We start from the raw sequence: 128,760 nt of genomic DNA, 5'->3' as shown, positions 1-128,760 counted from the left end.
CCATACTCAAACACATATAACACACACACTCATAAAAATGGAGGACTACTAGTCTTACACTTGACAAATACACACCCTGATCGGATGTCAATCCAGGAAGACTGAAGGAATCTCACTCCTGCTTCGAAGAAACCCCACTTATCGTTTTTAATTTGAACTATGACCGTCATTCTAATTGGGTGTACTTGACATATACTGTAATGTTAATAGTGTAAAATGTCGTTTTCAACACCCCATTCTGGGTCTGACTTTTGTTTTTCCTTGAAATGCCCCTTAATCCTGCCCGCGCTAAGAACAATGCATTCTCCAACAGCTGGGATGTGTGATAAGCCACAAATCCAAAAACCAAAACAAAACACACATCAATTTAAACAGCAGCAAGCATGCGCGCACACATACCGCCTAATATACAACAAATACATTAATATGATTCTGTACAGATGCAGAGTCACATCCACCAATATTGTAATCGCTCAACCCCAAACAATTTCATATCGCACCAGAAAACACACATTTGCTCAGAAGAGGTTTGTCTATGAAATGTCAACTATATTTTCACCAGGATCATAATAACGTGGATATTTTTGTTGGATCGTTACTATTTCACAGGTCGGAGAACTTCACCAACTAAAAAAGACAGATATCCTGACTTCGCCAAGGTTTTCAGTAACTTTATAAAACCTGCAAAAAGTAATAAGAGCAGAATAACTTAGTAATCATCAGCTCAAAAAAAGGATTTGGCATGGATCTTGGTGGATAACACCTCAGCTAATTACCGACACTCCAACAAGTGTAGAAAGTTGGGCAACAAAGGTGGAATCTATGTCTTTAAATGCCATCGCTGAGCAACGGAGGAAGCCATAACACTTGAGCACGGTCTAACCTAAATAAGAAGTGAACTGAGAGAGAATCCCTGAGCTGACAGCGCTTGAGGGGCAAAGACAAAGGGGGTAGGCAGTGCAGAGGAGATGGGAGCCAAACATAGACAGCAACTAGAGGAAAACAGAACGACATGAACAAGAAGGAGGGAAGGAGTCGCTTAAAGATCGTCTCAGAGGGACACGGCATCCTCAAAATAATCAAACATCGCTAATTTCTATTCATGTATCCATTTAATTGTACACAAAAGAGGGATTTGTGAGACATGCAAATATATGGCACAAGAATAACAAAATGTACAAGGAGTGAGATGTGAAGGAAGACACTGTGACCCAGAATGTGGCATGGTTTATATGGAAGGACTCCAGAACTACACCACGTTCTAATACACACTCCGAGCTGTCCTACATTTTCTCATTCAGACCAGAAGTTTAAGTATCTGTTCTCAAGACCGACTCACAGTGAAATAAAATAAGGTACTGCCACGTTGAAGTGGTGGCTGCAAGATTATGAGTTGCATTCACCACATGACATGCACTGTGCCCACAACAACGTGTGCCCACAAAAATAACATTTGAAAAATTTATTTGATAACACACAGAACCAGACATGCAGAAGCTACTTGCCACTAGCTTGTGGCTTTGCAAAAGTCTTGCACTTCCTACTTGTCACTTCAAGTAACTGGGCCAAAACACAGCAGAGGGAATAATCAGGCATACTAGCCCTGCAATTGAAAACTATATAGTTATGAATTGGTGAAATATTGCCACATGCGTATTGTGTAACCGGCGCTCTGTAAGCATTACGACTTAGTAACATTTACATAAGAACGCTGTGAGCTCGCCAACTTTCCCAGCAGAGAGCCAAGACTGACTCAGAGGAGGGGTCCAGGCCAAATCCTGCCCACTTGATTTATAGTTGTGTCTCTGGTTTAATTAAGGGAAACAATAGGAAGGGAGTGAATAATTAGTTGAGGCTAGAATTAGGTGCTCCGAAATAATTGTAGCTGCTAGAAAGTCAGGCAAAACTGATATGTGATAACAACTGGCTGATATTTCTTCTGGTATTAGATTTTATTGATCTCAGATTCCTTGCACATCATCGACATCTGACCATCTACACTGTTTGAAACTCTGCACATAACTATTCAGATTGTTCCTTTAGATCATTCAACTCCTTCAGCAGGATTAGTCAAAATGTTATTTCTTGTCCTTGTTTTACCTGTCCAACTTGTTCACAGTTTTTTTTTTTTTTACCTATTTTCCAACAGGGTGTGTAGTCATCACTCCTCACTTGTACCTTTATATTGTGTGCATTTCACTCATAATCTCTAAAAGCCAATGCTCAAACACAAAAGATCTCAAATTCAGTGTGTGCAATGGAAAACAAACAAGCCTTGACCGTTTTTTTTTGTTTGTTTTTTTTTACATCAAAAACCCATCAAAAGTCAGGCATCTTATTAGCAGCCACCCCCACTTCCATCTCTATTAATGCATGCCCACTTGGCTTAATGTTTTCTTCAGAAAGGCTGAAGCAGGGTACACAGGTCTCCGCTGTGATGGCAGACAGTTGTCAAAAGCCAATTATGAAGTCAGTGTCTGTCTGTCTATTTTCAGTTAACTGATTATCAGGCAAAGTCCTTCATCTGCTCCCAGATCTGAGATTCTAATCCAAGATATTTACAAGCGCCCCTAGGTACGCTCGGATTGTTTGTCATGGTAAGCCAGGGCAAACAGACAAACAGACCATAAACTTAATCATTTTCCCTGCGTGAAGGCAGAGAAATCAGAAGCATGAGACACAGTAACACAAAGTGAGCACTCACTGTTCTTAGCAGATTAGACTTCACAGGAATGGTACTGGGTCTAAGGACGCTTACCCTCAAGTGCACTCAAATGCCTTACCGACCAATTAGCGCTCATCACATGCCCTCCTACCCTAGGGGCCCTTTGCCTGCGCCTTTGGGTTTAGCTCTGGGTTGTCAAAATAAAACTGATGAGCAACTGATCTACGGGATCCAACAACATAGGGGAACAAATGGCTGCTTGTCATACTGATGTTAACAAAAAAATGCTTGATTAGCTTAAGCTGCAAACTGCACTGTAGAAAAAAACAGCTGTCCAGTAGTGTCTTCTACATTTAACTGTGTGTGTGTGTTTGCCCTGTGCAGCTTCACTTCTAGTAAAGTAAAAGACATCTTTATTGTCACTGGTAAAATGGCTTGCTTTGGAAATATGCTTCTGAAGGTGTATGTTAATTATAGATAATGCGCCGCTGTACGCTACTTTCATAACAGCTTTTATTAGAAACGTCTACCTTTTTGCTCTGACAAAGCCCAATTATTAGAAATGATGTTGCTTAACTTAAGGTCTACTGATGTTAAGACATCCACTTGATAAAGAGCACAACATTCTTCATAATAATTACCAATGTATTAACTGTGAAATGGCAATTTGTCTTCATAAGTGTGGTTCTGGGTGGCCGGATTTTTAAATTAGGTGGTGATTACCAGGTTTCTCATTAAATGTTACCGACCTAAAGCACAAGTGCAAAAGAGCCTGGTAAGAGTTATGTACTGCAGGGAGTGGAGAGGGTGTCTTAATCCCTGTTTTATACAGGAGACATAGGAAAAATATGAGGAATATACTAAACAGATTTTAGTTTCAATTATCTCCATTCACTTGCTCTCTCATGCCCTTTTCCCTTCTTCTCTCTCCTGGGAGTCAGTTAAATAAGATTTAACATCAGTATCATTAAATTAAGTTTCCATCCCTAATATAAATGCCTTTTTGCCAAAGTCTGGAAGTGTCTGACCTGCGTCGAACCCGGGGTGGGAAAAAAGCTGTGAACCCAGTCAGATCAGCCACAAGTCCGCCTCTCTGATGTTGATGGGGGTAGAGAAGGTTTATTTTTTGTGCTGCACTTTTGCACATCCACCGCTCGACAATTTAGATATGGTGAGCACAGCAAAGTTGGCATATATATAAGTCGCAGACAAACAAATGCACAGCACATATTTGAATGTCTGCATCAAAATAGGATGTAGGTGAAAAACCACTGAACCAACGCTTATCGTATCCCTGGTTTACACAAATGTTAGTGGACCAGCCATTTTAAAAATAGCCAGCTGTGTTGTGTATGTGGGCTGTGTGTGGAAATTATCGGCATGATTAGAAGAGGACACTGATCAATTACTTAAAAAAAACTGCTTCAATGTCAGAACCAGTGGATAATGTAATCAGTGCTGCAGCAACAAAACCATCATCACCTGGTATTAAAGGAATTCTCTGTCACTTTAGAAGAAAAATACACACTTGTTTGTTCCCATGCCGGGAGTCCGATGGGAAGATCGATGTCAATTTCATCTCTTTGAATTCAGTATAGAGATCAAACCAAGACGTGTTTATCTAAGCACAAAAGAGCGGAAGCAGGGAGGAAATGCTAGGAGCAGATAGACACAAACACTGACGGGAAGGAGCACCGAGAAATGAATGTTGCAGCAGTGATTAAAGAGGTTTCTATACTGGTTTCCTGTATGGTACCTGGACACTCCTGGAAACCAGTATTGAAACCTCTTGGCCACTATTATTGTTAAAAGTCCAAGCAAAAACAGTTTTACGGTCACCTTTGTTATCCAGGGGGTGGTGTCTGTATATACCCACATAGATTTGAGGTAGGATATCACTTTAAGACCGAGATCCCATGTCATGGAAACCATCCACGCTCTGAAACCTGAGGTCTTTCAAAAAGGTTAAGGCAAAGCTTGCTTTCTTGGAGTGGCTTGGCAAAGACAGCTAGGCCTGACTGTCACAAGTTTCCTTTTAGTGTAATCCAACACAGTGTCACTTTCTCCCCTCACCTGACCACTCCATTAGGAAACCAGAGACAACAAACAGTACACAGCCTCATAAATACAATGATGAGTTGGGTTTTGTCTAAAGCAAATCAATAGTTACTATCTGATTTGTCTGTACTAAATGAAATGCCATTACATGAAAACATCAGAGGGCAGATGCCAAAAATTAGAGCCAATCTGACAGAGTCAGCACAGAGCATCATGATGACCCTCCAAAGAGGGCTTTAACAGGCTGACGTTAAAACCATGACGTAATCAAGCCTCTCAGCATCACATCTTTCATAATAAAACACTCAATGTAACAAAACGATGTAAACCTACAACAACCCAGCTTTAAACTCAACACAGACACCACAGCTTATCCCTTGAAACTGCAGATTATCAGCATTTGACATGGGACGGTCACAGTGCCAATCATTTTTCAGGGACTGGACCAAGTCCTTGCGCGGGGCCTGCCTCTCAGATACAGCTTTACAAACAAATGTAGATTGTGGCAAGGACATATGCGCCACTGCCTCGTACTTGTACTGCAAGTTATATGCAGCATATGCAAGCATGAATACACACACACAAGCCTTAAATCAATTTTTTCTTAACATTGTGTTGTTTTGTGCCGTTTGCATCGGTGTGATTTTCTGTGATAAGTTTTGCAACAGTACCTACAATTTCCGCTCAAAGTACAAACACTGTGTTCGGAGTAGAGTTGGCAGCATATGCAAGCAGCAGCTCCATACATTAAGCTGGAGATGAGAGAGAGGTGGATATCGATTGCAGAGGCGCTAGCTACTGTGAGAATGCTACGGCCGCTCCTACCTCTGTGAAAAGAAGTGCAGTGGATCTATGGTGTTAAACCTGCTCTATAAATACACGCACACACCAGCTACCCAGCAGCCTAGGAACAAACGTCAAGGGGTCAGGAGGTTGGTCGCAAACTCTAAATTTGTGCCCGTGCAAATAATGAGGAACTGTGAGGTGCTATTTTGTTTCTGTCTAAAGGATAGACACGCAAAAAAGGTTGTGAGAGGAAATTCAGTGAAACGAAGATCTTGAGATTTGCATGCATCATGGAAATAGAAAAAAATCTAACAAATTATCTTCAGAATATGTCTTGTACTACTGCGATAAGAAGTAGAAGCACAAGTTGTCACAGGTGACTCCACAGTGTTGAAGAGTGTACAACAAAACAACACTAAGAATATACTGTCGAGCTAGTACGCTGTTGAAAAGGTTGCAGTTTTGGGTAATCAGTAAAGAAATTGCAATAAGAAAACTTTAGAGACATGGATAATTATAAGTACTCTGAGAAGCAATATGCAAATAACATTACCAGCACTCTGCAATCTGCATGAAAATCTCATCATGGAAAAATCTAGTTTCCACTCATATGTTAATATGTTGCATCTGAGTCATAAATATGGTTTCAGACGTCTTAAAAAAGTAACTGTTTGTCTTTGTCTCAGTTTTGTAATGAGAAAAGGAAAAGCTGCTTCCCCAGATTAATGTGGTACTTACACCGTCTACAGACATTACAGGGTGTTATAATGCTAAAACGCTCTAAAAAGACCAGCTAACATTATAGCAGGGATTTGTGTCTTGCAGACAGGTTTTGTGCAAAATTCACAATGATGTAATGCAGCTTTAATAGTGTGACATTTGTACAGATAATGTGTCTATTTGGTTAAAAGTTTTAAACGTCTTTCAATGCATATATGGGACCATACAGTACTGTATGTGTCACCTTGTGTGCGCTCTCTTTTCCCCAATTTAATGATGCAGCTATATCACAACCTTGAAAATGTCAGCACCGCTGTATTGTGTTCACACAGATGAGTTTTCTCTGGGAAAAAAGTGACATTCTCTGAGAAAAAGGGACCCGTTTTAGCCATAAAGGCCAGCGCACATCTGTAAAATAACTTTGGACAAAAAAAAACTCTACAAGACCATGGGAGGGGAGGGGAATCTTGGCACAATAGAGGCTGATAAAAGTGCGTTTGCTCTCCGGGGGCAGGGAGACAGATTCAATATGGAGCAGTATTAGCCTAGATTCCCCCACTAGATGTCGGGGAAAGCAGTTACATCTCAGGGGAAAGGGAAGAGTGCTGAGCCACTTATCAAACCCTAGTGAAGGAAACGTCCATTGTTAAGAGCAGTCAGATTCAAACTAATCAAATACACAGAAACTATCACGCTTCCCGTTTAGTATCAAAGTTGTAATAACTTTGATACTAAACAGGAAGCGTGATAGTTTCTGTTGCAACAAAACAAAAGTTTTGTTTTACAGGAGCGAGGTGAAGGTTTATTCGTGGAATCACTGACTGCACACCAGCTTCCTCAAGGGACAGAACCGCTGCCCACAGCTACACCTGAAGATCCAATGGGTTCAGCGTTCTGGTGGTTGAATGATTTAAGAGGTTTACCGAGAAACGTTCGGTGTGACGTTCCAGCATAATTCTAGTCGGCTAAGTCCCCTTTTCACTCGTCATCATCCCATCTGTCTCTACTGTCATACTGTCATACTTTCAAATAAAGGCAAACAGAGGAAGGATCCAACTGATCATTCAAAACAATGAGCAATCCTGGCTGTGTTTAATACCACAAAAAAAGGTTATTCTGACACCCTGACACATGGTGCCTGTATTCTTATAGCGGCTATTAGAGATTAAACTGGAAATGAGGGGAGAGAGATTAGAAAATGTGCGTAACAAAAGGTCCCCAGCTGGACTTAAACCAGTGGTACTGTAATTATACAGTCAGCCTCTTAAACCCGTAGGACACTCTTGGGTAGCTTCTCATATAGAGTGAGATCTACAGTATGTGGTCAGACATGAGTATCCCTCGCAGCACAGCAGGGAAGTTGGGACATCTGTTGCTGTGTCTTCCTGCTAGAAAAAAAAGCACTAACCACCCACAGAAACAACTCCTCATATTCTCACCACCCTTTTCTCTGTCCTTCATCCACGACTACTCTCTCCCCATTTGTCGTTCACAGCAGAGCAAAGCCACAGTTTGAGTTGATAGGCTTAAGGACCAACACCATTAAATATCCCCACCTGATTAGTGCAAGGTAGACTGTCCGTCACATGGTGTGACTAGACTTCGAGTGTTAACAGATCAGCACACAAAACCTCTCAACATAATAAAAGCTAAACTGGAAAAACTCAAATTGGAATAGACGTTGATCTGTTTGGTTACAGAGGATTAAAACTCACTCTAATGAAGGGCATTAGACACAGAGTACTTAAAGCAACACACTTAATATTAAAACAAATATAAAAATAGAAGTAGTGTCTGTTGTTATTGATCTCATGACCCATTTCCAATGGACAGGCACTATTAATGACCTTCAAATACCTACATGTTACCATCCCTGCTACTGACACCACTTGCAGTCTGACATTTTGCGGTCATTCAATATGAGATCAATTTTTGTTCAGTGTCAGTCTGACACAGACTCCAAACAACTGCCTATCAGGCCTTCATTATTCTGTATAACCCACTCTGTAAGATGGAGTGGACTGAATGTGCAGACGGCTCACAGAAACACCGAGACAACAAAGCAAATAAGGACTTTGCAGAGCTTCAACAAAAAAAGAAAGTGAAGAACGAGAGGCAGACAGTTAAACTGTCTTCTCACTCAGCTGCAATTTCCCAAATATCACCTGACATTTTCACTTCTAGCACTCTGGTAATCATTTCCTCTTGTGCTTAGACTCTCACTCTCGTGAGATTATTTTTTTTTCCAGTATTGTGAGCAACACATTCCACTAACCCTTTTAACTATTAACTAAAGTGCACTTCTGCGCTTCTCATCTCTAGTAAAGCCCAACTCCACATAATACCACACGATTAAAGATGATGAGCTCTTCTATCTTTGTCTACACTAGGAATAGACAGAGATGGATGAGGCGAAGTGGCACTGTACAATCTCCACATTTGGTCATTATCTCGTCAAGATCTAATATCACTATAGCTCAAACCATACTTGATTTAGAATAGAATAAATTGTCTTTATTCTCATTTGCACATAGCCGTGCAATGAAATCTGCTGTGCAGTGCCTAATGATGATTTAAGTATGTCAGTTTTTCTCTGAACCTGACCGAGTCCAAGAGAAAACGAACCGAGCCCAACCTAAACTCAAAAGACGCTCTTTTTGTTTTACATCCGCACCCAACTTGAGCTCGACACAGTAAATGTAAGCAAAAGCACCGAGTTTGTGACACCCTGTTATTAGCTATATTAAGCTATTTAACGAAGACACTGTTTTAAAAATGACCAAAAACCTGTTTTGCCATTTCTGTTCTGCAATTTGTTGTTGTGTGTTCAATGGGAAGATGACATCACCTCATATCGATCTCAGGCCCCTGTATCAAATCAAATCAAAATCGCATCGTGGCAGACTTTGTGATATCGGCAAATATCATATCGTTGTCCAAAGCATCGATAAAATATCACATCGTGATGAACCGTGCGATTTACACCCCTAATTGCTGCTTATATATCTGGACTGAACCAATATTAGCAATTTATCTGTCCAGAAAGTCACATTTCTATTATAAAGGCTGTGCCACAAAAAGAAAAATGATGTATAATCTATTACAGAGCTTTAAATGTGCATTGAGAGGGGGTATCTGCATGGAAATGACTGCTGACAATCTTAATGTGCTGGCAAAGTAAAGACACGTCAAAAGGTTTACAGCTTTGACATTACAGCAGAAACACTGGAGCCATGCTGAAGATGTGTTAGCACTGCACTGTGTATACGTCTGACATTTAAATGTCCACCTAGCTTCTCCTTTAAATCATCTGTAGTGCCACCCTGCATTATATATGACCGCTACATGCTGCCACAGCCATGTACACGCTTTCCTTTTGAGCAATGGAGGCTGTTTAAGTACCTATTCCTCCTACATGACTGGGCTACCTTATCCCAATTTTTTAAATCGGTGCTACCAACTTCCAACATGAAGCAGGTGGTGCCAGACACAGGTAAAACGATTAAATGGAGAAAAAAAGGTAAATCACACGGATGTACTTGCCCTTCGCTTGTCACCGACACCCCCCCACCACCACCAGACCATCGGCTAGGTTCACGGTTACCATGCAAACAAGTGACAGCCCCACAGCCGCAGCCGCATGGGTCTGCTAACGTGGTGATGAGGGTTTACTTTACGGAGCTAGCTTGTCACGTTAGCCACTACCCAGCCAGACGACACACACACACAGAGAGAGAGAGAGAGAGAGAGAGAGAGAGAACGCTAATACCACCACTGACCACATTCCTCCAATATATTGCGACGTTATGATGCTCAAATAAACCGTGTACATCCCGGGAAAAAAAGCAAAATCCTCCTCCTCCTCCTAGAAACCAGTGAATGCTACGTGAGCTCCGCTAGCTAGCGTAAGTTACCAGTCAGCGCGTGAAACAGCCGTTAGTTGAAGAAACCCAGAAAGAGAACGTTCGATAAAAATAGCGAGTTGTGTTCACGGCGCCGCGGAGTAAAAGACACGTAAACTTACCGTGTGTCGACCAGCGTGGCGCTCGCACGGTTGTTTCTCTGCTTCCTTCCCAGGTCCGGCGTCATAGCACGGGGCTGGGGTGAGACAGCTGGGTCGTGGCGGCGGCGGTGGTGGGGGAACAGCGGGCGGGCTGTGGCGGACGGTGGGAGTCGGCTGGAGGAGAAGTTGCTCCCCTTTCAATATGGAGAGTGTGGAGCGGGCTGGATCCTCCTGCTGCGGTTCATCTGGCCGCTGGCTGCTGCCACAACGCAGGAGGAGCGCACCGGCGACACCTGTGGCCGCAGAGGCGAACCACACCTGCTGCTGCTGCTCGGTGCTGGACTGCAGGTTGTTTTGGGTTCAGGTGTGAGAAGTACAGAAGTAAAACAAAATAAATGTTTAAAGTGGTAAGTAGGCAGCAACATGGCCCCCGACTGGGTTGGGTATCGTTTTATTGAGCGATGAGGCATTCAGATGTAAGTAGGATTTTAGAAAACATGACATCTCAGAAAACACAAGGACGTTAAACGAAACAGAGCTAAACACAACGACATTAAACAAAACAGCATTACACAAAACACAACAACATTTCGCAAAATACACAATTTCTGAATACACAACGACATTTCACACAACACAACAACATTACACAAAACGGAACAAAACACAATGACATTAAAGACAACCTTTCACAAAACACAACATTTAACAAAACACAACAACGTTAAACAAAACAGGACAAAACACAGCGTCATTAAAGACAATATTTCACAAAACACAACAACGTTTCACAAAACACAACAAAACACAATGACATTAAAGGCAACCTTTCACAAAACACAATTGTGAAATATTGCCTTTAATGTCATTGTGTTCACAAAACACAACAATATTTTACATAACAAACAACATTTCACGAAACACAACATTTAACAAAACACAACAACATTAAACAAAAAACAACAACATTTTACACAACACAACATTTAACAAAACACAACGACATTTCACAAAACACAACAACATTAAACAAAACAGAACAAAACACAACGACATTAAACACAACAACATTTAACAAAACACAACATTTCACAAACCCCACAAAATCTAACAAAACACAATTTCTGAATACGCAACGACATTTCACAAAACACAACATTTCACAAAACATAACATTTCACAATACACAACATTTCAGATTACAAAACATTTCACAAAACACAACATTTAACAAAACACACAATTTCTGAATACACAACGACATTTCACAAAACACAACATTTCACAATCAGAACATTTCAGATTACACAACATTTCAGATTACACAACATTTAACACAAAACAAATCGATTTACAAAACACGACATTTGAGAAAACACAACTTTTACAAAACACACAGACATTTCAGGAAACACGGCCCTCAAGATTGACCCTCAGGGCCACCGTAGTTTAACCTATAACAATGCATCTCATGAATAAGATGATCACACAGCGTGTTGTGTTACGGTGGATTGAGAGGACAGTATTTTTTCTGAAGTGTAGAGAAACTGAAGTATAAGGTGGAAAAAAATGATATATTTCAATAAGCGAGTGCCTCAAAATAATGTTGTAATAACTGTATTCAGCTATTTCCCTCCGCTGCCTACAGGAGCAGCTATGATCGTACATTTGTCATCATCAAAATACATATTCTGAAGTATTTCTCAGAAAGTATTAACAGAACAAGAACCTCATAACTCTACTAAAGAACAGTACATGAGTGAATCTACTTTCCTTTGACCTCTGGTATTTCCTTGTTTTTGCTCGACTTCAGCACACTCCCTCCGTTGTTTGCAATTCATGAGTGTTCATCCTTATCTTTCTGTTACAATTTACTGGGTGACTGTGCAGGTATTGTGTCAATGTCCATCATAGCTTCACTGACATAAAAAACAAAGGTGAAAGGTCACGAGCATGTTAATATTACACCGCTGGCCAGACGTCAACAGCTACATGTGCAGTCGAGTGTAAACTTTGTGGGTTTTGACTTCACAAAGGTCAAGGCAAGACCCTTACATAGCTGTGTGTTTGTTTTTCCACTTCCTGTGATAGGGCACCAATCCACATTTGAGACTGTTTTTAATGCTTTTAAAGACAGAAAATAAAAAACCCTATTATCGCCACAATCAGGAGCTGATAAACCCCGGTGTAATCCATTATGGTGGATTTACTGGCACATAAGCATCTGAGCTCATCATTAAATTTGGATCACCCAGTTATCTTTTGTCCTAGTTTACTTTTATGTTTGCAGGTTGGATTGCTGTCATTATGGCTCCAGCTCCGTGCACGCTCTTTATTTTCAAACTAACAGACACAGAAAAACTAGAAAGAGGCATTCAAATGCCAGATCTATATTTAGATCCAACGTTTGGAACTGAGAGACGTGGACCATGTGGAGGAGTGGAGGGGAGAGACGGGGAAAATGGGGGAGAAAAAGAGGGGCCTCACTGTCTAAGATATCAGGCTTATTGAAGTCGACGTGCTGACAAAGTCTTGTTATTACCACCATGCTGGGAGCGCCCTGCACTGTGTTGGTGTGACACCTCCATATTGTACAGAAGCTCCAGAGTGGAGGCCTGATGTAAGCTGTAAAATTAGACATTTTGAAGTTTCAGCGTAAAAAAAAAGAAGCTTTTTTCTCGTTGAGTACGAGACAGAACTGGTATTATTTATTCATTCTTCGAGGGTGCACTTAGATACCTGCGACCTGAAAGTTGCTCTGAATAATGCAGAAGTGTGGCAGCCCGGTCCTCCTCTGCAGCATGATTGTTTGTTTCTTTTCATCTTTCCACTCGAAACAATTTTATTAGCTTGTGAAATGTTACACAACACAAAAACTAGCTCTAAAATCCTGATTGTGCACAAAGGAGAGGATGGGCACTGCACTCACGCACACACTGATTCAAACACACCACATAGCCATATACAAATGTGAGGTAAAATCTCATAACATCTTTAATCATATTTTGTTGTACAGATCGAAGGATACACAAATATTAAACGCTCCTCGCTCCTTTTTTTACATAATGGCGTTGTACCAGCAAGCATCTCATAAAGCATTTTCAAAAACATCCTAAAAACTGTGTGACTATATGCTACTGTGGTCGTCACTAAAACACAAGTGCTTTCAATCAATAAGTACATTATGATACAATAATAATAATAATAAAACATAGCCCTAAAAATATCTACAGCCGACTATGCACATGAATTGTCTTTAATAAACGTACCTGCCCTAATGGAAGACTGTGCCCTTTAAAAAGCTGAAAATAAAGGTGATTTTAACATCACAGGAAATATCCATATGTGCAGCAGGAAGGGACATAACATCCTTGTTTCTTTGAGGAATGTCAAGGTAGAGAAGAAAGACATTAACAATAAAATAAAACAATAGATGTCACCTACACACTGGTGCCGTATGGGTTTTCTGACACCACACCGCCTGTTAAAATGTTCATTTTCATTATCTGAGTTCCTGAGCTTTTGTTTAACCTGGCCCATCTCTTTAACCCTTAGAAAAATAATCAAAGTAAAACTGTAACAATCAAATGTGGGGTGAGTAGCAAAAATGTCTTCAACAGTTTCACAAAGCACTGGCCAAAATATAGTCAATGATACAGATAAAATAGTTTTATAAAATAAGGAGGACAGTGTAGAAAGACAAATGCATCCAGTGCATTATTCACTACAGTGCAATCAAATATAAAAGTCTCTACAACAAACCACAAAAATCCTTCATTAAAAGACATTGCACAGTTCAAACGGGCTTAAGAGGTGCAAAAATAAAAGGACTGGCCGGAATATGTGCCGATAAAAGATGACGGACTGAGAAATTTCATCTCAAGGTTCCTATAACAAGGTAATGTAAGGAGTGAGGAGTGCCACCTATTGGTATTAAAGCATATAGGTTTTGAAAAAAGGCACACAGTATTTATACCAGCATGTTGTTTTGTACAATAGCAATTTCAAGGGTTCAATTAATTACAGATTTATCTTCGTGTCTGTAATAATACCTATACAGCATCATCAACATATTACCTGAGAAAAACATGTATCATCAGTAAGTCACATACAGTAGTAAACAAGCAGAAATATAAGCTGAGCAATACAAAAAAATCTGCATTAATAAGAAAGAATCCAAATATTTTTGGTCAGTGATTACTAGTCTCCTGTTGTATTTCCATATACAGTCTCCTCCTTTAACAAACATTCATTTTTTAACAAATAAATACCACAAAATAGAAAAAGCTACAAGATTCTTAAGAAAAAGCGTGACAGGAATAAAAAAATAAATACAGCACAATCTGATAAAGGCGTTCCCTTTACGAGTGTCTGCGCAGTTTTCATGTTAAGAGTGAAGATGAAGAGCCCGGCCTATGCGTTGTTGTACCCGTTTTTGCCATAACCCTTCGGTTCTACGTTGTCGTAAATAGAGAGCGCAGCTGTGTTCTGGTAGATTAGATCCACGTTGGTTCCAGTTCTTGATCTGATGATGTCCATGGCGCACTGGTTCAGGAAGACGTACTGATCCTGCAGGGACGTCAAATAGAAAAACTCCACTGAGCTGCATTTCAAATAACATGTGCGGTAAAAAAAATAACAGCGTGTGTGACTGTGTCCTACCTCTGTCTGCACCATGAGGGGCCGGTGCATGCGCAGATCGTGCACGATGCCGTACACGTCCACTATGTTTTCCCTTTCGATCTGGAAGAGCAAACGGTCGATGGCGATGAAGGTACCTGTACGTCCAACACCGGCACTGAGCGTAGACAACGTAGACACACAGACAGAGGAGGGAGCAGACAGAGGGACAGAATATCAGATGAAACAGTTCAGAACTGAAGGTAAAAGTGTGTGTTCCCGTTGTGTTTTTGTGTTTTTGTCGGACCTGCAGTGGACCACAGTGGGAGAGTGTCTGGAGTACTGGTTCATGTGTTCTCTGACCAGATGCCTGAAGCTGATGAGGAGCTCGGTGGTTTCTGGTACCCCGTGATCCGGCCAGGCTGTGAAGTGGAAGTGACGCACCGAACGGGTCTCTGCTGTTTTCACCTGAAGGACGAAACACGAACGCACGCACAAGCTCAAAATAGTTGCGACTGATGAGATCTTGTTTCGAGGACATTCAACGGTTTCAAGGATTCATATTTGAATGTCATTTCATCAGACTCTGACTCACAGCGCCGTGTGATTACTGCACATTCATTAGACCGATGACAAATGTTGAGCAGGGTGTTGTTTGTTCACTCTTTAAGATGATTTGGATGTAGGTCAAGTATTACACACTAAGGGTGTTAAATAAGCACTTGATTCTGACCCTCCTGCAGTGTCCGGCCACTTACATTTTTGATGTCAAAGTCCCTGATGGTCCAGTCTTCAAGTGGTATTTCAGAGGTCGTTGTCACAGTGATGTCTCCATAGATCTTAGTGCCAGAATCCCAGTATTGCTCACATTTTACCTGGGAAAAGAAAAACAAATCATTCTGCAAGTATTCAGAATTCAAATTCAGGATACAGAAAAGATCCCTTTTCAACAACACGTAACATATAGAAACTCCAGCATCTCTACTCTTCTATTATTTATTTATTTTTGGGTACATTTTATGAGCTATTTTCAAACCAGCGATGCTACACCTCCTCCTCCAGGTGAACAACACATAACTGTAGAGTGCAGCAGGAAGCTGAGTAATAGATGAACCATACACTGTACATACATTCAGTTGGTTTGAACACACACTCTGCAGAGTTGGCTGCCTACAGACCACAGAGATGTTGATATCTTAAATATAAATCATGTACTGGGAAGTGGTTTATATGGAATATAAAGCAGCGTGGGTCCGCAGCTGTACTGTTTGTTTGGGTTTTTATTTAAAAGGTACAATATATAAAAAGAAATGTGTTTAAAACATTCAAAAGTGAAATTAAATTATCAACAGCATTTAAAAAGACAAATTTTAGTATTTTTCTGTGTATGTTAGCAGGTAAATTCTCCTTCTTAGGTATTGACTTGACTATTTTTTTGCCTCAACCCATATAAAATGTTTACTGTGTGAAATGTGATCATTTATAGCACTTGTCTCTCTTCTTATCTGGTTTAGATTTTCAGTGGTCACACATGATTCTTACATGTTGTTTATTCCACAACGACACCACAACATCTGTTGTTTTACGGTGGAGGATCATTCATGGAAGATATTTCTTCTACTTTTAGGATGAGATATTCAATGTTCAGGCTGGGGATGTTGCATTACACCATGATATTGACAAATCAAATATTGATATCATGTTAATAAAACACATGCCCCTGATCATTTCCTTTTTTTCCCCCCGTCCTCGCTTTGTCAAAGTAAGCGGCAGTTGTGCAACCTAACGCCACCATAAAATGTGTGTAATTGCTCTTTTTTGTACAGTTATGGTTACAGACTCTCTCTCTCCACCTCCCTATACTTATATTTTGAGACAAAACATACAATAAACCAAGTTAAAAGTAGTTTTTCTATTGATATTGCTAGTTCTGGTACAACAGTATTGTGGATAAGGACATAGTGTTCCCATGTATGTACACACGTTGCTGCTAGGCATTGTGTGTGTGTGTGTGTGTGTGTGTGTGTGTGTTGTTACTCACCCGTCCCTGCTCATTACAGCGTGTCAGCATGACCAAAGTCTGTACATTCTTCTCCCAGACCATCCTCCAGAACTCGTCGACCGTGGTGGGCAAAGGACCCTGAGCTGCAATAAACTCCTTCCTGGAGTTGTAACCCTGCCGAATGAAGCGTCAGCACACAGCCAGAGAAACACAAACATCCATCCTGTTCAGTTTTTCCAGGAGATTCTCAAGTGTATTTAAAACATGGTTGTGAATGACGTGGATGGTTGAAAATGAACATTAAGGGAAAGAATTAGCAGTTAATGTTTACTGATACTGAAGCAATGACTGAGGCAGAGAGCCGCTTTTCAAGAGTGTCAGTACGCACCGGCATGTAGTTAGCATTGATGTAGTCATCATAAGGACTTCCATGGACAATAGAGAGTTTCACCCTAGAAGAGTCATCTAGGAGGCGAGAAAAGTATGATAATTTTGATTTAATGACCGATTAAAATGGGATATAGTAGAAGATACAGTATGAGAGGCGATGATACAGTTTAAGGAGTGAGGAGGGTTACTGTTGAAAGCAGGAGAGGCGGATTTGTTAAGGTGACTCACAGGGAAGCACGTTGTTGTAGCGGTTCTTGGGCTTGTTCTCCAAAGTCAGAGCGTTTGTTTTCGCCTGACCTGTACCAACGAGCTTCAGGTCCTTCAGAAGAAAGGGAAAAAAAGTGTGATTGATGATTGGATGGCTCACTCTGTGCCCCAAATCTGGTGCAGTTCCTCTCTCTCTCTCAGCGTGTTATACAGGTTCGTGTGCATGTAAAAGGTCTTGAAAGTTAAAAATCCTAAGGTCTGCACCAACGGGAGCTCCTCTCTCCCACAGAAAACGCTGCTCCTGAAGTGCCTGAAACGCCTTTAATTATGTGACTTCTTGTCTTTGCATCATTTTTGCCTATATTCACGCTAGAAGTGACGCTAACTGCAAGCTGTAAACAGGAAGAAGAAAAACGACCAGAGACACTGTGAGCAGTGCTGGGTCAGGCATGTGTGAGCTGACCAATCAGAGCAGACAAGAGGAGAGGCCTTGAAGAGACAGGAGCTAAAACAGAGAATAAAATCTTTCTAGAATAAACCTGATAACAAATCGTACATTGTTTAGATGCTGGTCCTCCTGTAAAGATGATTCAATATTTCTTTCGCTTTAATTGCCTGCTATGAATAAGTCATTTATCCACCAGCCCTTAAATATTAAGCTTATGTCTCACCTCAAACTCCTCAGCAAAGCCACAGTTGGAGTCAGCCTTCTGCCTCCTGTAGTAGGCCTCATAGTCCTCCACCCTCACAGCCACACTTCTGCTCAAATGGACACCAGAGGTCAGACAAGAGTCACGAGTTTTGTCGGTACAGTTCAGTCGGTTCATGTTGTGCAACATGTGGTAGATCTGATTGAAGAATTATTATACTTACACTTTAGCTCTGGAAAAAGAAAGGGAAAAAAACAAAAACAATGTTCAGCCACAGTTGCAAAAACAATCATTCTCCATGTATTTTAAAATTAAAATAATTAAATTATTATTATTATTATTATTATTATTATTAATAATGAAAACCTCACCTTATGGCATGAATCTGGATGTCTGACGATTCTTTGTTGTTTAACCTGCAGTACATGAACAGCTTAGAGTTTAGTCCCGTACAAACTGACGTAAAGGTGCAAATGTGTCTGCCTGTCAAACTTATACTGCCTTAGCTAGTTAGCTCAGTTAGCTGTGCAGTTAGCGGTTCAGATTGGGAGCTGTTGCCCGGGACAGCCTAGGGCTACCTGGTTAGCATGCTAACTTCAGTAGATATATAATATAACACAGACGTCATTATGTCACAACTGCTATTTATTCACATTCTGTTGATAATTTAAGTAAATTTCTGAATGTTTCTGACTGAAATTCTTAAATCTCGCCCCTTTTAATCACAATCGTCAGCAATGGTGACGACGACAAACCTTCTCCAGTAGATAATGAAGCCGATGAGGATGATGAAGAGAACGCAGAAAATTCCCAACGTCACTCCAATAGCAATGGCAGTGACAGCTAAAATGTGACAAAGATTAAGACAGGATCAGGACAACGAGAACGAGCGTTTCCTCCCATCAGAGGAGCGTTTTATTGCACCAAAACATACATTAAAGAAACAGCTTTGGTTGTGACTGTGGTACCTGGGTTGCTGGGGAGGACGACGGTAAAGAAGTGTGTTGTTGAGACCAGCGACCGTGTGCCATTTACGAGCATAGAGTTGTCTTGCAGATTGGTAAACAACACAATAGCATATCTGCAGGATTAAACAAATCAGATATTTAAAAAATCTTACTTCACATGTACAAGTTATTCTATCATTGAGAGGTTACTTATGCATATAATCGGCTGCAGCACACCTATCGCTACACAAACTGGTTTCTGTTCTTACTGGTATTTCCCGTTGGCAGACAGGGCACCATTCGTGTAGTCCAGGAATTTGGATCCATCTCCTATTTCTATGTTCAGGTGCGTCGCTACACTGCGTGAGAGGGCGATTTTTGTGACTGTTGCCAAGTACACCTGAGTACTCCCCTCCTTCCACTGATTGTAAGTTTTCTCCAAATAGTTCCTCCAATTAGAAGTGTTGCCTGAAAAGACAGGGATTACAGAAAAACAATTACTGACAGTCCTGACGGCAACAATGAAATTTACGACAGCGCGACATCATTTCAACACTGTCTAAAAGAAAAACACCTACCAGGGAGGTTATTTGTCATCAGCACCCCAACATGTGTGATCGGCCCGCTGGTGTTTGTCAGCAGTTTGGTTTCAACCTGAATGGTGAACTTGTTGTATGACTTTTCTGTCTCCATCACTAGTTTGTCAGCGTCAGATTCAGGTATAACGGGTGGATCTTGGAAAAAAATATTAACGAGAAAAGATCTTCGTAAGTTTTGTAACTCAAAAACAATAATTAAAAATAAATAAATAAATAAATGTTGCAGGGAGTTTTAAGCGTGCTACCTGAACCATTCTGCAAATGTATCAGTTTCTATGTGCACAGATTTATTGGAGATATTTTGGTATCTGTGCACAGGTTGTTAAATTCCCAGTGAAGTTTACTGTTTAAGTGCACTGATGTCATTTCAGACATTAAAATATATTGTTAAATTGTAAAAAAAAAAATGGTTTTGGCCAAATTGTTGTTATTTGACGCACCTCAAACACTTGAATTATAATGTTCATAAAGCACAATGTCCTACCTGTGATGCCTGTCGTGCAGGAAAGATTCGTAGCAGTGCTCGGCTGTCCACAGCTCAGACTCTTCACGGTCAGGTGGTATTCAGTAAAGTGACTAAGATTGGACACAGTTTGAGCACAACAGCTGCTTGTCGCGTTGATGATCTGGTTGTTAACAGCGACCTGGAAGCCAGAATATTTGCCATCTGGGTTGTTCCAGGACAGGTTGACTTCTGCATTTGGTGTATTTGGACCGTTGCAAGTTAAGTCTTTAACTGGGCTGGCATCTGCAGCATCAAACAGAAATGAATGTCAGGAAACACAACATCAGTAAAATTGTATAAAAATGTGTTATTTACAGGTAATCTAAAACTTGGTTATACAGACTGAAATATCTTCACTTTATCATTTATCCCGACTTACTTCCGCTCTCTTCACCTCTTAAAAACTCAGAATGCAACATTCTTTTTTTTACCTGAAATCGCTCCTAAAATAAGCTTTCACAATGTTCATACGTCAATATGAAAATAATCGATCTGTTATGACCGTACTTGTGCATTCGGAAATCGGTGTTGGAGCCCCCTCTGTTCCATCAGAGGTCTCAGTGGTGACTGTGATGTCGTAGGAGCTGCCAGGAACCAGGTCAGGGACTTTATACTGAGTTTCCGCAACTACGACACTCCTGGGCCCGTTTGACCTTTGCCAGGTCACATTGAAGCGATAGCTGTCCTTGTATTGGTCAGGTGTGTCCCACATGACCGTGATGCTCCTCTCTTCTGTTGAAGTACTGAGATTCCTCACAGTGAACGGCCCTGATTGTTTTAAAAGACAGAGAGTTGTAAATGTCTTTCTAAAACATGAAATAACACGATGACAGTGCGTGCCCTTTTTTTCAGACACAGAAATAAAACCCTTACTTGTGGTGACCTTGTGGATCTGAACCTCCTCACTCTCAAAACCCATGGGGCCCACTGTGGACACAGAGATGTTGTAGGGAGTCCCAGACAGCAGGGAGGTGAAATTATGCCTGGTGCTGGTGCTGGGGACGTTTTCTCCTCCCTGGGTTGGAATGATGCACCGGTACTGAAATGACGCACCGGTCATCAGAGGAGCTTCCTGCCACCGAATGTCAATGGAGCCGGTTGTCTTGCTCAGGACCTCAATCGCCCCGGGAGGATTGGGGACTTGGCGGGTGGAAGTGCAGAAAGTGAGTAACATCACTCTAAAAAATCTCACTAATATAGGAATGCTTAAAGGGATTACTCAAGTGTTTTGTATTACATATATAAAACACAAAGATTTTAGGTTACTGCAGGCCATTTTTTAAAAGCATACCATGAGTCAAACTTTAAAATCTAACAAATGTATCATACTTACATGTTGCATTAGTGACAAATCCAGATGGTGCATTGAAGGGTCCACTAAATGTTGTTATCATGACACTGTAAAGCCGTCCAGCGGACAGGCCCTCAAACAGCCGGGAGGTATCCAAAGAGCTCAGGTTTTGCTCCTGTGAGGAACTGCCGTTCAGACGGACCATATACCGCTCCACTCTGCCAGGAGGTTTGGTCCATGACACCAGGATCGAGCTATTGGAGCCCTGGCTGGAGGCGCTGGGTTGCACTGTCTCAGGCTCTGTTCGTGTGCGGAGGAGGACGGATTAAAGACGATTAACTTCCTTGACAATGTGAAATAAAGACAAAGAAATGACTGGTGAGGAGTCTTACTGGTGTACTGAGAGGTGCAGTTTGCTTCCCCTTCGATGCCGTCGGCTGCCCGGACAAAAACACAGAAGGTGCACTCTGTCCCCGGGGTGAGCGCTGAGATCTCTGCGACTTCTCCTGGCAGGTTTGTATTCTTGGAGCCGCAGCCTGTGGTATTAACCTGATACGTGTAGCCCGGCTTGTACTCCGGTGGTCGATTCCAAGACAGACGTACGGCAGTTGTGCTTAAGGTTTCAGCCTTCAACCCTGTAACACTGAAGGGCCCTAAAAACAGAGCAGAAAGTGTTTCCTATATTAATAAATACACAGCACATTCACTCAGTACAAAGGCTGCACAGAGTAATAATGACACACTAAACTCCTTTCATTGTTATTTACGTTTTTTTTTTTGCTTGGATAGCATGTATACATACGTGTAAAGTAGGAAACTGTCACGGGTTCTGACTGAGTGCCATCTGCTGTCAGTGTGGTGACAGTGAAGCTGTAGTTGCTCCCAGAGAGAAGTCCAGGGATTGTGACTGTGGTGTTGGAGCGAAACAATGGGGCAAAATTTGAGCCGTTGGAGGTCTGCACCATGAACGAGTAGTGAGGTTTGCTCTGCGGCTGCTCCCACACCAAGGTCACTGCATCTGTGCTGATTTCTGACTGTCTCAGCATGGTTACAGGATACGGTCCTATTAAAATGCAGTGGATACACAGTACAGGTGTCAGATTTGGACAAAATAGTATGAAAAGCAGGGACTGACAGTTTTTATAAATAAGTATTAGTAAATAATAGTCACAGTTATCACCCCGGTGTGATCAGGTGTGTTAACTCCACTCACTGGTATAATTTTCTGTCGTCACTGCTGTGCTCTCATAGTCCCTCACACCCACAGTAACGACAGAGATACTGTAGGGACTTCCAGACTGGAGATTGTCCAGCAGGAATGAGTTGTTTTCAATCAGAGAGGAGCCGTTAATGTGGGACACGCTGAAGTTGTACTGACGATGGTCCATGCCGTCGGGGAGGGGCCAGGTAAAGGTGATGGAGTTCACAGTCTGAGACTGCACCGTGATGGGGCCAGGAGGGTTGGGAACTGAACAGGAGGAGGAATACATTAGCTAATAGTCAACATACATGCAGCACACACACACCACATTGTACAAATGCACAGGTATGTAAATCATGATGTGACTCACAGGTTGCATTGCACTCTGTTCTGTTATTCTCAAAGTTTCCACTGTGGGTGACCACCTGCACACAGTAATTCACGCCTGGTTTCTGGTTCAGAAACTCTGTGCTTTGAGTATTATTGCTCAGATTGCTGTGGTTTTTCATCAGCTGGTTATCTCTGTACAGATTGACAGTGTAGGAGTCCACACGCCCACCTGCCCGCGTCCAGCTCACTGACAGGGTAGTTGTGCTTCCCAAGACTGTGATGTCAGAAACCACGTCAGGTGCTGTAGTAAAAAAAAATAAGAAAAAGGAAGATTTACATTCAGCCCGAGCTGATGAACACACGTTACATTAACTTGAAGAAATATGCAGGGTTGGGTTGTAACGGAGCATTTGTAATACAGTTATGTATTCTAATAGCGATCAAGATTTGAAGGCACAGTATGTAATTTTTGCCACGACGGGGGCCTCTCAGTCAAAAGAGAACAAAAGTTGTAAGAGGTGTGGGATCATGGGAGTCCCTGTCTTCAAATATATCTACGTGTATCAGGCAGAAATGTTTTAAAGTCTTAGTCACGTTACTTTTAGTCTTATTTACTGACTTCCTTCTTCAGACTCTGACTCTCAAGGAGGTTTTAGCGACAAGCAACCAAAGTAAATGAACCGTTAACTTAAACAAAATTAGGAATTATCTGGGTTTGAACATTTAAGGAAAAATTGGGGATAATCTAAGTACACAACTCAACCCAATATATAACAAAGGTCTTGTTGTTTGACTTTATATCTTTAAGTGTATTCTACTTCTGGGATGTTACAGTGCAGAAAAATCCTGAAATACTTTTTTTTAAACCTGTAATTTTTACACTTTTATTATCTCATATTTGGGAAGTTGTTTTCAGGGGCACTCCTCCAACTTGGACAAAATGCAGACATTTAACAACCTCATTCAGGTCCTTTAATAATCTTATTAGAAGGATAACTGGCCCATCCATTAGTTATGACTGTTACCAAGCAAAAAATTATAAATCCAGGCTGTTTAAACAGCAAACTGACAATCTACTCCTGAGATAAAAAGGTGCATTTTTATTTTTACCCGCATTTTTGTATATATGATGATAGTTTGTCATTTGTGGAAACTAATTCAGCATAATTTGGCACTTTATCTTTTTTCAAATCTTGCCTATTCAACTACTTTCAGCCTCTGACATTATACACTACTCAAAATCAGTCTGGGATATTGGGATATGAGTGTATACATGTATGCATGTGCAATAACAGTCATATGAAGTGAAGTGAAACTCTAAAATATCCCAAAAGCCCAAACTAATTTCGAGAAGTGTAAATAGTTCTGTGCATTGTCCCGTCACTAAATGATAAATCAACCCTAAAATCAATCAATCAATCAGTATATTTATGAGTTCTGGCAGCTCTTCTGACACTGCTACTGACTGTATTTTTGATTAGGTAAGCTAATCTTTTAGGCTAGCATCAATGTATAACATAAAATGGCACTACAGAAGCTTTGAAGACATACTTGTGAAACTCTGTGTGGTTGCCACACTGGAATGGACCCCTCCTACGACTGTAAACACTTTGAAAGTGTAACATTCTCCAGGGGTCAGATTGGAGAAGGTGTAAGTCTCAGTCCCGGTTGAAGCATTCTGGACCACCATGTCGTGGTGGAGCACTACCACCCGGTAGGAGTAGGAGGACTTATGATCAGTTTGTCTGGACCACGTCAGCTGGATGGCCGTTGTGTTCACAGCTGCCACTTTGAGGTTGGTCACTGCTTTGGGCACTGCAGCAAACACAGCAGAGGATTATGTGAGACTAAAGACCACTGTAGAAAAAAAGGTATGACGTTTCTGCGGTGTCTTTAATCGTTCAAATGTCTCAATTCAAGACCTTACTTGTGTAGCTGAATGTATGTTCCACTGTGGATTCACTTCCTGGTGCCGCTATCGTCGTGACATTGACACTGTATCGAGTTCCTGGCTCCAGGCGTCCCACATTAGTACTGTTAGAGCTAGCTGATACTTCAGACGGTGTTCCCATATCTTTGTAGGTTACAACCATGTATGTGTAATACTGCTGGGCTCCCTGTGGGTTTGACCACTGCACTTTTATTGAGGTGGTGGACTCGGGGCTGGCTTCGAGGTTCAACACGGGGTTGGGCACTGGAAAAATCACAAAAGAGAAAAAAGTTGGCAGAAGTAGATAAAGGAGAAGAGATTTATGTAAAAGATATCTTATGAATATAAAGTGCAGTGTTTTAAATGATTGCCAGATTAACAATACTGTATAATAGATACACATATTGCAAGAAGTCCTAACTAAATGTAATTACTCAAAGCAAAGGAGACACTTCTATGTGCTTTGTACTCACAAGTGAAAGAAGAGTTATGGACAACTGAGCTCATTTGATTTTGTGGTCCGACGGTCTGCACAGTTATATTGTACGATGTTCCAGAGGAAAGCATGGACAGCTCTGTGTTATTGGTTGTGGGGTTTCGATTTTGTACATTGCCGTCCGTCGGCTGGTAGGTGACACGGTAGCTGGTGTCTGGAGCACCATCCATCAAATCAGGGGTCGCCCACTGCAGGCGGAGCGAAGAGTTTGTCGGGTGACTGATGGTGAAGGAACGAGGAGGTGTGGGAACTAAGAGGAATGAATAACAAGTGTACACACATTTATTACTTTATAATGTCTCATAACTGCAATATAAAAACAACAACAACAAAAATATACACTCAGACTATGATTTAAGACATTTTCAAGCACACATTGCGACTTATTGTGAGGACATGCTAACACGTTAGTAAAAAAACAAGTGGGGAGGTCAAACACACCCAAAGCTTTTGTTAGCTTTGCGTTTCCCCAAAATATCCCATGAAGATTAAATCAAATTGCTACTAGTTATCATTTGAGGAGTACTCGTACTGATGAACAGCAAAGTTGCTTATATACTTATATTGAGCTGCACAAGATCTGAAAACAAAATCATGAAAACAATGACAGTATCGTGTGATGAACTTACTGGTGGCAGCTGAGAGATAAGACGTGTTACTGAAGTCTCCAGCCACAGCGGTCACTGCGATATCAAACAATCTCCCAGGACGTAATCCAGCAAAGTTGGTTGTGTTGTCTGTGGTTGTTGTGCTACCGGAGAAAGCTAAGTCCTGGTTTGAGATGTTCACCACATAGAGTTCAAACCCCCCTTGACGCAAAGTCCAACTGATGTTCAGGTAATTAGTTCCTCGTGCTGTAATGGTAATGTCTTCAGGCATGTCAGGCCCTAGACACAAGGGAAGTAGAGGGTGATAAAAAAACCAAAACATTATATTCATGTCATCATGTTCGTGTCACATCTAAAAAATGACATAATAGGATTAAAGTACAAACTGTATATTTGCAGTGAATTCCTATTAAAACATAACATAATACTGCAACATGGTGAATATATAAGTCAACATATTCCTATATTTCTAAACAATAAGGTCTAAAGTTGAAATTAGTGCCAACACACAGGCAGAGAAACAAAATGTGTGAAAAATGTCTCATTACAGTATCTGCATAACCCGAGGTCAATAGCAAAATGACTCATACAATAAACTGACCATCAAAAAAAAGTAATTAAAACATTTACCAATTGTTGCAGCGCTACATGCATCGTAATTATTAAAGGGTAACTCCGACAATTTAATTATTAACATCAAGGTGTGCTTACAGGTCTTGTAAGGTCGACTACTGCATATTTCAAAAAAACATTTAGTGTGAAGCCTTTTGTGGCTCCAGATGAAGCTGTATGTAATCTGATAAACTGCCCTCCAGTGATGTCACTCAGTGGCTAAACTGCATTGTGGGTAATGTAGGAGGCAGGTTTTGAAAGGGAAGAAGAATGTGTGGGATAAAAAGGTGATTACACTACTTTTCTCACATTTACAGTTGTACTACCAAAGACCTGTAAACACAATGTAATGTATAAAATTGTTGGAGTTACCCTTTAATACTTCTATTTATAGCTGCCTTTTTATGAACACCATTTCCCACAAACCCAAAGCAATTATGGGTTTAGTATCACAGCAATGCTATACTATAAGTCCTCCTATTTAGCATTTATAGATAGTGTATAAACAAGTAATAAGTGATATTTCGTTGTAAATGAATAAGGGCTTATTAATGTAGTTATATGTCAACAGATACTGAATGTCAATACAGAAAAAAAAAGTTGTATTAATATAAAATACGTCTTCACAATATGTGCTTCATCCAATGTTTATACACTGCTTATAAACATGTTGAATGGACTGGAGGGATTTAAAGCAAAAAGTAATGCTACCAGCTTGATTACGGACTTTCTCAAAGTGTGGACTTACTTGTGAAGGTGGTTCTTAGGGTTCTTTCTCCTTCATTTGAGGGATTGACAGCAACAGCAGACACTGTTATGTTGTACCGGGATCCAGGAATCAAACCATTGATAGTAAAGGAGGTGTCTGTAGTGGTGTCATTGAAGGTGTCTTCTCCTAAGGTCCACTGAACTATGTACCCGGTTGCATTGCCCTCTGGTTTATCCCAGTGCAGAGACACAGACGATGTTGTGACGTCAGTGATGGTGGGATTCCTGACCACAGCAGGTACTGCGCAACGCAAGACAGGATGAGTGGATTAAAATAAGCATGTTGGATACATTTTTCAAACAATTTCTAGCACCAGGAGATGTTACATGCAGAAAATATGGCTTACCTGTCACTGAAGTGAATGTGTTAGGTTCTCCTGGTTCATTGTCTCCAGCAATGGCAGTGATCGCAATTGTGTATTCGTTACCAGGTATCAGGGGTGATAGCACTGCAGAGGTATTATCTGTGTATGTGAACATCTGTGATCCTCCATTATTCCACTCCACCTTGTACTTGAACACCTCACCAGGAGGTTTTGTCCAGTTCAGAGAGATGGAGGTGGTGGTTGTGGATACAGTGGGTACCTCAATTTTATTAGGTCCTAAAGAGGAGAGGAGAGGAGAGGAGAGGAGAGGAGAGGAGAGGAGAGGAGAGGAGAGACAAACAGTCAAATGTTGGAGAAAATAGACAGATTTAATCATCCACATGTAAAAGCAAAGCAGTATACGAACAATCATCAGCACAAATGTTATACTGCCAGTGGATGGAACCGGAGCGAAGGTCCAGCACATACAGTACACATCCCAGTGGTTACTTACTTGTGTATTGAGTAATAAAGGTACTCTGTCCTTCAGTGAGGCCATCACCTGCCACTGCAGTAACACTTATGTTATACTGGACACCAGCAATCAGGTTGATAATGTTTATATGTGTTTGATTCACATTTTCAGAGTCACTGATATTTCCATCAGTCCAGTTTACTCTATAGAAGGAGCTACGTCCCCGTGGTTCAGTCCAGGTCAGATACAAAGAGGATGCCGTTATATTAGAGACGGCGAGATTGCTGACAGCTTCAGGCTCTGTGAGTGAGAGGGATGATATGGACAAGGATTTGTAATGTCTACTTGCAGTGCAATTTTCTCCGCCTCAGTATATAACAAAGTTAGAGTAAAGATGAAGCACAAAGTAGACTATAAATACTTCCATGAGCAGAAATGTGACTCATCATCTTACTTGTATAGTGAGAAATCTGAGCCACTGCACTTTCTGTTGTGTTATCTCCAGCCACTGCTATGACAGTAAAATTGTACTGCACTCCAGCAGTCAGCCCAGTGACATTCATTTCAGTGTCAGTGACACTGTCAGCCCAGTTAGTTGTCCCATTAGTCCACTGTACTCTATAGAAGGATCTATTTCCCTCTGGTTCAGTCCACATCAGAGATATAGAGGATGTTGTGATTTCAGTGACGTTGAGGTTTCTGACAGCTTCAGGTCCTGTGAAGGGAAAGGTGTTATATCGCAATCAAATTCACCAAAACAGTAACTTTGCAACCAGACCCATACTGTCCCAGCAAACATTGCAGTATCAAGCTGCTTCCATGCAGCTGGAAGTTCATCCAACATCGTTGTGTCACTGGATCCACTATCAGCTGGTCGGGTTGCCACACTTGTTAAGCAAGACACCCTGCACTGCGAGTTGCACAAAAGGCACTCTGAAATCTGATATGACTGACCAGAGCGTCCTGACTGAGAAACAGCTGGAGGAATCTGATTTGAATCGCATTTCAAACCACCTCCAGATGAGGTTTGGATCTGACTGGCAAAAATCACATTTCATTTGTATTTGTGCTAAAGAGACTTCCTAAAGCTCGATACATTCTGAGCATACCAAAAAAACACGTGAGCTGGTAGTCTGGAGGTAGCCAAAGACTTCGATGGACCACTGAGCCTCACACCCTACAATGAATGTCGTGACAAGCCACACTGTGGAGAAACCTCATTGCAACTACTGTATCCATGACCCTGTTCATGGCAAAACAGAGCTTTGGGCCAAAGACGATTAGCCAAGAACAAACAAGCAAAAACATAAAATTAACCCAGGCCTTTGTTTCACAGGTGAGCTTTCTTGTCATCACAGCAGTCCAGTACAACAACAGCATCACTGCAGCTGATGCCCAAACCAGCAGTCAACACCTTCTCCTCAGAGAGGACTTGTTATCTGGACTTTTCTTACAGTGACTTCAGAGTTTCATCCTGCTTGGGATCACTGCAGACAGTCTTTAGCTGACAAAGTGCTCGGCTGCTTTGCCAACAGGTGTCTTCTGCACACTCTTGCTACCTGACAGTGTGAACCGCATCTAAATACTTACTTGTGTATTGGAAAACAGCTTTACTCTGTCCTTCAGTACGCTCATCATCTGCCACTGCAGTAACACTTATGTTATACTGGACACCAGCAGTCAGGTTAGTAATGTTTATATGTGTTTGATTCACATTTTCAGAGTCACTGAAATATCCATCAGTCCAGTTTACTCTATAGAAGGAGATATTTCCCAATGGTTCAGTCCAGATTAGAAACACAGAGGATGTTGTGATATTAGTGACAGTGGGATTCCTGACAGCTTCAGGCTCTGTGAGTGCAGGATGAACGTAGGATGAGGAGAAAAAATTAGAGCTGGTGAAAATATAATACTGACCGTTGCAAGTGCAAAATCTACAAGTGATCAGAGCAAAGTTGCCAATCCAAGAAGTTACAAATGACAAAAAGCTGCAATCTAAAATAAATTAAAGTTTTGTTACTTGTGACTGAGGTTAATGTTTGACCGTCTCCTTCTGTCTGATTGTCTCCAGCAACAGCAATGACTGTGATTGTGTAGGTAGTACCCGGGATCAGGGGTAATAGCTCAGCAGAGGTATTATCTGTGTATTTGACCATCTGTGATCCTCCATTATTCCACTCCACCCTGTACTTGAACACCTCACCAGGAGGTTTTGTCCAGTTCAGAGAGATGGAGGTGGTGGTTGTGGATACAGTGGGTACCCCAATTTTACCGGGTCCTAAAGAGTAGAGGAGAGAAGAGGACCGAACCAAGTGGTACAACCTATGTGAGTGAAATCTGTACTACTTTGTGTAATTGTGTCCGTTGCTTTAAACAATCACACATCAGTAACACTATGATATTAAAAGGCTGTTTTTTTTTAATCTTCATCCATGATTCATTCCTTTGATACAATTGTTTCCACTTCCTTACATGATGGAGTTAGAGAAAGGATGAGAAAATAGACTATAAATACTTTCATGAGCAAAAATGTAACTCATCATCTTACTTGTATAGTGAGAAATCTGAGCCATTTCACTTTCTGTTGTGTTATCTCCAGCCACTGCTATGACAGTGAAATTGTACTGCACTCCAGCAGTCAGCCCAGTGACATTCATTTCAGTGTCAGTGACACTGTCAACCCAGTTAGTTGTTCCATTAGTCCACTGTACTCTATAGAAGGATCTGTTTCCCTCTGGTTCAGTCCACATCAGAGATATAGAGGATGTTGTGATTTCAGTGACGTTGAGGTTTCTGACAGCTTCAGGTCCTGTGAAGGGAAATGTGTTATATCGCAATCAAATTCACCAAAACAGTAACTTTGCAACCAGACCCATACTGTCCCAGCAAACATTGCAGTATCAAGCTGCTTCCATACAGCTGGAAGTTCATCCAACATCGTTGTGTCATTGGATCCACTATCAGCTGGTCGGGTTGCCACATTTGTTAAGCAAGACACCCTGCACTGCGAGTCGCACAAAAGGCACTCTGAAATCTGATATGACTGACCAGAGCGTCCTGACTGAGAAACAGCTGTAGGAATCTGATTTGAATCGCATTTCAAACCACCTCCAGATGAGGTTTGGATCTGACTTGCAAAAATCACATTTCATGTGTACTTGTGCTGAAGAGACTTCCTAAAGCCGATCTTGATTCATTCTGAGTATGCCAAAAAAACACGTGAGCTGGTAGTCTGGACATAGCCAAAGACTTCGAAGGACCACTGAGCCTCACACCCTACAATGAATGTCGTGACAAGCCACACTGTGGAGAAACCTCGTTGCAACTACTGTATCCATGACCCTGCTCATGGCGAAACAGAGCTTTGGGCCAAAGACGATTAGCCAAGGACAAACAAGCAAAAACATAAAAATAAACCCAGGCCTTTGCTTCAGAGGTGAGCTTTCTTGTCATCAAAGTAGTCCAGTACAACAACAGCATCACTGCAGCTGATGCCCAAACCAGCAGTCAACACCTTCTTCGTAGAGAGGACTTGTTATCTGGACTTTTCTTACAGTGACTTCAGAGTTTCATCCTGCTTGGGATCACTGCAGACAGTCTTTAGCTGTCAAAGTACTCGGCTGCTTTGCCAACAGGTGTCTCCTGCACACTCTTGCTACCTGACAGTGTGAAACGCATCTAAATACTTACTTGTGTATTGGAAAACAGATTTACTCTGTCCTTCAGTACGCTCATCATCTGCCACTGCAGTAACACTTATGTTATACTGGACACCAGCAGTCAGGTTAGTAATGTTTATATGTGTTTGATTCACATTTTCAGAGTCACTGAAATATCCATCAGTCCAGGTCACTCTATAGAAGGAGATATTTCCCAATGGTTCAGTCCAGGTTAGAAACACAGAGGATGTTGTGATATTAGTGACAGTGGGATTCCTGACAGCTTCAGGCTCTGTGAGTGCAGGATGAATGTAGGATGAGGAGAAAAAATTAGAGCTGGTGAAAATATAATACTGACCATTGTAAGTGCAAAATCTACAAGTGATCAGAGCAAAGTTGCCAATCCAAGAAGTTACAAATGACAAAAAGCTGCAATCTAAAATAAATTAAAGTTTTGTTACTTGTGACTGAGGTCAATGTTTGACCGTCTCCTTCTGTCTGATTGTCTCCAGCAACAGCAATGACTGTGATTGTGTAGGTAGTACCCGGGATCAGGGGTAATAGCTCAGCAGAGATATTATCTGTGTATTTGACCATCTGTGATCCTCCATTATTCCACTCCACCCTGTACTTGAACACCTCACCAGGAGGTTTTGTCCAGTTCAGAGAGATGGAGGTGGTGGTTGTGGATACAGTGGGTACCCCAATTTTACCGGGTCCTAAAGAGTAGAGGAGAGAAGAGGACCGAACCAAGTGGTACAACCTATGTGAGTGAAATCTGTACTACTTTGTGTAATTGTGTCCGTTGCTTTAAACAATCACACATCAGTAACACTATGATATTAAAAGGCTGTTTTTTTTTAATCTTCATCCATGATTCATTCCTTTGATACAATTGTTTCCACTTACTTACATGGTGGAGTTAGAGAAAGGATGAGAAAATAGACTATAAATACTTTCATGAGCAAAAATGTAACTCATCATCTTACTTGTATAGTGAGAAATCTGAGCCATTTCACTTTCTGTTGTGTTATCTCCAGCCACTGCTATGACAGTGAAATTGTACTGCACTCCAGCAGTCAGCCCAGTGACATTCATTTCAGTGTCAGTGACACTGTCAACCCAGTTAGTTGTCCCATTAGTCCACTGTACTCTATAGAAGGATCTATCTCCCTCTGGTTCAGTCCACATCAGAGATATAGAGGATGTTGTGATTTCAGTGACTTTGAGGTTTCTGACAGCTTCAGGTCCTGTGAAGGGAAAGGTGTTATATTGCAAAACAAATTTAAAAATCACTCCATCGCGCATATCTGTTTTTAAATCAAAATGAATCAAATTCACCAAAACAGTAAATTTGCAACCAGACCAATACTGCCTCAGCAACATTGCAGTATCAAGCTGCTTCCATGCAGCTGGATGTTCATCCAACATCATTGTGAGTTGCACAAAATGTACTCTGAAATCTGATATGACTGACCAGAGCGTCCTGACTGAGAAACAGCTGTAGAAATCTGATTTGAATCGCATTTCAAACCACCTCCAGATGAGGTTTGGATCTGACTGGCAAAAATCACATTTCATGTGTACTTGTGCTGAAGAGACTTCCTAAAGCCGATCTCGATTCATTCTGAGTATGCCAAAAAAACACGTGAGCTGGTAGTCTGTACGTAGCCAAAGACTTCGATGGACCACTGAGCCTCACACCCTACAATGAATGTCGTGACAAGCCACACTGTGGAGAAACCTCATTGCAACTACTGTATCCATGACCCTGCTTGTGGCAAAACAGAACTTTGGGCCAAAGACGATTAGCCAAGGACAAACAAGCAAAAACATAAAAATAAACCCAGGCCTTTGCTTCACAGGTGAGCTTTCTTGTCATCACAGCAGTCCAGTACAACAACAGCATCACTGCAGCTGATGCCCAAACCAGCAGTCAACACCTTCTTCGTAGAGAGGACTTGTTATCTGGACTTTTCTTACAGTGACTTCAGAGTTTCATCCTGCTTGTGATCACTGCAGACAGTCTTTAACTGTCAAAGTACTCGGCTGCTTTGCCAACAGGTGTCTTCTGCACACTCTTGCTACCTGACAGTGTGAGCCGCATCTAAATACTTACTTGTGTATTGGAAAACAGATTTACTCTGTCCTTCAGTACGCTCATCATCTGCCACTGCAGTAACACTTATGTTATACTGGACACCAGCAGTCAGGTTAGTAATGTTTATATGTATTTGAGTCACATTTTCAGAGTCACTGAAATATCCATCAGTCCAGTTTACTCTATAGAAGGAGATATTTCCCAATGGTTCAGTCCAGGTTAGAAACACAGAGGATGTTGTGATATTAGTGACAGTGGTATTCCTGACAGCTTCAGGCTCTGTGAGCGCAGGATGAATGTAGGATGAGGAGAAAAAATTAGAGCTGGTGAAAATATAATACTGACCGTTGCAAGTGCAAAATCTACCAGTGATCAGAGCAAAGTTGCCAATCCAAAAAGTTACAAATGACAAAAAGCTGCAATCTAAAAATAAATTAAAGTTTTGTTACTTGTGACTGAGGTTAATGTTTGACCGTCTCCTTCTGTCTGATTGTCTCCAGCAACAGCAATGACTGTGATTGTGTAGGTAGTACCCGGGATCAGGGGTGATAGCTCAGCAGAGGTATCAGATGTTAACATGCTCATCAAAGCTCCACCATTATTCCACTCCACCCTGTACTTGAACACCTCACCAGGAGGTTTTGTCCAGTTCAGAGAGATGGAGGTGGTGGTTGTGGATACAGTGGGTACCGCAATTTTACCAGGTCCTAAAGAGTAGAGGAGACAAGAGGACCGAACCAAGTGGTACAACCTATGTGAGTGAAATCTGTACTATTTGTGTAGTTGTGTCCGTTGCCTAAACAATCACACATCAGTAACACTATGATATTAAATGGCTGTTTTTTTTTAATCTTCATCCATGATTCATTCCTTTGATACAATTGTTTCCACTTCCTTACATGGTGGAGTTAGAGAAAGGATGAGAAAATAGACTAAATACTTTCATGAGCAAAAATGTAACTCATCATCTTACTTGTATAGTGAGAAATCTGAGCCATTTCACTTTCTGTTGTGTTATCTCCAGCCACTGCTATGACAGTGAAATTGTACTGCACTCCAGCAGTCAGCCCAGTGACATTCATCTTATTGTCAGTGACAATGTTTTTCCAGTTAGTTGTTCCATTAGTCCACTGTACTCTATAGAAGGATCTGTTTCCCTCTGGTTCAGTCCACATCAGAGATATAGAGGATGTTGTGATGTTGGCAACAGTGAGGTTCCTGACTACTTCAGGTCCTGAGAGGGAAAAGATGTTATGTGTAGAAATTTTCTGAATCATTTCTATGTGCATCTCTTCTTGTGGCTGTGGAATTCTGTGCTTTCAGCTAAATGCTAATGTCATCGGTGTAGAATATTTTCACAATGTCAATGCTAAGATTCCCTTGATGGGAATGTCTCATGCTGCAGGTATCTTCATAAACCGATCTATCGGACAAATTTGGATTTTGACCTGATGGTGGCACTAGAGAAAAGTCCGAGGATCACCAAAGTTTATGGTAAAGGGGGTATTAATATTTGTACCAAATTTCATGACAACCCATCCAAATGTTTTTGACAAATTTCACTCAAAATCAAATGACAACAACATAGTAACACTAGAGGAGAACTCTGGTGATCACCAACATCAGTTGGCTTCATCCTCTGGAGACCATGAATGTCTATACAAAAATTGATGGTAACCCAATAAGTAGTTCTGGAGACCTTTCAGTCTGGATCAAAGTGGAGGACAGACTGACAAATTGCCATTGCCACACCGACAGCCGTACAGATACAATAAGATATATCCAACCCTGTCTGTCAACCACAACAAATGCTCCTGAAATCTGCACAACACTGAAGAGATGTGCCATCAACAACATCCCAAAAAATGTCCAGAGCTACAACCGACATCCAGCACATTCAGTGCAGCTCTGAGGTAAAAGCTGAAATCAGTGCAGAGTCCTCTCCACCAGGTGTCCTCAGCAGGCATCCTGACAGTATGAACCACATTTAAATACTTACTTGTATATCGAGTAACAGATTGACTCTGTCCTTCAGTAAGGCCATCATCTGCCACTGCAGTAACACTTATGTTATACTGGACACCAGCAGTCAGGTTAGTAATGTTTATATGTGTTTGATTCACATTTTCAGAGTCACGGACATTTCCATCAGTCCAGTTTACTCTATAGAAGGAGATATTTCCCAATGGTTCAGTCCAGGTTAGAAACACAGAGGATGTTGTGATATTAGTGACAGTGGGATTCCTGACAGCTTCAGGCTCTGTGAGCGCAGGACGAATGTAGGATGAGGAGGAAAAATTAGAGCTGGTGAAAAAATAATGCTGACCGTAGCAAGTGCAAAATCTACAAGTGATCAGAGCAAAGTTGCCGATCCAAAAAGTTACAAATGACAAAAAGCTGCAATCTAAAATAAATTAAAGTTTTGTTACTTGTGACTGAGGTTAATGTTTGACCGTCTCCTTCTGTCTGATTGTCTCCAGCAACAGCAATGACTGTGATTGTGTAGGTAGTACCCGGGATCAGGGGTGATAGCACTGCAGAGATATTTTCTGTGTATTTGACCATCTGTGATCCTCCATTATTCCACTCCACCCTGTACTTGAACACCTCACCAGGAGGTTTTGTCCAGTTCAGAGAGATGGAGGTGGTGGTTGTGGATACAGTGGGTACCCCAATTTTACCAGGTCCTAAAGAGTAGAGGAGAGGAGAGGACCGAACCAAGTGGTACAACCTATGTGAGTGAAATCTGTACTATTTGTGTAATTGTGTCCGTTGCTTAAACAATCACACATCAGTAACACTATGATATTAAATGTAGTTGTTTTTTTAAATTTTATTTTCATCTATCATTTATTCTTGTGATACAATTGTTTCCACTTCCTTACATGATGGAGTTAGAGAAAGGATGAGAAAATAGACTATAAATACTTTCGTGAGCAAAAATGTAACTCATCATCTTACTTGTATAGTGAGAAATCTGAGCCATTTCACTTTCTGTTGTGTTATCTCCAGCCACTGCTATGACAGTGAAATTGTACTGCACTCCAGCAGTCAGCCCAGTGACATTCATCTTATTGTCAGTGACAATGTTTTTCCAGTTAGTTGTTCCATTAGTCCACTGTACTCTATAGAAGGATCTGTTTCCCTCTGGTTCAGTCCACATCAGAGATATAGAGGATGTTGTGATGTTGGCAACAGTGAGGTTCCTGACTACTTCAGGTCCTGAGAGGGAAAAGATGTTATGTGTAGAAATTTTCTGAATCATTTCTATGTGCATCTCTTCTTGTGGCTGTGGAATTCTGTGCTTTCAGCTAAATGCTAATGTCATCGGCATAGAATATTTTCACAATGTCAATGCTAAGATTCCCTTGCTGGGAATGTCTCATGCTGCAGGTATCATCATAAACCAATCTATCGGACAAATTTGAATTTTGACCTGATGGTGGCACTAGAGAAAAGTCCGAGGATCACCAAAGTTTATGCTAAAGGGGTATTAATATTTGTACCAAATTTCATGACAACCCATCCAAATGTTTTTGACAAATTTCCCTCAAAATCAAATGACAACAACATAGTAACACTAGAGGAGAACTCCGGTGATCACCAACATCAGTTGGCTTCATCCTCTGGAGAACACGAGTGTCTATACAAAAATTGATGGTAACCCATTAAGTAGTTCTGGAGACCTTTCAGTCTGGATCAAAGCGGAGGACAGACTGACAAATTGCCATTGCCACACCGACAGCTGTACAGCTACAATAAGATATATCCAACCCTGTCTGTCAACCACAACAAATGCTCCTGAAATCTGCACAACACTAAAGAGATGTGTCATCAACAACATCCCAAAAAATGTCCAGAGCTAAAACCTACATCCAGCACATTCAGTGCAGCTCTGAGGTAAAAGCTGAAATCAGTGCAGAGTCCTCTCCACCAGGTGTCCTCAGCAGACATCCTGACAGTATGAACCACATTTAAATACTTACTTGTGTATCGAGTAACAGATTTGCTCTGTCCTTCAGTACGCTCATCATCTGCCACTGCAGTAACACTTATGTTATACTGGACACCAGCAGTCAGGTTAGTAATGTTTATATGTGTTTGATTCACATTTTCAGAGTCACTGAAATATCCATTAGTCCAGTTTACTCTATAGAAGGAGATATTTCCCAATGGTTCAGTCCAGATTAGAAACACAGAGGATGTTGTGATATTAGTGACAGTGGGATTCCTGACAGCTTCAGGCTCTGTGAGTGCAGGATGAACGTAGGATGAGGAGAAAAAATTAGAGCTGGTGAAAAAGTAATACTGACCGTAGCAAGTGCAAAATCTACAAGTGATCAGAGCAAATTTGCCAATCCAAGAAGTTACAAATGACAAAAAGCTGCAATCTACAATAAATTAAAGTTTTGTTACTTGTGACTGAGGTTAATGTTTGACCGTCTCCTTCTGTCTGATCGTCTCCAGCAACAGCAATGACTGTGATTGTGTAGGTAGTGCCCGGGATCAGGGGTGATAGCTCAGCAGAGGTATCAGATGTTAACATGCTCATCAAAGCTCCACCATTATTCCACTCCACCCTGTACTTGAACACCTCACCAGGAGGTTTTGTCCAGTTCAGAGAGATGGAGATGGTGGTTGTGGATACAGTGGGTACCCCAATTTTACCAGGTCCTAAAGAGTAGAGGAGAGGAGAGGACCGAACCAAGTGGTACAATCTATGTGAGTGAAATCTGTACTATTTTGTGTAACTGTGTCCGTTGCTTTAAACAATCACACATCAGTAACACTATGATATTAAATGGCTGTTTTTTTTTTTAATTTTCATCCATGATTCGTTCCTTTGATACAATTGTTTCCACTTCCTTACATGGTGGAGTTAGAGAAAGGATGAGAAAATAGACTATAAATACTTTCGTGAGCAAAAATGTAACTCATCATCTTACTTGTATAGTGAGAAATCTGAGCCATTTCACTTTCTGTTGTGTTATCTCCAGCCACTGCTATGACAGTGAAATTGTACTGCACCCCAGCAGTCAGCCCAGTGACATTCATTTTATTGTCAGTGACACTGTTATTCCAATTAGTTGTTCCATTAGTCCACTGTACTCTATAGAAGGATCTGTTTCCCTCTGGTTCAGTCCACATCAGAGATATAGAGGATGTTGTGATGTTGGCAACAGTGAGGTTCCTGACTACTTCAGGTCCTGAGAGGGAAAAGATGTTATGTGTAGAAATTTTCTGAATCATTTCTATGTGCATCTCTTCTTGTGGCTGTGGAATTCTGTGCTTTCAGCTAAATGCTAATGTCATCGGCATAGAATATTTTCACAATGTCAATGCTAAGATTCCCTTGCTGGGAATGTCTCATGCTGCAGGTATCTTCATAAACCGATCTATCGGACAAATTTGAATTTTGACCTGATGGTGGCACTAGAGAAAAGTCCGAGGATCACCAAAGTTTAGGCTAAAGGAGGTATTAATATTTGTACCAAATTTCATGACAACCCATCCAAATGTTTTTGACAAATTTCAAACAAAATCAAATGACAACAACATAGTAACACTAGAGGAGAACTCCGGTGATCACCAACATCAGTTGGCTTCATCCTCTGGAGACCATGAGTGTCTATACAAAAATTGATGGTAACCCATTAAGTAGTTCTGGAGACCTTTCAGTCTGGATCAAAGCGGAGGACAGACTGACAAATCGCCATTGCCACACCGACAGCTGTACAGCTAGCATATAAGGCATATCTGACCCTGTCTGTCAACCACAACAAATGCTCCTGAAATCTGCACAACACTGAAGAGATGTGCCATCAACAACATCCCAAAAAATGTCCAGAGCTACAACCTACATCCAGCACATTCAGTGCAGCTCTGAGGTAAAAGCTGAAATCAGTGCAGAGTCCTCTCCACCAGGTGTCCTCAGCAGGCATCCTGACAGTATGAACCACATTTAAATACTTACTTGTGTATCGAGTAACAGATTGACTCTGTCCTTCAGTAAGGCCATCATCTGCCACTGCAGTAACAGTTATGTTATACTGGACACCAGCAGTCAGGTTAGTAATGTTTATATGTGTTTGATTCACATTTTCAGAGTCACGGACATTTCCATCAGTCCAGTTTACTCTATAGAAGGAGATATTTCCCAATGGTTCAGTCCAGGTTAGAAACACAGAGGATGTTGTGATATTAGTGACAGTGGGATTCCTGACAGCTTCAGGCTCTGTGAGCGCAGGATGAATGTAGGATGAGGAGAAAAAATTAGAGCTGATGAAAAAATAATGCTGACCGTAGCAAGTGCAAAATCTACAAGTGATCAGAGCAAAGTTGCCGATCCAAAAAGTGACAAATGACAAAAAGCTGCAATCTAAAATAAATTAAAGTTTTGTTACTTGTGACTGAGGTTAATGTTTGACCGTCTCCTTCTGTCTGATTGTCTCCAGCAACAGCAATGACTGTGATTGTGTAGGTAGTACCCGGGATCAGGGGTGATAGCACTGCAGCGATATTATCTGTGTATTTGACCATCTGTGATCCTCCATTATTCCACTCCACCCTGTACATGAACACCTCACCAGGAGGTTTTGTCCAGTTCAGAGAGATGGAGGTGGTGGTTGTGGATACAGTGGGTACCCCAATTTTACCAGGTCCTAAAGAGTAGAGGAGAGAAGAGGACCGAACCAAGTGGTACAACCTATGTGAGTGAAATCTGTACTATTTGTGTAGTTGTGTCCGTTGCCTAAACAATCACACATCAGTAACACTATGATATTAAATGGCTGTTTTTTTTTAATCTTCATCCATGATTCATTCCTTTGATACAATTGTTTCCACTTCCTTACATGGTGGAGTTAGAGAAAGGATGAGAAAATAGACTAAATACTTTCATGAGCAAAAATGTAACTCATCATCTTACTTGTATATTGAGAAATCTGAGCCATTTCACTTTCTGTTGTGTTATCTCCAGCCACTGCTATGACAGTGATATTGTACTGCACCCCAGCAGTCAGCCCAGTGACATTCATCTTATTGTCAGTGACAATGTTTTTCCAGTTAGTTGTTCCATTAGTCCACTGTACTCTATAGAAGGATCTGTTTCCCTCTGGTTCAGTCCACATCAGAGATATAGAGGATGTTGTGATGTTGGCAACAGTGAGGTTCCTGACTACTTCAGGTCCTGAGAGGGAAAAGATGTTATGTGTAGAAATTTTCTGAATCATTTCTATGTGCATCTCTTCTTGTGGCTGTGGAATTCTGTGCTTTCAGCTAAATGCTAATGTCATCGGCATAGAATATTTTCACAATGTCAATGCTAAGATTCCCTTGATGGGAATGTCTCATGCTGCAGGTATCTTCATAAACCGATCTATCGGACAAATTTGGATTTTGACCTGATGGTGGCACTAGAGAAAAGTCCGAGGATCACCAAAGTTTATGGTAAAGGAGGTATTAATATTTGTACCAAATTTCATGACAACCCATCCAAATGTTTTTGACAAATTTCACACAAAATCAAATGACAACAACATAGTAACACTAGAGGAGAACTCCGGTGATCACCAACATCAGTTGGCTTCATCCTCTGGAGAACACGAGTGTCTATACAAAAATTGATGGTAACCCAATAAGTAGTTCTGGAGACCTTTCAGTCTGGATCAAAGTGGAGGACAGACTGACAAATTGCCATTGCCACACCGACAGCCGTACAGATACAATAAGATATATCCAACCCTGTCTGTCAACCACAACAAATGCTCCTGAAATCTGCACAACACTGAAGAGATGTGTCATCAACAACATCCCAAAAAATGTCCAGAGCTACAACCTACATCCAGCACATTCAGTGCAGCTCTGAGGTAAAAGCTGAAATCAGTGCAGAGTCCTCTCCACCAGGTGTCCTCAGCAGACATCCTGACAGTATGAACCACATTTAAATACTTACTTGTGTATCGAGTAACAGATTGACTCTGTCCTTCAGTACGCTCATCATCTGCCACTGCAGTAACACTTATGTTATACTGGACACCAGCAGTCAGGTTAGTAATGTTTATATGTGTTTGATTCACATTTTCAGAGTCACTGAAATATCCATCAGTCCAGTTTACTCTATAGAAGGAGATATTTCCCAATGGTTCAGTCCAGGTTAGAAACACAGAGGATGTTGTGATATTAGTGACAGTGGGATTCCTGACAGCTTCAGGCTCTGTGAGTGCAGGATGAATGTAGGATGAGGAGAAAAAATTGGAGCTGGTGAAAAAGTAATACTGACCGTAGCAAGTGCAAAATCTACAAGTGATCAGAGCAAAGTTGCCGATCCAAAAAGTGACAAATGACAAAAAGCTGCAATCTAAAATAAATTAAAGTTTTGTTACTTGTGACTGAGGTTAATGTTTGACCGTCTCCTTCTGTCTGATCGTCTCCAGCAACAGCAATGACTGTGATTGTGTAGGTAGTACCCGGGATCAGGGGTGATAGCTCAGCAGAGGTAACAGTTGTTAACATGCTCATCAAAGCTCCACCATTATTCCACTCCACCCTGTACTTGAACACCTCACCAGGAGGTTTTGTCCAGTTCAGAGAGATGGAGATGGTGGTTGTGGATACAGTGGGTACCCCAATTTTACCAGGTCCTAAAGAGTAGAGGAGAGAAGAGGACCGAACCAAGTGGTACAACCTATGTGAGTGAAATCTGTACTATTTGTGTAATTGTGTCCGTTGCTTTAAACAATCACACATCAGCAACACTATGATATTAAATGGCTGTTTTTTTTTTTTAATTTTCATCCATGATTCGTTCCTTTGATACAATTGTTTCCACTTCCTTACATGGTGGAGTTAGAGAAAGGATGAGAAAATAGACTATAAATACTTTCATGAGCAAAAATGTAACTCATCATCTTACTTGTATAGTGAGAAATCTGAGCCATTTCACTTTCTGTTGTGTTATCTCCAGCCACTGCTATGACAGTAAAAGTGTACTGCACTCCAGCAGTCAGCCCAGTGACATTCATCTTATTGTCAGTGACACTGTTATTCCAGTTAGTTGTTCCATTAGTCCACTGCACTCTATAGAAGGATCTGTTTCCCTCTGGTTCAGTCCACATCAGAGATATAGAGGATGCTGTGATGTTGGCAACAGTGAGGTTCCTGACTACTTCAGGTCCTGAGAGGGAAAAGATGTTATGTGTAGAAATTTTCTGAATCATTTCTATGTGCATCTCTTCTTGTGGCTGTGGAATTCTGTGCTTTCAGCTAAATGCTAATGTCATCGGCATAGAATATTTTCACAATGTCAATGCTAAGATTCCCTTGATGGGAATGTCTCATGCTGCAGGTATCTTCATAAACCGATCCATCGGACAAATTTGAATTTTGACCTGATGGTGGCACTAGAGAAAAGTCCGAGGATCACCAAAGTTTATGCTAAAGGGGGTATTAATATTTGTACCAAATTTCATGACAACCCATCCAAATGTTTTTGACAAATTTCACTCAAAATCAAATGACAACAACATAGTAACACTAGAGGAGAACTCTGGTGATCACCAACATCAGTTGGCTTCATCCTCTGGAGACCATGAGACCATATACAAAAATTGATGGTAACCCATTAAGTAGTTCTGGAGACCTTTCAGTCTGGATCAAAGCGGAGGACAGACTGACAAATTGCCATTGCCACACCGACAGCCGTACAGCTACAATAAGATATATCCAACCCTGTCTGTCAACCACAACAAATGCTCCTGAAATCTGCACAACACTGAAGAGATGTGCCATCAACAACATCCCAAAAAATGTCCAGAGCTACAACCTACATCCAGCACATTCAGTGCAGCTCTGAGGTAAAAGCTGAAATCAGTGCAGAGTCCTCTCCACCAGGTGTCCTCAGCAGACATCCTGACAGTATGAACCACATTTAAATACTTACTTGTGTATCGAGTAACAGATTTACTCTGTCCTCCAGTATGCTCATCATCTGCCACTGCAGTAACACTTATGTTATACTGGACACCAGCAGTCAGGTTAGTAATGTTTATATGTGTTTGATTCACATTTTCAGAGTCACTGAAATATCCATCAGTCCAGTTTACTCTATAGAAGGAGATATTTCCCAATGGTTCAGTCCAGATTAGAAACACAGAGGATGTTGTGATATTAGTGACAGTGGGATTCCTGACAGCTTCAGGCTCTGTGAGTGCAGGATGAATGTAGGATGAGGAGAAAAAATTAGAGCTGGTGAAAAAGTAATACTGACCGTAGCAAGTGCAAAATCTACAAGTGATCAGAGCAAAGTTGCCGATCCAAAAAGTGACAAATGACAAAAAGCTGCAATCTAATATAAATTAAAGTTTTGTTACTTGTGACTGAGGTTAATGTTTGACCGTCTCCTTCTGTCTGATCGTCTCCAGCAACAGCAATGACTGTGATTGTGTAGGTAGTACCCGGGATCAGGGGTGATAGCTCAGCAGAGGTAACAGTTGTTAACATGCTCATCAAAGCTCCACCATTATTCCACTCCACCCTGTACTTGAACACCTCACCAGGAGGTTTTGTCCAGGTCAGAGTGATGGAGGTGGTGGTTGTGGATACAGTGGGTACCCCAATTTTACCAGGTCCTAAAGAGGAGAGGAGAGGACCGAACCAAGTGGTACAACCTATGTGAGTGAAATCTGTACTATTTTGTGTAACTGTGTTTGTTGATTTAAACACATCAGTAACACTATTTATATTAAATATAGGTTGTTTTCATTTTAATTTCATCCATCATTTGTTCTTGTGATACAATTGTTTCCACTTCCTTACATGATGGAGTTAGAGAAAGGATGAGAAAATAGACTATAAATACTTTCATGAGCAGAAATGTGACTCATCATCTTACTTGTATAGTGAGAAATCTGAGCCATTTCACTTTCTGTTGTGTTATCTCCAGCCACTGCTATGACAGTGAAATTGTACTGCACTCCAGCAGTCAGCCCAGTGACATTCATTTTATTGTCAGTGACACTGTTTTTCCAGTTAGTTGTCCCATTAGTCCACTGTACTCTATAGAAGGATCTGTTTCCCTCTGGTTCAGTCCAGTTCAGAGATACAGAGGATGTTGTGATTTCAGAGAAATCGAGATCCCTGACAGCTTCAGGCTCTGTGAATGAGAGGGATGATGTAGCCAAGAATTTTTCAAGCGACACCAGACAGACTTTCTCTAAAAATTATGTCATTCAACTGCATATTATAGCACGTCCTGTACTGGCAGCACCTCCCACAGAATACTCAGAAGAACTGACTTACTTTTTGAAATGTACTAAAACGTATTGAAATCACAGATATCTCATCATTGGAATGAAAACCTTTGAGGTTGGGAAACAAATTGAAGTCTTCCTTGTAGCCAATTGTTTTTGGTTTCCAAGGAGGCTGAAGAGTGTAATTCCTTGACAGGAAGAACAAACCTTCTGGGTCATTTGATTTAAGACTAAAAGAGTCCAAAGCCATTCTTGGGGCTCTGTGAGTCTGTGCCTTTTAGCAAAATGCTAATGCAAGCATGCAAATATTGTCACAATGTCAGTGCTAACATGCTGATGTTGAACAGTTGACCACGCTCCCCATTTTAGTTTCGACCTTGCAAATCTACATTGTCACCCTGACAGCTGTACAGCTAGCATATAAGGTAAATCCAACCCCGTCTGTCAACCACAACAAATGCTCCTGAAATGTGCACAACACTGAAGAGATGTGCCATCAACAACATCCCAACGATGTCCAGAGCTACAGCCTACATCCAGCACATTCAGTGCAGCTCTGAGGTAAAAGCTGAAATCAGTGCAGAGTCCTCTCCACCAGGTGTCCTCAGCAGGCATCCTGACAGTATGAACCACATTTAAATGTTTACTTACTTGTGTATCGAGTCACAGGGATACTCTGTCCTTCAGTAAGGCCATCATCTGCCACTGCAGTAACACTTATGTTATACTGGACACCAGCAGTCAGGTTAATAATGTTTATATGTGTTTGATTCACATTTTCAGAGTCACTGACATTTCCATCAGTCCAGTTTACTCTACAGAAGGAGATATTTCCCTCTGGTTCGGTCCAGGTTAGAAACACAGAGGATGTTGTGATAATAGTGACAGTGGGATTCCTGACAGCTTCAGGCTCTGTGAGTGCAGGATGAATGTAGATAAAAGTAGAAAAATTAGAGATGACAAAAATAATACTGACCGTGGCAAATGCAAAATCTACAAGTGATCAGAGCAAAGTTGCCGATCCAAAAAGTGACAAATGACAAAAAGCTACAATCTAAAATAAATGAAAGTTTTGTTACTCGTGACTGATGTTAATGTTTGACCATCTCCTTCTGTCTGATCGTCTCCAGCAACAGCAATGACTGTGATTGTGTAGGTAGTACCCGGGATCAGGGGTGATAGCACTGCAGAGGTATTATCTGTGTATTCGACCATCTGTGATCCTCCATTATTCCACTCCACCCTGTACTTGAACACCTCACCAGGAGGTTTTGTCCAGGTCAGAGTGATGGAGATGGTGGTTGTGGATACAGTGGGTACCTCAATTTTATTAGGTCCTAAAGAGGAGAGGAGAGGAGAGGAGAGGAGAGGAGAGGAGAGGAGAGGAGAGGAGAGGAGAGGAGAGGAGAGGAGAGGACCGAACCAAGTGGTACAACCTATGTGAGTGAAATCTGTACTATTTGTGTAATTGTGTTTGTTAATTTAAACAATCACACATGAGTTGAACTTAATTAGTTTTAGGTTTTCAATCATCAGTCATTCTTGTGATACAATTGTTTAAACCTCTGTATATAGAAGAGTTACAGAAAGGATGACAAAATTAACTATAAGCACTGTCATCAGCAAAAAGGTCCAGCACATACAGTACACATCCCAGTGGTTACTTACTTGTGTATCGCGTAATAAAGGTACTCTGTCCTTCAGTAAGGCCATCACCTGCCACTGCAGTAACACTTATGTTATACTGGACACCAGCAATCAGGTTAGTAATGTTTATATGTGTTTGATACACATTTTCAGAGTCACTGACATTTCCATCAGTCCAGTTTACTCTAAAGAAGGAGATATTTCCCGATGGTTCAGTCCAGATTAGAAACACAGAGGATGTTGTGATATTAGTGACAGTGGGATTCCTGACAGCTTCAGGCTCTGTGAGTGCAGGATGAATGTAGATACAAGTAGAAAAATTAGAGATGACAAAAATAATACTGACCGTGGCAAATGCAAAATCTACAAGTGATCAGAGCAAAGTTGCCGATCCAAAAAGTGACAAATGACAAAAAGCTACAATCTAAAATAAATTAAAGTTTTGTTACTTGTGACTGATGTTAATGTTTGACCGTCTCCCTTTGTCTGATCGTCTCCAGCAACAGCAATGACTGTGATTGTGTAGGTAGTACCCGGGATCAGGTCTGATAGCACTGCAGAGGTATTATCTGTGTATTTGACCATCTGTGATCCTCCATTATTCCACTCCACCTTGTACTTGAACACCTCACCAGGAGGTTTTGTCCAGTTCAGAGAGATGGAAGTGGTGGTTGTGGATACAGTGGGTACCCCAATTTTACCAGGTCCTAAAGAGGAGAGGAGAGGAGAGGACCGAACCAAGTGGTACAACCTATGTGAGTGAAATCTGTACTATTTGTGTAATTGTGTTTGTTAATTTAAACAATCACACATGAGTTGAACTTAATTGATTTTAGGTTTTTCAATCATCAGTCATTCTTGTGATACAATTGTTTAAACCTCTGTATATAGAAGAGTTACAGAAAGGGTGAGAAAATTAACTATAAGCACTGTCATCAGCAAAAAGGTCCAGCACATACAGTACACATCCCAGTGGTTACTTACTTGTGTATTGAGTAATAAAAGTACTCTGTCCTTCAGTGAGGCCATCACCTGCCACTGCAGTAACACTTATGTTATACTGGACACCAGCAGTCAGGTTAGTAATGTTTATATGTGTTTGATTCACATTTTCAGAGTCACTGATATTTCCATCAGTCCAGTTTACTCTATAGAAGGAGCTACGTCCCTGTGGTTCAGTCCAGGTCAGATACAAAGAGGATGTCATTATATTAGTGACAGCGAGATTGCTGACAGCTTCAGGCTCTGTGAGTGAGAGGGATGATATGGACAAGGATTTGTAATGTCTACTTGCAGTGCAATGTTCTCCGCCTCAGTATATAACAAAGTTAGAGTAAAGATGAAGCACAAAGTAGACTATAAATACTTCCATGAGCAAAAATGTTACTCATCATCTTACTTGTATAGTGAGAAATCTGAGCCACTGCACTTTCTGTTGTGGTATCTCCAGCCACTGCTATGACAGTAAAAGTGTACTGCACTCCAGCAGTCAGCCCAGTGACATTCATTTCAGTGTCAGTGACACTGTCAGCCCAGTTAGTTGTCCCATTAGTCCACTCTACTCTATAGAAGGATCTGTTTCCCTCTGGTTCAGTCCACATCAGATACACAGAGGATGTTGTGAATTCAGAAACTCTGAGATTCCCGACTGCTTCAGGCTCTGTGAGCGACAGACAGGTGGACGCAAAGAAGAAAAATATGGCAGCACAATGTACTTAATACATGATACAGTCGGGGTACAACACTACAGAGGAAAAACACAATGTCTTCACACTTTCAACTCCATTGTCATAAGCAGTTCGACATCTTACATCTTACAATGAAAGCCAAAAATTCTTCCTACTTACTTGTGTAGTTTGAAACGGTGTCTGTCTCTCCCTCAGTAAGCTCATCATCTGCCACTGCAGTGACATTTATGTTATACTGGACACCAGCAGTCAGGCCAGTGATGTTTGTAGATGTGCCAGTTACAGTCCTGTTGTTTCCATTGTTCCATCGTACTCTATAGGCGGAGCTATTTCCATTTGGTTCAGTCCAGGTTACAAACACAGAGGATGTTGTGACACTAGTGACGGCAAGATTCCCGACAGCTTCAGGCTCTGTGAGTGAAACAGAGGTTGTGGAGGAAAAGAAGAGAAGAGCAGAGCATTATCATTTCACAGTCTGTGAAAGACTGTAATAGAAGTGATTAAAAAAAGTAGACGGACTTACTCGTTGTGACGTCTGTGCAGCAGTTAAAACAACCAAAGACGATTGGGTAGACTGCTCCCGGAGTCAGATTACTTATCACACCATTTGAAGTGATATTGCCAGTGGATAAGGAGCAGGTTAAATCTGATACAAAGGTGACTGTCGTTGTTGTAACTGTTAAGTTTTTTGTATCAATGCTGGTACATCCAATGACTGAAATATAGAAAAAGAAGCAGAAAAACAAGACAAACAATCACATATGAGCACAAACAGCAACACAAATTGAAGAACTCCTGCAATGACAATATGTTGCTCATAAAACACAATGAAGAAACAGCTGTTCTTACCGTTACTACATTGTGCTTGGCAGATCTGTGAAGACAGAGAACAGCATAATGAATGATTTTACACCAGCAGAGGTCAGCACTGAGTTTAAAACAGCTTCACAGCAGCAACTAGAAACCCAGACACCTGCTCAGTGTCACAGCAGGGCATCAGCAACTGATAGTACAAGCCTGTTGAGTTAAAATGATTAAGAAGAGCTGCTGAAACAATTTTGTCGAGTCACTTGTATGTATATTAAGTCTAAAAAATAGTGGATCCAGCCTGTAGAATAACCACCAAGACTAAGAGATTTTAAACTTCCAGTAGATAAACTTGTGATTCATGTAGATCTAAAGAAAGAAAACAAAAAAAAAATACACATTGAATGTTGGTTCATTCATCAACATACTTCCTTGTCATTGGTGCAAACAAACACACAAAAGCTCAGTATTGTGGGATAAAGTCCCTTTGTACTTAACTGATGATAAGATCAGGTTTGAGTGCCAGTCTGAACAAGGAAGTAAACCCTGGCAGCGTCAGGTATTAACAGGGTACAATCATTATGTGGCCTCAGGTAACGTTATTTGAGGAACTACTGTTCTGTAAAGGACATTCTTCCCATTTGTAGAATTACATCCCAAACAACAACAAATGAAACGCTGCTCACAGCAAACACTCGTATCACACAGTCACGCACGTCAACATCAGACTTCACGTCCAGCTCTCTATTTCCACTGTGGTTATCATCTGCATCCTGGTATCAGGCCTCTGATTCCACATTACTTATTAGCCAAAAACTTAACCAGCCCTGACTCACTGCTGACATGTTGCCTTTCAGTCTGTTTACCCAACAGCTAAACATTAAACACTCGGCATCATTGCTCAAACCTGCATCATTCTCTCACCCACAGGGTCAATCATTAATGCCCAACAATGACAGAATAGACATCACAGCAGTCCTTGCATCGCACAAGATCAAATCAGGTTATACTTTTTATGTTGCGCCCTACGTGACGCGGTGAATCCTATATATTGCATAAGCATTAATCACTCAGTGTGCAGCATCTTGAGCTCGTCTTGGTTCTGTAAAGGAGAAATTTGAATTCAGATGGTTGTTTTTTTCTGTGTGGGGAAGAAAAAGGTGTAAAAGTATTTCCTTTCTTGACATTTTGTGGGTTTATTTTGTTCATTTATTACACTAAAAAGTAAAAAGAGCAAACATCCCCCGGCTGGAACCATGGGGGGCGCTGTACTATCTGAATATTGTCTCTTGAGGTATTACATGACAGGACTGGCCAGCAGGGCTAGCAGGTAAGCAGACATCTCTGCATCAAAATACACGGACGATGTCTTACAAATTGCCCCTTTAATTATTGTATTCCCATTTTCTCTCAAAGCTCAATGTGACCCCCTTCAAGTGTCTTTATTTTGTTGTTTTGTTGGACCAGCAGTCCAAACCTTCCACAGAGATTCATTATACGATGTTATGTAAGAGAGAAAAGCAGCTAATCATCAAAATGGAGAAGCAAATTCAAATATTTGAATAACTACTTAACGATCGGCTATTATTACGTCAGTATGTCTTACGGCTGTTAGGCCGGACTACATTAGTTTTAGCTGCATGTACCTCATAAACAAAACAAGCAGCTGACTCTATATTTGCAATTGTTACAATCTATTGTATTTTTCTGATAGTCACAGTTATATTTACCTGAATAAAATAGAAAAGAAAAGGTTAACAACTCGAAAAATATTGTCAGACCAGGAAAAAGAGAAAGAAAAAGGTTCATTCTGGATTAAACATTTCACCCACCCATCCCCGGGGACCTGCTGTCCTCTCCTTCACTTTTTCTTTTCTATTCACCACAGTGACCCTTCCCTTCCTTCCACTCCTCCGGGACATCTTTCTGAAGAACAACAGTACCACACAGTGGTGCCGGAGGAGTTCAAGGGTTCAGTTCTCTTTGAGGTTCTGGTGAAAGGTCTTTACATTGTGTGTAAGAGAAGGTCCCTACTATCGAATATACTGCGTGTTAAAACACATAATCATCAGTGTGACGTACATTTAAATTAAATCTAATTCATATTTGTGTTTTATCTTTTTAAAAAGTCAGTATTTAAGTCTTGAAAGTCCAGTCAAGACTTAAATCTAGTCTAGTAGTGTGACAAAAAACTCACTTTGGGTGTATTTTATGCATTAACAGGAAGAACAGCCTGTATGAGGAAGTGCGTATCTACATGAGTGTACTTCTTCTGTTGGTGCAGAGTGTTAGCGTGGCTGAGCTTCACACTTACGCCCATCATGGAGAGTGTGAATGGGTGTTAGACTTTCTTACTTATTTCTTCTCTTTTTCTTTTAAGAATTAGTTCTCAAAATTCTATTTATATCTGCTGTACGTGCTGAATAGATTCGATCCAACACGATTTGGATTCAAAGACTGCGAGTGCTTTACCGAGAGGTGACAAAATATGCTATCAAGAGTTCAGTGTTTGCTCATTTACACAGATGTGGGGGTTTTTTGCAGCATTTTCAACATTTGTCTTCTACTTTTTCTGCAAATCCAACATTAAAGAAGTACTGCTAACACACGCATCATCATAACACTGAAGGGACTGAAGATACTTTGTGAATTGAAGACGAATACACACTTTACATGAAGAGTAAAGAGTGCTTGTGACTCTTATTTTTCTGATGGTCACATGGCACAAAAAGTAAGGAAATTTGTGTTTGGCAGATTATTTCTTTGTTGTAACAATGCTTCTTGGCAATAAATCTTATACCGTTGGAAAGCTTGTTTATTTCCCTTTTAAATGGTGCCACATTTGTAAGGAACATGCATTAGTGGGATGAGCAGCAGATCTGAGTATGTGGGTTGTGCCCATGAAAAATTTGCCAAATCTTCTCTGCCAAACAGCTTATTCTGCTATTGACTCTTGTTTGGTGTTGTTTGGTGGATTAGATGATTGAAGTCTGAAGAAACAAGACATATTGGCAATTTAACAATGTATTAATTTAACAAACAGGAGCCTAAGTAGTGTGTGGAAGAACCATACACAGCCACAACAGCCTGGCACCTCCTCCTCATGCCGTGGGATGGCATCCCATTCTTCAACCAGCATTTGTCACAAGTCAGCCAACGTGGTTGTGTTGGTCACTCTGGCATGAACAGCAAGCCCAAGCTGATCCCACAAGTGTTCAATGGGGTTGAGGTCAGGACTGCTGGCAGGCCATGCCATCCTCTGGAGGTAGTCTCTGAGAAACCCCGCTCTGTGTGACGAGGCTGCTGACCAGCATGAGGAGGAGGTGCCAGGCTGTTGTGGCTGTGTATGGTTCTTCCACACACTACTGAGGCTCCTGTTTGTTAAATTAATACATTGTTAAATTGCCAATATGTCTTGTTTCTTCAGACTTCAATCATCCAATCCACCAAACAACACCAAACAAGAGTCAATAGCAGAACAAGCTGTTTGGCAGAGAAGATTTGGCACATTTTTCATGGGCACAACCCACATACTCAGATCTGCTGCTCATCCCACAAATGCATGTTCCTTACAAATGTGGCACCATTTAAAAGGGAAATAAACAGGCTTTCCAACGGTATAAGATTTTTTGCCAAGAAGTATTGTTACAACAAAGAAATAATCTACCAAACACAAATTTCCTTACTTTTTGTGCTATGTTTAATTGAAAAGACCAAAACCAACAATGAACTGATCCCACTAACACGTAAGCAATTAAGTCAGCTTATCCCTCTGTGTTAGATCCACTGTCGTCGAAAAACTATTGAAAACATAAACTGCTAAATTGTCATGGGATTCACTGACGATATTAGAAATATAGAAATTAGAATTAGAAGTATATTCAAGCCATTGACTGAAGTTGCGGCAGCATTAAATTCTTTGACAGCTAACTTTCTGTAGCCGTGCTAATTCCCTCCATCAGGGCCGGAGCCACACATGCTTAAAAAAAAAAAGAGAAAAAACAGGTTCATAATGTCAAGTCTTTAAACTACCTTGTGTCTACTGACTAAACTGGATTTTAGGAACAGCTTTCGCCAGTGAAGCTCTGGAAGAACAGGCTAAAAAGTAGTTTTATCTGCTAACATAACAAGACTTTAAAAAAAAGACACATTCAAAGATGGTTGATTTAAAAAGGCTTAAATGGTTGTCCGTACAATGAACCCACTGACAATTTTCACCACGCCCTGTAGCTCTCGTTTTTAGCTATCAAACTCTCAAACTCATTAGCTTAGTTTGGGTTTTATGGCTGCTAATTCTCCGTATGGTTCAGTCTCAATCCCTTCAACCCCATTTCCAAACAGACTGCTAAAGGCGCAGATATCTTTCAGAGGAGCCGGTGTGGACCAGAACAGACCAAAGAGGTGAGTAAATATTGGACTTACATTCATCAGGTGTAAACATAACTCCAAATAAAAGCTCTCTGTGTTGGCTGTGTGAATTCAGCACTACAATCACAGGTGTAACCAATTATATCAACAATGGCTACGTTCCATTTCAGTGTGGCCGAACACGGAAGTTCTCAACGTAAATTATATTCTTTGTGTTGTTTGTTTTGTTTATTTGCTATGAACAATGCAGTTTAATAAGTTCAGACCTGTAGCTATTGTTGTTGGTTGACTGAGGTTATTGTCATTATGACAATGTCTTTTCATTGGTAACCAGTCAAGTACAGAAAAACAGACACATTTACTTTTAATCCTTGGCTTTCAAGCCAACATGGATAAGAAGTCCTTAAAGTAATGATGACTGGGCAAACTCCATCTGATGGAACCACCTTTTTAAAGACACATGAACACTTTACAATTCAGATGTGGGGTATTAACTCATTTTACAACAACCTACTTATCAAGACTTACTTCTGACTTTCAGGACTCATCCTGCAGCACTCTAAAGGACCTTGTGGTGAGATTGTTTTCTCAACCGCTGTTTCCGAGGTCAACGACAACCTCAAAACCCTCGACCACAGAAAACGTTTAGTATTTGGTAGGGGGTACATATTTAGTAACCTCTATTTAAAAACTACTTCGTGTGGCGTAAGACATTTTAATTTAGTGGTACATGAACTTGGTAAACACATTACAAAAGACAGAGTTTGAACTTAAGAACAGCTGTTGCTGTCTCCAGTTATAAAAAGCTGCTCAGAGCAGAATCTAACAAACTAAACCTCAAGAATAATGGTAAAAGGTCACATACCAGAATGTGGGAGCTAAATCTTGATACTATGACAATCTCATGTTCTCATACGAATACATTCATGTTAAAATGACCTGTGGGGCTGTGACTTCTCAAATGTTTTATTTCCCTTGGCGCTCTTCCTAAGTATCACTTATTTTCTCCTGACTAAATAAACAAAACAACGTCTCAGGCCATTATGCCTTGGCGCTGACTCAGAGTGCAGAAATAACCAAAGCTCAAATCCCATTTGGGAAATACTGCCCTAGAAGTGCTGTAGTTCAAATAATGGACGTCATTTTTTTTCAAGCATCCACTGGGACTCAGCTCCACCCATCTGTGCATCCTCCCACTATGCTTTAACCCTTAGCTATAGTCTCAGTCCAGTGCTTCTCTTGCTTTTCTTATAGGATCGCTTGGATTATTGGTAAAGTCATTTGTTTAAAATCATTTTTTTCTTCTGTGGATAATAATTTAGCTGGTTGTTAGTTTATAAAGCTCTGAAGATATACAGTTCTTAGAGGCCTATCAAGGGTTACTTCTTGAACCCGACTGTCACTCAACGAGCAATATTTAATGTTCATTGTGAAACATACTTGGCTAAGACTCAGCCAGTGACCCTTTTGCCCTGCGTACTGTATCCATGCCCTTTGACTGGCCCGTCTGCAGGACGAGGAGGAGGAAATGGCTGTACTGACCACTATATAAACATTACATCAACCCTAAAGGCAGCCTGCCTGCCATTCTCTGATCCCCCCCTTTCATTCCTAACAGTCTGCCTTCGCTGCTCGCCTCCTGATAACGCCCCGGTTCCTTCCTCCATAACAACACTCAGACCCAAAAACAATCAAGAAATCACCTTAAAAGCTGTTTGCTCAGGGATCGGCCCGTTTCACCTTAGTTCCTCACAATCTGATAAGTCGGAACAAAAACACGGAGTGGAAAGAAACGCACAGTACTTAATTTCTGCTTCTTGAATTACGCAAAGCTGCAGACGGGTCGAGGAGTCGCTGGTGGTGCCCTTGTTGACTTGCTGAGTGGAGAAAGTGGATTCCTCTACAGCTGTGATTTCTGCAAAATCATGTTATCTGACTCAAACTGAAACATTTGTGTGTGTGTGTGTGTGTGTGTGTGTGTGTGTGTGTGTGTACAGTAGTACAGCAGCAAGAGACAAATCATTTCTTTGATCCCATGTGAATTGTGCCATAAATTACACATATGATGTTCATTACTTTAAAAGGTAATTCTCCAAGTCAAGAAAGTCGCAGTTTGTCGTAAAAATAGTCAAGTCCCGTTTATTTTTGTGTGCTTCGTTTCTCTTCTTGCACAATATAAGTCCCCAACGCCGACATGGCTATCGCCTTGGTACATTGTTCTTCAAGAATGAGAGAAAAGAAATGAAATCAATACAAGCCTGGCCACAGTGAGAACTGGATCCATGTGAAAGGAGAGCGAGCGTACAGGACCAGCTTACCAGGTTTGACTGTCACCTGACTTTAGGGTGCGCAGTCTTTCTAAAAACGCACTTTCACAGTCTCATGATTCAATAGTCGGACTTTAGTGACTTACCAAAGATAGCTTTCAAACTCTCTCACCTTTAACTAATGTGCACATTTTTTCTAAAATCAGGTCCCCTGGTGGTCCACCTGAAAGTAAAGGACGTCACCTTTTTCTGTACAACCCCTGTAAACATTTGAATCCTGTTTAATTGTATCTGTATAAACATCTGTTCAACCAACTAAATTATCTGTATCTGTATCCGCGCTGAGAATCGACAGTGTTTAAACCGGAGGTAGGAGGTTCTGAACCCGGAAGAGAACAAGACCTTATAATTTAATCCTAAAATTGCTATGCGTTGATCAGAAGTTTCTATATTTATTATTCATGAGAAAATTAGTCTCAGACTTGAGCTTCAAATCAATGTTTTTGGTCACAAGAGAAGGAGAACTATTTTCATTTTACTCGGAGTAACTTGTACTCGTACTAGTAGCTGTTTCATAATATAAGGAAAAATTAGGCAATGATTCATTCCCAAATATGATGTTGTTTAGAAGCTGCTCTATATATTAGTATATGAGTTTTGTCGTGCATTCAGCTTTAAAGACTGCATGTGTGTGTCTGTGTCTTTGTGTTTGTGATCCTTTACTAACTTTGCACTTCAAAATGCAGAAGTCCCTCCTCTCGATCCAAACATCACACATGATGGTGGTGAGATCTGCGAAAGTTGCTGTTCTCGCTTTCTCCCGTCAGCCTCTAATGAATTGGCCGCTCGTTCTCTATTTAAAGTTCATTGCCTCAGTAGTTCATGAGCGACACACTCATTGTTTCTGTTCTAACATAACTTCCTGGCACTTCCTGAGCCCACCCAGAGACCCCTGATAACACATGTGAACAACATAAAGGGCTTTCATGTGAAGCATTACTCTGTACTTGGTACCTCCGGCTCATTAAGGTCAAATAAAGGAAGACAAGAGCCACACGACATTGGCTAATAAATCAACGCTTGTCCCTCTTAAACTGATCGAGGTTCACATGGAGCCGTCTGAGAGGAATGCTGCTGCCAGAACATCACTTGACAATCTGTACTGCTCCTTCCTGTGTCGTATCATCATAATGTCATTCTGGGTTCATCTTCCACTATCAAGCAACGTGTTTTTATAACTTGCTCTTTTACCACTTGCCATTTCCCTGAATAATGTGCATGACATCACACTTTTTGTATTGTTATTCACAAATTTCCTCGTTTGCGGGACTAATAAAGGAATTCTGATTCTGATAAATTCATATGACGGACTGATTGTGCCATTAAAACACTGACATCTTTATCTGTGTATTCACAAGAACAGGGCCTGAGACCTTTGACCTCTCCTAAAGGTCATATCGAGAACATTTTCATGTAGACAGATCTTTTTTTTTTAATAATACGTCTACAAACTTGTAGAAAGGTGGAGATAATTGCCAGCTTCTAACAAGGTTGGTGAGCCAACAGTTTAACGCCGTCTGTATCACGTGGCGTCCGTGTTTTGTCAGCAATCAAGAGTCTTGGTAGTTGCCCGTTTATGGGGAGGAAATAAAATGTATTTTCGTGTATTAATTGTTAAGAGTGTGTTAACTATCTGGTATCAGTTGCCAGGACGGATAGTGCGGAGAGTGCGGCAAAATAGCGATTTATAGGTACAGTGAGTTAGTGAGAAAACCAATTTATCATGTACAGAAACACTTAAATTCAATTTTTTTCGTTGGTATATGTGAACATGTGTCGTTGTTATGCTTGTTCTGGTTCACACTTACAAACAACCTACTCAGTTGTTTAGGTGAGAGGTTGTGTATTCTGTATAGTTTATAGAGTTTGTGATAGCATATCAGTTCTGCATGAGAAATTCAATATGATTGCCACCTGTAGGATATCATAGGAACACGAATCATAAGTGCAGATAGCCACGTCTAAAAATATCCACAGGCTCCAAACATTCCCAGCACATGATGGCTTTAGTTATGAGTGAGTGTTTGTCTCCAGGTACGGTATCAGCCACCCACACCTCAGTCCTGCCGCTCCTATCACGGGCCACATCAGCGACTATGGAAATGAGTGACGTAGTATTTACTGTGCCCGGCCCTGTGCTGCACTGTACAGGGTGCTGAGCCACCGGCTGCAGATACCCATCTGAATACAATGTACTTGTACATGAGAGCTTCCTGTTAATGACTCTCGCCGTGCACAGGAGGAAAAAAATGTGCGTGAATGCATATGTACCCACACCCACAGAGTCTGGATGCAGAGGGCTGGGCCATTACACTGATCATAGAGGTGTGATCAGGGTGATGGTTGAAGGTGTTAAAGTGGAGCATGGGGTGTGATGTGTGCTCTTCTGCGGGGAAGGAAGAGCAGAAAAAAAGCACACTGTGGGTTTTATATCATGACCGACCTACTTGTGCTGTATTCAAGGGTGTAATTACTTAAGTTATCAAAGAAACTATGACTCTAAAAATCTAGACTCCAAAGGACAATGTATGCTGTGTCAAAGTTGCTAATCCAAGCTGTGGCATTCATTTCATTACAAAACCAGCATATAAAGAGGCTGTACGTCAGTGGTGCATTTTGGTGGCCACCTCAGGATTTTCACTGGCCCCCCTGTAAAAAATGTCTGGGGGCACCCCTGCTGTAAATAAGGTTAAGTAAAGAGTTGGTTAATTTAATTTAGTTTGTTTAGGTATAAAAAAATGAAGTCAATGAAGATCTTTCTCCTCTGATTAAAAGTTCTTCCCCAAAAACTACATAGTGCACCTTTAAATTCATAGATTTACTCGTCAGACAGCAACTAATCATCCGGCCGTAATCTGGTCCGTCTAAAACAGTAACTGAACAGGCTGCACAGTTTACAACACCCTCCATCCCTGGACCTTTGATTCAAATAACTGAAACTCCCCCAGAAACAAACCTTTAACACACATTTTTTTTTTTGGATGCAGTCGTTATATTATGACTACAGAATAGACCAACATAATAAAATGACACTTGGGAACAGACTCCAGTCACCTGACTTCCTCTCCACCAGGAAGAGCTTGGAGAGGACAGACTACACAAACTAACAAGAGGCGAAGCTCAAGCACAAAATTCACACAGACTGAGAGAGAGAGACGAGAGGAGGCTGAATCTCCAGCCAGGGGGAGAGTGAGAGAGATCCCAGATGGCTCAGCGAGCGGTTTATATAGTTCAACGTGCTACTGTTTATGACCGAGTTATCACATTATGACCGTCTCTGTGGCTTTTGCGGCCTTTTGATATGCTTTCAACGAGGAAGTACCTCTTTGAATCACAGCTGAGCAGACAACAGTGGTCTTCAGTGAGAGGTGGTTAGAAATCTAGTAAAGATTCATTCAGACTGATGAACTGAAGACCTCCACACTGTCATCCTCAGAGCTACGCTTACGGTACATTTAGTCAAGTTGAGTCGAGCACCAGGTTGTCATCGATATAGAGAGCAACAACCCTCTTAAACAGATCGCCTGTCAAATGGTCATCTTGTGCTAATGCGGCATTAAAAGTCTGGAAAGCCAGTCTGGAAAAGATGAGCAGTATGACCAAGTGATAGAGAGACAAGTGAATTAATCATTTTTCATCTCAGCTGCAGCCTGGCCATGTCTGGCTCAGAGGCCGCTGGTAAAATGATAGCTATCTGCTGACAATAAGGCCTTTGAGGACGAGAGAGGAGCCTGTGTCTCATTTACATGGACTGGGGAACTGTGACTCTTTGTAATTCATCGTGTACATGCTGCGCTTCCAGTCGCAAACCGTGTTTGTGGACGTTAATTTGAAGCTGGACCGTCTTTATGCAGACCGGTCGGGAGTGGGCGGAGGGTGAAGGAGGACTTGACTTGTGACTTTTGCACTTTAGCTCAGTAATGACATGCAAGACTCAACAAGCTTTTCTGATTTGTATACAGTGAGAAGAGTACATTTCGGAGAAGCATACTGTTTCGAATGCACATCACACGTCATCACACGTCAACACATTTTAAAGCAGCTTAGAGCATTAAAATTGCAGCTATGCAGGAGGACAGTGTTCATCAGTCCACAGCCACAGACGGGACATTTCTTCTAAGTGTTAGCAAACGTCACATTTCCCTGTTCCAAGATGTTTCCCACTGATAGCAACGTCACCATTCTCTCATTTCTGCGTGCCGTGAGGAGGCCGCAGGCAGAGAATGAGACTGAAACACTGGATGGGAACAGAGGAAGGCGCCGTACCACAACTCATGCAAAGTGTTGAACTTTTTCCAGGATCATCAGTGTGTCAGTGTCAGCGTGTTACTTAACACTCATTCTCTCAAGACCGAGCGTAACAGACCGAGCTTTACTTTTCGGCGCCTTTTTAAGTCCAATTTCAGACAGAAAAAAGTCTCTAAAAGCTGCTCAGTATGAGAAAAAGATGTATATTATATTAACTACTGATTGGACTACAGACAGACAGGAATCACTGAAGGAGATAGAACAAAAAAAAAGATTATACATGAAGATGTTAAGATGTTATTCATTTCTATTTAGTGTTGAATATATAATAATTAATAATAAAGACTTATATCAAACTTTATTGGACCCCATGGGGACATTAATATATTGAATATTACTCAAACACAGAATTTTAATAATTATATTATTAATGAGGTAATAATACAAACTATTATATGAGGTAATATACGAAATATTATAACTGAATAAACGAGCTGTTCTCAGAGGAAGACGAGGTCCCCAGAACACCGTTTGAAGCTAGAAAGGTGGCAGGGTCCGCCACATATAAACAAGGTAAAGCAGTATAAATTGTGTTCTCCTTCAAGGTCAGTTTGTTTATTCGGTTTATTCAGTCGTGAAACAAAAGAGAGTTTGATTATTTATTGTTTAAGAAAAAAAATTCTCTTAAATTCTCTTGAAGGAGTCTTCCTTTAAATGTGTGATTAAACAGAAACAGAAAAAATAATTAAACTAGAAAATCAATCACAGATAATATAAGTCATTTTAAGCAGTTTCTTTTAATAGTCGACTGCCTTAACAATCGATTATTGATTAAAAATATTATATGAAATATAAAAAAAACAGTTTTAACCACTGACTTGATCTCTGTTCTTTGCAAAATCCAAGTAAGCTACATTAGGAGTTAAAAGAACAGATAAAGTAAACAACAATTTACTTAAATAATAAACACAAAATAATGACGTCATATTAACTGAGGAGCTCCCGTCTGCAGCTATTCACAACTGGGCCGACTGAGTCCATCCCATAATGAGGCTATTAAATGACTAATATGTTACATCAGTTTGTACAGAATGTTTTTTTGTGTTTATATATATATATATATATATATATATGTATATATATATATATATATATATATATATATATATATATATATATATATTTGATGAGCAAGTATTTGTCGTTTGTAATGAGATACTTTTTGATGTATTTATGCCCATCATTAACATCCTATCATGAACTGTACTTGTCCTGAACTGTGACAAATGTGAAACCGTAGCATGTACACTGTAGAAAAGTTCATCAGTTCATCATAAAAGCTTATGAACTTAAAAAAAAAAAACTATTATAAGTTGTTATAATCAGTTCCAGTGAAGGCTTCAAGGCGCTACCACCGATTCCACTGCAAGGAAACTGACTAACACTAAATAATTCAGTTTAATTTCGTGTCAGCAGTGAGAAGGTGAGACTGTCACTGTCTGAAGCACCGGATGTGACCACAACAGGTGTTTTTTTTCAACCACCTTAATATGCCTGTTTTTTCACCAATGCATCCCTGTATATTTCACTGAGAAATTAGGAGAAATGTTGAAAAATATCCCAACTCGCAATATTAAAGAAAGTGACAAAAAAATTCCTGGATCCGTCATTTTTTATGGATCCGCACCAAAAGTTAATGGGGTCTATTCTGGGTCGAGACCCATCCTCCACCCAAGTTTCATGGAAATGTGTTCAGTAGTTTTTGTGTAATCCTGGTGACAAACCAACACATCTGAACTGAAATATAAGATACTAAAGGAAACTGAAGACAGCACCTCACCAGAAAGATTCACTTTAAAGGGGCAGTTAACACACAGTCTCTCGCGGGCACAGCGTCGAGTGGATCATTGACATTTTTGATGGTGGAAATGTTGCATTTACAGGAAAGAAAATGTCAATATGCAAAAAATATTGTCCTTCAGGGAAGCAGAATATTTCCCCTTTTTCTACTGAAACTTCCCTTTGGCTTTAAGCCAGACTTTGTTTCCAAATTTACATAGTTTCTTATCTGACGGTAATATCAAAAACCTGTGATGCATTCTGAGGATTACCTGAAATAATCCACAACATTATACTGTTTTTTTGCAAAGCAAATTCTGCTGTGGTATTAAGTATCATTTATTAACAAGATGATTAAGATGGTCTGCACGCATCCTCTCTGACCTGTGAGTGGCACAAAGTGATTTTTTTAGTGAATAATCATCAGTAACTGGGATATAATAGGTTAGCGAGTATAGGGAAGTATTTGAACAAGTAGAGCAGTTACTGTAATGCCGCCCTTTAGACCAGGAAGAGAAACACTTATTACATATTACAATATCCAAATCCATAACTCAAATCATGGCAAATGGATACAATATTGAAATACTGCCCAGCTCTGACCACAACAATGACTCCCAAGGTTGTACACATACGTGCAGGATGCTCGTGTCCTCCAGTAACCCCGTGCCAGTGTGGGACTGACCCTGAGACCCAGTAAAGTGTTAACAGTCACCAGACTCCCTTAAAAATTGCTCCGTTTTTTGAGTTGATGAGTTGTAAGAAACTTTAGAAACAATGTAAAACGCTGTCCATGACAAATTCTTAACTATATGGTCCGTCTTGTAAATTCGGCAACTGCTGTGAAGTTTTCTCTGTCTTTATGTAGAAGACATCGTGTGTCTTTGTCCCTGTGGTGTACGTGTTTATGAGCACAAACATAGCGGTCACTCGACATGCACGGAGAGACGTATGTAAATGCCAGGTGTACGCTTGGCTTCTCAGATCACTCAGGTAGGCGGTTATACCAGGTCTGAACAGGCTGGACGAGAACTGCTGCTGTACCAGACAAGTGTGATATAAAGAAGGAGGAAAATCAATACAGGATAAAAAAGAAGAAAAAGGGAAAGAAAAATCCGAACGTGTTTTGTCTCTTTGAACCTTGTTGTGTTGGTCACCGTCTACATCATTTGACTAAAAGATCTTATCTCAAAATGTCTCTCTCTCTCTCTCTCTCACGAGCACATTGAATACATTTGTGTCAAAAGTCTCTAATGTGCATTTGTTTTTATTTTTCTGTTTTATTCTTCGACACGTTTAAATACGAAGATAACACCAGAAACAGACAGACCACTCTTATATATAATTCCCTGGAGGGCAGATTTCAGGTGTCCAAAAGCTGCACAGAGACAATCAGAAACTCTAATCTCTCAATCAGAAGACAAGATGCTGGAAGCAAAGCAGGTTTTTGTCTCTAAACGAGAAAGTCCTGACTGTCACGTCTCCTAACTTTAGTTTAATTACTAATAATTACGCAGCTTCAGGGTCACTGATCTTAAGGATTTATCTTCTTACATTAACAACATTTATTAACGATCCCTGAAAACGTGTTTTCAACACAATGAAAAAAAATCTCTTGTATAACAATCTCAAGCTGTGACCTTTGTCTTTACGGTATTAAAACCATCTGTGTTGGTGGCAGCTTCAACATTTGCATGTGTATAATGCGGCCTCTGTTCACCTCTGCTCAACATCTGTCCTCTTCAGAGGAACTGACCACACACACGTGTCAAGATTATCATTGTCATCTGGACACTGAATATCTGAGTGTGTGTCACCACAGAACAATTAATCACAACATTAAAGAACTGATAAGACAAAATGATCTTGACTGAGGTCTCGTCTCCTGATGTTTCATGCCAAATAAGAAATAAATATCTCAGTCTTTCAAATTGGACAACTGAACATAATACTACCAAACAGGCCAAACCACTTTCACCATGCAAAGCATGTGTTCAACCAAGAAAGCTCTTCTGAATGACTGCAGGAGTGATAGAGGCTCGAATTAACCTGATTATTCGCCAATTTCATCACTTATTGTTCGACTAAATTCAGCTTTGAGCTCTAAATCTGCTCTACGTGATCAAGATCCAGTGTCGGACAGGAAGAGGAATGTAGCGTGGGATAATAATTTGACTGAAAGGAAGAACACCTGGGAGTTACATAACCACGATCATAACAAGATTTAATTAGGGAAGATCTGAAAGGATGTCCGCAGGTACCAGGTGAGAAAATTCATATTGCGTGTGTTTAAATATTGAATGATGGAAGAGTTTCTCTGCTCGATGTGAAGACTACAAAATTTTCAGTAAATCCTCATATCTGAAAGTTATAAATGTGCGTCAGAGTGTTTTTTAATCTGACGCCTCGATGGTGAAGTTCTCATTAAGGTGTGGCAGATATTTTAAAGGAAGCCATCGCTGACCGTTGAGAGGAGAAGTTGCTTGAAGCGAAAAACTCCTGTGTCAAAGTCACACGTATTACATTTCCACCCAAAATAACATCACCTTTGCCACTTCCGCCTTCGCTTTACAGAAATGACAAGTCCCAGCAGCAAGAATCTGCTTTAATTTGTGCAACAAACAAAGAAAATGTTTAAGTCTGCGCATTAATGCCGCTGGATCAGAATCCCCAGATTGATATCGGGCTAATATTGATCTTATTTAGCAGTTCGGGCTATGATGTGACTATCACTACAGATTAAAACAGTTTCTTTGTCAGTATAAAACTGTCCTGTTTCCATGCAGTTTTAAATGTGGGGGGAAAAAAGTTAACATAGGTGTCGTATTGGGAGAAAAAAGTTTAATGTTTTACACTTTGGCTGCAGCAAATAAAAAAAGTGCCTTATCATTTTTTTGCGTGAAAGCAGCCCGGTGGCCACTCGGCAGCACCAGGCCTCATAAGCAAAACCCTCGATTATTAGAAAGAACTTTATATTTGACCTTTTGTGGGAACGTTTCACCGTTGTTATACAGTCACTCAACACAACACTCCAACTAATATGGTCTTTAAAACTACCAGAGGTCACGACACACACCTCTCTCTCACCGGACCGCAGTCAATAAACTGTCAGGTGGGTTCGAGGTTGTGTCCTCAGGAGTGACAGGGACACTGAGCTGCACCTCATTCCAATCCTGACCCCTTTGTGTTTGGCCACACACACATCCTCACATGCCATTCTCAACCTCTCTCACCCTCCCTCTCTCTCTCTCTCTCTCTCTCTCTCTCTCTCTCCAGAAAGACCAGTGGGGCGAGGACAGGTGGATGTGCTGTTATGCAAGCTTTGTACAGGTCAGGTCAGTTGAGATGTATTGATCTGTGCAGTCCTGAATAAATAACTGACCAAGAAAAAGAGATTGCAGATATGAAGGATCTCATCAGAGCATTCTTGTAAAAAAAAACAATGAAGTAGAGAAAAAATGCATTTTATCTCCATAACCTGTTATATATTCTCTCCACGTCTCCAAATAAACAGAGCAGCATTGTCAAAGCTCTCTCCAACTGAAGGTCGGCCTATTAATTACTTGCTGACATAAATTTGAATCCAATTAAAACTCTCAAAGGGCCATCATTCATCTTATAGGAAGCCACGACATTCTCTCTCTGCCACCAAGCCTTCTCTGTCCGCTGACACGAGAAATGAAACTTTGTAACTCTGCAGCTCCAACAGAGGAGCGACCGAGCTGTGCGCGCAGCGGCTACCTGCGCCAACAGGTGCAGTCATACCCCCGCGCGTAAAAAGCCTGACCTTCATCATCCATACGCCGTCGTTTTCCCCCTCTCAACAAAACATCTGGTTTTAATATGAATGTCAAAATAAATGAAGTGTTGTTACCTTGAGCAGAGCGCCGAGGACCAGCAGGGAGACGCTGAAGCGCAGCAGTGGCTTCATGATGCCGGGGGGCTCTGGACACTTTCTCTACCAGCTGAGCGCTCTCATGTCCAAACTTCTCTCTTGAAAGAAAAAAAAAAGACGTAAAACACTCTCGGTTGTATATTTTCACTCGTAACGCTGCTCACACCGACTGTCGCTACATCAGGAGGATTCAAAGTCAAAGAGGGAGAAACTTTTTCTCGTTAACGGGGGGAGGAGCGGCGGAGGCGCGCGTCACTCGGGGAAGTTTTTTGGTGAAGCGTGCCACTCCTCTCATCTCATCATCACTTCTCTCTCTCTCCCCTCCTCCTCCTCCTCCTCTGTTTCACTAACTCCAGCGCTGTGTCACTGCTTCCACAAGACTGATCCGAGCAGCGTGAGGGGAAAAAAAAGAAGGAGGCTGCCCGGTCATGCAGAAATGAGAAAGGAGTCATCCCACATTCTTGCCATAACTTGGATGGAGGGTGGAGGAATGCGTCCGCGGAGGTCCCTTCACTGACAGCGCAGCAAAGACGAGCTGCCAAAGCAAATGCTTTCTTGGAAACTTCCCTTGAGCCTGAGTTACTTGGAGTGTGTTGTCTCTGTCACAAACTGAGGCCAGGGATGAGCAGAGGTGTAGCAAGGGATTATGGGTTCTTAAGGAGAAGAGGGGGCACATGGGTGTCTCAGGGTTTGTCATGTGACCACAGAGACTCGTGCCAAAAAGTACCCAAAAGTCACATTTGAGTAAAATTAACATTGTGTTAAAATATTAATTTGCTCAAAGGGAAAGTCACCAATAAGAACAGTACTTGAGTAAATGTCTAAAAGTACAAGATATATACTACTGATTGTACTTAAAGTGTTTATGAAAGTCTCATGATTCCTCTGATGATTATAAATGAGCTGTAACAGCAAACGAGATGAGCGAACAGACTGCTGTTTTTATAAAGTTATTATTAAATTATTAGCTCGTGCTCGGGTCCGATCACATATATCAATCACATATAAATACCTCATTACCTCATCGCGATCCATCCTGCCGTCTCTCTGTCGCTCGCTTACAAAACGAATACACGCGCCGCCAACAGGAGCTACTTCTTTACAACAGATTGTACCGCTTTTGTCCAAAGGGGGCGCTAGAATCAACAACTGAAAGTTTCTTGTAGTCGCTTTAAGTATAAAAAGTATGAGTTAAAGTCATTTATACACATGTATGTATATACTGTAATAGACTGCGTTCAGTAGGCCTAATTACCTTCATTATGGTTCGCAACAATGGAGGCTAATATGCTGCTGAGTTGACTGAACTCAAAATAAATTTTAAGTAAAAAAACTTGAAATAATTAAAACTTTACGTTAAGTTAATGTGAAAATGTTCCACTAAGTTCCTGTATGTGTCCTGATTTGGACTGTTGTGGCTTTTCTGTGGTGTCATGCTCGTGTTGTGCTCTCCGGAGGCTGGACGTGGCTTCCCTGATGTCTGGAGCTGCCTGCTCTCACACACCTGCAGCGCATTTGATCATCAGCAGCAGCTCAAACACTCTGGTCTTCTTTCTACTCTCTGCCAGATTATTTCATCTCCTTTATGTGGTCCATGGTCTGTCAGTCAGCACAACTACCTATGACCTTTGTTTCTCCTCGGCCTCTCTAGTGATCGGACTACCTTCGAGGTCCAGCTATGTTGCCACCCAGCCTCCAGCCCACCGCCACCTGCCTTCACTCCACTGTTGATCCTCTGTGTTACACTCACCAGAACCTCAGCCCACTTCACCTGCTGACCCACCTGCCTGAGCTCAAGCCTGAGCCTCTGTCCACTGCCTCCAACAAGAGCATTTATAATAAAGGGCTGATATCAGTTTGGTCTTTGTGTTCAGTGAATAGATTTCCTGGTACGTGTCAGATTAGCACAGAGGCTCAGAGGTGTGAGAAGGCCTTTAACTCAGACGTTGTCGTATTTGTACTTTGGATCTAACGAGCTAGCCTGCTAACGTTCCCCATGGAAAGCTACCGTTTGAGAATCAGCTATCAGCTATTACGAAGTGTGATGACTTGAACAAACTCAGCGTGGCTCCACCCAGCTTCATCATCAGCTGCGTTAAGTGAGAACACCTGTTTTCAGGACCTAAATTAGAGCAGCAGCTTGAGAGAATAATCATAATTACTCTTTTCTTGTGCATTTAAGAGGATTGTTTCCATTGAACTCCGTATGAACTTCCTGATTTTTATTCCCTCTCGGTGGCTGGTTTCACATAATTTAACAGTCAACACCTCCACACCCAGATGGCACCTGAACACAGGACATATCAAAGGCAGTGGATACTGAATTTTGTCATTTTGTCAGAGGTCGGGCTGTAAAACATCCATGTTGGAGCTGGTAAAAGATCGGAGTCTGAAGAGATGTTTCATTTCTTGCCCTCTTCTCTGTTCATTAAGAATGAGAGGTCAAATAAAAAGCCTGTATCAGAGAGGAAAGTTATGGGGCTCATCGTGTTAAAGTTTATTTATAGAGCATTTTTTTTATCAGCTTTGTCACAGAGCGCTGCACAGGAAGCAGCAAAACACACACAGCTGTTGTGCATGGCGTTTAAAATGAATATGTGAATATGAAACGCTCTTTAGGTGCAAGTATGTCGTTAAAGTGTGTAGACTGTTGAACAGTTGATCCTTCAGGTCTTAATATGATGTATACGTAGCTCACTGGGACGGTTACAGTAAACTTGTGTGATGCAGAACTGAACTGAAGTTTCAGAGAATTACATCTGCAGCCACAGTCTGGTCTGAAGGCCTCTGAGCAGCGGGTGATTAAAGTGTTAACTATGCTTTAAATAAACTACTTTGTAAGCGTCATTCCAACTAAAGGCTAAAGTATGTATGTCTGTTCTGAGGGACAAGACTCAACAGTGACGGAAACCATAGTGTGAAGAATATAAAAATGGAGTTAGCGAGGTCAAACCCTGGCTACTTTCTCACCTCGGCCCACCCTGCCGAACACGATGTGAGGCAGGCGTGAAAGCCGGATTCTCGGTTTCGGAAAGTTACAGAAATTTGTCAGATGCAGTCCCACATATCCGTTGTTGGTGAGGTGGTGGTTATTAGCTTGGACAATAACCGCTTTCACTTCTCCCTACCGAGAGTCTTCTGCTGGTCCACCGTCCAGCTCAGGGTTGAGGGTTCGATTCTCCAGCTCCTCCTATCTATATGTCAGAGTGTCTGTGGTTTGTCTTTGGGGGGAAAACACTGATCCGCTTGAAGCCCGGTGCTGTATTGTTTGCATATCAACAACAACTACTTGCAACCCTTAAAATCATTAAGCCATGTTTTATCAAAAGCATTTTGACATACTACGACCTTCTTACTCCCGACTCGTCAGATATGACAGCTTGGTCAGCAGCCGTTTGCTTCAGACTGACGGTCTATCCACCCTATTGCCGTCAGTTTTGCATGTGGATGGTGTCTGCAGTCAAAATAGCAGTAATAACTTACATGCAAAGTTCGGTTACACTTTCAAAGTAAAGCATCCTGACAAACAGTTTGCATATTGTGACATATTATGACTTTGGATAGTAAATAATGCTGTCAAACGATTGCAGTTTGGTTAGCTTTACGCACAAAAAAATTGCTACTTGGTTAGGCTTAGGAAAAGATCATGCTATGGGTTAAAATGATTACATTTAGTCTCGTAACTTTCGTAACTTAAATTACGGAAGTCACATAACTGTAGGAGCCATGTATTTTATTTGTGTTAAATGTATTATTCCTCGTAAGCACTAGGGGGTTGTATGGTAAACAGTTTTTTGACTGTGCTCGGACAACAGGCTGTCTTTGTTTTACCTTTGTATCGAAACTCATTGGAAGTGACGGACATTATGAAGCATGGACACAAGTAAGAAAATAAACGCATTATGATGTAAAGTTACGTTGAAGACTGAGTGACATTTTCTCCGAGTACACTTCTAAACAATTTGGCCCAATTAGCAGCCAGTAGCGGCTAAAGTAAAGGACTCAGTCACGTAACGTAGCATTTCTCTGTAAACTGCTGCACTAGAGCAACGCTTCAACAAGTGACACTAGAGGGGAACCTGCAGCCTCACATTAAGAAGCGTGTACAGAAGTACAGAAGAGGTTTTTCAAGTTTTTGTCGATATTTTGATTCTGTTTTTCACATTATACTTTCTGACAGACTGAAGTGAATCCTTTGTCGTTCACTTTTTGGTCTTTGGTGGAATATTACTTTAAGTTTCATCAACTGAAAAACCAATATATTGAGCAAGACCGCTTATCTAGCTGTGAATCGCTCTGAGGTGTCGATGCAACATCAACACCTCTTAATGCTTGTGTTGCACAGCTGAAGTTGTGGGTGATTTTCTGACCTTTAAAATAGTACCGCGTTGTGAAGGACAGCTTTACATAATGGCTGCTGTAAGAGGCCCGCTGATGATGACTAATGGAGGAGATAGAGACTCAGTCGAGGGTCGTTTGTTAGTCCCAGTCCATCCCTGGATAGAGACGATTTGAACTGGTCACTGTGACCCGCCATTTCCAAGGAAATGTTATGTAACCCTCTGGGGATTGTTGCAGCATGTTTGTCTGTTTTTTCTCTCCATTTGTGCTGTTGTGTCCATATACATACTTTTTTTTTTCTGTGTTTGTATCATGTTTGTCTCCTGCTATCTCCTCACCTTCCTCTGTCAAGAGATAAAAGGGTCGTAGAGTTTAATGGGCGAGATGACGCTGATAATGTGCAGGCTGAGGGACTCAAAGGAGATGTTGTGTTATCTGTATGATTTTATAAACATGCACACATCATTTAAGCTCAGCTGAGTCTTCTTAGCTCACATTCCACGTAACACGGTCAGTATCATACATTACATCCTGATGATTTATATGACTACACTTTAAAATACTGGCGTGTTGGGGAAGTGGATGTGTTTCTCAAAGACGGAGGGTTTCTTTCTCACTTTAAGGAGCTATTTCTAGTCTGTTCTAGCTCTTCACAACTTCCCTTTACACCACTGCTCTCTTTCGTCCCTACACTATACACACTATATGCAATATATTACAACTAGATTACAAGGCACATCAATTATGAACTTTCCCTGGAGGCTGTCAGAATTGGTTTTGCAACTTTTTTTGTAGAAGAACTTACCGTAAACATTCACGCTTCATATTCACCTGGTTTCGCTTTTGTTGGCCTTTCGAACATTTGCAGAAATACAACCAGCAGTCTGGCTCCGACCACTCGTGTTCCCAGAGTGCTCTCAAAAATGTCAGCGGTGTAGTTCAAGTAGCGGGAGAGCATCATTTGTAACCGTCCCATAAGAGGCTCCACTCATCCTGGTGGCATTTAAGCCTCACTTACATCCCTCTCGTCCGTCTCTTTCTCCTGTAATTTTTTTGTCCTCCTCGTCATTTATTCATGCATTGATTAATGTACTGTTGCGTTTAGATACACATGAGATTCTGTTCATTCAAGCACTTTCCCAACAACTAATAAAGCCTCACAGTCATGAAATAACACTTTTTTGCAATACATTGTTACGTATTTATAAAAACACTGGAATAAAGTTTTATTCCTTCCTGACATGTTGACTCTTGAGTTTTAATATGGATGCAACCACTTTAAATAAAGAAGCAATCAGCAACTCCGTTTAGCAATATATTGTTGGGCTTGTAGCATCATATGGTTTAACAGTGATGTAGATCAGGGATCTTGGGTCAATCAGCACTGGGCTGCAACCGCCATATATGTACTGCATTGAGTTGTTGTTATCTATTTTCCTGGAAATGCCAACCTTTTTATTACATATGACACAGGCAAATTATTTCCATTGAACTTTAAAATGTTCAGCAGACTTATTATTTGCAAAAAAGTTTAAATACGACATTGGAAACATTTTACTGTTTACATTACGTGTGTAGGTCAAAGTAAAAATAATTCTATCCAACCGAAAATATGACGCGGTTGCACACAAGGATACCCGTGTGTCCTTAATAGATGGTTTAAGGATGTAAGGTGAGACAAAATGAAGAGAGATTCAAATGAGCCAAAACCAGAATACTGTGAATTTATGCTTTGATTATTCAAAACACTGAACCTGAAAGACAAGAACAGTAAACAACACGGTAAGCTGAAATAAGAGAACTGTATTTCCCCGTATTTATGTGGAACTATCCCTTTAGTGCTCAGTAAGCCTTTAATACAACAAGGCTATCAAGTTATAAAGTTTGCATGATGCTTTTTTTGGACTGGCTGAACATTCAGAATTGTCCAGTTTACAGTCATAATGCAAACCAAATGCAAATGTGTGTTGTCTGTTCTTTTCCCGTACAAAGGTAAATAAAGGTGAGCGCCAGATCCAATTTTTATCCCACACAATTGTGATACATGTATAAAATTCCCATATATGAAATATATAGTATTTACATATATGAAACCTGTTAGAAATTGAAATAGTGTATGTAACAATATATGTTTTTAACTTAAATTACATATTTCTGGCATATATGTCACATTTATTATGTATAAATGTGTACTGTAATGTACAAACTATACATATGTGTATAGAATATTACGTACATATAAATGAAAAATATATATGTACATATACACATTTTACTATGGGTATTTCATAAATAAAGGTGAGCGTAAGATCCAGTTTCCATCCCACACACAAATGTAACACATATCTAATAAAGAACAAACGAAAGAAAATGAGAAAAGAAAATGTCTATATGATGAATGTCTGTATATTTTGATTACATTTTTTGTATCGGAGGAGCTGGAAAGAGCTTCAAAGAGCCGAACAAGCAGGCAAAAGTTTACCCGGTTCGAGTTCAAACATCAGTCTGAAGAAGGTGATCCTCTGAGTGTTTGCTCTCCTTGAAAGAAGTTCGAGGCAGGAAAGAAACCAAAGCATTTCTAGTTCCAGACCAAATACTGAAGACAATGAAGGAATTTCCTAATTAAGGCAAAATGGTCACATGTATATACGTTGGCCGTCAGCCACAGACTCAAACCGGAGGTGATTATCCGAGATAAAGAAACGTTCCAGTTGAAGATGATGAGCAGAGGTGGTTGGTTGTATGGGATGTAAAAGCACATAATCAATATGAAGCCGTATCTTTCACATACCTCACTGTTTGCTGACCCAATAGACATTTTAGGCACATTAAAACTACCACAGTTTATTAATAAGGGCTATCCCAGACATGTGACATATAATTCAATGTCTAAAGGGGCTGTGAAACAGGATTTTCTTGACTTCACAGTTTGGGATGACTGTGTGGATGTTGTTAAATGGCTCCAATCTAAGTGAACTCCACCTTTTCCTCAGCTATCTGTGTGATAAAAATGATTATTCTCTTACACAAATGATCGCCGCCTTTTGTAAATTGGCCTGAAACTTGCCGGGGGAAAAAAAAAAGTGTTTGAAGTTGCTCAAACAATCTGCTGCCAATCGAGATAACTTTTCTCTTTTGATCCAAAGGAAACACCCAGAGAAAATACCTAATTAATCCTTTATATAGACAACGTACTAGACTGTTGTTATTCGATGACAAGGCCCTGAGATGTTTTTGGCTTTGATAACAGCATTGAATAGAAAAACCTTTCAAAGTTTGTTGAATAATGTTGTGATATAACAGATAGAGATACAAAATGGCTGTAAAAGATTCCCATGAGGTGGACTGGGCAAATAGTGAGCACCACAGCTGACTGAGACACCTGTCGATTAAGTAAATATGCTGTAAAGTATACAGTACAGCACTTCCTTTTAGGTCAAGTACTTCCTCTAAGCATTAGTATTTCCTTAAATGAACAATAATGTTCAATATACACACATTAAAACAAGGGAATTAATAATAGAGCAACCACTCCCTGCTTAAAAGATTACTCACACTTACTAACACTTGATTGAGTGTTAGTTACTCATTTATTTCCCCCAGACGAACTGTTTTTAATCTTTTCTCATCTTCCTCTTTTCCTTTTCTTGACGTTGTAAACTCATTATGATTCATGCATCTCTATATATAAAGGTAGACATGAACAAAGACTTTCCCCCTCTATCTGTCTGCTTCTTCTGTTTATTTTACATCGTATTTCACAGGGTTTGAATATTTTTTAATTCAGCCGACTTGAAAGATGTTTAATAAATCTAAAGGCTGTATGTACAACCCAAACAGGCAACTCCCAACTTCATAACTCTCCCCCTCTGGCTGGCAGCCAGGGAGGATGGAGGAAGCTGCGCTCTAGTTGTATTTTAATCAAGGGGGTCGTGACCCACAGGACAGGATCCATACTGTGAGTTTTATGGAGAGTTGTGAGGAAGCTTCCATGGAGACGAAAACCCTGCATGCAGAATGTTTGTCATTGAAATTCAGACCTCTTTTTCGAAGCATGAACCCGAGTCCCTCACAGAAAAGTCCACTGTCCAGCATTATTATGCTATATATTATGCTTTTTGAGTTTTTTGCCTTTCCTTTATTGTGTTATGTTGCATGTAAGGTGATACAAAATGAAGAGACGTTCAAATGAGGCTAAACCAGAATACTGTGAATTAACGCTGAACCTGAAAGACAAGAACAGTAAACAACGCCAGCCAGCTGATATAAGAGAACTGTATTTCCCTGTATTTATGTGGAACTATCCCTTTAGTGCTCAGTAAGCCTTTAATACAACAAGGCTATCAAGTTATAAAGTTTGCATGATGTTTTTTTTGGACTGGGTGAACATTCAGAATTGTCCAGTTTACAGACATAATGCAAATCAAATGCAAATGAGTGTTGTCTTTGTTTTTTTTCCTGTACAAAGGTAAATAACAAAGGTAAATAAAGGGAAGAGCAAGGTCCAGTTTTTATCCCACACACAAATGTAACACATATATATAAAATTCCCATTTATGAAATATATAGTATTTACATATAGACATACAAACATACAGTTGCTACTGCTGTAGCAGCGTTTTTTTGGATCACACTACCTTGCTCGGTATGACCCCCCCTACTCTGCCTCTGATTGGCTACATCCTGCCCGTTAAGTAATGCGCATGTGCAACTCTCATCAAAGATCGAAAGGGGTGAGATGTCTCACTCTGTAGCTAAAACGAAGCATTCAAGACACAGTGTGTAAAGGGATGCTGCAGCAATGCACCATATGAGAAAAATTATGTGTTTTTTGAAAATTAAAGTACGTAAACCTATTCTACTAGGACCCCCAAATAAAAGTATGAACCTGCAAATTAGCATAATATGACCTCTTTAACAACAAAGATGTCATCCACAGGCTTGTGTAGGCAACTGAGAGAGACAGAGAATAATATGACGAATAAAAAAGTGATTAATACATGGAAATTGCTACAAAGAGCCTCTTTAAACAGCTAAACAGATAAAAGCTAAAAGTCACTGATTAATAGTGGAAATATACTTTGAAGTCAACCAGACAAACCTTAACATTTGCATAGCATCCAGTTTAAAAATCTATTATAATGAACACATCTGGAACATGATGGGTGGCACAATAAAGGCATCTTAACTTTATCTGACAGTGCTGTGAAGGTTTATCAGACTATAAAAGCTGGGAAGCACAACAATGTTGATGTTACTGCCCCCCCACCCACCCCTCCTGATGCATCTAACTCTGAACTACTGAGGATCTCACAACAAAGGCAGCACCAGAGATGTTTCCCTTTAAATCAGTGTTTAGATTCTGGAAAAGACTTAAACTTTCTAATTATGCTTGTACAACAAACGATCGGTGCAGGATGTTCCTGCTGTGGCTCTGCTCGCCATCACTCCATCAGCATGACTGTCTCTTGTTTCTTTGTTTATGTTGAGCAAATGGTCATAATTGCCGCTGTGACCCATCCACACGTGTGTTTACATCTTCGCTGTCGAAGCTCGTTGTTTAGATTTGAACTTTGGAGTAAACAGACACTCCTAATCTAGAGTTTGAAACTGTCCGATATGAAGTCTATCGTACTGTGTTGAAAAGAGGTCACGGACGACAGTGGTGGTGGAGATGCACTGAAAAGATGTTATGTCTGCACACTCCATTAACCCTTAACCCAGAAACTTGTTTTTCATGTCATGCCGTTTACATTTTTAACTTGTCTTTTACACATTTTAAGAATTTTTAGTTTTTGTATTACTGCCCCAGGCTTCCATAAGTGGGTCAAAAATGACCCGCATGCATTTCCTATGAAATCTCATAAGAACCTTTGATTCTTATCAACTGTGGCTGGAACATATTTATATTGGACCAAACGCTTTACATGTAAGTATTATCTTCATCTTTTACTGCAGAAAATATTTCGTATGTTACATACAACATACTTGCACATTCAGGCGTGGGTGTGTTTTATCCATATTGTGTGGAAAAGTAACCTTATGTGTTATTATCATGTAGCAACAAATTAGCCTACTTTATAGTTAGCTTACCATAGCTAGCTAACTAAGCGTGTGTGTGTGTATGTGTGTGTGTGACATTCATGACTATTGTGTTAAAGAGTATGTGTGTATGTATGTATGTATTTGTGTGTAAGAATATGCCAATTTTATGGTAAGTTGACACTAGCTAGCCATGACCGGCCAGTTACACACACACACACAATGGATGTTGACATTTTTCTATTGCTGTGTTCTGTACACTCTTTTTTTTTCAGTTTCAATCATCAAAATGTTTTTAACATGTTTTCAAAATGTTAAAAAGTGAGAAATAAAAAGGCCAAAATACAAAAAAATTATAATATAAAGGATTATTCTCAACATAACTCACAAAAATGGCATAAAAACACATTGAACACAGTCATTTTTGAGTGTCAGGTCCAATCACTCGTGCATCCAAGGGTTAAAAACTCTGTGAAACACTCTAGGTGCTGTATCGTAGGCAACTGGACGTGTTTCAGTTTCTTGCAGACGTTTCACCTCTCATCCAAGAGGCTTCTTCACTTCTAACTAACTGTCTGCGTCTGTGAAAGACATGAGTAACTCAGTTTTTTATGCTTCGGATCGACTCACGCTCTTCTTTCTCTGTCACAAACATGAACACACACACAATCCTGCACACACAGACTCACCCTCATTCAATCACAGATGAAGACATACACTATTGTGTCGCTTCCAATACAACATCACATAAACAAAGGCAAACTGAAACCCTGTGATTAATCCACTCATGGCATCACACACACTCATGCAACCACCATTTGTTCTACTGTACATAACACAATAGTATTTAGTCAAATAATTCATGATGTTGTATTTTCTTCCCTTCACAACTGTTGCACATTTACAAATTGCATTAAAACTATTAGGTTAAAGTAGCTGTATATCACTTTTTAATCACCAGAGTCAAGTTCTCGTCTCTGGTCCTCAGGCGACAGAGACGTGACAAAATATTTTTACATAACAGCAGAGGAACCGGGAGTAGGTGTTTCTGACTACTTACTGTCACTCTAGTGAGAACAGAACCCAAAAAGTCAAGAGAATGATTTCATTTGCTGCACTGGTAACATTTTACCACGAGGCTCACATCATCCGCAGTGGATACCAGGAAATGAGCAGTAAAATACAGAACTAACTAACAAAGAGCAAACAAGTGCCAGAGTTACTGAATGACTTTAAATCAGGGACTAATAGATAAATGATAAGTTGTAAGCAGATGTCTCACACAGTAATGATTACTCAGATGTGGATTTGCACCGTTAACACTAACTTTTAACCAATAACTACATGAGTTATGACCGTAATTGTAAAAAACAGTAGTATAAAAATAAATGTTTAAGCTTCATTACTTTCACTGTAATCATGTCAGAATCATTTCATATTCAACACGATACATTTGGCAGAGCTCTTATATATTTCTTAATCACCGTTAGGATTATGTATAATGTCCTTTATACTTGCAGATTGTGCACAGCAAGAGTGTATGGATCTCAGCCTGTCTAGCAGAAGCCCACATTGTTTTAACACAGGCTTTCTGTTTTTAAATTTGGAAACCCAATCGGCACAATGTTGGAACATTTCTTTATGTTGCATGAACATGTAACGTGAACGTGATATGAAATGTACTGTAGAAATGTCAGGATGGTTCGTAGGCCGGCGACACGTACGAATGTGAACGAGTCAGTGGTTTGAAGAAACATTAACTGCCAACTTTTTTTTTTTTCGCAGCTGGGCTGAAATGTATACTGTACTCAAACTTAGATACACATCAGGGGTTACCATCCAGTGCAACTGGACCACAAAATTGGCTCAGTAGAACTTCCCACGACCAGATCAGCGAAATAATGACATGAAAATTCCTCTTTGATTAGTTCCCAACTTCTTTCTTTTTAGTCAGCAGATACAACTATATTTGTTTACCTTCAGTCAAGTGGTACCGTTCTATCAGTTTGCTTTTGATGCCTGATGTGTGTTTTGCTTGAACCTGTGACTGAACATATCTCACCATATTTCATTTAGCCTTCCGGTACATACCGTTTCCCCGCAGATCTAACACCATGTAGTATCGCAGTGTGACTATAGGAAACAAGCTGACTGTGGCAGCCTGCAGTCATCAGATGAACACTTAACAGCTCCCTGATTCCCACCGATGCAAATGTGCTGCGAGATTAGCCTGCCTGTCTGTGTTAGGCTGTGTTTTATGGCTCCAGATAGGCCTGCTGGAAGCTGACACCTTCATCTGGAAGTGATATGATGAGTCACAGTCAAATCTGAGATTGGCATCAATTAAGTAACAGGAAAAAGCTCAAGTCCAATTGGCCTGTTAGAACGCCACACTGAATATCACTTGGCTTAACACTTCAGAGGCATGTAGTAATGAGACAAACTCAGCTGGCCTCCAGTCGATTATGGAGGAAGCGGCAGTGAGCCGTCAGGGCCACTAGATGCCTCCATTTGTTTCCAGTAGAAAGCTGCGGCTCCATCGTCTCACCGACAAACACTGAGAAATGTTATCTTGTTTGTATTATCACTCTGATTTAGACAAATTACAGCGATGGTGGTTTTGATACTATTATAATTGTTCATGCACATACTCAGATTTCTGTCGCCTCCACCTGTTAGACTCACAAATTCAAAACCCACGTTACAGTTAAAAGGCATCCAAAAAATGTCAAAGTGATCGCAGTGAGAAGAAAGTGAGGAAGTGATGTAACAGTTCGATGTTTCAGTGTAGCCGCTCCTGATGCAGAAAACTGAAGGCCGCCGGATATCAATCTCCTTTTCCCGTATAGTTAATTATTTTAGATGATGCTTACACACTCACCGTTTACACGTTGACCTTGTGTGTGTGTGTGTGAGGTGAGATGAGGTGAGGTCATTTTAAAAAGGGGCGAGGAGGAGAGGATAAAGAAGGGGAGAGGAGTTCATTTAGCTGATTGGTGCTGGGGGAAGGCGAGCATGTGTGGGAGAGATATATGGACGGAGAGGAGAGGGCTCTGAAGTGGGTCATAAATAGTGACGAAAGGAGGAAGGCAGAGGGAAAGTGTGTTCGATAAGAGGAGATTTTATTACTTGACTTCGGTCTAAGAAATAAGAAATAAAAAACAGATCAATTAAAAAGTACAAAAATAGGATATTTTAAATTCATTTTCATGATATGTGTGCATACAAATAAATCAACATGAATACAAATGTTACCTACCCACACTATTTTATTTGCAAAGTCTAAAAGCTCAGGGGAATAGTTGCTTATTTGCTGAGATTGAAATGACAGGATCAATACTTCTCTCCCGTTTTGAACTCTAGCTCTAAATATGACACTAGCACCAGCAGCGTTTTACCTTAGTTCAGCATTAAAACCTTAAAGAGGTCATATTATGCTAATTTTCATGCTCATACTTTTTATTTGGGGGTCCTAGTAGAATAGGTTTACATACTTTAATTTTCAAAAAACATTATTTTTCTCAAATGGTTCATTGCTGCAGTATCCATTTTCACACTGTGTCTTGAACGCTCCGTTTTAGCTACGGAGTGAAACATCTCGCCTCTGTTCAATCTTTGGTGAGAGTTGCACATGTGCATTACTTAATGGGCAGGATGTAGCCAATCAGAGGCAGAGGAGGGCCGGTCATGCCGAGCAAGGTAGTGTGATCTAAAATAACGCTGCTACAGCAGTAGCAATTGTTTGTCTGCTGACTGACTGGAGTGTATATATTTCATAATAATTATATAAGAATATATATTTATATAACGCCTGTTACATAGTGACTCACATAAGTTACGGAAGTAAAGGCTCGACTCCAAACCAGGCGTTTCAGGCAGTGCAGGAGCAGTGTTAACTCCCTTTGGCGTGGACTTTGCAGACCTTTTACATGCACAAAAATGATTCATAACACAATAAAGGAAAGGCAAAAACCCCAAAAAGCATCATATGACATCTTTAAAACAAGGGTTTCCCACCTGTTTCTGTGTTAAGCTAAGCTAGTTTCATATTCGCCACACATAACTAGAAAAGGAAACTATTCCCCAAAATATGGAACTATTCCTTTAGGCCGGCTCTGATTCCAGTGTGTGGGTACTTCAGTAAATGTTGAATTGTGAGTTGGTCAGTGTGTCAAACCTGGTGAAATAACCTTGGTGTCTCTGTTATATTTTAATAAGGAACTTGGCTCTTCGACGGGCTGCTCCGTCTGCTGTTAGCAGAACTGACACAATCTGTTTTGCCAGGTTTGTGGTCACAGAGTGTATTTATTTCATTTCTTTCTCAGTTTCTGGTCACTCACGGTGGCCAGATTATCTCCCACCTCGCATTGTCTGCTCAGTGCTAAACGCCATTAAAGTTTCACTCGAGTTGCTCGTGCGACAAGCCCACAGTGAATTATCACCCAACTCGTGCTTCCTCTTCAGCTCTACAGAGTAACTTCCAGCTCTTTTACTTTGGGTTTCAAATGTTGAAACTTAAAGTAGTCGGTTCACTCCTACTGCTCTGATCGGCCTTGTTTTGACACAGCAGGCACCAAAAAAGCTCTACAACCCTGCCGTAGGCTACCTGCCCTCCGCAGCACAACAGCACACAACTAACAGGTGAATACTGTGGAGCATTTCAAAGGTAAAGAGACAGATATTTCTCTCTTGGTTTGATGTAAACAACTGTTTGCTAATAAGGCAGCTAAAAAGGTGATAAACTGTCAGTGTTAAACTGTCAGCTTGTTTCCACTTCCCCCAAGTGGCCAACATAATCTGTTATTTCAGCTTTCAAATGATTTGTTTGCAAAGATGTCTTTCTTAAACTAAAGTCTACTATACAACATGCATACCTTTTTTTGCTTTTTTTACATTCAGCATCACTACACTCACATTGTAAACCTTTCCGCGACATTGCAATGCCAATAAAGCAAATTCAAATTTGAAAAAAAAATATATGACGTTAGCGTTTGTGTTCCCTCTTTTATTTGTGTTGATCAGATAGTGGCTGTTTCCTGCTGGTCAGTTCAGAGAGCTGACAGGGACAGGCTGCCATATGGCAACACAGGAAGGAGGGACAGCTAGAGAGAGAGAGAGAGAGACAGCACAACACACTGAAGGGGAAAGAGAGACGAGAAATGACAGGAGGTTGTAAGGAAAGATAGGGAGCAGCAGCAGAGGGGGAGGGCGGGAGAGCGTAGGAAGCAAGAAGGGACTGCGCGAGAGGATAAGCAAGAGCAGCGAGAGCATGGGGGACGTCAGGAGCGATGGAGACCGGAGAAAGAGTAAAAGACCTGGGTGGTGATGTGTTTCTTTACTCAGGATGAGTAGACAAAGGGTGAGAGAGTGGGTGGCAGAGCCTACAACTTGGAAGCAGAGGAGGTGACGGTGGGGGGTGTTCGCTGCTCGCTGATGTGTGATGATCCAACCCATCGCCCCGACACACACACACAAATCAGTTAGGAAGCATCATACTGTTTTGTATTCATTAATGAAGAGATATCTGAAATGATAAGACGGGAAATATTCTATATATTTCTCATTGTCAAATAACATGAAAAGACCAAAACCACAAATGTGCTCGTCTCTTAATATTTTCCAACTTCCTTATGAACATAATCCCCTAAAAACAAGTAAGAAATACATTTCTTAATTTTTAAAAAAAGTCTAAATACTCTCCTAGAACAGCTGGGCACTGTAGTTTCTAGCAAACAGTACTTAAAAGTGCATTTGTTGGGGACTATTTCCAGCTGCGGATTAATACACATTTGTTGCTTCGTTTTTAAGAAAAGGCTTAATCATTTCTGAGGACAGCTGGGCACTGTAGTTTCTACCAAGCGTTTCTCGAGCAGGAGTAAATGGTGCATTTGTTGGGGACTATTTTAAGATGTGGATTAATACACGTTTGATGCTTCATTTTATAAAGTATATACTCTCCTAGAACAGCTGGGCACTGTAGTTTCTAGCAAACAGTACTTAATTGTGCATTTGTTTCCAAACTATTTTTGGCTGAGGATTAATACACATTTGTTGCTTCTTTTTTTTAACATCTGGGCATTAGAGCTTTTAGCAAATGTATCTCAAACAGTAGTTAATAATCCATTTGCTGGGGACTATTTTCAGCAATGGATTAATACACATTTGTGATTTAATTTCTTTAAAAAAGTCCAGAGAACAGTTTGCTCTGTAGATCTCTGCAAACATTTCTCAAATAGTATTAAATAGTGCATTTGTCTGGGGACTATTTTCAGCTGCGGATTGATACACATTTGTTGCTTCATTTATTTTAAAGCCTTAATAATTTCTCAGAGCAGCTGGGCACTGTGGTTTTTAGCAAACATGTCTCAAACTGTATCATAGTGCATTTGTTGGGGACTATTTTCGGTAATTTCGGATTCGTTGCTTTAATTAGAATAGTGTATGTGGGACTGACTCATCATAAACAACAGTGTTCATGTTCATGGTAATGAAGAAGTGTCACCCAGTGCAGAGTCACTGATGTGTTTTTTAATAGTTTTTGGGGCAACGATCGAGGTCACGGAGGAATAATTATTACCGAGCTATATTTGTTGTTGCTTTTTTACATTTTTACAGGGACAATTTCTAGAATATATAATATCACCAGCGTTATCCTTTCGCCTTATAGTTTAATGGTTTACCATGTGGGGACCATCAGGTGAGTCCCCGTAATGTGACTGTTACGTGCCCATAATGTGATTAATACACACACACACACACACACACACACGCACAGTCTCTCTCTCTCTCTCCCTCTCCAGCTCCCTCGCTCGCTCCCTCACTCGCTCTCCCTCGCTCTCCCTCATTCTGGCTCTGTTGCCAAGGCTACCGTACAGCCTCTTGCTGCATATATCTAGACGAAGCTGCCGCCTGTGGATCTCTCTCTCCTCCAGGATACAAACAAAAGAAAAACCCATCAGACTTTTGTACCTCTGTCGCTCTCTCTCTCACACACAGACACACACACACACCCACATATCGCAGATCTTTCCTCTTCCTAACCCTCACACGCGTCCTCTGCCTCGGTCTGTCGCCTTCTCACATGCAAACACACTCCTTCTTCTCCCAGACAGAGGAGCAGTAAAGGGATTGGCGTGGTTTCTTGGTGTTTGGCTCCTGGTCTTTGGCTCAGAGGGAGAGCAGAGCGGCAGATGGCGATGTGAAGACGGGCTCAGCCAGGTAAGAGGACTTATCCTAACCAGACTTAAGGCTCTGGGGTGAGTGATTGCTCCAGCCCTCCTCTACTCCCCTTGTCTCTCCCTCTTTTCTCCCCCCTTCCCTGTGCGACATGAGGTGAATACCAATTCCTCAGCATAGCCCCCACGGTTCATATGGCTGCTGCGCTTTTTCCCGGCTGTAAAAAAAGGTAGGGATCTGTGATGAAGCCTCTGTGTGTCTATTTTAAAAAGCTGATCATTTGCCAACAGGTTGGTCCAATCGATTTCTGCTTATAACTGTGTGTCTCCTCTCTCCCCCATCTATTATCATTCATTGCTTGATTTCCTCTGTGTTTGTATCATGTCTATGTGACAATGTGGGAGTTACCAGAGAGAGAGATGCAACAGTCCACCTCCCTGGGTGATTCATTACTAATCCATCCAGCGCTGCACTGTGTGGTCGCTCTAGCCCACCGTAGCCATATACGTGATATGAATGGTGTTTTGTCTTAGTATGAATGACTGCCAGAGAGAATGCCATTCCTTGCACTGGTGTTTTGATGCAGTGCAATCATGTAACACAACCCTTTTGTCACCGGGAAATCCACATTTATCTCCAGCAGCCTGTGAATCAATTCGCTATGCAGCACATTTCAATTATTCATACAGTATAGCTTGGGATGAATTGTAAGTTTATATGTGTGTTAATGAAATTTCTCTTTGAAATGTCCCCTGAGCTGCTGCTGCAAGAGAGAGAGAGATTGTAGGAGTGTATGTAAACAATAGAGCTGATTGATTATCTGTCTCTGTGATATACAAGAGGAGGCTGCAGGCTTGCTGGCTATTTAATTTTAAGGTCATTGTGAGCTGATGTGTGTATTGATATCAAGATTTTATCTGTGTGTGTGTGTGACAGAGAAAGGTTGATGAGGCAAGTCTTGGCCCTCGTGACTTAATCTCACGTTACCACCCCATCATCACTTTCAGTGAGAGCTTCCTCTTACCTCGTCTCCCTGCCACATTCAGCACTTCGACAACACGCTCGATACTTCACGCGCTTTTGATTCGACCTGGGAAACAGGAAATGCTGCCCGGGGGTCTGAGATTTTCGCTGGGAAGATGGGGGACAAAGCAAAACAAAATCCTGACCATTATAAAAAAAAAAAAGTCGAAAAGCAGATTTAAACACATTATTTTTCCCAGATGGAGCATCATGAATGTCCATTAAAACACGAGCCAGCTGTCACCAAAAATAAATAAATAAAACGAGGCCATGTTAATTCCCCGTGTTCCCGGGACAGAGGCCACGGGCTTATTGTATGGCTCCGTTTAGACTCAGCTGGATGTTGGGTGCTCTGAATGGACGCAGATCAATGGAAACACTACACACACACATACTCTATTTGAAGACTGAGGGGGTGGTGTGTGTAAGGACCCAAAGACAGAAGACCTTCAGTGAGGAATGAGGATAAATCACCTGTCAGGCTTGACTTATTTACCATGAATATCCTACATTTTGGTCAGAATATTGTGTTTAATCGGGGTGTTATTGAGGTTTTTCGATCATTAGACTGTCAAATGTGTTTTATTTAAGTTAATAAGCTACTTCCTGCTTGTTATTGAAGCTTGGTATTTAAATTCTAGTTGGGATCTCGACATTTCCAAAGAGATAAAATACGTGAGTTGAAAAAAGGCTGAAATTTCTATAAAAAAAGGCCAAAACATCTAGTTAATTTCCATTTGATGGGTGCTGTCGCTTTAAAAACAAAGAAGGAGTCTTGGTTTGATAGTTTTCTCAGTTTTAACATCATGTAGCTTCAATGAAGAGCTGGAACAAACTCACAGAACGTGAATGACATGAGAACCTAAAGCGTGAAATAAGATCAGTTTAACGGAAAAGAGGAAAACTGCAGTGCCATGAAATACCACTGAGGACACTGAGGTCATGTCCTCAGTGGTATTTCTGGTCCATTCAGGGACATCACTTTCTATATTCTGATCCAGTATTTTCTCTACTACTTTATATGTACATTTATGTATAAATATTAAATATAAAACAGGAAAATATTTTGTGAAAAGAAAACAACAGGCAGAAAAACAAAAGGCTTTGACGCAGCATGTCGGGAAATCAAATACAAACGATATGAGATTTTGTTTTTTGGCGTCGGGTCAAACTTTTCTGAGGTTTTTTCCACAATCCAAGCTACAGCCTCGGTTTTAATGTGCCAGACGAGCCACCGAACAACCACTCAGCAGCCTCAGAAAGTGACCGAACAACAAAGATGTTTACCTCAAAGAATAACAGCAAAGAGAGGCCGAATTTATTTTGTAGACAAATGTGAATATTGTCACTTGTTACTCTCCCAGTGCAGATGTATGTTTGTGTTGTTTCATTTTGTCATGGTGTGTGTGTGTGTGTGTGTGTGTGTGTGTGCACGCTACAGTATTCTGGTTGCCACAGTTACCAAAACGCCAACCTCACTGCGTCATTGCTTCAGACAACCTTCACACACGCACAAAAAAAGAGCCGCTTTTTTTTCCTCCCATTCATCCCTCCATCCGCTCATCTACCTGTCCAGCCATTGTTTAAAAAAAAAAAAAACGGAAGCAGTTTCTCTTATACAACACAATCTATGTGTGTGTGTACACTTTGTACGTGTGTGTGTGTGTGTGTGTGTGTACATTGTATGTATGCACGTTGCCATGGCTACGGGCCGGGCTAACTGGCGTCATCACTTCAAAACCACCTTCGCAGCAAGCAAAGAGGGATAGAGAAGGAGTCAAAGCAGCTCCCCTCTGTTCAGCACCTGCTCTCTCTCTCACACACACACACAGACACACACACACACACAGACACACACACACACACACACACACACACACACAGACGTATAGCTCCTGCTCCTGGTGTGGTCTCATATTCCGCTGAGCTCACCTCATTCGCTCAACAGGGTCCAGTGGCACAGAAGGAGAGGAGGGGAAGATGAGAGAGAGAGAGGAGAGAGAAGGCTTGACTTCATGCATACTGATGCAACTGGAGCAATCTGAATGTGTTTCTCAGGGTGTCTGCTTAGTCGGGTCTCCAATCACCCCGGCCTCTTTGGGAAGCGAAGAGAAAGAGAGAGAGAGAGAGGGAGATTGAGAATGAGAGGAGTGGGGAGGAAGACATATTGACAGTTTACTGTGTCACCTTACATCACCGTCCTCAGCTCATGAAAGCACAGCTGGGAGCTGACGAGGGTGCTACTCCGATCCATCTTTAGGTGAAACTATATTAACAAATCCGGTCTCAGCGTGAGTTGGGTGTGAGTCACAGTGTGTCTCTACTGTATGTTTAGCAGTTTTTGGGACTTGCGTTTAAAAATGACTTCCTGTTTTATTCCTGTTGTTCTTCTGCCCTTCAGTTTTTGACTCTGCCTCACGATGGCTGACAACGGCTGGTTGCCACAGGGTACAGGATTTCGCTTGATCATGTGATCTGACCCCCCTTTCCACCCTCCCCAGTTCCCTGCCATCTATCATAGGTGAGTCGTGTGACGGGCTGGGTGTATATCCCAGTAAGCTAACTGGGAAGTCTTTTTTTTTTTTTTTTTTTCTCTGCATTGTTGGTCGGTTGTCATTGATGAAAACTGGTTCCAAACTCACTCGCTCGTGACAATTTTAGCCATCAGCAACACATTCAGACAGAAGTGATATGTGCGCAAAACAACACACCCCCACTCTCACACACAGGCCCCCGCGTTCACACATCCGCACCAGCCACGTGGCGGTAATCAGCCAAATGTACAAAAACACCTTTATTAATGGTTGAAGGACAAAAGTGTGGGGCGCAACAAAAGGGCTTTGAATACACTGCTGACTGATACAGAGAGGCTGTCTGTGTGTGTGCGTGTGTGTGTTTGTGTGTGTGTGTGTGTGTGTTTGTGTGTGTGTGTGTGTGTGTGTGTGTGTGAGTTTTCAGTAGATGATAATGCTCAGGATGGATGAGAGGGATGAGAGCCACTCTGTTGCCAAGGCGACGGACAGGGCTGTAAACACGCTACCCCTGACTCATCTCTCCACGATACAGCCTCTCTCTCTCTCTCACACACACACACACACACACACACTCTCTCTCTCTCTCTTTTTCTCAAACACACACACACACAGACACACACACACACACACAATAGAGTCCAATCTTCGGTAGACAAGAGGATCCGGAGATGAGAGCCACTCCAAGCCGCTTAGCCATACATCTGAATAGGCCCATGGAAAATAGACGCAGGCCTTTTCTGTCGTACACACACGCTCATTTAAAAAACACACGAAATCAGGCGAACACCGCGAGCACGTAATTGAACTGGAAATCAATATGTAGTTTGTTGAATTTCTACTTTCATGTTATTAGATAAAAGCAACAAAGACAAAAAGTATGGTTTAAAAACATACATGCATATCAAAACATGCATTACAAGAACACAATGTCAAACACTTCATATGAAAGTCCTTGTAATGTATTACAGTACCCTTCTTACAAGGACCGTAATACATTACAGGGACATAATGGGTAATAAGCCCTTTTTCAGTGCTTATAAGAGCCTAATTAACATTACTAAGACAATATATGTTCATAATAGGATAATAAACATGTTTAGTGTTTATAACTGAGTCATTAGAAATAGTTCTAGGACATAAAAAGTTCAGATGTGCACAATAAAGCATATATCAGCTTCAAAAAGCATAGTTAACTGTCAATAAATGCATAATAAAGTATGTATTCATCTTAATAAATAAACCAAAAGAAGTGTTGTAAAATAAATTAGTTAAACTCTGTGTGTGTTTGTAATGCTATTATATACACATGAAAGAAATTCACGAGGCTTTTATTAACTTTCTTAAGCTAATAACTCTTAAATTTTCTTAGGATGCTATTTTTAACGCTCATATAGTCTTATTTGTGGTAATAAGGACACTATCATTATAAATGTATTTGTTGATCGGACAACTGATTAAAAGAATTATGATATTGAGACCAAGTCAAAAGTCTCAAAACAACATAAAACAACACTACCCTCATTATCCATTGGAGTTAACGTAACAGCTACAGCACACGCTGGATTTATTTTCAGATCACACACTCTTATTCAATAAATAAGTAATAAATATAATAAATAAATAAAAGTCAAAAAGCAGAGTCAGCATCCTGTAAAAAGCCTAATGAAGATTAGACCGAGGGAAGAGTGTAAAGATCCCGCTAACACAAAGGTGCCTCATATAACAGGGGGATCATGACCCGCCGGCTGAGCAGCTCCACCCGTTCCCACACTGAGGACTCCATCTTCCTGAGGCCCGACGAGGACCCCGTCTGGCTGGATGAGCCCACAAAGACTGAAAAACTAGGCGACGGAGTCCCTAAAAAAGACGGGCTCCCAAAATGCAAAGACGGACCCGCAGGGGGCCAAAGCCCACAGGGAGAGGAAGTGTTTATGCACAAGGTGTACGCTCTGGTGATTGAGATCCACTGCTGGGCAGCGCTGTTTGTCGTCTCCCAAGTCACGGTAGGTGAATGGACATTGGCTGAATGTGTAACGTGGATAAAGTCCTTCTTTTTTGCAGCTTTTTACGCAAATGTGCGTTTAAATTCAGTCCTAGCACACAATCTAGACACGTTTGACAGATCCACAGCAGTGTAATTGTAACATTAGCAATGCAAATGACACCTTAACACTTGAGCACAAGGTATTCTCTCAACTTGACCCTTATTTATTCACAGATTTTCTTGTCATACGTATCATTAAATTACATGCGTCCTGTTCTCTAAAGTGTACTTTATTCTCTGGAAATTCGGGGCTACAACCGTTTTAGTATTCATTCCCTCTCCCTGTCGCTGCCTCTGTTGACTTCATGTTTGATTCATTCAAGTAAGAAAAGAAAAAAAGGGACAGGTGCGACGTTACCATAAAAAAGAGAGCCTTGTAAATGCGGCCATGATTATGACACCAGACTCCATGTGGTCAATTTACATATTTTTTAAGCCTGCATAATAAGCCATCTTCTTTTCTTTTTTTTTTTGATCTGCACCCACTTTCCACCTGAGAGCAGCCACAGCGCTGCCTGATTACCAGTGCATGAATGACTGGAGAGTGCACAGTGACAATCTGCCTTCCCTCCTTTTCTCCTCCCAGGGGTACTGGGTGTTTTTTGTGGTGGAAGGAAATGGACCACTCTCTTCCATCTACAAAGCCCTGCAGGTCATGGACTTCTACCTGGGCTTCATCTTACCCTGCCACCCGCTATTTGGGATGGACGTAAGTGTCAGTCACGGATCAGACCAGCAGTAGAGCTGTTTGTTTTGCTCCGACTGTACAGTAACTCCCTCTTCTCCTGTATCTCTCTCGGCTATGGCCAGTCAATGGTGTTGATGAGGGAAGTTGTAGACACCAAACAGCACAACTGGATCGTCCATGGAACCGCAGGGATCGGTGTGGCCATCTGTGTTGTCATGGTAAAACACTGGAGCTCCTATACCCCTAAATTTAAAATATTTGGTGATTTTTACAAGAATGTGAGGTGTGCAGATCGGCTAGTTTCTTGCTTGCTTGATACATTTATTGACTGATAAAATGCAAATACATTTAAAGGGGGAAAACATGTCATTCACTGCGTCCTTCCTCCCACTACCCTCTCATCAGGTCATCCACATGGTGTGTAAGTGGCGGTACGGCACCGGCTTGTGGTCGTCAGGGACGGTGATACGTGACGTTGGTGATCGCCGTCAGTCTGTGAGCCGCCAGCCCTCCTTCACCCTGTCAGAGTGGACAGACGCTCAGGAGGACCTGCTGGACATGGACCCTGTGCCCCAGACGCCAGTCTTTGAAATAGGCGCTGACACCAGGATGGAAGCAGACGCCGCCACCCTCACTGTCACACCAGTGGGGCTTCAGGAGAGGTTAGAGCGGGCTGCCGGGTGGGGAGTGTGTTTGTTTGCAGCCAAATTGCCAGGATACATGTTGGCAATGTTGCAACTTTACATTTCTTCAGGTTTAAGTTTCACTGTACTTACGCTCTGGTTTGGTTTGGACACAAAATCCACTTGGTTAGGGTTCGGAAAAGATCATATTTTGGATTAAAATACCTTTATTGATCGGCGCAAACACAGCTGGAATTTGTCCCGAGGTCTCGCTAAAAATATCCAGTGGTTTCACACTTACAAATGTTGAAATGCACTCTTGAACCGTGGTCACTCGCTTGGCAGTCTTCTTGCCTAACTCCTCCACCATCCACTCCACCTCCAGATATGACAGTCAGGTCATAAGCATGTAATGTGAACGTGATATGACACTATTTGAAGAAATGTCAATATGGTACGTAGGCATACTTGCCAACCTCTAGACCTGAGTTTCAGAGGAAACAAAGTCTTTGTTGTTTTCTTGCATTCTGGTGACTTTTAAAGAATGAAAATAACAAAGTAATAAGTGGACTGAAGCAGCATTTTTATGCTGAATACTTTTCATTTTCTTTTTTGAGAAAGAAGACAGATCAATTTTCCACTTCTGGTGTGCACTTAAGTGAATCTTTAGCATGTGTAACATATGTATCAGTTGTTGTTCATTCATTTTTTAACCCCTGCCTCTTGGAAAGCAAATCCATGCCACTGTCTTATGTTTGTAAGCCTCTCATGAGTGATTGACATCAGTGCGACCCTTTCAAACTTTCCATAAGCAACGTGAATTCTTCTTTCCAGGTTGTCTCTCCGGCATATTTCTTTCTCTTCCTCATTTCGCTGTCTGTCTCTCACTCAATGAGTTGGATGTGGTACAACAGTACAGTAGACTACACGCTCTCCAGTGCCAGAAACAGGTTGTGATAGCTTAAAGAAGAAAAAGGTTTAAACATTTTGTCATAAATCGAGAGGAATACAGGGAAATTGTGACCCCAGGAGAGACCAGGAGAAGGCAACGGAAAACGGGAATCTCTGATGAAAATCAGGAGGGTTGTAGGCCTATGACACGTACAAATGTGAACCTATCAATGGTTTCTGCAAGCATTAAAGCTAACATTGTATCCTGGTGACTGGGCTGTTGTTTGCATCTATCTAGATCTGCATTCATGCATTTCAAATCCATATTTACAAATACTGTATCAGATGGGTAAATACATACTGTACATCTCTATGATTTAAAATGTATCACACAGGAGGGGCTCCAATGTTTCCCTGACCTTGGACATGTGCACACCGGGCTGCACTGAGCCCTACGGCTACGGAGCCCAGCTCTCCCCCAGAGACCAGTCGGCCCAGGAGTACCTCCGACAGGGAACACACGTCCTGACCCCTGCCATGCTGCACACACGGGCCATGGATGACCAGAGCCTGCAGGCTGAGTTTTATGTGAGTGTAGCAGCAGCAGCAGCAGCAGCAGCAGCAGCTCACCCACCCACACGCTTTAGATTAACGGGAATGAACAGAGACTCACCGGAAAAGACGTACACTGACACATACAGACACAGGCACAAATGCACACACCCACACACCCACCCAGCGGATCTCTGCACACACCCGTAAGCTTTTCCACGATCTGTTAGTGGGCGATGGAAAGACAGATACAGGCGTATTTGCATACATAAAGCCACAGAGGACTCCAGTGTCTGCTAGGCAGAAAGATGTTTGTCAAGATCACACGCAAGTCGTCCTTAGAATTTCAATCACGCACAATTAGACAGCAACAGCTTAGAGTGAAGGGCAGTGGATGAGTTAATGTTGGATGTTATGTTCTTACTGTTTTGTTGTAGAAGGTAGGGCTAGGACTTCCCCCTCCATTTCTGCAAGGACTGATTGTTCTTGCACCTATTGTTCTGTGTCCATCGGCAGGAAACTCCCATGAACTTTGTGGACCCCAAGGAGTACAACTACCCGGGGCTTGTGAGAAAGAATCGCTACAAGACCATCTTACCCAGTGAGTTCAGCCGCAACAGGAACAGCCACGAAAAAAGAGAGATCATGCAGTTGTACATTCTGTAAAAGCTGCTGTTTTTGTGCTGCCTCTCTTTAATAATTCCACTTACTCATCAACTATTTAGCTCAGATGTGTCTGTAAAAGGTCTGAGTCTGTGCACCAGAATATTGATACTCACCCTGAGACGCAGCACACAAAAAGACATGAACCGACACTGTAATAAAACTGAGCCAGCATAGCATGCATGCATAAATATTATCTGCCATCTTCCTCTGCTGTTTTCTCTTTGAATCACGACCCGTCGTCCTCTCTTTTTTCATGATAATCTCATGCTGTCCACCTCCAGACACACACAGCAGAGTGATCCTGAAGTCACAGGATGAAGAAGATTTCCTCCTGACCTACATCAACGGCAATTATCTCAAAGTAAGTGAAAATATGTGTGTTTATAAGCAAAGTTTTACCCCAGGGAGCCGCTGTAACTTCAGCTTTGTGACCTCATGTTTTCAGTGTCTCCTCTTCAAAGTCAGAAGAAAAAGATGATACTAGATGACAAGACATGATATGTTTGTGTGTGCAGGGTTATGGCGATGAGGAGTGTGCGTACATCGCCACCCAGGGTCCAACCGTGAACACGGTGGGCGACTTCTGGAGGATGGTGTGGCAGGAGAAGAGCCCAATCATAGTGATGATCACCAACCTGGAGGAGAAAAACGAGGTGATGATGATGATGATGATGATGATGGATAAATGGACATATAAATTGATAATTTAATGGGTACAAATATTCACTGTGTCCATCGTGTCTTGCAGAAATGTGCAGAGTACTGGCCCGAGGAGACCGTGACCCACGAGGGCATCGAGATCACAGTGGTGACAGTAACACAGGAGGATGACTACAGTCTGAGGGTGTTTACTTTGAAGGTAAGACACAGAAAGACTTTGTGTTGAGCTTAGTGGTAACACATCCATCCACAGCCATCTTAGTCTTGCGTGTGAACTAATGGTAATCACCACTACACACAAAGTACAGCTGTTGATAGGATTGGCATTATTTTTGCAGGTATTTGGTCATGAAGGAAAGTGTTGACCTGAAGATGATGCTGGAAGAAAAATGATGGGCCCACCGAAGATTTTGTAATTCAACATGAAGGGGACATGAATGTCGCTGTTTCACTGAAAACCACAAATTTGAACCTCACAGTGGCTTCACAGCAGGGATGCCCAAACTTTTTCCCTGAGAGAGCAAAAACATAACAACATTTTGCTTGGAAAATCTGCAGGGCCAAATCGAACCTTATGGTTTGCCAACTGTGGCCTGTGGGCACCATGTTAGGCAGCCCTGCTTGAATCTCCACACTTTGTTTTAACGTGTGCCAGTGCTTAAGAAAGGCCTTGCTGAATCCGTTATCATTCTAATATGGAGGGAAAAAAACACTGACTTGTTCGTATATCTTTTTATAATCACAGTGGTCTCGGGCAGTGAAGCCTAGGATTTAGCGATAACGCCCTTGAAAAATATGGTCAGTAACTTGTTTTGGTGGAACATTTGCATGTGGGATGGTGAACCCTGACATTAAAATGACTAAACCCTTGCAAAAGAACCAAGCAAGGCCTGCTTCGTTACAAATCCGGATCGTTGTCCAAATCTTGCCATGTTCAGTGTGTAGGTTGAACACTCCGAGGCTGTTGTTTTTTGCCGTTGCAACTTTGACGAGGAACATGCAACACGTTCTCACTCCCCACTCGTCATACACAGCAGCTTGGCCAGTGGCTGTCAGCTTCAAACTATGACTTCCTGCCTCTCTAGTGTCAGTTTGACACATTAAGGGCTCTGCTGTCAAGTTTGTGATGTCCGGTTCGACTTTCAAAATTATTAACACTGTGAAACGGTCGCAGTTCGGTCAGGTTTAGGCACGGAAATTAGTTGGTTAAGTTTAGGAGAAGATCACGCTTTGCGTTAAAATAACTATGTTCAGACACTTAACTTACGTAACTTAAAAAAAAAAGCAATCTTTACAATTGATCCTTGGGAAAAATCCTGTGTATGAGCTACCCAAGCACCCCATCCACCCCCTGTCTCAAACTTCATGTCTTTTTCTAGAGGGGCATTTCAAGAAGTGATGCTAGAGGGGTAATCACACAAACTCTGAAGCGTAGGGCCACTGAATTTGACGTGTTCGGAGTGAGAACTGGCTGAAACATGCAGATAGTGCTGACTAAATTAGTCCACCAATGGCAGGCTTCAACCCTCAACTTTCTTTCTGCAAGTGAGATCAGAAGATCACTAAAGGTATTAGGATTCATCATCCGGGGACCATGAATGCATATTCAAAACTTCATGCCAATTTATCCATTAATTGTTGAGATTTTTCAATAGAGTGTGGGTTGAAACTTCTTTTTTTAACGATTGTTAGCGTGCACACTTCTGATCTCAAGATTAATATTAGACCGTGTAATAAAAGCTCAGCGTGCTGCAGTAGACTTCTCTGCCATCACACCAGATTGTGATCCCAACATAGCAACAAAACGCTGCCCAAGTTTTCTTTCTGCTAAAGTAAATAAGTAAAGTATGTTTCATCACACTGTCAGCGTGCAGAGGATGGTGCTTTACTAAATGCTCCTGATGTAGACGTACTTTTCAGCTCCATTCATCGGCTCATGATGGGTGCCTTACATTTAATTTGGGGTCACAGTGGCGTTGGTACTTAGCAAGCCAAACATGATAATTCACTAAATGCAGCCTGCATGTGATTACTGAGCACCAGGGGATCATTATATAACTGAGTTAAAAGCTTGTTGTTTATTCAACCCCTATGGTTTATGTTGTCTATCTGTTGGATTAATGAGCATTGTCAGAGCGACACTCGGGGAATAGACGCAGCTGATGGATTTGATTATGTTACAGTATACGCAGCCGAGGAATAGACTATGCAAGCTCTTTTTTTTCTAACCCTCGCTGTGTGTTTGTGTGTCGATGTGTTTACTAGTGTGGGGGAGAGGAGCGCAGTCTGCGGCAGTACTGGTACACCTCGTGGCCTGATCAGAAGACGCCAGATAAGGCTCCACCTCTTCTGGAGCTGGTGCAGGAGGTGGAAAGAGCCCGAGAGGAAGCCCCGCCCTCCAGCGGCCCTACGATTGTTCACTGCAGGTACGAAAGTAGCTTGTTTGCAAACACTTTGCAGAGTATTTTTTTTGTATTTGTCCGATCCTCCACTGTCTGATTTCCCCAAGGAGGATTTCACATTAACCAAATTAGCGGGATCAGTGCGAATCAATACACCAATCCATCCGTTTTCTCCTCCTCCGTCCCTCTTCCCCTCCTACGTTTTGTTTCCGCAGTGCTGGAATTGGTCGAACCGGCTGCTTCATCGCCACCTCCATCCTGTGCAAGCAGCTGAGGACTGAAGGTGTGGTCGACATCCTGAGAGCCACCTGCCAGCTCCGTCTGGACAGGTGAGGTATTCTTAGAATGTATCACCTGCTCACGTCTATCTTTAGTTCTTGGCATCAAGTCTTTGAGTTCAGTGGATCCGGTTCCGAAATGACAAGTTACAGGAAGTCGCCACTACCCACCACTATGGTGGGCGATAAAAATGCGAAAAACCCTCTTAAGAGCCAGTGTTTAGTTTGTCCACTCTGGGCTACTGTAGAAACATGTTAGACTCTGTGGAGGAGGAGCTGATCCCTCTGTAGATATGAAAGGAAACAAAACACAATGATTATTAGTTTGAAGATAATTATGAATATTAAATTCAATTTCTTCCAATAGATCCTCATGACTCCTACACACTGGACCTTTAATGAGGAATATGGCCACAAATGTTTTTAACTCTCTCTCAAATTTTAACTTTTGTGACCTAGTTTCACTTCGATAATGTATAAAATAATGCTAAAATTAAAATACGGGGGCTAATTATATTACTGCAGTTTGTACTAAACCTGAGATGAGCAGCTGGAGTAACTTCTACATTTTTAAAGACAGAAATAATCTGCCTCTGTAATTCAAAAATGTAGTTTGTCAGTTTTGGGTTATCAACATCTAAATGTCCTATTTTGATTCTAATATCAAGAAATTAATTTTCAAATTTGGGTGAGCTTGTTTCTTAAGAGGGAACAAACTACACGGCTCTGAGCTTCAGCAACAATCTATCTTTAGAAAAAGAACAAGCCGTCACATTTTACATTCACACATCACATTTCATCACATTTTTCTTTCAGCTGATCTTCTGACATAATAAGAGGACGAGTGAAAACTGTATAATTAGTCACATTAAATACGATATCGACTTATCTCATCAGTGACGCTTAGAAATAAGTAAATCACTAAATAGTGAATTCAAGTTAATGAAACTTTAGTTTATAGTTTATTTCACTGAACACAAACAATTAAGTGCTTTATAAACCATTTATTAAGCAATTGTAAAAGGGTTAGGGTTACAGTGAAATAACTGTTAAATTAAGTTTAATCAACTACAAATTTACTGCTTATTAAAGATGGTTATTATAAAGAGTGACATCTCATCACAACTCATCAAATTATCGATGGATATGCATTACCTCGATATCACCTGTTTGTGTTTCTTTCCGTAAAAATGCCACCAAAATTTTAGCCAACGTGATGCCAGAAGAACAAGCAGGTTTCCAACCATCTAAGACTTTTTCACATTTTATTTTTTGTATTCTTAGTTTGGTTTTAGTTCATTCATGTTTTATCTATTTAGGACGTTTCAGAAATGTCTTCACACTCCAATTCTAACGTCTGAATATTAAGAATTAAAAGGGCATTGCTCAAAAAGTAGTTGTCGTGACAACTTTCATACTTTATAGCCATAAAAAACAAAAGTGAGAGTCTACAGCCATGCTAGAAGCCCTCTGAAGCCTTACCTACAGCTAAATGCTAACATGCTCACAATGAGAATATGCTATTGTTCACCGTGCATGATGCTAAACACGGTCACCATCTTGTGTCACCATTCCTCTCTGAGTGACTGTACGTTGTGTGTGTTTCTCAGGGGCGGGATGATCCAGACGTGCGAGCAGTATCAGTTTGTGCATCACGTCCTCAGCCTGTACGAGAAGCAGCTGTCTCACACTGCCGAGGAGTAGAGTGAACGCCGCAGCCACACCCAGACCGAGACACACCACTGTACACTGTACCGCCTCCGGTGGTATGCATCACTGTACCTAGCATCATCTCAGTCTCACCCTTTAACAAGTCCAAACCCATGTTAATCTCTCTTCACCCAAGACAAGGCTCGCTCAGACAGGACTGACATGAAATCTGTGCTTACTGGATGTCTTTGAGCAGGATAAAACACAGGGAGGAGGTGGGATGTGAGATAGCCCCCCCCCCCACAAAAAAAAAAAATCCTGGATCAGACACTCAAGGTGTCATCGATCCCGAGAGTCCTGGAGAGTCGTAACAGTCAGGCCCAAAAATAATCCAAGCCCGCACACCTGACATCATATCATTTGCACTGCTGAGGTTTTTATCACTGTTACTGTACATGAGTCTCAATCATCAAGGCCTCATTTTAGTACTTGGTCTGAAATAGCCTCCCCTCACGCGCTTGTACGTACAGTTATCAAAAGGTTAAACTGAAGAGCTGACACATAATCGGATCACCTGTCAGGAGGTAATTCGAGTTTACTCTCCTGAAGTTAGCGTCAGTAAAATAAGGGGCCCTCTACGGTATAAACGCCAGCATAACTTAAATCTACAGAAGCGATCAAATACCAGCCGAATATTAAACACTATATAGACGTAAAGGTTCTCATGAAATATAAGTTGACATCTTTTCTCATTGATTCTCATTGACGCTCACTCTTAATGTAAAAAAAAATCATTACAGAAGGCCTGTTTTCAACTTTTGATGCATTCAGGAGCCACCTCATCTTCAGGTTGCATGGTGCTAAGTGTTCATTAAAAGGCATGTGCAATGTTATGGAACATAGGAATGTATAACAATTAGGTTTATTAATTAACTAATTAGGATTTCTGTGCAATCTTACAGTATTACAGTTTTTACCATGCTGCCTGTGCAGTCCTCATGGCCCATGATGTTTACAGTAAAAACCAACTCAACTGCATTAAAGGCCACATAGACGTTCACACTCGGAGGCGTCACGGAGCCGGGGCGACGCCGAGGCGACAGCGGCCAGAAATAGAATCAGACCGTCGGAAAAATCAATGTGAAGCCCGATCAAAGCTCGGGGAGAATCTGACAAACAACACACACACAGGGAACTAGTTGGAAAACGTTGCATAATATTCTTGTAAATGTCCCATTACTATCACGTCGAACCCTCAAGAGTCTCACGCTCCGCGACGCCTCTGCTTTTCAACAGTAGCTTGAACACATCCGTGAAGTAAGCAGCCCATGATTGTTGTATAGACAGGCCAGGCCTAATCTGTATGAAGCACAATAGACCAACTTAAGGTTGTCTCTGATGTTCAGCTGTAAAAGTTATTTTCTTTCCCGTATTGTGTTTTTCGAATTGTGTTGAGTTTTAATGGATTGCATGTGCTGTATGGGACTCCATAGGTCCACAATCAAAGCGACGTGATTGGTTGTCCTGCTTTTTGTTGTGTAAAAAGGGTTTTAAGCCTATTACTATATTGCTTGCTCTCGGCCAATGCTTTTGATACAGTTTGCTTTTGTGAAACCAACCAGAGATATTTTTAGAACATTTTGATACAATCCTTTCGAGTAGATGCCTTGTGTATATTTCCGTTTACACCATGATGGAATGTAGCTCATACTGTGGAATCAAACCATCGGTTTATATTTGCAAGATTTGACAGAACACAAATGTGACAACTACCTAAGTTACCTTACAGTACAGAAAAATAAATAGATTACGTTCGGTCTTCAGTATTATTACTTTTACGCCTTTAGGCTTTGCTTTAATATGCTTTGCTTTCTGTGTACGTTTTTATCGTTATTTTTTCTTGGAGAATTTTACCTCAGACTGAGTTTCTACGCAGTCCCCCCGTCGAATCCATCTGTGACTCTTAGGCCGCTCTCGGTTGACAACACGAGAAATAATTGCTATGTGTAAAAAGGCAGCTAAAAACGGTGAAGACAGTTTTTCTATGTAACAAAAAAAAAATCACACTTTTATCTCGACTTAACGCATCAGATCAACAGTCGTGGATATTATCAGAGGATGGAGTTAACTGTGTGGACTCGGACCAATTCATAAAAACATCCAATCAACTAGCAAATTCAACTGCCAAAATGAACTCTTAAGAGGAAAAACTGTACTGGGATTGATCAGAAAAGCAACAATCTATATTGTCAAGACTTTTGACAGAATCCTCTGATAATGTCCAGCGTACCTGACTGTACAAGCTTTTATTTTGAGTGCTTGTTTTCAATGCTTACCTGATCAAACAACGGGGATGACGAAATAGCCAAACAGTCAGACATACAACCAACCAGCAAACCAGTATTTCTCTCCTCTGCTACAGTATCGCTTTAAGTTGTGAGTTTTTGCATCCAAATAAAGGTAGATTTTCATGAATCTGTGCTGCTGTCTCCGACTCTTCCTACCTCCCGATCAAACCATCCTTTGTTGGGGCTTTTACCTCCAGGAAAACCTGTGTTGGCTGCATGTTGTGCTGCGGCCGACTCTCTCGCCTGGACCACAGAGTGCAGTTAAACATCAGTACCACTAGGTGTCAGTATGCACAATGTAATTGCACCTAACAGCTCCATCACCCTGCCGCTTCCTCTGCTTACACACAAACACAGTTAATGGCAGAGGAAGAAGAACAAAGGCTTTCAATCAAACAAAAGAAGAATTCATGAGACTGAATTCAAAAACACCCGACACCCATTTTACAACTGTTTCATTCAGTGGTTATTAGTGAGAATGTGGACAGAATCAGTGTTAATGTCTGTAAACCAGAATATATCGTTGTCTCTCTTTAAGCAGAGATGGATGGACGATGACGTCATGTATTTTCCAGCATAGCTTCACCAGACTGCCGCCTAATGAGAGTCGCAATCAGCCAGACTTAATTGAAACACCTGCGAGGCTTTAAGTCTCGCAGGTGTGAGCCTCAACCAGAAGATCACAGTCTGAGACGAGCATTTATTCTCATATAGCTACTTTATCAGAATATTAGTATTATTGGGTTCATTTATTATATAGCTTTTTCCCATATCATGCAGTTAAAGCACGCAAACATTATGCAATAGTTAGGTTTTGCAAATTTGATAAGTATGATATGTTATGATTGCAGTACTTTATTACAACATTGTCTTCAAGACATGAGGAGGAGGAGGAGGAGGAAGGTGAGCCGATGATATGTGTGACTGACTCTGGGAAGCTGGGTTGTGAGTTTAGTGTCTTACTCTGATATAAATAACAATAATCAAGACAGTATCATATGATATATTCACAGTATTGTATTACAGTGTGGCAACAGTCTATGTATGAGAAGAAGGAAACTATTCAGACACATTTTTATACATGCAAATATGTATATATGGCCTCATGAAGCCCAAACATACAGTATATATACACTATTTTAATGTCAGTGTTTTAGATTTATTGCAGCAGTGTTTAAATTGATGCTTTGTAAGAGATCTATAAGAGGAGATGGTTTTGAGTGCAGTGTTTGATTTGAAGTGTTTTCAGTGTTTATTGTTGAGAGGTTTGAGAACTTGAGCTTCAGCTTCAGGAAACATGTTCAAACGAAACAAATCAAAATGTTTTGTGTGTCTGATGAGGACCACGTGGTGTAAACATGGCAAAATAAAACCAGAACCAGTCCCTGCAGGAGAAGAGTCTGAATAGCAAGATAAATAATACAAAAAAGGTGTGCTTACTGGGTCAAAAACATTTGACCCTACTTACTTACTTACTTTCAGAAAAAGCCAAAAATGATTGGTGTGCAGAATAACATTTAGCATCTACATCCTTTTGTCATCTTTTTTGATCTTCATTGATTATTGATCGGCAAGGATTTCGTTGCAACATCTGTGAGAAAACCCACATTTAGGGTTCAAATTAGGGATGTAATGATGCACCGATCCGGATCGATGTCGATTCAATAATCAATGATCCAATAGCAAATTGATAAAATGTCTGTGGCAGTTAAGACCTCACACATTCAAATGCAAGACATCGGAAAGTAATATAAATACATTGTGATATCAGGCAAATATCGTATCGTTGTGCAAAGAATCGATATAATATGGTATCGTCGATGTAACTTGCGATTTACACCCCTTCAGCCTTTGTTTACATTTTTCAGTCAGTCTATACGGAAACAAAGAGGTGCATCCAGGAGCGACACTGCAGTGACTGAGTGTTATGACAGAATATTAAAATCAGCGCTGATGAGCTTTGGAGGACCATCTCTCTTTTGTTGATGTCTCCTCCTGCATCACTCTGCCCAGCAACTGCACCTCCCTCCTCCGAGCGCGTCTCCTTTAAAAAAAAAATTTAAAAAAAACCTCCGGACTGTCCCTTTAATCCGCAGCTCAGAGCGCTGACGTCACCCATCCCCTGAGCCGCCTGCGCTGATTGGCTAGAGGTGACGTCAACCTCACATATTTTTTTTTCTCTCTCTCCTCTCCCTGCTGAACCATGACCTCATCGCTTTAGTTCAAGTGCTAAAGTGCACCTTCTGTAACTAACCCCCCCCTCCTCCTCCTCCACCTCCTCCACCTCCACCCCTACACACACACACACACACACACACACACACACACACACACTAACAGTTAGCCTAGCAAAAGCTAACCAACTCCTCCACCAGCTCGTCCACGTTTCCTGGTCAGAAGGAGACACACACAGAGAGAGAGGACGGGGGTTTGTCACCGCGCTTTCATGTCTCGTTTGCTCCTGGCGCTGTCACCCTCCGTCAGCTGTGCCGTCCTCCTCCATCCCCCTCCAGCCAGGTAAACACCCGGGTGGTGCCAGCCTCATGAAGACACGGGCCGCGGTGCCCCCCCCCCCAACACACACACACATGGAGGCCAGCTGAATAACGCACAGGAGCAGCGTGGAGCCCGAGGTGAGTGTTCCCGACAAAAATGCGCTGTTATGGAGTGAAGTGCGTAAAGTGCGTCGCAGGGCTAGCTTTAGGTTAGCAGCTCGCTATCTGCTCGTGCCTCTCCTCCCTCCTCTCCCCCTCCCCTCCTGCGGCGAGTCTGTCAGCGCGCACTCCCCCCCCTCCCCTCTTCTCCATACACACACTTCATGTGCGCGCCCGTCTTATAATGGGAATTAAACCCCCGCGTCCTGGCTTCAAGTGATCGATACCTTTTTATTTTTTATTTATTTTTACACCTGGCTGCTCATCATTTTTTAAAGGTAGGTGTTTTTTTTCTTCCTGCGTTTCCTGTTTTTAATTTCATCACAGCCGCGTCCGATCAATGGAGAGGCAACATTTTTCGCATGCGGACACATCCACGCGTCACAACAACACAGAGGGGGGAAAAGGTTTCCCACCTCCCCCCCGATTACTTTTAAATGTCTCGATGCTGCGTTTGTGAAATGTCCCGCACTGTGCGCTATTCTTATTTCTAATCTAGGTCGGGTTTATTATAGTCCGCCACGAGCGCGCTCACCGTCCATCATTGTTATTAACAGTGATCGAACAGGCCACAGCGTCCCAGCGTCTTTTCTTTGTGCGCCTCATCCCGTCATCTGAAGACGGGGATGATGTCCCCCGCATTTTTCTGTCTATTATGTGCATCATGTCGTAATTACTGTGATGGCAGAGTGCGGGGTAGTCCCGGTTTGTTATATGACCCCCGCAATTTGCAGGAGCGCGCTCGGAGAGTATTGATTAAAGGGGCACCAGGATGGTTTTATACCTGGTTGTGTTGTTTACAGTGTGATGATGCTTCTGCTGCCAAACCAGGGATCGATTTTTCCCCAAATTACATGATCACTGTAACATCATGCTGCACTGTTTTTTTTTTTTAATCTCTCCTGTATTACACTTCCCAGGCTTGTCACTCTACTAACCCCCATTTGTGATCACTGCATGTATTATTTACATCCAGCTTTATATAGCGCTGCCAGCCACACACAGAAGGCATCCAGTGTTATTTAAGATGAGTTTATTATCTGATTATTGTGGACAAGGGACATTCAGATTCACTTTATTGTCTTTACATACAAAAAAAAATGAAACAAAACACTGTTAAGTGTTAAAAACAAGTTAAAACACGTGGTAAAGGAAAGGAAGACAACAGTTTAGCAGCATGGTAGCTGATATCAGGATTGTATTTAGTTTTAGTCAGAGAATTATAAACTAATCAGTTTATTAGTCTGTTGAAATGAATTAATTATTTTGAGAACTGCTTCAACTTGGAGGTTATTCTGCTTCTCGTTGTCTCCTGTGAGAATAAACTACATGTGTCAGGCTTTCAGACAAAATAGGAAGTTTTAACACAACATTTTTTAGACGGAGCAATTCATCTGTCCGTCAAGGAAACAGCAGATTAAATGATCGGATTATAATCGAAATTGCAATACGGCTAAGTGCAATATACAAAGGTGCTGCAGTTTTTTTTAATAAAGATAAAAATGTGGGACTGGACAACAAATGTCACATCGTCATGATTTTAAAAGTGTTTGTCAGTGAAAATAAAAGAAATTATAATGAAAAATGATCCTATCGTGCAGCCACGTTAAGGAATAATGGAAATATTTCTGATTTGCAGCCCGACATTTCCCTTCATTTCAAAGAAAAGTGTTCTGAGAAGTCAGCTCTAATGAAAACTGTCATTAAACAGTTTAAAAACAACACTTATCTAGTAACTAATGATTAATTCAGCAGTGTTTTGAAAGCACATCAGCGAAAACCCAAACACGATCTCCAACTCTTGTTTCTACGTTCTCCTCCTGGTTCCGCTCCACCGGTGACCCTGTAATCCCTCCAGCAGCCCTGTGTTGATAGCGTTGGCCTGAATACCTGCAGACTCCCTTCATGTGGTCGCATTTTAAAGCGTAAATGACACTCGACAAAGAGACGGTGTGTAAACACACGCACATGCAAACTTTTAGTCGGTGAGAGAGCCTGTGGCGCAGAGTAAAGGGCCTGACATGCTCGGATGATGTCATTGTTTGTGGTCCAAACAAACAACTCATGTCTCTCATTGTGTGAGCTGCAGAGGCAGCTTGATATCAGTCTACTCAAGGCTCTGGCCACAGGTGACGTTATGCAGGGAGTTAATGAATAACCTGGATGGTATTACATCAGCGTTGGTTGCCCTCCAGTTGCTCTCTTTGTGTTTGCCTTTCTTCCCTGATGTCTGATATGGCATTATTGAGCCGGTCCATCGTGCTCGGCTCATGGTTTTTTTGTATGAATATGCCTGCATGAGTTATCCATTATGTGGCGATAAAGTCACTTTGTCTTTGTCTTACTGACCTCTTACAGAGAAGCTTTTTTTTATTTTATTATTATCACTCTTTTGTTATCAGCTGTAAAGAGTAACAGTAAAGTCTGTTGATGATTTATGAAAATTTCCAGATCTCTGGGATTTCCTCTTCCCTCTTTAGTTGGAAAACAATGTATTGCAGTCATTTAAAAAAATAAATAATGCCTCTAAATCTGTAACTAACATTTCATTTGATCATCAAATCAGCTGTTGAGTGATGCACGATGAATAATTTAATCAGTTAGTCGAGAAGCGAAAGTGTTGCACTTGCCTTAGAGGTAAATAAAAAGTCTTACATTTGAATATGTGACGTCTTAACTGCCATAAACATTTTATCTGATTTGATTTATCCATCCCTATAATCTGATAAACAAATGCACACAGTATGTTTATGTTTAAATACCCTGGTATGGCTTAAAACTGCTGCAGCCATACTGTCTTTTTACATTATACATGCACTTACCTGTTGGCAACCTGGTGTTCATTAACCTAACTCGCTCTGATAACCGTATTCCTATTTAAAACCTACCTCTGTCTGCACACCTACACATATACTACATATCTTTATACTTCACTATAATGCCTGAATAAGAAGAAGATGAGTCGTCGGCAAATTTGTTTTAAATTTGGTTAAAAATTAGTTTCAGTTTCATCACAATATGATATTATATCGAGTTTTTGGACAACAATACAGTATTTACCGATATCACAAAATCTGCCATAATGCAATTTGGGCTCGATTCGATACAGGGGCCTGTGATGGATATGAGATGACTTCATTTAACACAATCAGTTACATTTATATCAACTCAAGAAAAGCAACTAGGAGTTGCTCATGGACGGAAACGATGACAGACGTGCCATGGGAATTTCAAAATAAAGACATATCTTAATGATGGCGGCGACATGAATCGATGCTATTGGGTCGTTGATCATTAAATCGATATATCGATCCAGATCGATGTGTTGTTACACCCCTAATGATAGTTCGTGTAGACACCCTGGGTCATGCATGAGAATGTTAACATTATGCTTTCTTCATGCTTGATACATGTGTACGCTGACGCTCTGTTTAAATGCAGTTTTGTCATCCATGTACATGAATTAATGCTCCTCGTGCTTTTAGTGATGCAGAACTGAAAAGTCCAGTACTTTGGAGGCACTGAAGGTAGATTCAGATATCTAAATTCCCCAGCTAGTTGAGAAAACACTTCAAAATGGACCAGTTGATCTGGTTCTCCTGCCTTCAGCCAGTACTTCAGGTGTAACTGCTTTGCTTCAACCTTTGTCCGTCTTCAACTTTTGGACTATGGTTTTGAAAAAGCGATCGGAAGGATGTTGTTTTTCGACCGACTGTGGGCACGTATAGATGGAGTGATGCTAAATTTGGATGGGTCAGACCAGATGTCAAATATTTGTAATCAACAACGTGTAGACGACCTCACCGTTAAAATCTCATCCTCTGTTATTTAAGGGAACACAGCCACTTGGTTGTAGTCCCACAGCTGAAGTTGTGAGAGTATGTAACGCTGTCAGTTTTTAGCTTGTATCCTGATCCAGCGTCAGCACCAGTAGCATCCCATCGCCATCGCCCTCCTCGTGCCCCCTGCTCGCCCCAACCGGGCTGTTTCTATGGCAACCACAGAATCTGCTCCGGGCCTGTACACGCTGTCTCGGTCTCATCGCTCTCTCTGTCTTTCTCTCTCTCTCTCTCATCTCGGCTTGTTTTCCTCCGTTCAGCCTGAGCCTCGCAGCGAGCTCCTGGCTGCTGCCTATTTTAGTTTCGAGGAGCTTGTTTGTTTTTTTTGCTTCTGATTGTTTTTCTGCGTGGATGCAAAGATGGAGTAAGAAAGATGGTTTTGCATCAGGGGGTCGGGGTTGTTGTGCTGAGTAAGCACACTGAGGTTTGTGCTCCCTCCTTGTATCATTCATCATCCTCTCTCTCTCCCTATCCATGTTATAATATTTTCCTTGTCTCTATCTTTTTCTGTTTCCTTGTACTTCCTCCTATCATCTCCTCTCTTGCCCACACAAACAGGGTCCACCGGGAGCAAAGTTATCATTGGATGGTTGTTTAGCGGCGTAGAAAGGTGCAGAGCACCAGTCTCTCCCTCTGCCTGCTGCCACACATGTAAACCTGCACACCCCTCCCCTCCCCGTCCTCGTTCACTGCACAAGAGCAAGAAAAGAGTGATAGAGGAGGAAGGAGGGATTCAGAGAGAAAAAAGTGAGAGAGAGAGAAAAGCTGGGCGGGTGGGAGAGCAGTCGCCATTAGACATATGCAGCATCCGATGTTGTGCTCAGCAGCAGGGAAACAGAAAAAAGAGGGAGAAGGACTCACACCGCTGGAAAGCTGTGTTGTTAGCTGCTTGGCTGAAGGGCTCCGCGCCATATAAGGTATGGTATAACAGGTGACGGGGCAGGTCGTAATGTGGCAGGCAGGGGCTGTTTGTGGTGGTGGTGGTGGTGGGAGGGGGGAGTGTGCTGGCATTGCAGCTACGCTTAGTGGTTTGTGCAGAATGGCTGCTGGGGTGCACATCATGGAGTAGTGGGGAAATGTCACTGTGTCAGTATGTTCATGTGCTTCATCGCTGCAGGTCACAAAATTTATGCTTTGCTGGAAGAACGAATGCAAAAAAATCCACATCAGTCTTCACCGTGACACACACAGAGAGATTAGAGATTAACTGGGTTTATTTTGTCTGTGTGGCTTTCTCAAGATATAAGCTGCATTATGTTTGCCCAGAGGACTTTGTGTACTAACCTTCTTCACTGCATGACTCGACCATCCTACATTTTTTATCTAACTAAGATGTGTCTGTTCTGGACTTGTTTGTGTCTGCTGCACATGCCTTTACTGTACAGTAGCTACTTTTCTGATGCAGCAGCTGTTTGGCTGTGTTTACAGTGCAGGCAGTTGCTACTGTCTATCTCAGATTTTCCTCCATGTTCCAGTGCAGCCGAGCTTGCATCAGGTACGTTGCCAGGCAGCAACAGCATGTGTACATCTATGTTCAGGCTTGGCCCAGCGCAGCCTGTAGCAGACGTATGATTATGTACTCCACATCCACGTCTTAGGTCTCAGTGCAGTCGCCTGCGAGTTAGTTTATGAGAATGATTTCTTTACTCTTTCCCTCTCTTTCAAGCACTCTCTTCGTCTCTTTCCTCCTCGCTCCATCCTGACAGCCCGTCCCCTCCCTTACCTTGAGCAGGCCGAGTTGCTAGGCTGGAGAGATTCTCGCTGAAAAACATCCTTTGTTACCTCCCTGCACGGCGCTGGTGTCAGAACAGAGGTGAAAAGTTACAGAGCAGAGCTGCCTGGACGTCTTCCCAAGACAATGATCAGAAGACCCAGTTTCTCCTCTCTCTCAGTTGCCCACCTTCTCAACAATGTTTTTCTTTTTCTGCTTCACGTACAGTAGACGGTTTTCTACTGTTTCTCGTCGCCTACATGAAGCGTTCTTGTTATTTCTGGCTCGCTATCTTGCCGTTTCTCCCTGTCGCTTCCCCTTTTCTCCCCTCTTTAATGATGTGATTAGTGCGCTGGTGTTAAATTATGCCAAGGCTTTAATGTATTTCTACTTCATCAGTTCCTACACCTCTATCAGTCGTACTCTCCCTTTTCACCCGCGGTTTAAAGCTCCCATTTAGGCTTTGGGGTAAATGAGAGGAGGCCCATTCATTTTTCATGACACCATGTGCCTGTAGATGAATAAAACAACACGACTGCATTCACATTCTGACCTTCTCACTTGTCGCATGACACCTGGTTGGTCAAGGAAGTGGTCCTCAACCTGCGCGGGGCTTTTATTCATATGTTTACTGGCATTTTTGTCATATTTTGTTCTCATGTTGTTGTTTGTGCGTGTGGATGTTAAATGTATAAGCGGTGTGGTGAACGTGAGCGGGGAGGAGATCAGAGTGATTGGTAGTGATAGATGGGAGAAGAGGCAGTTCGTCAAGTTTATGGACGGCTCTCTGCAGCACACACACACACACTCACACTCACATTCACACACTCATTCACACGCACACATACACAGGATGTCACACAGGCTGTTTGCCTGTGTCCAGACCTGCTCTCTGAATTCCCCCAGCTTAATTTATCTCACGCCCTCAGTTTCCTGTTTCATGAGCTGCCGTACAAGAGACCCTCGATCAACAACAACCAACCTTCACACACACACACACACTTACACAGACACGCACGCGCGTTTGACTGTCGTGCATGTCTAAGTTAAGTCTTTGGATGTGTGATACTCCGTCAGATCTCAGGACTGACAAATCCCGGCGGATGATCCAGCCGGCTTTTAAGCCTCAAAATAACTCTTATATTCTTGTTTAGCATTGTGGCTATTTTTAATATTCAAGGTGCTCAAAGTCAGCTGATCAAAGATGCATAAAAATACAACGTGCGCTCGCCTGTGGTTTTGGAACGAATGCGAAATTAATCCGTCATGGTCGCTTTGTGGCAGCGAGGTCTGAGTGTTGTTTTTTTGTTGCACTGGGCGTGAGTGGGCGAGCTCGGGACGAGAGGTGATCGCGCCCTTCATGTCCGATCATCAGCTGTCTCGTCATCAGCATCTCAAAGCTGACAGTGGCAGTTTTGAATGTCACTGCTGGACAATAACAGCACTGAAATAAACCACTGAATGATTCCTCTTTTCTAACTCTTCCATTTCCTGTTTCAGGCACCATGGATCTCTCAGCGCCAGCTCCCTTGGTAGCCCTCCTCCGCTGACCTCCTCATCCTCGTCCTCCCTGTCTCTTCCTCCACCTTCCCCTCTCTCATCTACCCTTCTTCCTCCACATACCCCCATCCCTTCGCTACCTCACGTCTGTGACCCAGGGTGACCGCTGCACCCCTCGTACATCATGGCAGGGGAGAAAGGGCCGACCAAGAGAAGCGCCATGGACATCAAGCGCCTGGCGAGCCTCATCCAGAGAGGAACGGGCCGCTTGCTGGTGATCGACAGCAGGACGTTTTCTGAGTACAACGCGTCGCACGTGCAAGGCGCAGTCAACGTCTGCTGCTCCAAGCTGGTGAAGAGGCGACTGCAGCAGGACAAGGTGTCTGTCACTGAGCTGCTGCAACCCAACGGCAAGGTGAAGGTGAGTGAGATCTTAGAAAGCCTTTTCCTGGATCCACACCAATTCACTAATCCAGCACAAAATCCCAGTCACACAGCGAATTGTTGTTTTTACAGTTGGGTTTTTGTACAAATGAAACAATCAAAATATAACTTGTTAATTAGTGAACTTTGGAGGTGCTTGCAAGTGTGTTTTTCTCACTCTTGGAAAGAGCCACACCTACTGGTGCCCCGTGTTGACAGTCTTGACCCTGTTAAAAATCTGAGTGTATGAATAAAAATGCATGAGACTCGTGTGGCACACAAAGAAAAACCAAGTGACTCATCTTGCAAATGAGGGTTGGAAATTGAAATGGTGCGTTCACAGTACAGTGCGTTAGGACAAGTCAGCTTGATATTGCTTGTTTCGGCAGAGGCGGCAGAATCAGCAGGGGAATGCAAAACACGAATGCAGCAGGGACGTCTGTGACAAAATATCCTCTATATCCTGAGCAACAGGAAATATGTTGGTCTGCAGCTCAAGGGTTAAAGTTTTGGGTTCACTCTCCTGTGCTTTAGTGGTAAAGCAATGCTGTATGTGTCATGTATGTAAAAGAGGAAGTTCATTGTATGTTTCTTTGTTATTTAGAAATACAGGAGACGCACAAAGAGCAAAGACGTTTCCCTTTTTCTTTCACAATTTTTCACCCTTCCCGAGTGACACTGACTCCTTAACATCTCCACGGGGTTCTTCTCAGAACATTTCCGACAGCCTAACCCGAGTGCCGCTCTGGTTCTAGATAGGCCTCCTCCGTGCTACACCACGTCAGCGGGGTGCTATATTTGGCGGGCGGACAGGCGGGCGTACTGTAGGTTCGTCGCTTATCAGCGGCCCTGTAATCGGATCCACGCGTTTTCCATGACTTCTCCTGCGAATATGACAGCCTTTTTTTTCCATGGCCTGTCCACCCCATGGCATGCTGTCTCCTGTATTTTTAGTCGCTGTGTGAAACTGAAGGAACTCTGAGAGGGGAAACCTAAGCAGGGAGGGGGGGTGAAGTTTGTGCGTTTCGTGGCCTTGTGTAGTTTGCGTGTGCAACATCAGCCAACATTTTTACGTGATCGGACGAGCACATTAACACAAAGCTGAGGAGATGGCTGGCTGGTGAAATCCTTCTTCCTTGTGGCGCTCATTCTTCAGATCTTTTATTTGACAATGCAATAAAATGCTGAATCACTGAGGCCGACGATGACACATTACAAGTGGTTGACATATTTTTTCTAGGTGTGACGCGTTGGGTTTGAATGACAGTCAATAAAATGACGATACTCTTGTTTTTGTTGTTTTACTTCCTGGTTGCCAGGAGGAGCAGGAAGGAGAGTTTGACCTGCGACGCATCTCAAGTCTGCTGAACCTACTTACCAATGTGATTTATTACCTGCTCCCGTTTTATGCCCCATAGATACAGTATCAGTCCCCAGAGGGGCAGGGAACAAACTGACTCTGTATTTCCATTTGGTGCACAGCTCGAGAGCTTTAATCACCAAAAACACGCCCTGCCCACCAAATGGCAAATAATTACACATTATTGCTGTAGATTATTGCTTTTGCCGCTCCTGTTGGATTACAGCTGACGCTTGTAGGTGACTGACACTTTCCTTACGGTCAGACGGTAAAAAAATGGAGGAGAACTGTGGATTATTGTTACTTTCTCAAGTCAAATGACCTCCAGTTCAGCTAATAGCGTCTGTATAATTGGTACATTGGCGGAGAGTCCCCATGCGCCTGCTGTTTCTCACCGACTCTCTGTTATACCAATTAGTCCTAATTCAGCTTTATTGCGAGGGCTTCTGGCAGTGAAACCCACATGCCTTTCTTCTCACTCAAAATTCACCACTATTAACTATTGGACGAGGATCTTGTATAACACCTCTTGTGTTAGTTGCATGTACCTGGATACAAAAGAAGCTGCTGGGCCTGAAGGCCACACAGGAGAGATCCTTGCTTCTCATGACTCATCCCGACGGAAAAAGATCCTAGTTTTGCTCGGATAATGGGTTTTTATTTCGGGTCATGATGATGCATGACCTGCTCCTGGAATCTACAGATTCAAGCAGCAGGAGAAAAAAAACAAGACGAACAAAAGGAAAGCTGGAGAGCTGGAGGGCTGTGGCGTGTGAGAGGTTTTTTGGATCTAGTCAGACTTTGAGTTTCATTACTTGAGTCAGTGCTGCAAGCCTGAGTGTGTTTCTACACCAGGTCTATTGGGTCCATCGCTGTGTGAGGCCCAGTGGTTGGCCGGTCTCACACTGTGGCACCCCATCGAGCCGTGTTTCCTCCTGAATTCTCTCACTTACAACCTAATGTCTGTCTGTCTCCCACAATCTTGTGTCTTCCTCCATCATTAATTCCTTGTACCTCTCCTCTTCCTCTCCCTATCTGGTGTTGCCCCAAGGCTGGTTTGTCATTATCCATCCCCCACCTCCCTAGTAAAGAGGATAAGGCTTGCGATTAATGCTAGGCTGGATAAAGCTGGAACTAGCCGTGTGAGAGAGGAGGGCCCGACGGACCCAGACTCTTTTGTTATTGGCTAAGCATGACATCATCCCTTTTGTGCGGCCACTGGCAGGCCGCGGGCTGGGCACGTGCAGACTGGCTGTGTGGTGTTAAAGCCGGCTCCCAGCTAACCCCTCACACACACACACACACACACACACACACACACACACACACCATCCTCGCTACCCCCCACATGGCTCTGAGCATCGCCAGGAGCCGCCTCAGCCAGCCAAGACAGCAAAGGACACCATTGTGGCTCTTTGTTGGGGAAGTGAATGCAGGAAGCGGGAGAGCAGCACTGAGGGTATTCATGGATGGGCTGCAGCCTCCCGCCTCCTCCCCGGCTGCCTCCCGCCTCACATCCCATTGAGCGCTAATAGCCTGCATCCCCCAAGGCGCTGCACTCACCCTCTTTCATAGAAGCTCCCAACGCTTCAGTTAACTGAGCTGAATGAACATCCATGAGCAGCACAGCAGCGATCAAAATGGTGTCCTCTTTCTTCTCCCTTTCACGTCCCATCCCCTTCATAACCTCTTTATTTATGCTCTCTATTAATGTAGGTCAGTGCGAGCTGGATACAGTAGGTTAGGTGATGGTGGACCTCTGCTGGGAGAGGGATGGCACAGGCTTAGTTTGGAACAGGGCTTCCTCGTGCCTTTTCTGACAGGCTGGAGGGCAGGCGGCTGGTTTCTTGGCTTAAGCCCGGCTAATCCCTGCTGCTGTGGCGGGGACAGCCGGGCCAGGCAGACCTGACAGATGGACCCAGAGGTTTTCACTTCCAGCAGCCGGCCTGGGGAAGCACCCGTCCTCCTGTACGCCGGGCACGGACTCTCTGATGAATGGGACCAAGAGTAGAGCAGCCGAGTCGTAGAGACAGACGCTACTCTTACAAGCTGTCAGTGGAAGTTAAATATTTATAACCACAAGCATGTTTCAAGTCTCAGAGGCTTTAGTTTTGTGGATTGTGCGGCACAAATAGAGCATCACATTTTCCTGTGATTTGGCATTTTTTGGTCTAAACTCAACAATCCGCTCGATCGGCATACTGACCCAGTTAAGTGGATCAGGTATCAGCCAGATGTGACCCATCCACATCAAAATGTTTTCTGTGTTTGTCAGTGACCTTGTAAAATCGAGTGTTTCCGCTAACAAAATCTGATTACATTGACTTCCACACGTGTGGGGTGTACAGATGTTGTGGAAACATTTTGGAAAAAGAGAGTGTGTCCAGCTCAAAACTAGAATCAGCACCACGTACTCCTTGATGATGACTGATCTTTCTGCCACTGATTAAAAACAACAATTCAACAAATTCTGAAAAGCAAATAATCATTTTGATAATGTATCACGTGTGTGATACTCTGCTGCTTCTCTCTGTTTTGTCATATTTTAAGGTGAATACTTTCAATTTCTATGCTGCTGTTTGGATTAAACAAGCAATTTGAACAATCAGTGCTTTCTTGGGGAACCTGTGATGGGCTTTGTCAACAATAAACCAAAAGATGAATTAAAAAAACAATCAGCAGGTTAACAGATCCCAGGCTAAACCATCCTCTTTTCCTTTGCCGATAGCATTGTGCCTTTGTGACAGGTGGAGTCACAAACACTGAGCACTGACACAGAGAATTATTAGCGTTGGTTTGTTTTCAGTAAAGTCCTTCACCGGTAATGACACTCTGATACGTCTTCACGTGTTGTATAACAACACACTCATCAGCTGTTGTTGTTTGGTATAATGGTTAGCAGCAGTAAAGAGAGAGCCCGGCGATGGGTCTGTGATCTCGTCTGTAATTTTATTGTGGTAGGACTGGCAGAGTGCCCTGCCGTCTCGCACAGAGGGGAGACTGCACGTGACCAACTAATGCATTTATGCAAGGAAGAAGATCTTCCATCAGTTCCACTATGAAGCACCGTATGTTGTTTTTATCCTCCTTGGAAGTGCTCTGACCATGTTGACGCGTGATGAGAGAGAATCAAGGGCGAGTATTCATGAGATTGAGTAAAGAAATAAACAAAGACAACATGATTTTGCCTGTTATTAAAATGTCAGACACAGGGCACCATACAGTTAGGCCTGTCACAGTAACTACTTTTGTGATATAATTGTCATTTAAAGACCATTTTATGCTTTTCATATAGTGAAAACATGTTCTATGGCTGTACTATATAGTAACAAAAGCATATTGCGATTATTTTATCACAATTTTCATTTTTACTGAAAAAAACCCATTAAAATCATGATGCTGTGACCAAACTATCATGTTTTCTTACATCACTGCAGGACTATTATAACGCTGTTTTGTAAAACCACACAATCTAAAAAACATACATAGATTTGACTGTTGGGCTCTGTTAACAACAAAGTAATTTAAAAAACCATTTAACATTTAGCACAGGCGACAGATAGTTACTCATTAAACATGCTGCCAGTCCAGTTTTTTGCCATTTTTTTTCCCGAGGTCATGTTTGAGGCCATGTTCCTGTAATAGTTAAGTCAATATAAAGACATAAACAAGGTTTTCATAATGGTATTGTTCTGAACACAGAAGTTCCCTGTGTGGTGTTTCGAAATGAAGGGCAACACATGATGCATCATCTGCCTTGACAGTAGCTTCAGAACCGAGAACTTCAGCTGATGACTCACTGCGTGGATTGTTTCCCAGATTACCCAGAAGGCAAACTCTGGGAATTTTTTCATATGTTTCATTCACATTTTTTTTTTCTTCTGCCAAGTTCAAACAAAGACGCTGTAGCTGGCGGTGGTTTTTTACAGAGCCGGATATGTCATGTGTTTGCTTTGATGAGGTCATGGCATGAATCATTGTTTGCTCTGAGGATCCTTACTGTTTGACACAGACACACACTCACACTCTGGATATAGTTTCAGACTGCAGGAGCAAAGTTTTATGTAAAAAAAAAAATGTATTTTTAATTCGTGGATGCAGATGAAAGATGGAGGGAATGATTCGCAGATGATTTGCAGAAAATGAAATGTGGCTTTCATTATATACAGAGTGAGGAGGGTGACGTGGTGAAACCGGATTTACAGCATGCATGTGCTCTTTATAGACAACAATTTAGTCTGTGTGTGTGTGTGTGAGAGAGAGAGAGAGAAATTGTACACTTGTGGGTAAATGTTTACAGGCGTTACTTGCGTATGAATGTGTAATCGACAGTATGTGGGGCCTGGTGTGTATATTTATATATATGTGTGTGTGTGTGTCAGAGGTCCTCTGACATTCAGGGGTGTGAGGGTGTGACCAGATCAGGTGACCACATCTCTTTAAATGATCAGTGATGAACTCACGCCGCACATGAGGCATCAGGGAATTTCACCAGCCCTGACACATCCTTGTCTGAAACACACAAACACACACACACGACACAGACAAGTGGTCTAATACTGTACTATTGAGGACTTTCCGCTCATGACAAAACTAAGACACAACAGGTGAACACACTGGTTTTTTTTAATGCAGATTTTGTGCTATTTTGCTTTTCATGACATGTCAGGAAAACACCTGAAATACACATTTTTTTTAGTTATATTTCTGTTTGTGCAAATGTATTTAGATCATTCTTCAGTTGCGTATTTAAACACAAAAATCAGAAAAACACAATTATTTAACTAAAAGGAAGTTTTATGGTGGTATTAATTAGTTAAAGTCAACAACTTTTCAACAGTTTTGGTCTTAAAATGTATTGAATTGTATAATACAAATCTTTTAAAGGCTGTTTTCTCAAAATCATTTTACCCTCATACGCTGAGCCATAAACCTCTGCTTCAGTAGCAGTTACGTATTACCTCGTTTTTCAGTTTTATTCCTATCTGTATCCTGCAGGTTTTTACAGAGAGGTTTGTTTATATATGAATCATAGCCTGATAATTTTTTTTTCATGGTTTATGGAGTGATAAAAAGAGATATCTCTAACCCTAACCCAAAATGAACTCTGTAAAGACCTTCAACTCTGATTCATCAACAAAATGAAACAAAAACTTCTGAAGTCTGAAATATAAAAACATATATGCACACAGAGATAGTGACTATTACTGTACTTTTGAGGACTTTCCACTTCTGACAAGGACGAACACTACAGGTGAAAACATTGTTTGTTCAAGCGCTGGTTAATTTTAAGATTTTCCAGTAAATGTGCTCTTTCAGACAAGTGAAAGGAAAAAGTTCAAATCAGTTTTTAGTTCTCATTTCTCTTTTGCCTGAAATGTTTTGCTGACAAACAGTCTTGCCTTGTTCATAGTATTTCCTTTAGTTAAGTATACAGTCTACTTCCTGTTGACAATGGCACGCACATGCCCAGCGTACGTGACTGGAGCTAAAATGCTTGTCTGGACAAAACTTTCCAGTTTAATTCTTAACTATATTCTGAAGGTTTGTCATTCATCAATCATAGTTTGATTTGTATAACATTTTATTTCTAAACACAGGTCAATTTTTTAAGGCTGTTGAGCACTTTCTGATAAAAACAGATTAAAAACTAATTTTCAGATGTGTTATGAAAAATTTGAGAAAACTTGCAATACAAAGCATATTTCTCTTCATGCAAGTTATCGATCGAAGGAGATTCAAGGTGATATCTGTGCTAAAATATTTCCCCTGTTCACCTGTAACATCTAACCCCCGCGACATAACCCAAACCTGAACCTGTTACCTGAACACTTAACTCCAACCCTCTTTGTATTCGGCCCTCACAAAGATAGAAGCACAGCGGCTCTGTGACCCGCACATCACACCTACACACATGGAAGTGGCAGCTGCCGGTGCCAGTCAATGACATCATCTGGCCCCAGGGTGGTATCTTTACAGGGGCGGGTGGTATATGTCGCACCATGTGTGGTGGAGTCTTAAACCGACTTGCTAGGAGAGGTCACTGCCTGTCGCAGCAGGTCCTCTGGTAGTATGTAATGTACTGTATGCAGAGTCAGGTGCAGAGTCAAGTACGTGAATTAAGTGCAGCGTTTTCCGCAGTGAACAAGCTCCGACTCCGACATCTTCCATATTCACAGTCCGAGCCGTTAGTTGAGGCGAGTTCGTACCGCATTCGACTTGTTTTCTGCGGGACATCCCGGAGAGGGCACGCTGAGAGGACTCAGACTGCGCTTCAGGAATGTGGGGCCATTTTTAGCCTGTTTGTGCTGATGTTGTGTCACAGGCCGGTTCACACACAAACACACATAGTCGCTCAGCGCTGACCTTGTCACTGGTCAGCAACACTGCTGAGGTCAGGGGGGGGGGAACCATGCCTCACTTACCGGACACGCCGGGACTGTTTCCACCATTTTTCCACAGATAGGTTTTGTTGCCAAGTCGCTGCCCGTCATCTATGTTTCATGGTGTGTGTGTGTGTGCGTGTGTGTCTGTGTGTGTGTGTGTGTGTGTGTGTGTGTGTGTGTGTGTGTGTGTGTGTGTACACAGTCCCTACAGAGGAGCAATGACAGTATGGCCGAGCCCTGACTCACAGCCCTGTGTCAGACCTTGGTTTCCTCCCACTCCTTGTATATTTTATAACAAGGGGTCAGTAAGAGACATGCAGGGAGTTTTATCTCTTCCCAGCCCCCCTCAGTGTTTCCTCCTTTACAAATGTGAACACTTGTCCTCCTGGCTTTTCTTCCACTCTCTGTCATGCTTTCCTTGCGATGTCTTGCCGACTGGAGAAACATAACCTCTCCCCGTGTCCTGCTGTGATGCCAGCCGTCAGATCCTTTGGTGAAAGTCCGGGTGCAGGAGGATCATAGCGTTTTGTCTGCCAGTGCCACCTCCTGTCTCTCTCTGCCTCCCCCTCCTCTCTCTCTACAGCTGCTTCCCTCAGTTTCCCCTCTCATCCCCATCTTGGGCTTCCTTCATATCCCTCTGGTTTCTCCCCCCACTATTCACCTCTCTCTCTGTTTCCACTGCCCCTCCTTTTTTCCTCCTGGCTGCCAGTGGCATTCCTTGTTTACCTGCAGTGTGCATGCGTCAGAGCGCCTGGCCCAGGCACAGTAGTAGTAGTGATGCTGTAGCACTGCAGAGGGATGAGGGATCTGTACCACTCTGCTGCAGTCTGACAGCCAGCCCCACGCTCCCTCGGGTCGTTGACCTCTAACACTGCAGCAAACTCACTGCATATCACATACTGAGATGGAGTAGTTTTTAGCTTTAACAGTCTATTTGTATTATCATTCATACACTTCTGTCAAGATCGAGACAGGGAACGCTTTCAAACGGGATAAGTGGAGGTGTAATTTCATCCTCTTAGCTGAAACATTGAATGATACTATCACACTTTACTATGGATTTCCTGGAAACTACAGATTAAAACAATATTTCGACCGTTAACTCCGTCCTTTCCAGCTGAATTGTAGTTCTTTGTGACATTATATCAACAAAAACAAGAACTTCAAGAGAAGTGGTAGTTAGTAATTGCAGACAGTGAGATCATATGTCTGTCTGCATCTTCAGAAAAAATACTTGCAAGTGAAGATGAGTGACTCAGTGCTGGTCCGACAGACTGATTAACACTTCTATTTTTACTGCAGCGCTCATTTTTTATGTTTTCAACCTAGAAGTCAAACTTTTTCTCAAAGCTGACAAACAAGACCGCTGAGTATCTTGTACAGTGTGTGTGTATTTATGCATGCACGTATAGTTAAAGGCCTTCATAATCCTCAAGCGTTTAGAGCAGGCGCCCAAAATAGATCCGATCCCATTAGGATTATTAGCCAAAATTATCCAGGGTTAGTAAAGATGGAGGGTGCAGGGGATTAAAGACAGAGAAGGAGAGGCATGAAGATAACGTGCTGTGGGCAGGTGAGGAGGAATTTGGCAAATGCAGTGGATTTAAAGACTTATTATACTTTGTCCTTTTTATTTCTTTACTTTCCTTCAGTGTTCTTGTGTAAAAGGTTTTGAAAGTTAAAAAGTTAAAAGTCCACACCAACACATTTGCATAGTTTATGCCCAGCAGCTAGTTTGGCACATAAAAATCAATTTAGCACAGCTGCTTTGTTGTTGTTGTTGTGTTGTGTTGTTGTTAGCAATGCTGGCTCAGGCGTGTGTGAGCTGACCTATCAGAGGAGGAGAGGAGAGGCCTTAAAGAGACAGGAGCTAAAACAGACAGGACAGTATGATAGCAGTAAAGCATTTAAACCTATTCTAGTAGCAACCGTAAATAAAATTATGAACCTGAAAATAAGCATAATATGTCTACTTAAAGATTTGTATCTCTGCATTGATGTCTTTCACTGACAAATGCCTCCAGCCACAGTGCTGCTCTTGATTATATCCCTTGATAAGGTGTATGTGGGCATATACTGGGCCAGATGGTTAAAACAGTCATCTAAGTATTTGGGGAGACATTATATTCCTTTATTATGTAGTCAACAGTATGGCAATTACAGGAAATCAGGCTCATCAAGGCACCTCCACAAGCAAAAATCAGTAATCTAATTACTGGGCATGTAAAACTTTGAAGAGGTTATTGAAATTCTCTTCAGGCGTCATAACTGTGTCATCAAAACATCTTAAAGACAAGAAGACAAGCTGTTTGAAGTCGCTCAAGATGCCACGTGATCAGTGTTTCTCAGCAGTGGTGCCGGGTGCAGGCAGGCAGAGCTAAACTACTACTACGACTGAACCAGAGTAACTTGTAACCAGACTTCACGGACTGACCTTGTCCTGTCTAAATCACCTGCGTGGCTGTCTGCCCAGGCGCTCTGCTGCAGCTGCTCTGTAAGCAGAAACATTGGTCAGGCACACTGTGTGCCCTGTGCGTACCATGAGCTATCGTCACCAGTGTGCCTTTCAGCACACAGAGAGTGAAGAAGAGACGAGTGGCACGCTCAGAGAAAGTGCCTGAAAGCTAACAGTTATCTTAGATTAGGATGCTGCGCTGTATGTGAAGGTAAACAAAGGAAATGTGATGGGTTATTCTCCTCTTGCATCTTTCTCCATCTCCTCCGCTAAACCCCACCCCCTTCATCCTCTCCCTTCCACTGGCTCTGCTTCCTCCTCCCTCTCTCCTCTCCTGTCCAGTGGCGACTCAATGATGCAGTGATTCATAGCTGCAGTAGGCGCTGCCTGACGGTCATGTGACCAAAGCCTGCCTGACAACATGGGGAACAACACAGCGAGGCACATGCACATGCTCACACTCTCTCTCTCTTGCAAATGCACACACACACACACAGAGGCGGCAGAAGGGCGCATGCTCACATCCTCTCATCTTTCTCCCGATCTGACAGTAACAGCATCGCGCTGATGCACGGATTGGACGTCTACGCCCTTCGCAACGCATCCAGCATTTATGAATTTACTGACATCACCTGCCAAACGACCCTCTCAGCAGTATCTGCACAGTAAATGTTGGAGTCACAGTTGCATAGTGCAACACTCAGCCGTCATGCATTATTCATAATCTTTATATCCTCATAACCGACTTGAGAATCACCTGTAGTTCATCCTGCTGACTGTTGCAGTCTCTTGCACATTGAGTGTTTATTGTTGTAGCTCCCAGCAGTGTTTTTGCTGCTTGCTGCTTCCTGGTGCATACTAGGGCGGCAAAATGGTCAAGTGTTTGGGGAAACATATAAGATGTTTAACGTACAGCACTGTCCTGTTCGTGCACTTTCACAACATTTACAGTCATATTAACCAACTCTTCCCTGTTCGCTCTGGCAGCCTGACATACTTTCCACAATAGCACTGAAAACCAACTCTCCTCACTTCCTTGTTGTTTATTCTTTGTGCAGGTGGAGCTGGGCAGGAAGCAGGAAGTGGTGGTTTACGACCAGAGCTCCAAGGAGGCGGGGCATCTGTCCAAAGATGGCTTCGTGCACATTCTCATGGGAAAGTTGGAGGGCACCTTCCACAAAGTCTCTCTGCTCACCGGTACGTGATTGTGTGGAGTGAGAGTATTGTCTTTCATGTCCTTTCTTTCTCTCTTTATTTCCCTCTTTTTTATTTTTTTATATATTTTTATGTCTTTATCACCCTCCTTCTGTTGCACAGTGGACAGGTGTGATCCCCACCTGATTTGAGTTTAGCTGTCGTTCCACAGTTTGCTCAGCAGATGTCACTGACGAGCACGAGTGTTCATCTCCTCAGTGACGTTATTCCAGTTGTTCCTTATTTCTTAACTGGCGCTAAGACTTCCAGAGGTATGGGTGGAGATGGAGAAGCGAGAGGAGGAAGAATAAAAGGATGCTGCCTGGATACAAAGCCCCCTCTGATGACTCTTTGATGTTTAAGCTTCACCCGGAGTCGTTCTCTTCCCCCAAGCATCACCGAAATAAAGCTGAAGCTTAACTTCAATCCTGTGGCCTTATTTACCACAGTTATTATCCTGTCATAGTGTCCACTAAGCACACTAAGACTTATAATTGAGCCCCAGCAAGACTGTTAATAGCCTCATTGAGTTAATAACATCTCTATTGCGGCGGCTGCATTTTTTTTTTTTAAAGGGACGACATTAAGCGCTCCATCCACCAGCCGAAGCTTATGAACGCGTCCCAAATGTGTCAGCGCAGAAAGGGGGAGCGTAATCTGCCTCCGTCAGGATTGGAAACGAGACGGCAGAGACATGCTGTTCAGGGCAAAATCTGTGCTCTCCTCTCCGCATCCTCAAATTCTTCTCCTCCTCTCGGTTCTCTCTCTTCCCTCTCCGCTGGGAGATTAACACTTTTTCATGAGTCATTCATAGATGCCGAGGATTGCCTCAAAGCACCCGAGCCTCACAATTAGTCACAGTCACTGGGATGTACTGAGCACATGCTTAGGCAGGGTGCACCCGCATATACTGCACCCACGCACACACACACACACACACAGACACACACACACTCATGGCCATGTTCAATATCACACACACACACACACACACACACTCACAGTGATTGTCTCTGAAAGCCAGGATTTTCCTCCTCAGCTTTTTTGATCACCCTTCTTAATAAAAAGACCTCTCGTCAGCGATTCCCCTCCTCTTCGGCCTTCATCAGTCTCCTCAGTTTCACGTTTCTTCAGGAGAAAGAAAGAAAAAAAAAAAAATCACACTTCCATTTCTGTCCCCCGCTTTTCTGCTGTTTCCACGACAACAGTGGCAGAGAATATATTCCCCAGAAGGACTCAGCCAATGGCGTCGGCTGTTGTTTGGGTGGTTGTATTATTGGGGTCAGTGGAGCTAGCAGCCTGTGTCTGTGCATGCTAGATGGTTATATGCGTGTATGTGGGTGGGATGGGGAGGTGTTGCGTGTACACGTATGCATGCATGCATGCATTCGTGCAGGATTACATGTGTGTGTGTGTGAGAGAGCTGCAGGATCTGTTTGTGTGTCGCAGAGTTTTCATGAGAGAGATGGCGTGAGAGACGAAGAAGAGGAAAATGGTTGCCAGGGAATTTTCAAGGCTTTTTGAACAGAGCTTCTCAAATCATTTTAATTAACGAGCCATGATGCTAATTAGAAAATGTATAGGGAAGACTGGTTTAATCATGGGTATTAGTTCTTTGTGCAGTCTTTGTTTTACAATCAACAAAAGAAATGAGCCTGTGGTCCTAAACGGTGCATGTCTTCATATATATTTATATATATATATATATATATATTTATCTGCAACAGGGCCTGTGGTGGTGGTACAGAGCAGGCTAAGAGGTCAGGGGTCACGTTTTGCCATCTTGTGTCATCCTCACACAGCAGCCACTTCGAGCATACAGAGTTCACATTTTTAGCGTCTTACTCCTGAAATATTTGTTGCATTTTCAGGATTGTTTTGTTTTTCTTCCGTTTTCCATCATTGTGAAGTGAGAAGTGAATACTGTAGCCAGTTCCTTTTTATTACACAGGTGCAGTGTTGTATCAACGTCTTCTGTTACACATCAGGTTGTTAAATACAGAGGAGCTTGTTAGAAGTCAGATTAGGAAGATGTGGAAGTTATTTTTTTTTTATTACTGTTTTCATTGCTGGTGATGTGTTTTTGATTTCAGGATTGTGTTGTTTAGTTTTTTATGTTGAACGTCAGGTGATTCTTTGTCTTTTAACTGGGCGGTAGGTGAAGTAAGACCAGTCCTCGATTGGCTCTGAGAGACAAACCAGCTGCGATCTGATTGGACAAAACCCGCAACAAGCCTGTCCGAGCTGACGATGCTGTTTGCAGTAACAATTCTCTGCTCTCTTGCCGGGAGGCGGGAGTCTTTCCTTCCTCTAAATACCTGAAGATGTCACCATAGTTTTTTCTTCCTTCCCTTTTCTCCTTCTTTCCCCTCATTCCTGGCTTCACTTGGCTTTACTCCCCCTCACCTCATAAAGATTCAAGGTGCAGTAAAATTACAAACAGTAATCCTCCTCCCTCTCTTCCCTTCTTCCTTGATCCTCTTCTTCTTCGTCCTCCCTCTCTCCCCCCCTTCCTTCCTCTTTTCCACCCCCTCTCCCCCCCGGCTGCCCCTCCACTGAACCTCCTGATTTACGATGCTAATAATTCCTGCGATGACTTCATATCTGACTGACGACTTATTTTCAGCCTCACGTACGCAGACCACACACGCGCACGCTCAACACACACCGAAACATTGCTGCAAATCAAGTGAGGGGTAACGTGAGTAGAAGAGGGAAGGAGAGAGGTTCAGATACAGAGATGAGAAGAAAAGGATCCATAAATGGGATGGACAGGGCGAATAAAAGAATAATTACCGAGCTTGCTGTCGGAGGGGAAGAGGATTTTCTGCCTTAACTGTAACTTATGCAGAGGCTTGCCAAAGGAGAGATTATGGCACAGTCTTGCAGAGACACATTTATCTAAAGTAGGTTTATGTTTTTTTTACATATTTCAAATCAAATTTAATGACGTAAACTTTCCGTAAACTGTGAGAATTGATTGCAGGACAGGATTTGGCAGATGAGCTGCGTGAATGACATGTTACACAACCTGAGCACATGTAGAGGGAACATATTGATCTGAAAACAATCGCTGGCTCCTCTCAGGTTTCTGTCCATTCACCAAATAATCAATAACTCAGGCTCAAAAAAGCACGCTGCTTCCTACGTGTGGATGATGTCATGGAGCACGGCGTGTCCCAGCAGAGCCATTGTTTTTGTGAATGAGATAAATAATCTGTGTAGCAGATGAATCTCACACTGATTTCTGTTTGAAATATGTATTCACACGACATGCTGTGGGAGTAGGAAAATGTTTATGTGAGCTGCTGCATGTCAATGCATGTATTCCAGCGGGTTATTCACATGCTTGTGTGCACACGTATGTTATTACTTCACCGACTGTGTGAAAGTGTTTGTGAGAAACATGTCTCTCTGAGGACAAGCCGTATTTTTACCACAGAAATGATCTCACCCAGTTGGAGCTCGGGCTGATGTGTGTCTTGCCTTTTTCAGAGTTCTGTGTGTGTGTGTGTGTGAGAGAGAGAGAGAGAGAGAGAGATTGTGTGTGTGTGTGAGATTGTGTGTGTTTTTTTTGTCGAGGAAGGAGAAACATCTCTTGGTCGGAGCCAGCTGCCTCCCCAGTGGGTCTAAAGTTTGCGTGTTTCCCACCAATCTGCAGCACGCAGCCAAAAACCAAAGACAACACTGCCTGCTAGTGTGTAGCTAGGTGGTATGTTAGCCGATGCCAACTGCGTAGCTGTGTCATGCGTCACATCGGCTCTGATGTGGGCCCCGCCAGGATGAAATGTTTTGATGATGGCCTTCGAACCTCATGTTCTAGTTTTAGCAGAAGAAGCTGCAGAGACAGAGTAGAAAGAGAGTAATAATCAAAACAGGGAAAAGAGAGAGAGAGAGAGAACATGCACTCCTGTTCTGCAGATGAGTTGGATAAGAGTTTCAAGAGGATGGGAGGTGGTGATAAATATGACAATGCATTTTATTCATAGTACACGCTGTTTGTTGAAGCACTCTGAAAAACTGATCGCTGGAAATTCGGGTCATGACAGAGGAAATGAAGGTGTGGGGAGAGGGATGCTGGCAGGTGTGTCATCCATGTAATATGTGTGTGTGTGTGTGGAGTTTGCAGATGTGCAAAGACTGCTCCTAATCTTCCCCTAGCGCCATCTGCCAGTGTTTTTTCCGCTGGATTACTAAAGCGTCACACGACCGGGTCAAAGAGACAGAGCCAAAGGAGAGAAAAGGGCCGCACAAGGAAATGAGATGGAGACGAGGGATGGCGGCACGTGCCAGACGGGTTTTATATTCTCCGCACTGTGGAGACTTGGAGAGCAGCGTGTGCATGGTATCTGAGGGCAGCCTTAACCTCTATCATTCATTATTCTGCTGACTGATTAATCGAGTCAGAGCCCAAAGTGACGTCTTCAAATTGCTTTTATTGTCGACAACCCAAAAGACTCTTTACTTACTTTCATTAATGACAAAGAGAAGCAGCAAATGCTCACATTTAACAAGCTGGAACCAGCAAATGTTGCTTGAAAACTGATTAAAATGATTAATTGATCATTGTTGGCGATTAATTTGTCTTTTTGAGCAGCTCTCAGTAGCAAAACAATGATGCATGATACACTGTACACTTAAGTGACAAATGTAAAAAGTATTTTTTGTGTGTGGCGTAGCTGCATGAGTCAAGGTGACATGTCCACAAGGTGTAATCCTGACAGGTAGGTCTGCAGATCTGACTTCCTTCCACCTGTCGTGTGTCGGCTAAACAGGCTCGGTGAGACTCGAGCTGTGTCACATTCCTCACGACATAATGAGTCCAAGCAGGTTTTGAGTGTGCAGTGCTGTCACACTGAAACATTAAATATATTTAGTTGAAGTCCACTTCGAAGTGCTCTCAGGAAATAAAGTCTTTAATCTTTTGCTTTTCCTTTCTCAAGTCTGACTGAAGTCTCCAAAGTCCGATTGACGTATAACTTGTTGTATAACTGAGAAACAGCACACGGTGATTAATATACGATGCATTACGTCGTATATAACTGGGACACAGTTCTGGTTTTTACAGGTTAGCACGCCGACTCCCACGCTGTCAGTCTGCCAGCTCAACGCAAAAGCACACAGGACGAGACATGGCGATGACATACTGATGAGAGGTATTAGCAGATGAAAGGTGCCTCTCTCTCTCTCATTTTCTTTCTCTCGCTCACACACACACTAAAAACACACACACTAAAAACACACACAGGAGCTCCTGTGGAGCCCGGGGCTTTGATGAGATCAGGTTAGGGTGTGACTGCACAGACAGAGGTACAAAGGTCAACTCAGTTATGTGTCATTCTCCTCTACTGTTATACAAATGGGCGGTGGCCCCTGTGTGTGTGTGTGTGTGTGTGTGTGTGTGTGTGTGTGTGTGTGTGTGTGTGTGTGTGTGTGTGTGTGTGTGTGTGCGTGTGCGTGTGCATCTGTGTGTGCGTGTGCGTGTGCATCAGAGAAAAGCAGAAGAAGTGAGGTAATCGTGGGAGGCCGAATCTCACAATGCAGCCGTTCACAGAGAAATTCCAATGAGCTACATAAGGAGGTCTGTTTGTGTCCATGTGCATGTGTGCGTTTTTGTGTGTCTGCGCGCATGTCAGCATGAATATGTGCATATGAAGTAGTGCGTGCACACGCATGAGGCAATGCTTGAGAGTGCGTGTGTGTGTGTGAGAAAAAGAGAAAGACAAAACAGAAGGAGGAGGAGAGTCGTTGAGGAGATGAGGTAATACTCCTCATTTCATCCTGAATGTGTGTGTGTGTTTGTGTGTGTGTGTGTGTGTGTGTGCAAAGGGTTGAGTGGGCTGCATTTATGTGCATTCATGTGTGTGTGTCAGTCAGAGTGTGTGTGGTCGGAGAGCTCATTCAGCGAGACAGGCCGTCATGCTGACCTGTGTCGCGTTCAGAGCTGAAAGTCTCGCTTTATGGTTTCTTCTCCTCCTTATGGAGCCCAGCAGGAAGTCCACATCCTCAGAACCAGCCTGAGGAGAGAGAGCCAGAACAAACACACACACACACACACACACACACACACACACACACACACACACACACACACGTGCATGCACACCTGCAGAGTGATGAAGTGCAAGTGTGTGTGTGTGCGGGATGAAGAAAGCATCATTTTGTTGCTGCATTCCCTCGGGGGCCCAGAGGTGCTGCGAACAGCGCCACCTGAAGTCCTTTTTGGGGGTAGACAGGAGCAGGAAGTGCTACCTGTGCGATGGAGATCAGGTCGACATGATCAATCGACATTTACGTAGCACTCTGTGCCTCCAGGTGTGTTGTGATTGGCTGCAGCGCAGGTCAGAGAGGTTGCACGTTAATTACGCTTGCGAGCCTCCTTTCCGTCATCCCCCCTTCTCTTAACCTCCTAACCTGCCCTCTCTGCACCTCCGTGCCCCTCGTCTGCCTCCCCCCTGCATCTGACCCCTCTCCATTACGCCGTTGGGAGCTCCAGCAGATCAATGATTTCATTGAGAAGGAGCCAGTGGTGCCATTAGGAGGTGAGCTCACCTTCCCCGGGGAGATCTGACACATTATTCTCAATGACCTCGCCTTCCTCTCCATCCGTCCTTCCATCACTCCTTCAGCCCCTTTACCTTCCAACCCCCTACTTCTTCCCCTCCTCCTCCTCCTCTTCCTCCTCTCCGCTCCCTCCTCTCTTCTGTTTCACGGTGCTGAGAACAGAGCGCTATTTTTAGGCCCAGACTCCTGCGGTCGTCACATCTGGCGCCAGTGGCCTCGGTGCTCTCACCCTGGCCTGTAGATACACAAACACACTCACAAGGACACACACACACACACACACACACACACACACTGGCCCCACCCCAGCCAGCACCACGGGAGCACAAAGGTCAAAGAAAATGGCCTACAAAAATATCTATGACATCACCTCCTCGCTGTGAGAAGTGTTACAGACTTTGAGAAGCCCACGGAGCTGCGCCGGTGACATAATGCTGTTTTTCTGCAAACAGTCACTCTGCAGGTACGTAACGAGCTCCGTTTTTAGGTCTCACACCTTTGATGAAGCATTGTGCAAACTCGCACAAACTCCTGCATATGAGCGAACGCACACACACATCATGTAGTAACAGGGCCCAGAGGAGGCCTGTAGCGAGTTTTATGTAACAATGTTCTGTTTCTGCCAGTGTTCTCACCCCCTCCCTCGTCCGTCTCATTGGCCTCACATGATGAGCTTGATGTCATTTTCCCCTTCTTTCCCTCAAAACCAGGAGAACAAAAACAGGCCAGCGCGTGTGTGTCTGCGTGCACGGTGCAATGC

At 42.0% G+C, this 128,760-nt stretch overlaps 3 protein-coding genes across 3 annotated transcripts in view; 2 read left to right on the top strand and 1 right to left on the bottom strand.

The window, feature by feature from the left end:
* Window positions 1-13,208: 13,208 nt before the first annotated feature.
* Window positions 13,209-66,137, bottom strand: LOC141000861 (uncharacterized). Its single transcript, XM_073471742.1, has 62 exons — window positions 65,976-66,137; window positions 49,362-49,386; window positions 49,036-49,227; window positions 48,672-48,923; window positions 48,224-48,484; window positions 47,809-48,069; window positions 47,274-47,531; window positions 46,846-47,106; window positions 46,257-46,514; window positions 45,829-46,089; window positions 42,843-43,103; window positions 42,313-42,570; window positions 41,883-42,143; window positions 40,857-41,117; window positions 40,333-40,590; window positions 39,903-40,163; window positions 38,875-39,135; window positions 38,345-38,602; window positions 37,915-38,175; window positions 36,890-37,150; window positions 36,358-36,615; window positions 35,928-36,188; window positions 34,862-35,162; window positions 34,737-34,748; window positions 34,378-34,679; window positions 33,947-34,207; window positions 32,817-33,077; window positions 32,289-32,546; window positions 31,859-32,119; window positions 30,717-30,977; window positions 30,189-30,446; window positions 29,759-30,019; window positions 28,623-28,883; window positions 28,208-28,468; window positions 27,736-27,990; window positions 27,369-27,629; window positions 26,030-26,287; window positions 25,378-25,650; window positions 24,902-25,168; window positions 24,526-24,789; window positions 23,015-23,275; window positions 22,657-22,911; window positions 22,246-22,506; window positions 21,836-22,096; window positions 21,486-21,743; window positions 21,026-21,292; window positions 20,660-20,920; window positions 20,132-20,395; window positions 19,627-19,782; window positions 19,318-19,516; window positions 19,070-19,182; window positions 18,857-18,944; window positions 18,473-18,517; window positions 18,389-18,395; window positions 18,123-18,299; window positions 17,473-17,563; window positions 17,243-17,319; window positions 16,894-17,028; window positions 15,611-15,727; window positions 15,160-15,320; window positions 14,895-15,030; window positions 13,209-14,801 (listed from the first exon to the last, which is right to left on the bottom strand). The coding sequence occupies exons 1-62, from the start codon at window positions 66,030-66,032 to the stop codon at window positions 14,646-14,648; spliced, it is 13,488 nt and encodes a 4,495-aa protein (XP_073327843.1). The 5' UTR covers window positions 66,033-66,137; the 3' UTR covers window positions 13,209-14,645.
* A 20,901-nt stretch (window positions 66,138-87,038) lies between these two features.
* Window positions 87,039-97,731, top strand: ptpn5 (protein tyrosine phosphatase non-receptor type 5). Its single transcript, XM_073472587.1, has 13 exons — window positions 87,039-87,099; window positions 88,839-89,115; window positions 89,743-89,865; window positions 89,967-90,062; window positions 90,250-90,506; window positions 91,754-91,946; window positions 92,427-92,511; window positions 92,858-92,937; window positions 93,092-93,229; window positions 93,325-93,435; window positions 95,502-95,662; window positions 95,854-95,967; window positions 97,527-97,731. Exons 2-13 carry the CDS (start codon window positions 88,846-88,848, stop codon window positions 97,618-97,620), a joined length of 1,722 nt encoding a protein of 573 aa, XP_073328688.1. The 5' UTR covers window positions 87,039-87,099; window positions 88,839-88,845; the 3' UTR covers window positions 97,621-97,731.
* Window positions 97,732-102,290: 4,559 nt separating this feature from the next.
* Window positions 102,291-128,760, top strand: part of dusp8a (dual specificity phosphatase 8a) — a 47,304-nt gene continuing 20,834 nt past the window's right edge. The window contains exons 1-3 of the mRNA XM_073472589.1: window positions 102,291-102,547; window positions 109,619-110,039; window positions 121,301-121,439. Coding sequence (XP_073328690.1) covers window positions 109,803-110,039; window positions 121,301-121,439 — 376 coding nt within the window. The 5' untranslated portion in view covers window positions 102,291-102,547; window positions 109,619-109,802. The remainder of the gene's footprint in view (window positions 102,548-109,618; window positions 110,040-121,300; window positions 121,440-128,760) is intronic.

Source organism: Pagrus major, chromosome 8 (genome assembly GCF_040436345.1).
Source record: "Pagrus major chromosome 8, Pma_NU_1.0".
Lineage (NCBI taxonomy): Eukaryota > Metazoa > Chordata > Actinopteri > Spariformes > Sparidae > Pagrus > Pagrus major.
This window is presented reverse-complemented; position numbering and strand designations above follow the sequence as displayed.

Excerpts from the sequence above, each read along its gene's own strand:
- LOC141000861 (XM_073471742.1), bottom strand. The coding sequence starts at position 66,032 with ATGAAGCCACTGCTGCGCTTCAGCGTCTCCCTGCTGGTCCTCGGCGCT. Across the intron at positions 40,164-40,332 it reads AACATTAACCTCAGTCACAA|AGCCTGAAGCTGTCAGGAAT; the intron begins GTAACAAAACTT and ends CTGCGCTCACAG. Across the intron at positions 18,518-18,856 it reads TTCATTATCTACTGGAGAAG|GTTAAACAACAAAGAATCGT; the intron begins GTTTGTCGTCGT and ends CATGTACTGCAG.
- ptpn5 (XM_073472587.1), top strand. The coding sequence starts at position 88,846 with ATGACCCGCCGGCTGAGCAGCTCCACCCGTTCCCACACTGAGGACTCC. Across the intron at positions 90,063-90,249 it reads TGGCCATCTGTGTTGTCATG|GTCATCCACATGGTGTGTAA; the intron begins GTAAAACACTGG and ends CCCTCTCATCAG. Across the intron at positions 93,230-93,324 it reads ACCTGGAGGAGAAAAACGAG|AAATGTGCAGAGTACTGGCC; the intron begins GTGATGATGATG and ends CGTGTCTTGCAG.